Source organism: Lissotriton helveticus, chromosome 5_1 (assembly GCF_964261635.1).
Source record: "Lissotriton helveticus chromosome 5_1, aLisHel1.1, whole genome shotgun sequence".
NCBI classification, from domain to species: domain Eukaryota; kingdom Metazoa; phylum Chordata; class Amphibia; order Caudata; family Salamandridae; genus Lissotriton; species Lissotriton helveticus.
The window spans coordinates 1566443213-1566587391 of NC_136065.1; the positions used below are offsets into that span (position 1 = coordinate 1566443213).

The 144179-nt window shown below is 46.5% G+C and overlaps 1 protein-coding gene across 4 annotated transcripts; it reads right to left on the minus strand.

The window, feature by feature from the left end:
• Nucleotides 1-34785: 34785 nt before the first annotated feature.
• OPTC (opticin) lies at nucleotides 34786-106951 on the minus strand. 4 transcript variants are annotated; one of them, XM_078644687.1, is made up of 7 exons: nucleotides 106607-106951; nucleotides 84368-84656; nucleotides 83389-83539; nucleotides 61579-61737; nucleotides 51041-51243; nucleotides 49675-49770; nucleotides 34786-36554 (listed from the first exon to the last, which is right to left on the minus strand). In XM_078644687.1, the coding sequence occupies exons 1-7, from the start codon at nucleotides 106741-106743 to the stop codon at nucleotides 36384-36386; spliced, it is 1206 nt and encodes a 401-aa protein (XP_078500813.1). In that variant the 5' UTR covers nucleotides 106744-106951; the 3' UTR covers nucleotides 34786-36383. The 4 variants fall into 4 exon arrangements, with proteins under 4 accessions (XP_078500813.1, XP_078500814.1, XP_078500817.1 ...); XM_078644688.1 differs by having other exon boundaries at nucleotides 84368-84629; nucleotides 106607-106950; XM_078644691.1 differs by lacking the exon at nucleotides 106607-106951 and adding an exon at nucleotides 105854-106118 and having other exon boundaries at nucleotides 84368-84629.
• Between the last annotated feature and the right edge of the window lie 37228 nt (nucleotides 106952-144179).

Below are 144179 nucleotides of genomic sequence, written 5' to 3' on the forward strand. Positions count from 1 at the left end.
TAGTCTCGCGTGCGGGACTATGAAGATGCAGGAGGCCATCATGCCTATCAACTGCATGAACACTCGTGCTGGAAGCGAGTGTTGTGGTCTGAATTTTTATATCAGCAATTGAATGCTGTTGATTCTCACTGAATTCGGCTGTGCTTTGGCTGCCAGAGTGTCGATTGTAGCGCCCAAGTACTGCCGTACGTGTGCGGGCTGAAGGTGGGACTTTGGATAATTCAGTGAAAATCCCAGGCTGTGAAGTAGGTGAATGGTGTGGGACATGTGGGTGGCACATTGCTGGGCTGACTTTGCTTGGACAAGCCAGTCGTCCAGGTAAGGGTAGACGTGGACATTTTGTCTCCGCAGGTGTGCAGCCACTGTCGCTAGGCATTTGGTAAACACCCTGGGTGCTGTCGTGACTCCGAAGGGGAGAACTTTGAACTGATAATGTTGATTTTGAATGGTAAATCTGAGGTATTTTCTGTGTGACGGGTGTACCGGTATATGGAAATATGCATCCTTGAGATCTAGTGTTGCGAGGAAATCTCCCTGACTGAGCAACGGTAGGACCTGCTGTAACGTGAGCATATGGAAGTGTGCCGAAAGGATGTACATGCTTAGGGGCCTGAGGTCTAATATGGGCCTGAGGGACCCGTCCTTTTTTGGGATTAAGAAGTATAGCGAGTACACCCCTGTACCTATTTGTTCCACAGGTACGAGCTCTATGGCTCCTTTTTGCAGCATGCTGACAACCTCCTGCTGCAATAATTGCATATGCTCTGCGGACATAGGACGGTGTTTTGGGGGTGTGTTGGTGGAGTGGATGTTAACTCTAGACAATAACCGTGCTGGATAATCTGTCTTACCCACCTGTCTGTGGTGATGGATTTCCAGACTGGCAGGAACTGTTGTAGTCTCCCCCCGACCGGTGTTATGTGGTCAGGGGGCAGCGACAAGACGTCACTGTTTGTTGGTGGCGGAGGATCGGGAGTTGTTGTTTCCACGACCTCTGCCTTTTGCGCTGTTTCCACGATAGCCGCCCCTATTGTTTTTGCCATAGGTGGTTTGCGTGCCCCTTTATTGTATTGTGCCTGCTGGGACACCTGTCCTCTGGAAGCTCCTCTATTGTTGGAGCGACGAAAAGAACCACCTCTGAACTGCTGGGACTGAAGAGCTCCCATAGACTTTGCAGTCTCAGTGTCCTTTTTGATTTTCTCTAAGGTGGTGTCCACTACTGGGCCAAATAAGTGATCAGGGTTAACTGGTTGATTGAGAATGGTGGTTTGTATTTCAGACTTGAAACCAGAGATTCTCAGCCAGGCGTGCCTAAGTAACATAACGCTGGTGTTAATTGCCCAGGCCGCAGTGTCAGCTGCGCCCAGTGCACACTTAATGGACGCATTAGAAATAAGTTTTCCTTCCTGAATTAGCATTTCAGCTGCCTCTTTGTACTCACCTGGCAAGTGTTGTAACAGGGTTTCAAGTGTATCATAGTGAGCCCTGTCATATCTGGCTAGGAGCGCCTGTGTGTTGGAGATTCGCCAGACATTGGCCGCTTGAGCTGCCACCCTTTTCCCTGATGCTTCGAGCACTTTTGAGTCCTTGTCAGGGGGAGAAGCATCACCCGTGGCTTGTGAATTTGCTCATTTACGAGCATTGGAAACAACGATAGAGTCCAGTGGTAACTGTCCCTTGATATATGTAGGGTCGCCAGGTGCAGGTTTGTATTTCTTCTCAATCCTGGGGTTTATTACTCTGGCCCTCGTGGTGTCCTTAAAGATGTCTCCAGCGTGTCTCAGGACACCTTTTAGCATAGGCAGAATTTTGACAGTTCTCTCGGAAGTGGAGAATGTGTTAAACAAGAAATCCTCCTCAATAGGGTCAGTATGGAGTTGGACATCGTGATTTTTTGCTGCCCTCTCAATAAGTGTGTTGAACGCAGCTGTGTCTTCTGTTGGTGATGTTTTAACAGTATAGACATTGCTGTCAGTGTTAGGACGTGGTTCCCCTGGGTCAACAGCGTCCGCCCAGGGTTCATTGTGTTCGTCTGGATCAGAGTCTATAGGATAATTGTACTCCTGATTGTAAGCCTCCTCCGCATCCGCATCTGAATGTGTGGGCGAAGTAAATTCTGGTTCTTGGCCACATGGGTGCAGTGGTTCAGACAGAAGAGGTGAAGTTGCTGAATCCCTCTTTTTCTTTAATGGAATCTTGTAGGCCTCCATTGGCTGTTCTGGGACGATTTTCCGCTTGTGAATGGAAAGTCTACCAGTTTGAGCGTCGATGAATTGCCTCGGCTGGTCTTCCTGGAGAGGCGGTTGATGCTTTATGGCCACTTCAGTTGTTGTAGACTTTTTCCCCATGGACACCTTGTTTGCTGGCTCGACGCCCGTAAGTGGGGCAAACGCTTTAGGTGGCACCGGTGGCGGCAGTATAAACTTTATTGGCGCCGACGCCTTTGGAGCGGTGACGACCGATTTTGGGAGTGGAGCGGCCTTTGGTTCGACAACCAGGGCTTTATCCTTTATACGCTGCAGCGAGTCCGACACTTGCTTCGAAAAAGAGGCGGATGGCCGTATTGACTCGACGGGATCTTTAGAGCCACGGTGTTTTGTGCGCTCAATGTCCTTGCCGACTTTGGGATTGTCGAGTCGACGCTTAGGATCACTAGCGCCCTGCGCTTTGGCTCCTTTAGCGGTATCAACGGTGTTCGGCGCCGACGTCTTTGGGACGATGTCCACGACCTTTTTCTTCGGCGCCCCGGATTTCGTCTCGACCCTCTTGGGCGGCTTATCCGGCCCGATCGCACCCTGTGGCGGCGTCGAAGCCGACAGCTCAGAAGCCTTCGATACGAGCAAAGTTACTTGCACTTTCAGTTTCGATTTGGTTTCCGGTGCTTTCGGTTTTGTGGACACTGATGTTGTTGGTTTTGATTTTGGTCGATCAACAGACGGCTCTTTAGAAATGTCCGTAGCCGGGCTTTGAAGCGAGGCTGTAGAACTACTTGTTTGATCTTGGGTAAGGCCTTGACCTCGACCTGAGCCTTATCGAATGTCTCGTCGCAGGCCTCCGAACCAGCGGTCAGGCCTAGCTCTTCGCTGCTATCGTCTACGGCCCCATAGGGCTCATCGTCGTCTCCTACCTCGTTGATGACTTCGATATCCTCGACCAATTCTTCATTTACTGCGTCATAGCTGGAGTCAACCTCCGACGCAGGATCCGACTGGTTCTCCTGAACTTCATGCTCGACCCCTTTGTCGTCTTCAGCGTCGAAGATGTTGACTGGGTCAGGCGTTGTGTGCTGGGCCTCCTTTCGCGCCGCGTGTCGAAGGCGAAGTGTCTTCTTGGACCGGAACCGAGAACAGGCCATACAGCTGGCCTCATCGTGATCCGGAGACAGGCACTTGTTGCACACCGGATGGACGTCAATATGAGGGTACTTGGAGTTGCAGACTGGACATCTTTCGAACGGGCTCCGTTCTATTTTGAACGTCGACAAGGCCTACGTCGCTGACGTTCGGCTCGAAATTGAGCTGGAATGAGTACTGGGCACCGATCGTAAGACAATACCGATGAACCTATAGCCCTTTTGGCCAAAGAAAGTTTTCTATCGATTCCGAACTTGAGTAAGCAAATATACATCCGAACCCAATGGCGGAAAAAAACAATCTGAGGATGGAGAGGATGCCCATGCGCACTGTAGTCCAGGGGAGGAGCCACCTATCTTGTGATACTTCGAAGACTCTTCCAGGACAACAATGTGCAATCATCCGGACCCAACACTTGGCGGCGATCTATGCATAGATGTGAATTCAGCAGCCCACATGCCTCGAACATGACACTATGCATGTAGCTTCCTTATAGCAACACAAGAGGACACACAAGGGTGCAATATGTCAACAAGTGACCTCAGAAATGGTTTGGTTTATTAGGGCTCCAACGATTCTTGCCACAATATGTTTTCTGACAATGCAGTGACTCTGTCACCATGGTCACTTTAGCCAATAACAGATGAACTTCAGTGTCCAGTCAGTGTTTTACTAAATAAAAAAACAATCACTTTAATAACAGGAAATTATTATAGTATCTACAGATCCTGGCCCTTTCTGATACAGAGATCCCATGCACCCTACGGGCATAGGGTCGGTGGGGGATGATGGAGGCTAACACTTCTATTATGTTATGTTAGGTGGATTTGTATGGTGCAATTTATCACCCTTGAGGGTATCCAGGTGCTGGAGGAAGACCATGGGCCCAGTGGTGCTTCTAGATGAACAGCCAGGTCTTCAGCTTTTTACAGGAATTAAGGAGTGGAGTAGCAGTTCTGATGTGTAGAGGCAGTCTGTTCCAGTTTTTGGCGGCAATGGACAAAGCACACCCTCCTGTCTTACTTTTGCAGATGCATGGGATTCATGCAAGAGAGAGAGAGGTGGAGTGTAGTTGTCTGGTGGGATGGTAGAGTTGGAGTTAGTAATTGAGGTAAGCTGGTCCTCTGTTGTGGAGGCCTTGAAGGGGTGGATGAACAGCTTGAACTTGCAGCATCTTTGGATGGATAGCCAGTGGAGTTCAATGAGGAAGGGAGAGATGTGGGCATTACTGGGGATGTCTAGGGTGAGTCTGGCGAAGGTGTTTTGGATGGTCTAGAGTCTTTGGTGAGATGGTTGGAGATGCCGACATAGAGAGCATTGCTGTAGTTGAGTCTGCTGGTGATGAGGACTTGAGTGACCTTGTGTCCTGTTGGAAAGGAAGGAGTCAATCCAGCTCAGTGTGGGCCCTTGTATACCTGAGTAGCGGAGCCTAGCAATGAGGGTGCCATTGGAGACAGTGTTAAACATCAGCGAGTGGTCAAGCCGTGGTTTCACTATCCATGATGGATCAGATGTTGTCCTTTGCTGCCTGGAGGCCAGATTATTTGCTGTGATTACTGCAGAACCCTGAATGGGTGGAGTACAGGAGGTTGTGTTGTTCGAGGTGGGTGGCGAGTTACTTGTTGATCTCTTCCTGCAGGACTTTGGCCAGGAAGGGCAGGAGCGAGATGAGCCTGAAGTTGCTGAGGTCATTCGGGTTGGCCGAGGCTTTCTTCAGATGAGCTGGGAATTCTGCATGTTTCCATATGTCCGGGAACTTTCCGCTGAAGATGGACTAGTTGATGATGGTGGTGAGGCTGGCGTGGATAAGTGTGCTACCCAGTTGTGCATGTGGTGTGGGAAGGGATCTGTAGGGGACCCCGAGTGGATAGTCTGCAGGGTTCTGGTAGTATGTTCTGTGTTTAGGGAGTTCCAGTTTGTTAGGAAGGCGCAAGCTCCTGGAGGTAGTCAGAGGTTGCGTGATGATGTCCTCTTTGGTGAGTTACAGTGAAAAGGTGGTGTAGATCTTGAATATTTTGTTGTGGAAAAAGTCAGAAAGGTCATTGCAGAGGACCTGTGAGGGGATGGTGGTGTTGGAAGCTGCTATTGGATTGGTGAATTATTTGACTGTGTTTAAGAGTTCTTTTCTGAGCTTGAGCAGGTGTCGAGTCTGCGCATGAGGGATGCTTTTCTGGTTTCTTTGACCTTAGCAAAATATCTTCTGATAGCAGTTTTGTAGGTGTCTCTGGGGGTGCTCCAATGGCTGTCTCTCCATCTTCTTTCTAGTTGTTTGCAATGGCGCTTGAAGTCTCTTACGTCTTCTGTTTACCAGCAGGTTTGAGAGCAAGTTCTGGTATGTCTGATCTTCTTCAGGGGGGGGAGGTGTTGGCGCAGTTTGAGATCCAGTTGTTGAAGGCAGATATGTTGTTCTGTAAGTTGCCTGTGAAGATGAGCTGATTGGATATGAGGGTGTGGGTCCAGTTTGCTTCTGTTATATTTTTCCAGTTGCGGGTAAGGATGGTGATTGGTTTATTTTGCTGGAGTGGGGTGTGTTGATGTAGAAGTGTACAATGGAGTGGTCAGTCCATGTGAGTGGGGTGAGGTGGCTGAAGATGATCTTGTTGCTGGCTGTGAAGACTGGGTGGAGTGTGTGTCCACAGATGTGGGTCGGGCTTTGTACAAGCTGAGTGAGTCCAATTTTGTGAGGCTTTCTAGGAGGTCAGTGGCATTGCGGTTCGTAGGGTCATCAAGATGGATGTTGAGGTCGGCAAGCAGGAGGAAGTCATTGGATGTGATGGTGATAGTAATGATGACGTCGGTAAGGAGGTTGCTGAAGCTGGTGCGGGATCCGGGCGGGCGGTAGACAAGGATGCCTGAGATAGTCGTCGAGTGGTTGAGATGCAGTTGGAAGTGCAAGGCCTCCTCCAGGTTTATACAGTCTGTTGCGGTGGACGATCTTGTAACTGGGGGGGGGTGGTGAGACGAGGTGGCAGAAGGACGCTGTGACATCAGGGCTGGATGATGGGATGAGGCAAGAGTGGGTGAGAAAGAGGATGTCTGGGGAGTGGGTTTCAATGAGGTACCTGATCTCGGTGGCGTGTTTGCAAAGAGATCAGGTGTTGAGGAGCATGCTGTCATGCCTCAACTTTCCTACGACACTGTGCCTTTAATTGTATTTACTATTTAAGATGCTAAGAACTACAGAACAATGCTTTACGTTCTTGCGTCTAGCTCCTTCCGTTTTGGGTTCCGTCCCGTTTCTGTTTTGCCTGACTTCCGGTTTGTGATTAGGTTTCGTTTGGCTTCTGGAGTGATTCCTGCCCCCTCGTCAAGATTGGTGGGCTACGGTTTCCTTAGCTCCTTCAGCGGAATTTGTGGGTTTGAGCCGTCTCTCCACCTGACGCCCACTTGTGCGGTAGTTACAGCGTATTTGCTGTAATCTTCGATTTTTCCCCTTTCCTTGAGCCCCGGCCGGCGGCCGGGTTCTTCTCCGCCATCCGGCTGGGTTCAGCCTCTGTTCTCCCTTTCGTCCTCGGGTGCTCCACCCGGCGGCCGAGTTTGTTCTCCGCCATCTGGCTGGGCTCCCTTGCTGTTCACACAGATAGCTAGGGTCCTTTCTCCCCCTCCTATTTTTCTCCTGGTGTTCCGCCCGGCGGACAGGATTCTCTCCGCCATCCGGCGGGGCACTGCTATTTTTTTCATAGTATTCCTCACTTGTTGCTGGTTTCTCCTGTGCACGTCTTCATTTCACCCATTCCCTGGCCAGCTACTTATGTATTCTGAGGTTCTTGCGTGGACCTGATGGTGGTGCACATTTCAGGTGACTCTACACAGAATCACGGTCACAGCGCGGTGCGCTGCCTTATGATATAATATTTATTTTGCGACTATTGTGGAAGACCTGAATGCATGTCCTGTTTCACAGATTGTAGTGTAGTTCCTATTATCCCAATAGGCTCTGCGCATTGGAATAATATCTTCAATAGTATAGACGTAGGACAGAGGTTAACTAGGTCTTCTACTGACGATATTAGACTTACGTTTTGTGTGCCAGCTAGCTCAGAGTTCACTAGAAACTTTCTCGAATAAGCGAGGAGGAGTTTAACCTCCCTGGATAGACAAGAAGGGATTTAGTTTCTGACAACCATAGAACATGACAACTTTGCTCTCCCTAATCAAGAGTATATCTCCAGAGTCGTGTGAAAACAAAAGACAACTATTTTACTCAGTCAGTACGTGCATACTTAGTTCCACCAGATTGTAGAGAAAGAAGAGATGGGCGTGTTCAATAAAAGGTGTTATTTATTGATCAGTCTCTTTTTCTCATACAAGAGAAATGAATCGCTACAGTAGCAATACTTAAGGTTAAGTAAAGTGCATACAGTAAAAGCAGGATTATGAAATAATACTGTAAAAGCATTGATATGGTTTCTTAGCCATATGATACTTTAAAATGGATAAAAGATATACATACATATATACATTGACTAATCGTACTCAACTGGTGCTTCTAACTACGCCTACCCCGGTGTACCTGACCTAAGCCTAATACGTGGGAGGGAGTAAGTAAGTAGCAGTTTAAGTTAAGTTTGTTTTGCCAAGAATCTGACTCAAGAATTCTCTGTAAGGGGTTAGTCAGTTCAGTACCTGGGATTTAGAAGGTAGGAGGGCTGGTATCTCTGTCTCAGGACTCGGTATCCCAATCACCCGCAAGGGCAAGTTGGAAACGCTGGAAGCTGGATTTCTCGGCAGGAGAAAAGGCAGCGTCTCTCTCAGCGCGTCAGGAGGGAGGGGCAGCGTCCGTGGGCTTCCTGCATCAGCTGGGCTCTCCGGCAAGTAGTCACTGCTCCAAGCTCATCACCACCGTGTCTTTGCTTAGGGCAGCGTCGGTATATTTATACCTGAAAGGTGCCGGGTTTGGCGTAAGGATGGACATAAGACGTCAATAAAAGATGTCATTAAGAACTGGTCGTTCTTACATTCTTTACAGGAGTTCTCGAACGAAATCAAAACAATAGCAGCGGGGATTTCCCAGGTTTGCTGGAGGCTTGGTTTGTTTAGAGAACTCGGTGTGCTTTCTAGGGGGCTGGAGGAATAGTGCTTGCTCAATGTGACAGCATGCGCTATGACTTATTTATGAAACGGGTTTCTGTGCCGTTGTATGGATATTAGTGATTTATAACCGGACAAGGGTCAGAAATTGGAGTATCGATACAGGTCCCTAGACAAACACACTACACCCACTCCACGAATTCATGTCCATATTTACTAACCTAATCAATAGTAAACATAACTAATAGTGCATGTGTATACCGAACCACCCCAAAATACATTTTTTGCATTTAAAAATAGGCATATTCGAAATACACGAAAATGAGTATAGGTACTGTATGCATTCAAGCAGTGTAATCATTCAAAAAGGGATGCACAATTTATCTCAACATGAATGATTTGCGAAAATAACACATGAAATGGCTCTTAATACAGAAGAAAAAAGTGCGAGACCCTCTCATCACATATAAATACAATTACTTGTACATAATCTAGAGGTTGAGGTAACGTATTGTCCCTAGAGTTCCTAAAAATAGAAGCTCTGTTCTCTAAGAATAGTTCTACTTTAAGCAGAAGATAAGTGCCAAAAAGTAAATATTTTGGATTTGGGAAAAAAGTTTTCGTTTTCAGGGGAAGAAGGAAAAAATTGTAAGTAGTTTTGTTTTTAAAGCCGAAGGCCAAATTCAGAGTTCAGGGAACGCTGTGTGCAATCTTGCTTAAAGTCATTCTCTCTGTTCTGGTGAAAACATCATTTCAGACAGACTCTCGAAAAAACAGTCTACCGCTTCTGGTGAAAGTTCAACCAAGTTGGAAAATGTCGCTACCATGCAGTCATGCGCATGTTCGCTTTCAGTGATGTTTAGACCAGTACTGTTTACAGAAGGTCGTACCTGGTTGATGCTGCTCTCATCCTGTACTTCACTACCCTTCAATCGTAGTGGTGAAGTCTCCACGAATGCCGTCATCGGGATAGGTAGCCGCTGGGGACAGCACAATGCATGAGCCTTTACTGGACCCAACAAAGTATCTGCATCCAATGGTACTTCTGATTGTAGTGTAAGACAGGTGTCCAACACGCATTCTTCGCCGCATAGTATGCATCTTAATACAGGTAAGACACAATTCTGCCATATGGGTCTGAACGAAAGAAACCAGGTCATATTTAGATCTCTTAGCCGGGCTAATCCAAGGACTTTAGTTATGCGGTCCCGGTAGCGTATAGCTAGGATCGTTTCTTCCATTGTTGCTGGAGTCTTGTCTGTGACATGGCTTGCCATAACGAAGCAAGAGTAGCAAAAATAGGATGCCTGCTACGAGTCCCAACAGGAGAGGAAGTCCGCCAAAGATGGAATGGACGAAATTTGGAAAAATACCCAGGACTGCTTTGAATGGGGTTAACAGTCCCGAAAAAACTGTCTTAAATACACTCGCGATACCATTTGTATCAGAAATATTTAAGATTTCGTTTAGCATTTCTGCGAAGTGTAGGGGGCAATTTGTTGATAACAATGCATGTATCTCTCCCGTTGTCCTTGCAACTTGGAGATCATACGTTTCTTTTGATGACGTCAAGTGAACTGGCGTCTGTCGGAGCACAATCTTCATTCTGCTTAAAGTATCAATTCGAATAGAAGAGATATTCAAACTGGGCCAAATTTTTCCCTCCCTGTCTGGAGTGTCATTCGGAAACAATACTCGCTCACAGCAAATGACCATGGAAGTCACGCTTACTAGATAAGGCCTGCCTGTATATATTTCTGGCAGTATCGAAATTGGAAAGTCGTTATCGGAATAGTTATGATTCCATGTATTATCCATTCAATGACAGGTCGTTCTGACATTGTCAATGGTAATCTTTCAAGTTTTTCAATGCTCAGAATTGTATACTCTGCACCCTTTTGTGCCAAGCTGATTTGTGTATCAGTAAGGTTAAAGATAGTGAATAGTGACGTTGTGTTGATTAAACGCAAGGCACGTAGCCTGAACGCAGATTTTGTAACGTCCAGCCAAGCTGTACAATAGAACGCAATTGGGACTGACCGTGTTGTAACATCAGTAAGTCTTGTTCTATTATATCGATTGCAGATGATACAGTACTGTCCAGTGAATATATTCTGGAAGACAGAGTCATTAACCCATTGTCCACAACAGAAAACGATTTTTCCAAATTAACACGGTCAATTTCTCGTATTTTCTCTGCTGTTTCAATTTGAGTTACTTTCCAAGCTTCGTTATAAGCTGCATATATAGAGGCCGCTATGAAACGTTTTTGATGCTGTTTGCGTGGTCCCATAATGAAATCACGCAAGTCAGCACCTTCTTTAAGTAAAGTCAAGTGTTGCTTAATTTCTGCCAGTGTGGATGTTCGTAGCCATTCGAGGCAGAGTTTCCCTACACTGTATGTAGTTATAATCCCTGGATGTTGTCTCTGGGAGTATCTAGGGTCTGGCCTGGTTATTGTGAACCCCTGTTTTTTGTTCAGGAATCTATCTTGACAGTTATTTGTGTCTGTGGGCCAGATCAACCATTTTTTCGAATCAGGATGTATTCTGTTTTGGTTTAAAATATGGGATACGTCTAGCTCAACATCTGTAGTGCTATTACTGTCGGGTGTCGGTTTTGGAATAGACGGTTTGTTTAAGTCTTTAATTTTGGCTAGGCCAAGACAGGTTGTCTGTTGAATTGTATCATTCAAAAATATAATTTGGTCTGGGATCATGCAGGCTCTAAATAATGATTCTATACCTTGCACTTGCCAATCTTTTGTACCCCAGATCGTTTTTGTTTCAATATTATTGTTCCAGAAATCAAAACCAAATGTTTTAATTTTTTCAAAAAATGCCTCTGAATAGATTAATTTTGTGTTTGTAAGCATGTTTTTCATTCCTGTCTTATTTAACAGTCTAAAATAAAACGTTTCTGCATCACTTGTGTTAAACCCTGAGAAGTATGAAAATTTATCATAAAATGTTTTTGAACTTCCTTTTGGTGGAGTTGCACAATGTTCCCATTGGTTATAATTTAAAACATTTCTAGGTTGAGCTGATTTATGCAGATAATGGTTACCATAGTGGTTATAACAATACATCTGGTCATAATTAGATGAACCTTGTAAATAATCATGTTCTGTAAATTTAGCTGACATCACTAGATCTGACATCATATCATTAATACTGTCAAAGTCCCAATCATCAGCGAATGTGCTTGGTTTTACAAAGTCACTCAATGAAATCTTGAATTGATGAGGATACCTCAGGAGCTCGACCGGACCATAGATTTCGTAATCAGTTTTGTCCCATGCTACGCCACCGGGTATAGGATTGGCTGTGAAGTTTACTGAAGAAAGTTCTCTTTTCTCGATGTGTGAAGACTTGTGTGGTTTCAGGACCAAGTTGATATTCTGACTTGCTGTGTCCATTGTAACATATTTTCCCTCAATGAAATGTCCCAAGCATAGTACCATGATGAGCCACAGTATGAGGATGAATACTCCTAGTGCCACCCAAAGTTCAATCCATGGAGAAATCAGATTGGTTTCTTTTAGTTGATGAAAGAGTTCCTTTGATTTGTTTTTAAAGGTTTTTGTTGTTGGTTCTTCCTCAGGTTCACTCGGATCCTCAGAAAAATCATCGAAGTTGATGAAGTAGCCTGATGCTGTTCTGTCAATTGTTTCAATTGCTTCTGGATTCTTTTTTGCTTTTTGAATTGTCTTTGTTCTATTAGCATAGTCTGTGGTTACATCATTGTAGACTGGTGTTTCTTGATGTAAGTTTTTGATTTGGGTTTCAAGAGGTTTAAGTTCCATGGCTTTGTTGCATAGTGCTTGTTGATTCACTGTAGGTTTATCAATTGTGATTAGTCTCTCAGTTTGAACCTCTGTATTTGTAGCAAACTTTGGTGTTCTACTACTTCTTGGGAGTCCACTTGGCCTACTACTTATTATCGGCCACATGATTGTGGTTTAACCAGGTCGATGGATACAACTTGGTTCTCCTTTTTACCAGCAAGGGGCGGTAATACCACTGATCTTGTCCCGTTGACAGACAAGACAGGTACGGCTTTTCTGTAAGAAGGCCCAAATTCCTTCTTTACCGCAATCTTCTCTCTGACCAGATCCCCGATTTTTGGAATCCAGACAGGCCTTGCTGGGACAGGTGGTTTCTCTTCAGTGGCTGTTGGCTGTTGCTACAACTTTATGTTGCTCATGTCTTTTCTTTTTTCGTTTAAGTCCTGTAAAATAGCCAAACGATCTTTGATATCAAAGCATTTTTCTTTAACCATTGAAGTTTGACTATCGAGCTCCTGGATTAACATTCTAGTCCCAAACAATAGTTCGTACGGACTGAGACCTCTCAGAGAATTTCTTGGCAGATTATTAAGACTAATGTGGAAAAGTAAATTTTGCCATGTCATATGTGCCTACGTGTTCCCCATCTTATGTTATATGTGCATGATCGATATGCATGTATTCCCCTCTGATCGATTAAAGACGCAATTACAGTTGTGTCCATCTCTAGTATGCCAGTTTCCAGTTTTCGTGAATATAACGAATATCAGGCCTATGTAAAGCTACGTTGCCACGTTTTACAGTGTGCACGTTAATTCATTGAATTGTCCCCGTTTCTAGGCCTCAAAAGGGCCCGGACTCAGATTCAGCTCCTGTTTCCTGAACTCTCCGAGGAGCGATACAGCCCCCACCTGTATCCCTGACCCTTCACTTACTTTCATGCCTCGCAGTGCCCGGCTAGGCCTGGCTCTGCCTCCCAGTCTGCCAAGAGTATGTTATGTTTCTAGTTATCAGTCCAGCCCTCCTTCTCTGCATTCCTAAGCTACTGAATCGCATCAATAGTTTCCGTCATGGTCTAGTCTTTATGTCTCCATGTAAGAGAAATACTGTATTCATATTCATAGAATATTCCTCGCACATGCAATACATTTAGAATAATGCATGCACCAGTCTTAGTGTCTGTTAGCCTTTACCCTGATAACTTTTGGATTCTATCAACATGTACTATAAACACCAGATACTAGATATGCCTAGGTACATGTCGCTCTGACCCTCCAGACTTTCGTCTCCTCTTCTAGTGCAGAAGTCATAGCCCCCAGTTCTCCCTGGTAACACGTCATTGCCAGTTTACGCGCACCACTAGGTTAGAGGTCCCAGCTGCTCAGGTAGCCCCCTCCATGTTTCCGCCCCGTTTATGACATATTCTGTTACGTTTGCATCACATGTCTATGTATACGCCCTGTACACACCTCTTGTTACACCCACTTTATGCCTTATCTTTCGCGACTGCTACAAACTCCGCCTACTGCTACGCCTACTGTATTGAATGCAATGTAATTGTTTTTAGTATATATATTAATGCACTGTTAATAAAAGCCAGCCAATTCCCAGATCCTGCCCCCGGCAGCTGCCATCCTATTCCCATGCAGGCTGTCCTGTTCCTGTCCTTTTATGCCTGATTAAAGCCTGTATACTTCAGCTACCTCGAATCTTGACTCTTATTTATTGAGCTATCTGTTATTAGAGTATCCTGAAAAATAGAACCGGTAATTAATTATTTATTTACCACACTACGTTGGACACTTATTAAATGTTTGACCCACCCAGCTCCCGAACCTAATACCTTTGCCGTTATAGATTGCTCTATGCCTTGGTTTTTTCTTTACACCATCCCGTTTCCCTCAGGAAGGAAGTGATAAGAGTCCCGCAATGCAATGCCCATGCTGGCCATACACCCCCCATAAGCTCGAGAGCTAAAAGCAGGGCAATGGTCAGAATGTAGCATGCCCCATGCGTATATGCCATTATAGACTCGCAAATCTTTTTTTATAACAGTTCAGACGTCAGCCGAGAGCTGGGGTCTACATTTTAAGTGACGGTAGTCTCAAATAATATACATTGGGACGCATGTTTCTTGTTTAATCATGCGAATAGATCGCTTTATGCTTTCTATTATGTGTTCTGGCACTACCTCGGCCGGTTCGCCACTGCGATCTCTGTTGCAGTTTTCACAATTTTTTGCAAATTTGTGATTATCCACGCTCATCCCCGGCCACCAGTATTCTGATTTTAATTCTGTTAAAGATTCTTTGATTATCTGATGCCTTAAACCTAATCCCATATGTGCTTCTTGTATTAAGAAGCCTCTCCTGTTCCTGTTTGGAAATACCCTATCCCCCACTCCAGGGATTTGAGCAAAAGGAACGGAGTTCGCATCGATTATGTATGTATAATTGAGTGGATAGTTGATGGGTAGCGCTGAGCAGTCGCCTTTTGATGACGTTTTCACCGCCAGCATTGTTTCCCTGTCAATGTATTTTCCTGAACACTTTTTTGTAGCTACGGGAGCCGATTTAGTTGCTTCCGCTGTGGCTGTCTCAGCCAATAAATTCCCTGCAGCGTGAACGCCATCACGCTGATGACTCAGTGTATATATCACGTGAGCTTTTTGTAGTTCTTTCTGTAAAAGAACTACTTATTCCCAAAGCGATTTTTGCTTTATTGTGGCACCTGTGTCATCTTTGTAACCGTTTCTCACCCATTTCTGCAAGTCTTCGTTTTATGATTTGACGCAGGAATGTGAATCGCACACTATCAGTGTCGGGAATTCGCGATCGGCAATATCGAGCGCCATTTTTAAAGCTATCAATTCAGTTTGATGACCTGAATTGTCTTTTACAGATTGTGACATCGTTACTAGTGGCATCAATTTACGTCCGCGCCACCGGCATTTGACAACCTCGCATGTAGCGTTGTAGGCTTGTTTTCCCCAAACTGAGGGTTCTGCATAACTGTTTGTGTATATTACGCAGGCGTAAAGTTGTATGGGCAGAATGTCGCCAGGCAGAGGGTATTCTCTTTCATATTCTAGATTTTTTAATTTTTTCATTTCCGGGTCAAAATAGTATTTCACTCTGTCTGTAGCAAGAGAATCTTCCCATTGTATCCATTTTGGATTTAGTGCCATAGTAGGTAAATTACATGGGCTTGTTAATGCCTCAAAGGCCGATTCTGCTGTTCTGACTGTAATCTGTCTGCCGTCAGCTTGGTATCTTTCTCTTGCTACAGCTGTTTGAACCGCATGAACAATGTTTTCCTTAATGCTGAATGTTTTTTCAGCTTCTGTGTACAAATGTGATTTGTAAGCTATTGGTACCGTTTCTCCCTCATTAGAGGTTAGGTATGTGAATCCGCATCTTCCTGGGATGACCCGAATCACAAGGTTGCGTGTGTTATCGCGTGTTTGTAGTTTTGTTTTAACTAACATGTCTGTTTGTAAAGATCTCAAAATTTCTGTGTGTTTTTGAGTCCAATTGATTCTTTTAAAATCTGGTCTTATTAAGTCATAGAGAGGTTTAACCCTCTCCGCGTAATTTATAATGTAAGTTCTTCCAAAATTCAGGAAACCTAGAATTGATTGTAAGTTTTTCAGCGTTCTTGGTGCTTGGATTACAGCACATTTCTCCAGGAAATTGTCAGCCAGGCTTTTGCCTTCACTTAAATTCATATCCTAAAAATAGGACAGTCAGATGGGCAATTCTTGACTTTTTGAAGTTGAATTTGTAACCCTCTGCTGCGAACCCAAGTATTATGGTGTTCACTCTTTTCAAGTGAGTATCCAAGTCATCATCTGTTAGATAGATGTCGTCGACATAAGATAATGCCTCATCATCATACATTTGTAGTAACTCTGTTACTCTCGCTGAGAATAATCCTGGGCTGTTCTTGAACCCTTGTGGCAAACGACAGAAATTTTTCTGCGAGCCATTTATTGAGAAAGCGGTCAAATATCTGCTTTCAGGTGCTATATTTTGACAAAAGAATCCATTAGAGATGTCTAATGTTGTTTTGTATTTTTTGCGCACTATGCTTTTCATTAGTGCTGCACTGTGTGAGTTTTGTACTGCAAAAGTTTTTCAACATGAGTTAAGGTGTCTGTAGTCCAAAACTAGACGATATGAATCATCTGGCTTGGAGACAGGAAACAAAGGATTGTTCATTTGTGAGGTGCAAGTTTCAATCACCCCCTGGTATTCAAGTGGATCTAAGATCTCCCTGACCTGTTTTTTAGCTTCTTGCTTAATTGGGTACTGTCTTTGTGCAGTTGGTTGAGATTTTAACTGGATTTTGTGAGGGGGTGAGTCCTCATCCCCTCCTACGTGGTTTTTATATAATGCAGGAGCTTGGGCTACTGCCCACTTTCTTGCAAGTGTATATTTTTTATGTATTGGAATGTGATTTGAGAAGGCAGGCATAATCATTTCTTCGCCATGAGGGCACTCCCTGACAAACTCTGGTGGCCAGTCTTTTTCAGCTAAAAGGATGTCATAGCCTTTGGAGAGGTTATCCCAAAATAGACCCCTTATTTTCCTAGTCTTATCTCCCTCTATACGTAAAGTTATTTCATATATTTTATGAGGTTTGCTAACTCTGGTATCTGCAGTTTCCACCTGAATGTATTCATTCGTGTCCACTGTCTCCAGATGATTCATCAGGATCTTGCGAGCTATGCTCACTTCTGCTGCGCTGTCTAGCATTGTCTGAGCCCATTCTCCGTTTTTCAGCTGTGTCCTCAGTATCCTCGGCATGTTTGATTACTTTAACACTGGCTACCTTCTTCTTTGGAAATTGTAACTTTTTATTTTGATGAGCAGGTTCCTTGTCTTTGGACTTGACGTGCTCTTCCCTGTGTTCTGACCGTTCTCTTCTTTCCGATTTCTGCGAGGAAGTCTGAAAAGATCGAGATGGACGTGTATCAATATCTTGATATCTATCCGGTTTCTTCAAATTATCCCTATTTCTAAGGTTGTATTTTTTCTCAGAGGGCTCCCTCTGGGGAGACTTGTTTCCTTGGTCCGGAGATCTTTCTCTCCGCCGAGGAGACCTTCCTCTGACGACAATACCACTAATGTACCAAAAGACAAGTCTGCTGTCAAGTGAACCGTATGTGGCCTAGATTCTTATTACGTAGGAAACAAAATTATAATCTTGAATCAAATTGAAGAGGTGTTTATACAGCATATATCCTAAATTAATGTATTTGAAGGTGCTTGCATATGTGAAAAATAAGAAAAATGAGGATTGATTATATAAAATATTTGCACAGGATCAGGTAGGTCAAGCAGGGAAGCTAAAATATATTTCCATTTTCTGATTCCACATTGTGCAGATCAGCCACTAGATGGGTATCACTTTTTCTCTCCTTTGTATTACATCAAAGATAACTTCTTTGATTTTAATTTGTTAAGCATGCGATTAGAGCTTGGGTGAAAGGCAGAAGCCAAATAAAGCTCGGCACGATTTGGCTCAAGAGTCCAAGAGGACCTCGAGTTGAGCCATAGCCAGACATCTGACTGAAGCCGGGCTTGGGTTTTCTTTAGCTGGCCTACCTCTACGTAATATGTTCAGAGCTGCCATTTTTATAGAATAATTATTAGAAAATATATTGGTCATTCTCTGCAGTCCCGATATTTGTATTTGTTTTTTTTCTTTACTTGGGGTGGGGGGTAAGGTGTAGCGCAGCATTAAAAAGTTTGAAGACCATTGGTCTACTTGCTCACCGATGGAAAAAGTCCATTCTGGGATCTTTAGCATCCATCATGTCTCCGACATCTATGATTGATCCCTATAATGTCTCCTGTGTATGTAGGTTTGTCTCCTAAATGGACTGGTGAGTACTGGAGTCCCTTGATTTTTGTGCTGCACAGGTTGTGGTCTTTTCTTATGCTGAGCTGGTAATGTCCTCCCCAAATATCTTTCAGCACATAGATAATCTCCAGTCTCGTTCCCATGAACTGGTGCATCTGATGAATGGTGGAGGTAGCCGGCCTAGTTTCTTGGTCTCTGTGCAGGTTTCCCCAGTCAAAATAAAAGCCATTTCTCCCATATTTTCCTGTATTTATTCCATCTCCCTTGACAACCAAAACTTCCTGAAAGGTGAAGGCATTTCTAAACTAAAGGCCACTCTAAACTGGCTGCAATGGGGCCAGTAGGGCAGGAAGCACACATAACATGGCCAGCTAGAGCAGAAAAGTGCTCTGCCTGGAGGACCTTCATCACTTTTGAAAACTTCAGCTCAGCTCCTTTGATCATCTCTGGCAGTCCAGTTTGGCCAGCACAGGAGGTTACATATGGGCCTTCTAACCAGCATTTTATTCATCATATCGATTTAACACGGAGCATGCCTTAGCATCAACCCAGGAGAGAAGATTACAAAAGCCAAGACTGGGATCTTTACATGGTTGACATGTTCTGCCCAGGCTGGGCCTAAGCCTAGAAGCCTTCAGAATTCCTTATTGATGACCACAGTAGAAGGGTGGCATACCTGCATGGACAAGGTGTTGGACTGCACCTGCTAGGGGTGACCTGATACAAGAGAAGAGAAGCCAAGGCACAGTTGATATGAAGGCCTGTTGTGAAGACAGTTCAAGGAACCAAGCCATCAAGGAGGCACAAGGTCACCCCAGCCAGCTGCCCAGGAAAAGTAAAAGAGACATCCGGGGAGGCGTTTCTCCATTCTCTTCACAAATCTCTATCCACACACACCACACCTGCATCCCCTGCATGTGTAATGGTTTCCAAGCAGGTTCCACAGGAGCGTCAGGAATCCGAAGAGTAATCCTCAGCCTTCCCCTACGGCCTTCCGACTCTATCAAACAATAGAGTATCGAAAGGCTCGCCAGGGGAAAACAGGGAAACAAAACAAGGAAAGGTTGGGGGAGAAATAATAGAGCTTGATGGTGGTCTTCTGGGTGGATGCGTGGCAACTCAGAGTGGATACTTGACAACGGGTAGGCTGGAAAGGAAGATAAGTATTACAGTCTATCTTTGCTAACCACAATATAAATCTACACCATGTCTATGATACATATATGACCACTACATACCACATTTGTTTGCTTGGACTGTAGAACTGATGAGTAGGATATAATGGGGTGTTCGTCTTGAGCTATTACAAAGATAACAAAAACAACAGTAAATAACTCCTTCTAAATCTGCGCAGGTGAGGGTAAAGTATCTAAAGTGTAAACTCTCACTCTGTATGTTCTAGGAGGATACTGGTAGAACATCCCATATTCCTGTAGATATGATTATGAGCAGGAGCCAATACTACAAATCTTGCATTGATATCTTGTAGTGTGTTTGTCTAGGGACCTGTATCGATACTCCAATTTCTGACCCTTGTCCGGTTATAAATCACTAATATCCATACAATGGCACAGAAACCCGTTTCATAAATAAGTCATAGCGCATGCTGTCACATTGAGCAAGCACTATTCCTCCAGCCCCCTAGAAAGCACACCGAGTTCTCTAAACAAACCAAGCCTCCAGCAAACCTGGAAAATCCCCGCTGCTATTGTTTTGATTTCGTTCGAGAACTCCTGTAAAGAATGTAAGAACGACCAGTTCTTAATGACATCTTTTATTGACGTCTTATGTCCATCCTTACGTCAAACCCGGCACCTTTCAGGTATAAATATACCGACGCTGCCCTAAGCAAAGACACAGTGGTGATGAGCTTGGAGCAGTGACTACTTACCGGAGAGCCCATCTGATGCAGGAAGCCCACGGACGCTGCCCCTCCCTCCTGACGCGCTGAGAGAGACGCTGCCTTTTCTCCTGCCGAGAAATCCAGCTTCCAGCGTTTCCAACTTGCCCTTGCGGGTGATTGGGATAACGAGTCCTGTGACAGAGATACCAGCCCTCCTACCTTCTAAATCCCAGGTACTGAACTGACTAACCCCTTACAGAGAATTCTTGAGTCAGATTCTTGGCAAAACAAACTTAACTTAAACTGCTACTTACTTACTCCCTCCCACGTATTAGGCTTAGGTCAGGTACACCGGGGTAGGCATAGTTAGAAGCACCAGTTGAGTACGATTAGTCAATGTATATATGTATGTATATCATTTATCCATTTTAAAGTATCATATGGCTAAGAAACCATATCAATGCTTTTACAGTATTATTTTATAATCCTGCTTTTACTGTATGCACTTTACTTAACCTTAAGTATTGCTACTGTAGCGATTCATTTCTCTTGTATGAGAAAAAGAGACTGATCAATAAATAACACCTTTTATTGAACACGCCCATCTCTTCTTTCTCTACAATCTGGTGGAACTAAGTATGCACGTACTGACTGAGTAAAATAGTTGTCTTTTGTTTTCACACGACTCTGGAGATATACTCTTGATTAGGGAGAGCAAAGTTGTCATGTTCTATGGTTGTCAGAAACTAAATCCCTTCTTGTCTATCCAGGGAGGTTAAACTCCTCCTCGCCTATTCGAGAAAGTTTCTAGTGAACTCTGAGCTAGCTGGCACACAAAACTTAAGTCTAATATCGTCATTAGAAGACCTAGTTAACCTCTGTCCTACGTCTATACTATTGAAGATATTATTCCAATGCTCAGAGCCTATTGGGATAATAGGAACTACACTACATGGCGCCCAACGGTTTGGTAAGGCGATAAAACAAACGCAAGACATTAGAGTAACTCAGTCGTGCTTTTCACACAGACCCTTTTTCCCATAAATACTCCAAAGACGTCTAGAGTGGGTAAAAGGTTAAAAATCCGCCAAACTTAGTAGGAGGAGACTCCTATGTATGGTTTTTTGGTTTATTCAACGTTGAAGGATACAGTGTTCCAAAATATTGTGCACCTAATTTTTGTTTCCGTGAAAACCTGATCTGCAACAAAAATCTTCTTGTCAGTAAAATGTCAGACAATGAAGAATATAGGGAGACAGCTAGAATAGCAGCTCAACTCCTAGCGGATGACACAAGTCTCCTACAGCAAGACCCGGATGCAATACTCATCCCGGACCGTATTCATTTTGAATTTGTTTTAGCACCTCTGGTATTACCGCCATGGACGGAACACCATGTGTTTTTGTGTAAATGGAAGCAAAGACCGTACCCCAAGTGTCACAGTCCTCCACATGTGGTGCGATCCCCATTGGAAGACAGATAGTCAGAGTTCTGTGTTTCTCAGTAGGGGTAGTATCCGGAAATACTGCCTCTATTTGAGTGATTTTTTGTGCTAACCAGAATGGAATTTGTTCCCTTTTAATGGGTACTTTACCTAGACAGGACTGTATGTTCTGTGGTGTGATCTTATTTGTATTCCCCTGATGAGGGGTCAGCTGTGGAATTTTAATAGCTGGTTGGACTGTTGAAGTCCGCATTATATACTGGACTAATTGTCTATGTATTTTAATCAGTTGTTTTAGCTGTACTAAAAGTTCTGGTATTGACATTTTTTCAATGTCTGGATGTGGTATGTAGCTGGCTAGAACCGGCCACGTTGCTCCTGGTCTACCTAGTGGACCGAGCCTGGTGATGTGATCATTATGTTTTAGGGCTCCTTTAAACCAGAGCAGGTGCTCTTGGTATTTTAATGGGATTTCCACCTCCTCGAAAGGAGTGTACTCATCCAGTGGTTCCTCTGTTTTGTAATAGTGGAACTCCTTTGTTACAGCGTTTGCTGCTGGAAAGTTTATCCATGAATAGAATACCTCTGTCTGCCGATATTCATGTGCCTCAATTACAAATATGACTGTACCACCTCTCGATGTCAGTCCATTTTCTATAAGTTTTAAAGTTATAGTTTTTCTTATGCTGACCGGGATGAGTATTGCATCCGGGTCTTGCTGTAGGAGACTTGTGTCATCCGCTAGGAGTTGAGCTGCTATTCTAGCTGTCTCCCTATATTCTTCATTGTCTGACATTTTACTGACAAGAAGATTTTTGTTGCAGATCAGGTTTTCACGGAAACAAAAATTAGGTGCACAATATTTTGGAACACTGTATCCTTCAACGTTGAATAAACCAAAAAACCATACATAGGAGTCTCCTCCTACTAAGTTTGGCGGATTTTTAACCTTTTACCCACTCTAGACGTCTTTGGAGTATTTATGGGAAAAAGGGTCTGTGTGAAAAGCACGACTGAGTTACTCTAATGTCTTGCGTTCGTTTTATCGCCTTACCAAACCGTTGGGCGCCATGTAGTGTAGTTCCTATTATCCCAATAGGCTCTGCGCATTGGAATAATATCTTCAATAGTATAGACGTAGGACAGAGGTTAACTAGGTCTTCTAATGACGATATTAGACTTAAGTTTTGTGTGCCAGCTAGCTCAGAGTTCACTAGAAACTTTCTCGAATAGGCGAGGAGGAGTTTAACCTCCCTGGATAGACAAGAAGGGATTTAGTTTCTGACAACCATAGAACATGACAACTTTGCTCTCCCTAATCAAGAGTATATCTCCAGAGTCGTGTGAAAACAAAAGACAACTATTTTACTCAGTCAGTACGTGCATACTTAGTTCCACCAGATTGTAGAGAAAGAAGAGATGGGCGTGTTCAATAAAAGGTGTTATTTATTGATCAGTCTCTTTTTCTCATACAAGAGAAATGAATCGCTACAGTAGCAATACTTAAGGTTAAGTAAAGTGCATACAGTAAAAGCAGGATTATAAAATAATACTGTAAAAGCATTGATATGGTTTCTTAGCCATATGATACTTTAAAATGGATAAAAGATATACATACATATATACATTGACTAATCGTACTCAACTGGTGCTTCTAACTATGCCTACCCCGGTGTACCTGACCTAAGCCTAATACGTGGGAGGGAGTAAGTAAGTAGCAGTTTAAGTTAAGTTTGTTTTGCCAAGAATCTGACTCAAGAATTCTCTGTAAGGGGTTAGTCAGTTCAGTACCTGGGATTTAGAAGGTAGGAGGGCTGGTATCTCTGTCTCAGGACTCGGTATCCCAATCACCCGCAAGGGCAAGTTGGAAACGCTGGAAGCTGGATTTCTCGGCAGGAGAAAAGGCAGCGTCTCTCTCAGCGCGTCAGGAGGGAGGGGCAGCGTCCGTGGGCTTCCTGCATCAGATGGGCTCTCCGGCAAGTAGTCACTGCTCCAAGCTCATCACCACTGTGTCTTTGCTTAGGGCAGCGTCGGTATATTTATACCTGAAAGGTGCCGGGTTTGACGTAAGGATGGACATAAGACGTCAATAAAAGATGTCATTAAGAACTGGTCGTTCTTACATTCTTTACAGGAGTTCTCGAACGAAATCAAAACAATAGCAGCGGGGATTTTCCAGGTTTGCTGGAGGCTTGGTTTGTTTAGAGAACTCGGTGTGCTTTCTAGGGGGCTGGAGGAATAGTGCTTGCTCAATGTGACAGCATGCGCTATGACTTATTTATGAAACGGGTTTCTGTGCCATTGTATGGATATTAGTGATTTATAACCGGACAAGGGTCAGAAATTGGAGTATCGATACAGGTCCCTAGACAAACACACTACAAGATATCAATGCAAGATTTGTAGTATTGGCTCCTGCTCATAATCATATCTACAGGAATATGGGATGTTCTACCAGTATCCTCCTAGAACATACAGCGTGAGAGTTTACACTTTAGATACTTTACCCTCACCTGCGCAGATTTAGAAGGAGTTATTTACTGTTGTTTTTGTTATCTTTGTAATAGCTCAAGACGAACACCCCATTATATCCTACTCATCAGTTCTACAGTCCAAGCAAACAAATGTGGTATGTAGTGGTCATATATGTATCATAGACATGGTGTAGATTTATATTGTGGTTAGCAAAGATAGACTGTAATACTTATCTTCCTTTCCAGCCTACCCGTTGTCAAGTATCCACTCTGAGTTGCCACGCATCCACCCAGAAGACCACCATCAAGCTCTATTATTTCTCCCCCAACCTTTCCTTGTTTTGTTTCCCTGTTTTCCCCTGGCGAGCCTTTCGATACTCTATTGTTTGATAGAGTCGGAAGGCCGTAGGGGAAGGCTGAGGATTACTCTTCGGATTCCTGACGCTCCTGTGGAACCTGCTTGGAAACCATTACACATGCAGGGGATGCAGGTGTGGTGTGTGTGGATAGAGATTTGTGAAGAGAATGGAGAAACGCCTCCCCGGATGTCTCTTTTACTTTTCCTGGGCAGCTGGCTGGGGTGACCTTGTGCCTCCTTGGTGGCTTGGTTCCTTGAACTGTCTTCACAACAGGCCTTCATATCAACTGTGCCTTGGCTTCTCTTCTCTTGTATCAGGTCACCCCTAGTCCAACACCTTGTCCATGCAGGTATGCCACCCTTCTACTGTGGTCATCAATAAGGAATTCTGAAGGCTTCTAGGCTTAGGCCCAGCCTGGGCAGAACATGTCAACCATGTAAAGATCCCAGTCTTGGCTTTTGTAATCTTCTCTCCTGGGTTGATGCTAAGGCATGCTCCGTGTTAAATCGATATGATGAATAAAATGCTGATTAGGAGGCCCATATGTAACCTCCTGTGCTGGCCAAACTGGACTGCCAGAGATGATCAAAGGAGCTGAGCTGAAGTTTTCAAAAGTGATGAAGGTCCTCCAGGCAGAGCACTTTTCTGCTCTAGCTGGCCATGTTATGTGTGCTTCCTGCCCTACTGGCCCCATTGCAGCCAGTTTAGAGTGGCCTTTAGTTTAGAAATGCCTTCACCTTTCAGGAAGTTTTGGTTGTCAAGGGAGATGGAATAAATACAGGAAAATATGGGAGAAATGGCTTTTATTTTGACTGGGGAAACCTGCACAGAGACCAAGAAACTAGGCCGGCTACCTCCACCATTCATCAGATGCACCAGTTCATGGGAACGAGACTGGAGATTATCTATGTGCTGAAAGATATTTGGGGAGGACATTACCAGCTCAGCATAAGAAAAGACCACAACCTGTGCAGCACAAAAATCAAGGGACTCCAGTACTCACCAGTCCATTTAGGAGACAAACCTACATACACAGGAGACATTACAGGGATCAATCATAGATGTCGGAGACATGATGGATGCTAAAGATCCCAGAATGGACTTTTTCCATCGGTGAGCAAGTAGACCAATGGTCTTCAAACTTTTTAATGCTGCGCTACACCTTACCCCCCACCCCAAGTAAAGAAAAAAAACAAATACAAATATCGGGACTGCAGAGAATGACCAATATATTTTCTAATAATTATTCTATAAAAATGGCAGCTCTGAACATATTACGTAGAGTTAGGCCAGCTAAAGAAAACCCAAGCCCGGCTTCAGTCAGATGTCTGGCTATGGCTCAACTCGAGGTCCTCTTGGACTCTTGAGCCAAATCGTGCCGAGCTTTATTTGGCTTCTGCCTTTCACCCAAGCTCTAATCGCATGCTTAACAAATTAAAATCAAAGAAGTTATCTTTGATGTAATACAAAGGAGAGAAAAAGTGATACCCATCTAGTGGCTGATCTGCACAATGTGGAATCAGAAAATGGAAATATATTTTAGCTTCCCTGCTTGACCTACCTGATCCTGTGCAAATATTTTATATAATCAATCCTCATTTTTCTTATTTTTCACATATGCAAGCACCTTCAAATACATTAATTTAGGATATATGCTGTATAAACACCTCTTCAATTTGATTCAAGATTATAATTTTGTTTCCTACGTAATAAGAATCTAGGCCACATACGGTTCACTTGACAGCAGACTTGTCTTTTGGTACATTAGTGGTATTGTCGTCATGGGGAAGGCAAGAAGTCAATGTTTCTAAATTCATGTTTAAAAACTATAACTCATAATAAATGTCTCGCAATGCACTGATGTAATCTGATGTACTAAGGTGAGAAGTGTCCACATGTTAAATAAATATATCATTTTGAAGAGGCATTACCACATGTTTTACATGATGTGAGAACGTGGGTTATTAGTTGGAGTGGTTGTGAGACCTCAGCCAGTAATAATGTCACTATTCTGTATTAGGCCAAGTTAGGTAACTTTAATGTAAACTTTAGCTCAGTTCTGGGTAGCTGTTGCACAGAGCAGTCAGGCCTAACTCAAAAGAAACAAGTGTAAAGCATTGGTCAGTACCAAAACTGATAGTAAGCCGAAAACACAACACAATAAAAAAATCCCACTCCAACTTATTAATGTACCGTATTAATAGGCAAATGCTACTTCTAAATATGCATCTGTTCTTGGCATGTAGGGCTGCTGACATTCATATCGTAGCATAGATCGCCGCCTAGTGTTGGGTCCGGATGTTTGCACCTTGTTGTCTTGGAAGAGTCTTCGAAGTATCACGAGATAGGTGACTCCTCCCCTGGACTACAGTGCGCATGGGCTTCTTCTACATCTTCAGATTGTTTTTCGCCATTGTGGCAAAGATTGAGTATAGGAAAGTAAGACATGATCATGTAAATGTATATAAGGAAGATAACCATGCATCTGTGACAGGCACCGGGGAGGAGGGTGGGTATATGAATGTCAGCAGCCCTACATGCCAAGAACAGATGCATACTGGTAAGTAGCATTTGCTGTTCGAGGCATGTGGGCTGCTGAATTCATAACGTAGCATAGACTGTATAGCAGTTTCTCCTCTAGCGGTGGTCGCCTGTATCAGCTGCAGTGGTTTGAAAAAGAGTTTTAAGCGCAGCCTGGCCCACAGCAGCTTGTTGCTTAGCTTGCACGTCAACACAGTAGTGTTTGGTGAAAGTGTGTATGGTAGACCATGTAGCTGCCCTACATATGTCTTCTAGAGGAATATTTCCTAGGAAAGCCATGGATGCCCCCATTTTACGCGTTGAGTGTACTTTTGAGGGAACTATTAAAGTGTGCTTTGCTTTTTGATAGCATATTTGAAAGCATTTAACTATCCACCTGGCTATTCCTGCTTTGGAAATGGGATTACCCTTATGTTGTGGTGAAAAAGCGACAAATAGCTGCTTTGTCTTTCTGAATGATTTTGTTCTGTCAGCATAATATAACAGGGCTCTTTTAAAGTCTAGTGTGTGAAGAGCTCTTTCAGCCACGAATTGCGGGTTTTGAAAGAAAACTGGCAGTTCTATGGACTGATTGATGTGGAAAGTGGATATAACTTTTGGCATAAATTTAGGGTTTGTACGAAGCACTACTTTATTGTGGTGTATTTGTATGGTATACAACCTTTACAACGAAACTTTTACAACGAACTACCATTACAACGCAACTTTTACAACGCAAACTATTACAACGCATTGCTCTGGGGGGGGCGCTCTAGGATAGGGAATAGGTTAATTTACTATCCAATAACCTTCCCTACTATCCACGGGGACTGGAGTTGGAATAGTAAATTAAACTATTCACTATCCAGCGCCCAAAAGCATTATGCGTTGTAATGGTATGCGTTGTAAAACTTACGATGTAAAGGTAGGCGTTGTAAAAGTATGCGTTGTAACGTCATACATCCATTTGTATGAAAGGTTCCTGAATGGTTAGTGCTTGTAGCTCACTCACTCGCCTGAGGGAGGTAATAGCAATTAAAAATGCCACCTTCCATGTTAAGAATTGTAGTTCACAAGAATGAAGTGGTTTGAAGGGGGGTCCCATGAGTCTGGTAAGTACTATGTTTAAGTTCCAGACTGGAGAAGGTGGATGCTTTGGAGGGATAATTCTTTTAAGTCCTTCCATAAAAGCTTTGATAGGTGGGATTCTGAATAGGGACACATGTTGTCTGTTTTGAAGATATGCTGCAATAGCAGCAAGGTGTAGCCTTATGGATGAGTATGCTAGATTACATCTTTGAAGATGTAGCAGGTAACATATTAAATTTTGGATGGAGGCATCCAGTGGATTGATTTGGTTATTATTACAGTAAATAACAAATATTTTCCATTTAGCTGCATAGCATGCTCTGGTAGTGGGACGCCTTGCTTCCTTGATAATGTTCATACAGTCCGGAGGCAAGTTTAGATATCCGAACTCTAAGACCTCAGGAGCCAGATCGCTAGGTTCATCTGATTGGGATCTGGGTGCCTGATTTCGCCATGGTTCTGTGTTAGCAGTTGTGGCGAGAGGCGCAGTCTTTGGTGAGGCACCACTGAGAGTTCTAGGAGCGTCGTGTACCATGGCTGTCTTGCCCATGTGGGAGCAACCAGGATCATTGTGAGTGACTGTTGCCTTAGTTTGCGTGCCACTAATGGAATCATTGGGGTTGGTGGAAAAGCGTACGCAAATCTGCCTGACCAGTTCATCCATATCGCATTGCCTTGTGACAACGGGTGTGGGAACCTGGCGGCGAAGAACGGGCATTTTGAGTTTTCGTTTGTGGCAAACAGATCTTTGTCTGGATGTCCCCACTTTTGGAAGAATGGTTGGAGAACTTGAGGATGAATCTCCCATTCGTGTACTTGCTGACTGTGTCGGCTTAGTAGGTCTGCTATCTGGTTGTCTATCCCTGGGAGGTGTTCTGCCAGGAGATAAATGTTTTGTGGAATTGCCCATTTCCATATGCTCTGTGCTAGGTGAGACAGTTGTAGGGAGTGTGTCCCTCCCTGTTTCTGGATGTAGTACATGGCTGTCATGTTGTCCGTCCGGATTAACACAGCCTTGTTGCGTAAGTATTTTTGAAAGGCTCTCATTGCTAGGAATAATGCTAGTAATTCTAAGTGGTTTATATGTAGTGTCTTTTGTTTGGCTGTCCAGAGACCTTGGACTGTATATTGATGGAGATGGGCTCCCCAACCTGTCAGTGATGCGTCCGCTGTTAGACCTACCTGTGGAACCGGCTCCTGGAACAGTCGCCCCTTGGAAAGGTTTTGTGGGTTCCACCACTGCAGAGTGCGGTAAGTGCAACTGTCTACCAACACTAGGTCTTTTAGTTGTCCTTGAGCTTGGTTCCACTGGTGTGCTAGGCATTCCTGTAAGGGGCGCATTTGAAGCCGAATATGAGAGACGATGAATATGCAGGAGGCCATCATGCCTATAAGCTGCATGAACACTCGAGCTGGTAGGGAGTGTTGTGGCTGAAATTTTTGAATGAGAGATTGTATGTTGGCTATCCTGGTTGGAGTTGGATATGCTTTTGCTACTGAGGTGTCTATTGTTGCTCCCAGATATTGCTGTAGGTGGGAGGGTTGGAGGGATGTAGATGAGATTTTGGGTAATTTATTGAAATTCCTAGACTGTGCAGTAGTTGAATTGTTTGTGAGGTGTGGCTAGCACACTGTGCGTATGAGTTGGCTTTTATGAGCCAATCATCGAGGTAGGGGAACACATGGATGTGTTGCCTTCTGAGGTGTGCCGCTACTACTGCTAGGCATTTTGTAAAAACCCTTGCTGTTGTAGTTACACCGAAGGAGAGAACTTTGAATTGATAGTGCTGACCCTCTATTGTGAACCTGAGGTATCTCCTGTGAGCTGGATGTATGGGGATGTGAAAGTATGCATCCTTGAGGTCTAATGTGGCGAGGAAGTCGCCTTGCTGGAGTAGTGGGAGTACCTGTTGTAGAGTGATCATATGGAAATGATCTGAGTATGTATTGGTTCAAAGGTCTGAGGTCTAATATTGGTCTGAGTGAGCCGTCTTTTTTGGGAATGAGGAAGTATAGAGAGTATACTCCTGTCCCTTGCTGTTGTAATGGGACTGCCTCTATGGATAGCACCTCCTGTTGTAACAGTGTGATGTGTTCTTTGGACATTGGACGGTGTTTGGGTGGTATGTTGGGTGGAGTAGAAGTGAGTTCCAGGCAGTAACCATACTGGATAATTTGTCTCACCCACCTGTCCATAGTGATAGCGTACCAGACAGGTAGGAATTGTGTTATTCTGCCTCCGACTGGTGTTAAGTGGTCTGGAGGGAGTGTGAAAAAGTCACTGTTTGGTGGCGGCAGAGGCTCGGGTGTTGTTATTACCACGTCCTCTGCCTTTGTTATTGTTCCCTCTATAACCTCCTCTATTGGAGCCTCTACTAAAGGTGCCTTGTGTAGTGCTCTTGAATGCTGAAGTTTGGGATGTGTTGCCTCTGCCTGAGCCTCGAAAGGAGGAGTGACGAAAAGAGCGCCTGGATTGTTGAAATTGAAGTGCACCCATGGACTTAGAGGTGTCAGTATCTTTTTTCATCTCTCTAAGATGGTATCAACTGCAGGTCCAAATAAGAAATCCTGATTAATAGGTTGATTGAGTATGGTAGATTGCACTTCATTTTTAAATCCGAAATGCGGAGCCAGGCATGCCGGCGTAGCAATACACTAGTGTTGACAGACCTAGCGGCTGTATCAGCTACATCCAGGGCGCATTTTATGGATGCATTAGTGATGAATTTCCCTTCCTGTATTAGGTTGTTTGCTTTGGCTTTATAGGGTTCTGGTAGGTGTTGTAATAATCCCTCCAGTTGGTCATAATGTGCTCTGTCATAGCGTGCTATGAGAGCTTGGGTATTGGCAATCCTCCAGGTGTTTGCTGCCTGAGAGGCCACTCTCTTCCCTGATGCTTCTAAAATCTTTGACTCCTTGTCAGGAGGGGGGGGATCACCTGTTGTTTGCGAATTAGCTCTCTTCTTAGCATTGGATACAACCAGGGAGTCTAGTGGTAGCTGAGATATGATATTAACGGGGGGATTGAGGACACGCGCTCTGGCTGGGTCTTTAAAGATGTCTGGTGCATGTTTTAGTACTCCTTTTAGCATAGGTAATACACATACACTCTTCTCTGATGTTGGGAAGGTGTTATATAGAAAGTCCTCTTCTATAGGGTCAGTGTGCATGTGTACGCCATGATACTGAGCTGCTCTGTCCACTAGTTGGTTAAAAGAGACAGTGTCGTCAGTAGAAGATGGCTTTGTGGGGTATGGAGAGGGATCAGGTATGGGTTGTGTATAGTCTGTGTCATCAGGATCATTATGTGTCATCTGGGTTTCCTTGATCGTCAGGTTCTATAAAGTCATCCTGAGGATCTACACCCATGTCTTCTTCCTCATCATATTCTACAGGTGGAGGAGAATATGGAACGTAAGTCATGTTAGGAGTGAAAGGAGGAGGTGTGAAAGGTCTTGAAGGGGATGTGCCAAAGTCCTTTTTCTAAGTAGGAACAGGAGAAGGGGCTTCAGTGTCCAGTCTTCTTTTGTTCTTATTGTAGACTGTTATATGTCCTGTGTCAGGGTCTATATACAGTCTTAGTTGTTCTGGGTACACTGGATCTGGATGGAAAAGCTCTTCCTCTACTGTCCGTTGCTTCGGCGCCGAGGATTTTGGGTCGGTCGCCTGCTTGTCTTTATTCTTTGTTTTCGGGTCGAGTGTCTGTTTAGGCTGGACGTCTTTTGTATGATGGGCAGCCTTCTTTGTCTCGACGGCCTTTTTTGGCTCGACTGCTTTTTTCGGCTCGACAGCCTTCTTCGGGTCGACGACCTTCTTCGGGTCGATGACCTTCTTCGGCTCGACGACCTTCCTCGGCTCGACGACCTTCTCGGCTCGATGACCTTTTTCGGCTCGACTGCCTTTTTTGGCTTGACGGCCTTCTTCGGCTCGACGGCAGTCTTCGGATCGACGACCTTCTTGGGGTCGACGCCCTTTCCCGGATCGATGACCTTCTTGGGATTGACGGTCTTTTTTGTATCAGCGACCCAATTAGGGTCGACTGCCTTGTTTGGATCGACGACCTTGTTGGCGTCGACGGGCGTCTTTGGGTCGATGGCCTTTTTATGGTCGACGACTTTTTTGGGTTGAGTGTCTTTGGCCACTTTGGGAACTGTTTTGCTTGTTCCCGGGGTACTGGAAGGCTTGGGTGTGGTCTTCGGAGCTGATACGGAAGACGGGGTTTCTGAAGCGGTATTTCGGTTGCGGCTAAGACTTTTAGGCGATGCTTTGACCAGAGCCTTGTGTGGAGGTGGAGGCGGGGGAGGGGCTTTGGTACTCACGGTTTGCCCCGGTGTGATCTGGTCATCGGAGTCCTATTGGTCCTCTACGGTGACTATTTCCAGATCTTCGGAGCCCTGCGCATCTAGGAGTTCATGTTCGTCGTCGAAAATGTTGTCCGGTTCTGGTGCCTGCCGCTGCATCTCGCGTCGAGCAGCTCTTCGGTTGCGGATAGTTTTCTTTGACCGGAACAGAGCACAAGCTGGACAGTGTTCTTCGTTGTGCTCCGGAGATAGGCACCTGTTGCCTACTCTATGCTTGTCGCTGTGTGGAAATTTTAATCCACACTCTTGGCATTTTTTAAACAGGGTCCTTTCCATTAGCAGGAGGCCCACGTGGCGTCGAAAAGGCCCAACGGCCAGCGTCGACGACCGGATAGAAGTGGAAGTGTTGTTGAGTCGAGGGATACCGAGCGGAAACAATACCGTCGAATGTAGAAGGTTTTGGCCTTAGAAAGTTGGAAAACTTTGGTCCCGAAGTTGGAGCTGTCGAAGTACATCCGAACTTAATGGCGGGAAAAAACAATCTGAAGATGGAGAAGATGCCCATGCGCACTGTAGTCCAGGGGAGGAGTCACCTATCTCGTGATGCTGCGAAGACTCTTCCAAGACAACAAGTTGCAAACATCCGGACCCAACACTAGGCGGCGATCTATGCTACGATATGAATTCCGCAGCCCACATGCCTCGAACTCTAAGTTTCCAAATGCAACCGAAATATACTATTTGAGTATTTATTTTATAAAGTTTATCATATTTTACGTGATGTGTGTGGCATGATCTACATTTGCAAACACTTTTAGAGCTTTGCGAGGGCTGTTTGCATGCTCATCTTTAATCATGGTAGCTCCAGCTCCCATCTGTTTAGAGTCCCGATCTCTGCAGTAACTGGTCTTAACCAGGTCACTAGAAGGAGCGTTCTGTGGCATATCGGAGATCTGCTTCCCCACTGGGTACGGCAGTGCAAGCGTGATCCCGAATGGTTAGCCACTGGATCTGAACTCAGGAGCCGGGAGTTGGGTTTCAGCAAGCATTAACTACAACACAGAGCCTTATTATGCAAGAATTTGAGGAATTATTTTCCCTCTGGATTAATTTATCATCAGCAGGCAGGAACGGCTCTGACTGTTCTGCCTATTACATGGGCTAATGGCATTTGATGCGCGCCTTATTTATTTATTTGACTTCCGATATCAGCTGGATTATGTGAAGTGTTGACACTCAGCTGATTAATCCAAACCACCTCCTTGTCTAGATGGGCTGCTAGAAGGGTTGCCAAGGAATGCCTGCAGCTGTCGTTGTGAAACTTGACACTCTCCGAAGTTTTGGGCTTTGTTTGGGTGCTTGTAAAGCGCTTTGGTAGCATCAGAGCACCAAAATAAATGAGCCATACCTGTCGCCTTGTTTAAACCTGCAATTAGCCATTTCTTTCCCTAATTGTCTGATTGTCAGTCAACTGTGGTGGCGCAGTTCCAGTTTTATTATTCTACGGAATGAACTGCCATCCATGAAGCACATTTCAACCTTCCCTCCATCTGAATACGCCTCTTCCCTGTTGGGCCATTTGTGCTACGTACTGTAGACGAGGGTGTGCAATAAATGAAAGCAGGCCATAAATGTTGTCCAGCATTCTTTGTAAGTCAAGGTCACAATCACAACACTGGCTGTGAGGGTTCTAAGTGGCATTGAGCCTCTGCTCGACTAGAAAGAAACCTGCACACCTTTCACAACAAAGCCTTACATCAGTCTCCACTGGTACAGCCAGCTCAGCACCCCCACCCCCTTTGTAGAGCAGTGTCACGAAAAATTGAAGAGAGCACACCATTTTACAACTGGTCTCGCTATTCTGGTATGAAAGTGTGTATTGGAATTTCCAATAAAAATAAAAAAACAGCCACAGCAAGGAATTCCAGTAACAAGCGTACAAGAGTTGGACACCGATGTTCAGCTTTATGGAATTTAAATCCTTTTAAAAAAAAGTACTCCACATAATTACACTTTACCCAATACCACATAAATACACCCCCCATTAATCCACTCTATGCCACAAATCAACAATCCACACCATGTCACATAATTCCCACAACATAATTTCACTCAACGCCACACAGTTCAATGCCACACAATTCAACTCCACGCATTTCCATTCCACACCACATAATTCCACAACAAACCATATAATTCTACTCCACAGCACAATTCCACTACACACCACATAATCTCATCCACACCATAGAATTCTACATCATTCCACAAAATTCAACACCATACCACATAATTCCCTCCACCGCATGCCATTCCACAACAAACAATACCACTCTACATAATTACACTCCATGACACATAATACCCCTCCACATAATTCCAGTTCACTCACTACCACATAATTACTATCTTCATACTTCCACTGCACACCATGCCACATAATTGCACTACACATAACTCTTCTCAACGCCACACAATTCCACATCAAACAATTCCAATCCAACCCACATAATTCCACTCCACAGCACATACGTCCACTCCACAACACATGGCTAAAAGCCATTGTCACTGACAACACCAATAGCTCTTCGATTGCCGAGAACTGTTGGCTTTGTCAATGCTTGCTATGACTGCACTCATCGTCCTGACCTTTCCATCAAACTAACTCAGGGCACCAGTTTTGACATGTTATAACACTGAGAATACGAGTTGCAAGGAAGGAGGGACAGTCGGTTTGACACTGTGCTATCACACAGATCAAACCAAGTTATTTATTAATAAGGCAAGAAGGGGGTCACAGAATCAAAGGTGTAGAAAGAAAAGAGATCCATCAGGCACTTGGTGAAGGGGTGCAAGGGTTCACACACTTGAGGGATCCAGGGCAGGACCAGTCGATCTGGAGCGGTTGGCAACAATTAGAATCCAGTAGAGCAAGAGGGCCTGCGTTGTGACCCCAAGTGGAATGGTTTCTTCCTGAGTGATGGTGAAGATTGGGAAACCAATATTTGTGCCTTGGTGGAACGGATAATCCCCTGAAAAGGAAGAACTGGACATGGGGTTCTACGTCTGAAATGATGGGCACAAGGAAGGTATGAACCAAAGATGGGTACTTTTGACACAGTGGAACATTTTCAGAGTAGCCCCTCACAGGATTAACCTGTGAATGGATTTTGGAGTCTCATGGAATGGATGCAGTCTCAGAAATTAACCTGATATGGATTACCCTTAACCAGCAGGGAATGAGCTTGTGTTGACACTAAATACAAAGGGGCCAAGCAGAATTTGCATGCAGCAAGGGAACAGATTTCAGGAGCAGGCCATAGGAGTAGAACCCGTGGAATCGATTCTTCCAGTGTATGTCAGGAGAAACCACATATGAGCATTTCTCTGCAGGCTCGTGTGCAATGATTTGTTCAACATTTCTGGGAGAGGATATTGACTGGGAATGCATGTCAGTGCCCTGGTGAGACCCAATTGTTCACAGTTATTTACAAGAGAAGAAGCAGAGCGAATGCCTTTAACCAATGGTATTCATGATAGAGTCGTTGAGAGAAGGACCGCCTGAACTGGATGCGGGTTTCCTATTGAATGGCCATAGTATGAAGTCCTGCGGCGTAGAGCAGAAATTCTGCCTGGCAGACAGAAACAAGAATAGTGATGGAGAAGGGAGAAGTCTATCCCATAACTCATGACGTAAGTTAGAATGTTTATGGTGGAGGGAGGAGCCTATCTCATAACTTATGCCGTAAGTTAGAATGTTTCTCACATAGTGACCGAAGGCAACTGTCTTGAGGGGTGGACTAGCCTCATTTATGGAAGGACTTGGACAAGAAAGATGATTAGGAGGCAGTGAACTAAAGTCAAAGCTATATGAGGTGAACTGAAGTCAGATATGAACATCTGCACAACAGGCTCGTGCCACATTGTGTGAGGAGAGGCCAGGTCAGGACCATGCAGCTGACTGTACAGGGAGGCCTTCCCCTAATGCACATGGGATACACATCTTCCGCCTTCCATTAGAAGGAAGTTTGTTCCTGTTGCCTCCCCCCCCACCATTCGTAGGCTGCCCTCCCAAATGGAGAAGACCCAACTTGGATGTCAACTGATAGACGGTGCATTATACGGGTCTTTATCCAGGATCTAAGCTCTCCAAGGCTTGACTTGTATAGTAACCAAGGCACAGAGTCAAGATATAGAGTGTTTTACACAGGATCACACAATGGAATCAAAGGGGGGATTGGGAACATAGTCCAGGTCTCTTGATTCCACAATTAATGGCTTAATCATTACACCACATCTCTTCCATGGGATGGGTCAGTAGTAGCGCCCAGTAGGCAGCCGTGGCAGGCAGAAGTAGGCATTGTTGAACTTGCTGAGGTTGATGGGATTCCCATCCAGGCGGATGTCCTCTAGGCTACGGCGTATATGGCTCAGGTCGCGGCTGTTGCAGAAGGTGTCCATGTGCAAGGACTGGATGTTGTTGTTCTGATGAATAAAAGAAAATACATAATTAAAAGATATTTGCAGAGCTCTATGTTAACCTCAGTTCTTGAATAGCAAGGGATTCTGTAGCTCAAGTAGGTAAGGATTGCTGTGCATTGATATATATATATTTGTAGGTCTCAGTATCTAAATGGCAAGAGGGGATAAAGGTCAGCAATAAGAGTTGTGATAACAATGCAGGTCCAGTGCTAGAATAGCAATGGGTGCTGCAGGTCAGGGTAGAGTCCAGTGGTGGCTCTTTTTAAGGGGCTCCAACCCCCTGCATCCTGTGAGGCCCCAAATTCTGCGCTTTGCCTTTCCGAGTCCTGCCACTAAAGATCATTTAATTAAGCAGAGTTCTTAGCAACACACGGTTTGTGTTTTCATGAACACTGTTGGTGAGCAGGTCAGCACTCCCGGCCTCGTCGCTAGGCTCCTGATGAAGGTGGAAGGGAGGGGGCTGAGAGGCCTGAGGCAGGATCCTGCTAGAGTGCTGTTTAAACACAACATTCTGCAGGTGGATGTCTGGATGGCGCATGTCTGAGGGGCATAGTTCCACTACCGTCCCCTCACATAGGCACACTACATTTTATTTAGCAGACACACTGCACATGCATCGGGCAGCATAGTATATCTGCTCAAATGTGGCTGTCAGAGGCCATCCCTAAAGCTAATGAAAAGCCACACAGAGTAGCAGGGGCAGGATACCCAGCTCTGTCTCTCCTTCCTATAGGGCTGTGGTTTCAGTCCTGTCCAGAAGCTGGGAGAGGGGTTGAGGTGCATCTTTCCCTTTTCAAACCTGCCCTTGCTGCTCTGTCTGACTCTTCATTGGAAATCATGGCTTGTTGGTTCCAATATCTGGCACCAGATTCATGCTCTGCTGATGCAATGGAGCCCCAAGTTGCCACTAAAGGAAGAAAGTTAAGTAAAACACGTTTCTCTGTTGATGTATACATGTGTTTGTGAGTGTCAATGAGAGAGAAAGTGAGTGTGACTCTGAGTTTGAGAATGTTTATGAATAGTATAAAGTGAGATCGAGTGAGTGAGTTAAGGAGTGTGAGTGTGTTTGAAGGTGTGAGGGACTGGAGATCATTAGAGGGAGTGAAAATGAGTCAGGGGTGTAGCTATCTACGGTGCAGCAGGCACAGTTGCACAATGGCCCAGATCAGGCGCGCAACACCCATTGGACTCACCGGGCTTCAGCCCCCCCCCCCCCCGTCGTGTGTGGCAGCCCGGGATGAGACAGATCCCGGGCACACACACAGCCGCACCCGAATGTTTCACAGGTCTTTATAAGACCATTTGAATGTTTATTAGGCCTTGCAGTTGTTTCACCCCTTGTTGGAGGCCCTGCAGCTCCACTCTGCCTACTGATTTAAAGTTCAGCCCCCCTAGAATTTTTTTCTTAGCCCCCCCCCCCCCAAATTTGGCTCTAGTTGCGCCTCTGGCCCAGATTCAGTGAGTGTGAAAGGGTGAGTGTTTGTAGGTGTGTTTGTAAGGGAGAATGAGAACCTAGGAGCATGTTTGTGTGTGAGTAACACTAAGTGGGAATGAGAATGAATGGGAAAATGTGAGTTAGAGTGAGCGAGGGGGAAGAGAGTAAATGTGAGAGGAAGGGAGTGAATATGAGCGAGGCAGGTATTATGCAGCACCACATTCGAAGATCACCAGCCGCCACTGGGGTAGGCACATTGACAGAGCTGTTTGAGTGTTGCTGTACTGTAACCACAGTGGGTGCTTGTTGGACCAGCGATGGGCAAGCCCAGCACAAAGGGGGGAGCTTGGCTCAAGTGTCAAGGCAGTGAAGGCTGTAGTGCTAAGCCGGCTCTGACCCAATAATAACCCCCTGCACAGTCACACTAAAAAGAAGGACACCACACCACTGCTGTAGAAAAATAAGATTAATTTATGTAAAAGTTCTCTGCTTGTGAATAGGGATCAATTGGAAAGCACAGTTACATTTCACTTTTCACAAAACTCTGGGATTCAGGTTAAGAATAAATACAGGGAATAAATACAATACATAGGAATTCAGGAATACTGGTATTGCATAAATATTGAGATTAGCTCTGTTCCATAAATAGATTAAATAGCAGGCTCAACTGTCACCATTACATTAATTAAATACCACTTGTACATAGCGCATTACTTTCTAGTTCATTTAGTCTTCAAAGCCACATTTCCATTTTAATAACGCTGCCACCAATTAGAGAAAGTCATGCAGTTGACTCTGGTAAGTAACACACTTTTAGTAAATGGTTGTTTACAGTACTTGTGGAGTTCTGAGGACTGCCTGCGGTCACACGGTGAGCGGGGACTCCTTTTAGTTCACTCGGGAACTATGCGCGTATGACTGGAAAAACAAGGAAACCCAGTAAGTCCTTCATTCGGCCCTACGCGGCCACCGGGGAAGGATGTCCGCTGCCGGTGGGGGTTGACTCGAGCCTGCAGTGCTACTGCGGGCTCCTAGGCGGCTCAGTTCGACGTCGCTGGATGGACGAACGGCCGTACACAGGGGTTCTTGCCTTCAGCGCTCACTTAACTCCATGTCGGGCACAGTTCCACTTTACCACGGCGCACCAACAGGGGAATCAGACTTCCTCACAATGGCTGGATCGATTAGCGATTCAGTCGGGCACAGTATTCTCCTACGCCAGCATCAGGGAATTCACGGGCTCCCGGGACCTCCCTCCAACTTCCTCACACGGGGGCTGGTCCCGCCCACGGCAACAGTTTCCCGGGTCTCGGAAAGGGCAGGGACGCAGATCCCGCCCAGTAAAGGCCGGCCTCTCCCCGCCCCGGCGCACCACCTCACCTTCTCACTTTGGGCACCAACCAGGAAGCGCGCAACGCCGGTGGGGCTCGGAGATGTCCGAGTCCCCCGCGCTTGGCGCTACACGTGAAGGGGGCACAGGATGAGGTCACGGTCACGGCGATCGTGCACACGCCTCGCGACCCGACTTCTTCCTCAGTCTGACGCCACCGGGGGGGGGGGGGGGGGGCAGGGAGGCACACAAACTCGGCCACAGTCTTCTGGGGCACAGAGGTGCTAGCTGGGCAGGCGCTGTAGGCGCAAGGGTTCAAAATTACGCCTGACTGGATCGCCAGTCAGTATCCACAATATTAACCCTTGCCACACTACTGCCTGTTCTCTCAGCCACCTCAAGGGTAAGCAGGGCAGGTGTCTTCTCTGGTGTCAAGTCAGGAATAGGGGTAACACCTCTTCAGCAGCTATCAGCATCTAGGTGTAGTAGTCTAATCAACTCCCCTCTCTCTTCAATAAAATGGCCGCCAGGGTCTGGGCTTTATATAGCCAGAGCCCTGAGGTAGTGGCACAAGCCAGAAGGTTCTAGAACCTTCCCTGGCTGTGTCAATGGGTTGACACATTCTGAGGTATCTTATGGTCACTCACAGCCACCGTACTGGGGCTCTGGAGCGGCCATTTTGTGTACCTGAAGAAATCTTAAGAATTCCTGTCAGGAAAGCGCGCCAACCACAAAGGGCGCCAAAACCTCAGAAGGTCAGGGTTCAAGGAGGCTCCAATGGGAGTCACTCTCATGAGGAAAATATGTGTCCACCATTTTAAGGTTAAACACACACAGGTTGCCAACCTCAGTGTTAATGGCCACAGGTTTCTCTCCAGGCGCCTTGTACATAGGTGCCAGAAACCTTGTGAGCAACTGGGTGTCAAGGAACACCTAGCCCCATGAAACAACACACAAAAAGGTCCTGGTAGACAAATGAAAAGCGACAAAGTTTGGGAGGTACAGGGGAACAAAAGAAATTATATTGGTGAGAGGACTCTCAGAAGCAGACGGGTCCAACAGTGCTGAACAAAGTGTTTTGGTAAATCTTTAAGGGTGTTTATGCTCAATGTCACGGTGCGATGTCAAGTCTCTGCTTAGAGATCCCAGTAAGGAATACCATAGTATTCTGCAGGTTAGGGATGAGGTGCACTAGTAGAACAGTGTGTGGGCTGGCACAGCAAAGGGCACTACATACCAGTATACAGAAGGACTTGTAGTGTGTGTGTTTACCGAAGAATGAGCAGAGCCATGTTTGAAAGAGCAGATTAAACAAGCATTGGTAAAGCCAATAGGTCTCGCCCTTTGGACCTAATTGTTTTGCCCATGCTGTGCAGCAGGTTAGCACATATTTGTATGGTTTCCACTCATTATTCTGTGTAGAAATTAGAGTGGCACTATGCCATAAGGAAATGGTTACTTAGCTGTAGGTCTAGTTTTGCAGCTTGGAGAATTTGTTTGGATTCACGTGCTGTGCTTTAATCTAATCTGTCATCTAGTGTTGGGATTAGAATTTTTCTCTTTTCGTCCTTGTAGGAAGCTGACTTAGTATATAGTGCACACTTATTTAAGTGAGGCAACTTGCACTAATCCAGGAAACCCTTTTGGTGATTTTAGTGGTCTTTGATAACCATAGAAAGCTCTTAAAGTGGTAGCAATGGAGAGCAGCCTTCAGGCTTATCTTGTAAAAGTGTTAAGCCGCTTGTTTTACCAGTTTAGTCATGTAGTGTAGGTTAAATGTAGAAGAACCACATAGTAGTTATATAAAAATTCTTCTATTTATTACCCAACACTCACTAACACATTGGTATATCTCCTACCCGGAGATATCAACACAATACACAAAAATACTTCAATTGCAATAAGGTAAGAAGCACAAAATACAGTGGTCTCCAGGGGGATTCCGAACCATATATTAAGAGAGTGGAATGCGAGCTGAAAATAAGGGAATTGGACCAGAAGATCCAGAGGAGCCGGCGACACCAGGATCCACCCAAGGTAAGTACACAGGTATCCCACACAGGGTGTGTGCAGAGTGGGAACCCAGCAGCGTGCCGAATCGAAGTCAATGGAGAAGTCACGGTTGCAATTTTGCAGAAGGACCCTTCCCAGAGGACCCTGAAGAATTCCCTTGGAGGACAGAAGGTTGGAGAGCCACCCCACTTGTAAATGCCCCAGGAACCAGGTTACCTACACCAGGGAAGCCAGGTGCATAGGGGTGAAGAGACTTTGGAAACCTCAGTAAAAGACAATGGAAAACTTTGAGAATAGTGCCTCTGGAGTCCAGTGGAATCCATGGGTGGATTCTGGAAGTAAAGAACCTGCAAGCATAGGAGGCATGCCACTCAGGAGTGACCAGGAGGCACGGAAGAGCAATGCCCACCGATGTCGAACGGTTCAGACGAGTTGCCAGTGACCTTGCTGCTGCAGCTGTGAGGATCGGGCAATGCTGAGGAAGACCAGGAGATGTGCATGAGCTGTCCCACTTCGGGTGTACCAGATGGTCGGTGTCCGGTGGGAGCACCAACAAGCGTTGGTAGCCGCAACTGGTGTGAAGAACAAAAAAGGAGAAACGTTGGGACGAGCAAGGTCCAAGGGCCTCACCAACAGCAGAAGAGTCAGAGCAGGCCCTGGGCAAGCAGAGGAGCACACTGCAACAGGAGAAGACCCTCAGAAGGACCCACAGGCCGAAGGCACAGGAGTTGTAAGAGGACCTCGAGCAGCTCATCAAGAAGAAAGGCCCATGGTGCAGAGGATAGGGTGAGGATGCTGTACTTTGGAGGAAGAGATGCTAGAGGCTGGAGCTTCGTGTAGCCTGAAGATCTCTTGAGTACAGAGTCAACAAGCATTGGCAAAGGCAAGCCAATGCAGTGCACAGGAGTTCGGTCCCAGTGGTTCTGACGAGGAATATTGGCATAAAAATTTCAGAGACCACAGGTCAGGCCTCAAGGGAGTTGCAGAATTACAACCTGTGTACTGAGCCTTGGGAAGTTTGTGGGACATAGGGAGCAGATGACCGGTCAGCTTCATTGCGTTGCCAGCAGATGCAGGGGAATTGACTCCTCCACTCCAAGGGAGATTACTTCAGGTGTCCTTGATCCCCATAGGTCTGGTGAAAATCCTGGAAGAAGCACAGACACAGACAACGAAGAAGACTTGCAGTTTAGTGAGAGCAGCAGGAATCTTCCTTGGTGCAGTCTCAGTTCCAGGTGAAGTCCAGAGAAGTCTAAGTGTCCAGACGGTCGAAGAGAGACATGGTTTCAGGCTTGAGACTTGTCCCACGATGAGCCTAAGGAACCACCCACAGGTAAGCTCTTCAGTATCCTGGAGAAAGGGTTAGAACCACTCAGGGGTCCCTCCCAAAGGACAGAGGGGAGCATACTCCCATGTCCATTGTCCAGTTTTGTGCCAGAGTGGGAGCAAAGGGCTCCCTGAACTGACTCAAACTGGGTTTTGCAAGGAGGGCACCAAATGTGCCCTTCAAAGCAGTTTGGTGGCGCTGGAAAGTGCCCCCACCCCAGCCCAGGAACACTGTGACAGGAACTCTATTGTTTTACCTTCCCCTGCTCATGCTTAGCTCAATAGCAGGAGGGCAGAATCATGTCTATGATCAGCAGCAGCACTAGCTTGCTGTCAGACCCTGAAAGGCTGTTATCTGGAGTACTGGGGGTACCTCAAGGAAGCTCCCCAGTACATGGGATTATACTTCCAACACTAGAATTGGTGTTGGGGTATCACCCCAACATGTTTGAGACTAAACATGACCGGTTTCGGTGCAGCCACTATATGGTTAGACATCTCGTACTGACTGATGTCCACTACATGTTTTAAAATGACCACACTTACAAAGCCTGGAGAATCGACTCCGGGGTTTGTAGGGTTTCCTGCTCAAGCAGGAAACCCTCACACTTATAACCAAGCACACTGTCCTCAGGGCTGAAAAGCCTGCCATAGGGGTGACTATATAGGTTTTAAGTGCAGTTCCCTCAGATATAAGGAAACTTATATATGTTGTGAGAGGTGCAAGCACCAACTCACACAGGCTGCAATGGCAGGCCTGTAGTCATAGTGTAAGTGGACTCACATGGGTGACACAATACATGCTGCAGCACATGGGAGACCCCTGGTGTACCTATGCCCTGGGTACCTCAGTATCATAAACTAGGGGCATACAAGGGTACACCAGTAGCCAATTGTGGATGTACAATAGTACTTACCAGGGAGAAAGCACATTGGGATCCTGATTAGCAGGATCCCTGTCTAACTACATCAAAAACATACTGAAACCAAGCAAAAATTGGGTGTAACCATGCTAGAAGGATCCTACCTTCCTACAGTCCTCTTTTTTTTTTGTTGGGCGTTGTAATTCACCACTTGGTATATCCAATTGGTGTATCCGTCCCATTGTGACATCAGACCTGCGCCCTGGAAGCACCAGAGCGCGGTCACCATCTTCTGGTTCTCTTTTGAACTTTGGGGAGGTGGAAGAGTCTCATGTAAATCTGGAAAAGTCTTTAAGCTGCAAAACTACATCAACAGGCATGTAGCCATTTCATTTTGCAGCATGAATCTTTTCTGAATTCACATGCTGTGCATTGATTGTGTAGCAGTATCCTTATTCCCTTGCAGGTTGGGTTGAAATGAGCTTGTGCTTGCCAACAGATGCTTTAAAACTGTTTGACCCACTTGTGCTTCTTAGAATATCCACACAATAATGTTTTGTGAAAGTGTGTACGGACAAACAAGTGGCTGTCATAAATATGTTGTTAAAAGAAACGCTTCCTACGAATGAAAGGGCTCTTGGCTTTCCTTCTAATTGGGTGCCTGCATTTCCTTAACAATTTATATATTTTTAACTATCCATCGTGTGATAGTGCTTTCTGATACAGCGTTTGTTTGCTGGATGATAGGAGACAAGAAATGTGTTACCTTTACTGATCTGTTGAGTTTTCTCCTTATAATACATGACTGCCCTACAGACATCAAGCTTATGTAGAATCCTTTCAGTTTGTGTCTTTTGTTGTTGGACAAACCCCAGAAATAGTATTCTCTGATTCAAATGAAAGTGTAATATGACTTTTGGCAGAAACTGTGGGCTATTTTGCATAACTACTATATCTTTGCGAATTTGTAATTAGGATTCCTGTGTGTTTAATGCTTGTAGCTCACTTACCCTGGTTAGTGATGTAATTGCTTCAAGAATGATGTATTTAGTGGTATGAATGCTTCCTTCATTAAATGTGTAAGCACTAGCATAGGGTACCACATGGGTGTTGGTACCGATCTGGGTGGGGCTATTCTATTAGCTCCTTCTAGGAACATTTTGATGACTGGTGTACTGGAAAAATGCCTACTTATGTGTCCCCTCGTGTATGCAACTATGGCAGACAGGTGGACTAAAAGCGAGGTGTAAATTAAATTCTCATTTAACAATTATGTTAGGCATCTAATGAATGTGGTGTCCTGCGCTTAATTGTCAAAGAGGTCTCCTTTGTTGCACCATATTAACATATCTTTTCCATCTAGAGGCATAGAATTTCCTTGTGCGTGGTCTTCTTACTTCTTTTAGAACATACACAACTCTTTGTGAGGCCCAAATTCCAAATTCTAAGTCTTCAGGAGCCAAGCTGCCACACTGAGGCTGGTCGGGTCCAGGAGATAGATCAGGCTCTTTTGCATTGAGAGAAGTCCTTGTGACATCTTCATAAGGTGTGAGAATCATGTTTGTCTAGCCCATTGCGGCACTATTAGGATTATTGCCATGGAGACTTGTTTACATTTGTTTATTGCTAGCAATGTTAGTTGTATTGGGGGAATTGCGTACGCACATTTCCGTGACCAATCTATTGGTAGAGCAAAAAAAACACAAAAATGATGGACGGAATGCAGAGCACATCAAACATTCACCACCAGTCACAGATCTGGGTTAAATCCATTGTTTTTTTGCTCACCACGCCACCCCAGATTGGACCAAGCCAAATGCAAATTAGTCTTGACCTTGCTTCCCATGGAAACAGTCCCGACGGAACTGCCTGGCTAGGTCCTCCCTGGACTGGAAAACAAGCATCCTGGGACCAGTTTTGGGGTATCAACCCTCATCAGCCAGGCTAGCTTGAGTCCAGTGGTATAGTGAGCTTGGGACCCACGTCTTGGCATACCCATGACACTTAGGGCGACAAAGCTATAAAACACCCAAATGATGGACGGAATGCAGAGAAAATCAAACATTCACCGACAGTCACAGGACTTGGTTAAGTCAAAACTGGGGTGGCGTGGTGAGCAACAAAACTGTGGATTAAACCCATATCTGTGACTGGGGGTGGGTGTTTGATTTGTTCAGCATCTGTCCATCATCTGTTCTGATTGCTTTTGTCTGGACAAGACTGATGACATAAGAGAGGGCACACATCCTAGGGACTCTTGGGATGCTTATGACATAGACCCATGAGGCATAGAGACCCCGACCTCTACCCCGCACACCCATCCACACCAGACTATACTTCATCTTACCAAGATTTAATAGCCAGAGATGCTGCATCCTCGTGGTAGGATCTGAGCAAATATGCAGAGGATTGAGGTGAATTCTGAGGTGTATATTCCTTTAGTAGTGTGTCTGGAGGTGGCAGGGGAGACGGAGGTGGAGATTGACGAGGCTGAAGAGAAGATAGAGGTGGTGGAGGAGTAGAAGAGACAAAGTGGATGGGGCGAATGTGCTTGTCTTTGCACTTGATTTTGTGCTTTGCACCAATTCTGGTGCCAAGTTTAAGTCCGCCTTGAAGGTTGGCTCCCTCTTACATAGTAAGGTGTCGACCACTATGTGCAGTTGTGTGGTAATCCTTCCCATCTGTGGAGAAATATAAAGTCTCCCAGTCAGCATCGAGCTCTGCTTGGAGGTGCTACAGGATTGTCTGCTCCGAATCCTCTGGGCTTTGGCAGCTAGTTGTTCTTGATGTTGACGGTCTGGCCCTTGGAAGCAGTGCTTTGTGTCCGCATTGTTGATGTAGGTCCTAGCTCCTGCTGCTTCGATGACGAAGGTGTTGTCAGCTCCAAGTGTGATTTCGGTCCTGTTCCCATTTTGAGGCCTCTTGGGTGTTTTCTACACAGGCATGGGCATCGGTGCCGAGGAAGCTAAGATCTTTGTCTTGAGCCTGTGGATGTGGGGGTTACCGGCGCTGTTGGCTTATTGTGAGTTTGACCTGTGCCAGAGCCACACAGTGTCCCTCTCAGGGGTGGTGTTCCTCTTCAACTCGAAGTGCGCCTTAGTGGGCTTGGTGTAATAGTCTGTTATACTCACTGCTTGTGGGGTTGTCTGCCTGTGTGGTCCTGTTGCATTGATCCTGAATTAGGATTGTTCCTCCTCCTTGTTGGAGCTGGAGGAGATGGTGTCCCCTGATGAAGGTGAGTGGGCCAGAATGTCCGAGGGTCCCGCTCCCTCGATGTCTTCAGTGCCAGGGATTGCTTCAACGAAGATGTCTGGGGTGTCTTCTGTGGAGTGCCTGTATATCTTATGATATGCTCAGCGTCTGCCTGACAGTAACAAAAAAGTATTTTTTACCTGAACAAGGCAGGTCTCACACTTACTGTTGTCATGTTGAGGCGACAACCGATTATGATATGTAATCATTGTATAGTATATCTAATATACCGAGTCCCAGTGTGAATAAAACAATGTGGACACATTCAGTGTTTCTTTAATAATTTTTTCGAATTACTTACACTTTGATACACTTAAGCTGAGACCCCTTCCTCTCAGTACTTACATGACCCAGGTCCCAGTGACTATGTCTGGGTAAACCCCCTTATACATACACCATGTTGAGGCGACAAGCGCAAATTACACATGTGGTGGTAGTTAGACCAGGGGTATTTTGAATTACAGTGGGGCAGAGTTGAAACAGAGTACGTCCCATCACCAGCTATGCACTCTCGAGGGGAAAAACGTTGAGCAGAGGCTAGGGGGCTCGAGGCCCCTAGCCGGGCCTCTGGCCCAGTGGTGTAGAGTCTGTCAATCCTTGGTGTTGTGGATGTCTTGGTAGCTGGTCGGCAGTAGTATATTGTTTTATCCAATGATCTGTGTCGAGAAGAATACTGGAGACGGCGTTAAAATTGTGGAAGGTTGCCTCGATCCTGGAGCTCCAGTTGTCATGTCTATATCCAATGGCGAAAAGAAAAAAACAATCTTACATGGAGTCGGTGCACGTGCACAGTACTTGCACAAGGAAGAGTCACCATGCACCCCGTTAGTAGAGAGACTTCTTCGACGAAGAACAAGTTGCAAATGTCCAAGTCCAACACTAGATGGCAGGAGTATGCAGAGCATGTGTATCTGCAGCATCACATGCTAAAAAGTAGTTCCTTAAATAGGAGCAGTGGAACAATACAAGTCACTCAAAAGGTAAGTAAAGGGGCTATGCTTCAGGGGAAGGAGAAATACATGGACATGATAGCACAAAGGAAGTCAATGAATAGGAAGCAAACAAATACGAGTGTCAATAAAGCCAACCAAAAGTAAGATCTAAGCCCTTGAAGACTCTTGGTAAGCCCACAATAGGCCTTTTACAACCAGACAGCTGTACTGTGAAGAAGGTTTAACCTAAAATGCAGGAACATTTTAATAATAGCTCAGTAGATAAAGCGCAGTGTCAGAACTGTGTTCAGATCTAAGGACAGGGGTCCTGCATGTTGTGATTGAGGTGCATTGGCAGAGCTGTGTTAGTGTCACAGTGCTGGAATAACTGTGGCCACAGATCCTGACTGAGGTTTATTCGCAGTTCTTTGCAAGAGTCCTAGCACTCAGAAACCAGGAAGTGCAGTGGATCAGGACGGAGGTGTATTGCAAAGCTGCGTGTGAGTCCCAAGGCTGTGCAGCATTACAGGATTGTGGAGCCCTGGCAGAGCTGTGTGTGCCCCAAGGCTGTGCAGCATGGCAGGATTGTGGAGCCCTGGCAGAGCTGTGTGTGTCCCCCAAGTCTGAAATATGAGGATGTTCAGCATGGCAGGATTGTGGAGGCCTGGCAGAGCTGTGTGTGTCCCAAGGCTGTGCAGCATGGCAGGATTGTGGAGGCCTGGCAGAGCTGTGTGTGTCCCAAGGCTGTGCAGCATGGCAGGATTGTGGAGCCCTGGCAGAGCTGTGTGTGGCCCCCAAGTCTGAAATATGAGGATGTGCAGCATGGCAGGATTGTGGAGCCCTGGCAGAGCTGTGTGTGAGCCCCAAGTCTGAGATATAAGGATGTGCAGCTTGGCAGGATTGTGGAGCCCTGGCAGAGCTGTGTGTGAGCCCCACGTCTAAAATATGAGGATGTGCAGCATGGCAGGATTGTGGAGCCCTGACAGAGCTGTGTGTGTCCCCCAAGTCTGAAATATGAGGATGTGCAGCATGGCAGGATTGTGGAGCCCTGGCAGAGCTGTGTGTGAGCCCCAAGCCTGAGATATAAGGATGTCCAGCATGGCAGGATTGTGGAGCCCTGGCAGAGCTGTGTGTGAGCCCCAAGTCTGAGATATAAGGATGTCCAGCATGGCAGGATTGTGGAGCCCTGGCAGAGCTGTGTGTGAGCCCCAAATCTGAGATATAAGGATGTCCAGCATGGCAGGATTGTGGAGCCCTGGCAGAGCTGTGTGTGAGCCCCAAGTCTGAGATATAAGGATGTCCAGCATGGCAGGATTGTGGAGCCCTGGCAGAGCTGTGTGTGAGCCCCAAGTCTAAGATTTAAGGATGTCCAGCATGGCAGGATTGTGGAGCCCTGGCAGAGCTGTGTGTGAGCCCCAAGTCTGAGATATAAGGATGTCCAGCATGGCAGGATTGTGGAGCCCTGGCAGAGCTGTGTGTGAGCCCGAGATATAAGGATGTCCAGCATGGCAGGATTGTGGAGCCCTGGCAGAGCTGTGTGTGTGCCCCAAGTCTGAGATATAAGGATGTGCAGCATGGCAGGATTGTGGAGCCCTGGCAGAGCTGTGTGTGTCCCAAGGCTGTGCAGCATGGCAGGATTGTGGAGCCCTGGCAGAGCTGTGTGTGGCCCCCAAGTCTGAAATATGAGGCTGTGCAGCATGGCAGGATTGTGGAACCCTGGCAGAGCTGTGTATGAGCCCCAAGTCTGATATATGAGGCTGTGCAGCATGGCAGGATTGTGGAGCCCTGGCAGAGCTGTGCGCGGTTACCAGTACTTGAAAAACATGGGAGCTGAATGTCAGGAGTAGGGTGCAATGGGAGAGCTGTGTGTGGGGTCCAGGACTGTAGCAGAGGGTGAGACAGAACAGAATCATGCCACATAGAGGTGTGCCCTGAATGCCAGGCAGTGCGCAGTGTGAACCTGTGACATTACCTGTAGGTGCAATGAGCGCAGGCTTTCTGGCAGGGGCACAGGAATCTGATCCAGCTTGTTGTCCGATAAGTAAAGAAAGTGCAGCTTCTTTAAATCCTGCAAAACAAGAATCAAGGTGTGCATCATTGCCTTCCTGTCCTGAGGGTGGGGAGAAGGTAAAGGAGTGAAAGACCCTGCGCCATGGGGAGACACCTAGAGGCAGCGACTCATGACATTGTTAGGAAGAAGAAAACTGGGAAGGGCACTAATCATTGATGGCATTCATGGTATCATTGATGGCACCTGTGGGAGATGACTATGAAAAAGAATAAGCAGCTGCTGGAAATAACAAGCATCGTTGAGTAGTGGTAACTGAGTGGATGGTGGAGGCCCAGCAGTAGTTGGAGGTTCCAAGCAACTGTGGGAGCACTGGGGGACTGGGAGAGTGGTAGACTGGGACAGGAGGCATGGTAGTGCCAATTAGCATTGGGTGGTAGTAGTGAGGTGTAGTCAGTGGAAGCAAGTGATGGCTGAATGCAGAGGTGTGTCAGGAACAGATGAGTGGTAGCAGGGAAGGGGGAGATAACTGTCAGTAGTGAGTAAGACAGGTAGGTGGAGAGGATTGGTGGGTTGGGATTATGCATAAAGTTGTGAGTGGTATCAATGTTCAGTGGTAGTGGCAGGGAGCATTGGGTGAGGAAGTGGTGGTGGTGGGAAGCAGTGAGTTGGCTGCAGAGTGCTGTGGATGTTGGTAATTAGAGGTGGGCAGTTGCAGGGAGCACTGTTTCGTAGAAATGAGATGGGTGGTGTAAATAAAGTGATGGTTAGAGGGGACGGTGATCAGTCTTGGGGACCAAGAGGTGGTGCTGGATCGCTGTGATTGGTGCGTAGAGATGCTTTGGGGAGCTCTGATTGGCGCAATGGGCTATGCTTGGTTCAGGGAGTCCCGACTGGCACAGTGAGATATGGCTAGTGCCCTGAGGTCTGCATACCGCAGGGAACTCGAATGGGATGAGAGAGCATGAACAGGCTCAAAGACTTGATGCAAAGATCTCAGGTTGGCACAGGAGCTCTGGGTGGCAAAAGGAGGTAAAGTTAGAACAGTGCTGCCAGGAGAGGTGCTTCTTGACACAGGATCATCTGGTCAGCTTAGGGAGCTATGATAAACAAAAAGAGTGATGGTTTGTACTGTGGGCTCCTTGGACTGACGCAGCGAGCTGCACAGGTGGAGTGAGTCTGTGGCTGGTGGAGTCTGGTTGGTATAGACCGCTCCGGTTGACACAGGAGCTCTTAGTGGAGGAAGCTTTGCTTTGAAACCAAGAGAGGGTGCAGTGATGCAAGTAAAGGCCTACGCAGCAGAGTGAGTGTGTTCTGCTCATGCTCTCACCCTAAAAGCTTCGTGCTTGATGCCCGAACTCTGCAGGTGGTTCAGTCGGGCGTCAATGCGCTTCATGGAGCTGGGAAACTCGGGCAGTGCCCTCAGCTGGTTCTCGGAGATGATGAGATCCTGCAGGGCTGGCAGCAGGCGGAGGGCATCTTCATCGATGTGAGTGATGGAGTTTGAGGACAGGTCCACAAGCTTCAGCTTCTCTGGAACACAAACAGTCACCATTAGACCTCAAGCATCTGCTGCAGTGGAAGAGCTCTAGAAACAGCCCTGCTCTGCCCTGTGGCCATGGAAGTGATGCCGTGCCCATGGCTGCAGCCCTAGAGATGCCGCCCTGCTCTTACATTCTATCACACTGCATGTATACTAGCATGAGGCTTTGTGGTAATGAAATAACCATTTCTTGGGCCTCAACACTTTGTATGTGGTGCTAATGATTCTGGAGGAGAGTTTGTCATGTCATTGTATGTGTTGTATGTGTGTATCCTCATAGCACTCACCAGCATTTGTAGAACTACATCCTGTTGTGACTATAATAATGTGTTACAATTAACCAGTTCAGTGGTAGTCATTGTAATAAGCTCCGAAGAGTCGATGCTTTGTAGGCCCTGCTGAAGTTCATCCTTTTGCCCTGTTGTTTACACCAAGAAATTCAGAGTGGGTTCTTGACACGGTGAAGCCATCTTGCAAGCCCAGTGCTTGCCAGGTTACATGTGTCAGATAATGGTCTATACTTATATAACTCCTTTGTGCGGAATAAATGATAGATGGGCAAGAGAAGCTTTTAAGAGGATACTCAAACTTCAAATCTCTTGAGTTGGAAACTAGGCCCAACCCCTTTAGGATGAAATGTCAGTTCATCAGAACAGCTCATGCCGGACAAGTGCCTCCAAAGTCTTTTGCCTTCCACGATGGAAGTTTGGAGGCCTCTCAGGGGTATCATAGGCAAGCACCCGAGCCCTTTTTACCCCACCACTTACTTCTGAAGCATCTCATAGCGGCCCCGAGTTTCGTTCATTGAAGAGAGCTTCGCATAGTTCATTCCTCCTGTCACCCCTGCAGCCCTGTCTAGTGCAGTACAGATGTGATGAGGTTTGGAGTGAAACACGGCTTCTTTTCCCTGACTTTGGCAGCACGAAAGCTGATTATAGACAGAAACAGCAACAATCACATTCATTGTGGTAGTCAAGAGGATCCTGGGAAAATAACCAGTAGCCAAAGAAACACCCGAATTATTATGAATTTTGCAATCTGCTTTGTTTGTCTTTGACCTTTAGGTTATTAATAATCGGGGAGTGGGGGTGAGGGTCAAACAGTGTTTATTAACCATGAGTGTGGGGGTGGGGGGTTGTATAGTGTTCATTAACCATGAGTGGTATTACATGTTATGTTTTATCTCCCAGGTAACTGCTCAGTAACATTCTTCGACTGAAAAAATACTCTCAAGCTTGGCGCCCAATAGTCTATGCAAAATGGGTCGGGAAAATGTGTAAATATAAAGAATAAAAAAGGCAATAATCAGAAGCAGGCCCCTCCCTTAGGGTGGGGGTGCTCCATCCCCCCTGCTGCCAGCACAGCAAAGGTAACAAATAAAATGATAATAAAATGAATTTATTTCCATTTTATTTTTCACTTTTCCCAGCCCAAGCCATTTTTGGGGTGAGGCCACTGCTTCTGACTGCCAGCAGGGGTGATGGTCCCCACTCCAGTTTAGAGTGCGCATATCACTTTGGACAGATGTCTTGCGATGGCCAGCCTGACATGCATATTTAAACCTCTCCACCCAGCTGAGCTAGACAGCTGGGTGGAGAGCAGGCAGTGGCCCCAGTACCTGAGGGAGCGTCAAGGCAGCCAGTCCAACTAATCCTGGTGCTGTTTATCATGCTGTTTAAGATTACCAGACGCATGAAAGCAGCATCGGGATTGGTGTGGAGAATTGCAGCAGACCAGCACGAGACTGAAAGCACGAGGAGTCAAGGACTGGAGAAGGTGAACTAGCTCAAGCAGTGGGTAAGTACATTTTTTTTGTTATACTTATAACCCACTGACAAATACTGTAAGGGACTTACAGTCCCTTCAGCCTCATCGCCAGGCCTCTCAGTCGTGCTTGTTATAAACACTGTTTATAACAAGCCATGACTGACAGCTTCGGCGGTGACCATGAAGGCATTGCTGGTCAGTGGTTGCATCGCCAAATATTCAGGGTACCAGCCACCAAATATTCAGGGTGCCAGCCTCCACTGGTAATGATACTAGCTTGGGAGCGAATAAACTCTGGGCATTTCATGTACATCTCCTTGTCAGATAAAGATAGAAAATCAACTTGGACAGATGCTGAGATTGGAAGCAAGTTCAGATGCCTCACAAAATGATCTTCATTCAGGAATCCTCCCTGCTAATAGTTAATGCTATCCCTCTGCTGGAAGGAGGTACACTAAAGGTGTCCCCTATAAGTACAGTGATGGTGCTTATTGTCCTGTCCTGTTGTGATGCTACATTGTAGCTCTGCAGTGCTTACTCATCCTCACTTGTAAACATCCAACCAGTTACTATAACTGAGATTGTTGCATTTTTCCGTGCCTGGGATAAATGTTGCACATATTCTTTTGTGGATGACCTGATTGGTGAACATGCTGCTATGTTCACCAACCGCGCCGGGACACTCTTGAGTATCCGTGCGCGATATAAATGTTTTGTAACATAACATGATATAACATAACCACATGTGACTGGCTACGGGTTTCTCTTCCTACTATCCTTTGTCATCATGGATCTAACAACCTGCCTGTTGCCTACTCGGTTCGGAGTAGGGAATCCTTACCCCTTTCATTTTAGGAATAGGTTTTCCCTGTACACAGTGAAATCCACATTCCCAATTTCTCTACTTCTGGCTATCGCCGAACTTCACCACTCACACTGACCATTAACAGTTGTAACTGGCCTTGACTAATGTACAAAAACAACAGTTCATAGACAGAATGCAGAACAATGTCATACATTCACCCCAGTACAGAGATCTGGGCCTATATCCCCTCTTCAGCCAGGGTAGCTTGATTCCAGTGGCATGGAGAGCACAGGACCCACGTCTGGGCATACCGGTCCCACTTGCGGTGACAAATGCAAAAACAACAGCTGATGGCATACATTCACCCCAGTACAGAGATCTGAGCTTAAATCCATCGTTTCTTTGCTCACCATGCCATTCCAGTTTGAACCCAGCCATATGCAAATCAGTCTTGACCCTGTGCCTCATGGGAACAGTCCAGCCCGAACTGCCAAGCTAGGTTCTCCCTCGCTTGGAAACAAGCATCCTAGGACCGCTTTTGGGGTTTCACCCCTCTTCAGCCAGGATAGCTTGATTCCAGTGGCATGGAGAGCACGGGACCCATGTCTGGGCATACCTGTCCCACTCGGGGTGACAAATGGAAAACAACAGTTGATGGACAGAATGCAGAACAATGTCGTACATTCACCCCAGTACAGAGATCTGGGCTTAAATCCATCGTTTTTTTGCTCACCAAGCCATTCCAGTTTGAACCCAGCCATATGCAAATCAGTCTTGACCCTGTGCCTCATGGAAACAGTCCAGCCCGAACTGCCAAGCCAGATTCTACCTCAATTGGGAACAAGCATCCTAGGACCGATTTCGGGGTTTCACCCCTCTTCAGCCAGGATAGCTTGATTCCAGTAGCATGGAGAACACGGAACCCACGTCTGGGCATACCTGTCCCACTCGGGGTGACACATGGAAAAACAACAGATGATGGACAGAATGCAGAACAATGTCATACATTCACCCCAGTACTGAGATCTGGGCCTAAATCCATCGTTTTTTTGCTCCCCATGCCATTCCAGAGATCTGGGCCTATATCCCCTCTTCAGCCAGGGTAGCTTGATTCCAGTGGCATGGAGAGCACAGGACCCACGTCTGGGCATACCGGTCCCACTTGGGGTGACAAATGCAAAAACAACAGCTGATTGCATACATTCACCCCAGTACAGAGATCTGGGCTTAAATCCAACGTTTTTTTGCTCACCATGCCATTCCAGTTTCGCACCTACCTGCATCACTTGTGGCCGCGCTGCTCTTCCCCTGCCACCCTCTTGCCGTGCTCTTTTGGGCGCCCCCTCTCAGCCGATTAGGAGCTGAGGGACAGACGGGGAGGCTGCGCCAAAGTACGGCGGCCATCTTGGGTGAGGCAGGCTTGCTAGTCTGCAGACTAGGCTTGCTGCCTCACGGGCTGGAAGTATAAATTTAGACGGGGATGGCTCCGCACAGCGGACGCGTGCAGCGGACGCGCCTAACCCGCGCCGAAGGAGCACCTAAGGAAAGCCCGTCTGCGCCCGTCAGCGTCCCGGAGGCGGACGGGTGGGCGACCTTCGGACACAGCACCTGGGAGGAACCCGTGGCTACTCTGCAGCACACCTCCTGGGCTTAAGACAGTGTACTAATAGAAGCTGCATTGTCCAAGGCCACTGTTTAAAGGGGGATTTCCACTGCACTGGCTGAGGGTGGTCATTGAAGAAAGTATGGGCAGAGAGTGACCCCGCTGAGTCAGGGTATCATGACACCCCGACGGTGGGACGGGGATCATCTGAATGCTTTTTCAGCTGTGCCCTTTTAAACACTCGATCTGCGAGCAAACATGCTCAGGATCTGTTTAACTACCTTTCAGACTCTAATCCCGCCTGCCTTTTCCTTACGGAAACTTGGCTTGGCGAAGCCTCAAATCCAGATGTAGCTAATGCCCTGCCTTCTAACTATTTTATGTTGAGGAAAGACCGGTGCACAGGTAAAGGAGGGGGAGTGGCTCTGGTGATAGACAGACGATATGAGTGTTCTATCGTACCTACGGAAGACATCCCTGGGGCAGAAGCATTGGGATTCTGTCTGACACTTTCACCCTCCCAATCTTGTGCGGGTCTGTTGGTCCACAGACCCCCAGGTCCTATCGGATCGTTTCACGAGGGGCTGGATTCCGTGATTTCGGTAATGAGTGTTCAGTTTAAACACTTCGTTCTTCTGGGCGATTTTAACATTCATTTCGATGTAACAGAAGCGGCGGACACCATCAAAGTCTTAGACATCACTACTCCACTGGGCTTGTCACCCTATGTAGTGTTTCCTACCCACAACAAAGGGGCATATATTGGATCAAATTTTCTCCACTATGCCTATTATAGCGTCTCCCCCCCTTCCCGTGTTGTGGTCTGATCATTTACTGGTGACCTTTAATATCCAGTATAAAACCACCCTGACTATTAGGGACAATGGGTGTCAGCCCCGGATGTCCCATGCCCTCCATCGAGTAACACCGGATATGATTGAACAATATCTGTTAAATCATCCCTGTGCATCGACGGGTGACATAGAGGAGGACCTGTTCCGCTTTCAAACGTGGCTCACGCAGTGTTTGGGAGAATTGGCACCGCCTAAACGGACCTCTAAGAACTTTACTCGAGCGTCTGCCCCATGGTTCACGCCAGCGCTCAATACCAGTCGACGGCTCTGCAAGAAGGCCGAAAGAGCATGGCGATCAAAATATCTGGAACCATCGAGGGAGGCCTATAGGTGCTGTATTAAGGCCTACCACAAGGAAATCTATTTTGCCAAGAAAGCCTATTTTGCTCGAAGGATTGAGGAGGCTACCAACTCCAGCAAAGAGATCTTCCTGATTGTGAAGGAATTCACATCGCCAGCCTCCATCACTCCGAAGTGCTCCTTATCAGAACCTTGGGTCATGCAAATGGCAAGCTTCTTTGCTCACAAGATCAAAAGCATCCAGGCAACTTTTCCATCTGTTGTGATAGGGGAAGTGTCTAATCCAGGACCCCATTCCTCTGTATCCGACTCGGGGCAGCCCAGTTTGTCGAGCTTTCCTCCCATTGAGCCTCAAGTCTCATTAGAATTTCTTTCTAGAATGAAATCTGGCTCCCCGCTGGACCCATGCCCCGCTAAGTTTCTAGCCAAAGTGGCACATGTCATCAACCCCATTGTTAATCCGATTTTAAATCGTTCATTGGAGAAAGGGATAGTGCCGTTTGCCTGGAAACAGGCGCTGGTTCTTCCTCTTTTGAAGAAATCCTCTTTGGATCCTGCCATCCATGCTAATTACCGGCCTATCTCTTTGCTCCCGGTCTTGGCTAAGGTGGCGGAAAAGCATGTTCAGTCCGTTCTTTCAGATTTTGTTGAGTCACACGGTGTCCTGCATTATACCCAATCAGGTTTCCGTGCGAATATGAGCACGGAAACGGCACTGCTGAAGGTGGCAGAGGCTATTAAGGAGGTTCAGGACACCGGAGGGAAGGCTCTGCTGGTGTTGCTCCATCTCTCGGCGGCGTTTGACACCGTTCCACACGACCGCCTATTGGTTAGACTCTTGGAGATTGGCATCGGTGGAACGGTGTTCAGATGGTTTAAGTCCTTCCTCTCTAACCGGCAACAGACAGTATGGGCTCCTCCGTACTCGGTGGCAGTGCCGTCTCTGGAGGTGGGAGTACCCCAAGGGTCGATATTAAGCCCCACCCTTTTCAACATTTATATGTCCCCTTTGGCGGCGCTGGTTGAGTCATTCGGCGCCCAGATTGTCTCATACGCTGACGATACTCAGCTTCTTTTCACATGTGGGAAAAATATGGACTTTAACGGGGATCGTATTAAAAGCTGTCTGGGTGCAGTTTTTGCCTGGTTTCAACTTAACCAGCTGAAATGCAACTCGGACAAATCTGAGGTTCTTTTATTTGGCTGTCCTCCGAATCCCTGTTGGAAGTCCTGGTGGCTGGCGGATATGTTTCCTCCTTCTGCTGTGGCCTCAGTGGCTAGGAATCTTGGTGTTAGGATGGACAATTGTCTTACTTTTAAACCTCAGATTCTGAGCCTGGTCGGTCAGTGTTTCGGGATACTGAAAATACTAAGGAAATTCCTCCCTTTCCTATCCATCACCCATAGGAAAACCACGGTCCAAGCTATGATAGGACTAGGCTGGACTACGCTAACGCCCTTTATTTGGGTCTCCCGAAGTACCTTCTTTCACGCCTGCAGGTAGTGCAGAATTCGGCCGCACGTGCAATCTTTGGCCTCGGCCATCGATCCCATGCTGCGGCACTGTTGGAGTCTCTTCATTGGCTACCAATTCAGAAACGCATTGAGTTTAAGGTTCTCACCATGGCGTTCAAGGCACTCCATGGCACTGGTGCCCTCTAGCTGAGGAAGAGAATTGGTTTTCATCTCCCCTCCAGAGCCTTGCGCTCGGCGTCACTGTCTCTGACCACGGTCCCGGTAATTAGGCGTGCCCGGATCGGTGGGCAGTCTTTTAAATATCTTGCACCCCGGGCCTGGAATGCCCTCCCATTGTCTTTAAGAAAGAATGAGAGCCTACTATCGTTTAGAAAGGAGCTCAAAACGTGGCTGTTTGGCCAATAAGTCTCCTCCTTTTCGCCGGGGCTCTGTTGTTATGGGTCTGATAGCGCCGGGACACTCTGCTAGAGTAGCTGAGCGCTCAATAAAACACCAGCTAACATAACATAACATAACAGTTTGAACCCAGCCATATGCAAATCAGTCTTGACCCTATGCCTCATGGGAACAGTCCATCCCGAACTGCCAAGCCAGGTTCTCCCTGGATTGAAAACCAATATCCTAGGTCCAGGGAAGACATGGCTTGGCAGTTGGGGCTGGACTGTTCCCATGAGGCACAGGGTCAAGACTGATTTGCATAAAGCTATGTCTGAACTGGGTGGCAAAGTGAGCTAAAGAATGATTATGGATTCAACCCAGATCTGTGACTGGGGGTGAGAGTCTGAAAAGTTTCAGCGCTCTGTCCATCATCTCCTTGTGTTTGCTTTGTTCACCCTAAGTTGGCAGGGTATGCCCAGACGTGGGTCCCTTGCTCACTTTGCCACTGGATTCAAGCTAGCCTGGCTGATGACGTGTTTTACCCAGAAACCGGTCACAGGATGCTTGTTTCCCATCCAGGGAAGACATGGCTTGGCAGTTTGGGCTGGACTGTTCCCATGAGGCACAGGGTCAAGACTGATTTGCATATAGCTATGTCTGAACTTGTGTGCCAAAGTGAGCTAAAGAATGATGATGGATTCAACCCAGATCTGTGACTGGGGGTGAGTGTCTGAAAAGTTTCAGCGCTCTGTCCATCGGGGTGAGTGTCTGAAAAGTTTCAGCGCTCTGTCCATCCTCTCCTTCTGTTTGCTTTGACTAATGTACATGCTTTAAGAAAGCGCGCGAAAACAGGACAAAGATCAAGGATGCATCTCCTTATGTTCAGCGTAACAAGTTAATGTTAAGACACAGAATTACTTCAAATGGCCTTGTCAAGGACCAGAAGTTGGGGAAACAGGGACATGCTATAGTGGCCTCTTATTTCCATCAAATGAGACTCCTCAGAAAGTTGATACTTTTAATCTCCAAGACTTGCGAGTGACAGTAATGGGAGTTACAATCCTCTCAAGATATGATCATGGCATCTCAAGCTATCTGGGTCTTTTGGTCTCTTGACCCATAAGCTTCAAGTTGCACAACACAAAACATAGAGATTAGACCTCTCCTATAATCTCCGGAAACTTGACCATGTGTAAGGGGGCCTCAGTGCGCTGCAGTACCTCCCAGTGGCCCATGGTATGCATATGCATATGCATGCATAATGTGAAAAACACAGGGCCAAGCCTGGGATGGTCTTTTTCTCTTCTGTTCTATATTTTCATCATACCCAACTGGGAGGCAGCGCTTTCCCTGTTTTAAATCTGCAGCCCTGGAACCAGCTGTCTCTTGATTTTTTTCAGATAGTCTATCTTGTTCAAGGCTCTGACGTGCCACCTCTTTTACTGATAAGGTTGTATTCATTTAGTCTTTTGGTTAGGCCATTTCTCTGTGCATTTGTCTCAGTCCTAGCACCTAGATTCCTTTGGACAAAGTCCATAGTATGCACTCGCTCACTCATTGGCACATAATCTCTACCCCAAAGAAAGATACATACTTCCCTCTTGAGCCGCTGACTTGCAATTTGTCAGACGTCTTGGGGGTTCCGCACATCTGTACTGGACTCTGGAGAATCCTTACCAAAGTGACCAACCAGATGTAGAGGAGCTTGAACTACTCTTGCATGAGCAGAGTAAGCCCCTGACTGGGCAAAAAGATCTTCCTATGGTCCAGCTGGTTGAAGGAACTCATTTAAAATGAATGAGTCTTACAGGAGTAATGTGGTATTTGCAGCTCAGCTAGCCAGAGAAACTGAAGCAACTAAAGATATTCACAAGGATTAGTGGAACTACAGATGCAATTTCCTTCCAACCCATTTGGCAAGCTGGCACTGGCCCTGCCCGGCTCCGGGCGTTAAAGGTGCCAACACCTGCCTACTATTATGGTTCCAGAGATAATCGATTTTAAATTTGCTGTCATACCCTAACCCAGTTTACCATTAGGAGTAGTTCAGAATTTTCTTTTGCTTAGTTACCCAATTTCACTGGTTTCCTCCACACCCGGACAAACTTGACTATTAGAGTACATTCAAGAAACGGATCCAAAGGTTTTTTTTTTTAGACATGGGGACAGCTTTGGGGTTGTGCTGACACAATTCACATGTTGTCCCATATACAAAATGTCACGAAAGACCACGAGACAAGTAGGATCCTTAACTGGCCCCCTCCCCTCTAAAAATGTCTTGACTGCATATGATTTCTGATTGTATTTGTTAGACAATGTGTCAAACAAGACCCAAAATAGTGAACTAGCCATAGCACCCTAACATTTATTTTTTTTCTTGGTTGGACCGTTGTCTAGATTGACTGGAGAGTTTTCCGATAATGATGTTTGGAATCGTTTAAAATGGAACTGCACCTGCAGAGTTTCAAACCTACTAAGATGTCCACTTTGCACTTACTGTCAGAGACACTGATAACAGACTTCTTGTAGCGACTCAGCTACACAGTAACCAGCTATTTGGCATTTCAGTCCCCTGTACTGTTTTGTTTACAAATTTCAAAGTAAAGCTGAAAAGTCTGGAAGACTTCTAAGAACACTAGAGCACTGCCCTATGGGTTAGTATTGGTGAGCGGCTTTAATGCGATACAAAAATCTAGATTATAAACACTGTAAACATCCTGCTATCATATCCTGGCCACAGAAGGTGTTGACACTGTTTTGTTTCTTTTTTGCATAGCATAGTTGTAACTTTTCTTTTCTGGTGGCTTTTAATGCCAATCCTATTTGTCTCTGACGTTATAGCACTGGCTGGGCACTCGGTTTATTGCGTGCTAGTTACTGTGTCATGCTGTGCTGTATCTAAGCTTCTAAATGCTACCACCTCCAAGAGTACTCTAAACTGCTCGATTTCACTACTCCTGCCAAGTCAAGCGCCTAAAAGAAGTCAGTTTATTATATAATTGTAATGATATTGGAGCCTCTTGGACATCAGTAACAAACCAAAGAACCACTTTTTGGATACTGCACAGTAGTCACTGACTGCCCCAAGACCTGAAGAGATAGGCTGGAAGCTACCGTTTCAGAAAGGAAAGAGATCTCATACTTAGCCCAGTGAAGTCCGCAGCTCGGATGCGGGTGATCTGGTTAAAGCGGGCATACAGGTAGGTGGTCTCCTTTGGCAGCTTCGGGATGCTTTTAAGGTCGGCATCATCACAGTACACAGATGTGCCTAGGCACACACAGACTAGGCATGTGGGCAGCCCTGCAGAAAAGAAGAAATACTGATGCAGAAGTGGTTTGCAGAGGTCAGAGAGAATCCATGGATTTAAAACACAGACCAGAAAAGAAAACAGGCACTGGCAAAGACAATAGGCTGGGCGTGGGAGAGCATCTATTTGTTTTGTATGTACTACTGGTTTTGGCAAACCTATGCAATGGACATTAAAAGTGCTATGAAGTAATAAACACGGCTGATGTCTAAAGGTGGCGTGCAAATGCTTGCAAAAAAAGTAAGTAAAAAATGACATTGTAAAATCAACAAATAAAAAACATTACATTGTGCCAGAAATGAGAACATAGATGGCCTATCAGCCCTGACACTGAAGTGGGCTAATTTCTGGGCAGATGGGCACATGTGCAAGAGGAAAAATGCAACTTCTCATAGTGAAGAGAGCTAATAACGAAAGTGGGCTGACCCAGCCCCCCACACACAATTCCCCATTTTAATTTCCATAAGAAAGTTTGCTTTACCATACCGAAAAAATGCTGATTGGAATTATACCAAAGGTGGCACAAAGTTAGACCTTTACTCAGAAATGTGTGATTTTTTAAAAATCATTTAGCGCAATTCTGTTAATTAGTTTTCGATAAGTTGGCATTTAGACAGGTGCTCAGGAGGGCATGAAGTGGTTAACTCTGATAAAATGTTAGAGAGATGTGAACCATGCAGTACTCCCTTGACTCACAACATTTAAAAAAAAATAGTCTGTTCTGATTGAATGTGGGAGCTGACTCTCCTATCAACTACTTTCGTGCAGCGGATCTGGAGAAGGATCAGCAGTACAGAAATGATGTGATTGACAGGCCACAACATGAGAGAAATGTTGCGTCCAACATTACAGGACTCAGGGACTTGGAATCCGAGTCCTGAAAAAGAGATGGGCATATAAGAGATCAATTAGCACACCCTGACCCTGAGTGGATGGGTTGGTTGGCCCAAAAGCTGGATCCATGATATCTAGCGAGGCTCTCCTTTGTGGTACCTCAGGTCCAATCAAGTTCATCGGGTCCAATAATAAATGTAAAAGAATGTTAGAAGGGTCTGGTCGTAGCCTAGACTGCCATTGCACAGGCTGTAGGCTTAGCTGCCTGTGGGGCGTTAGGAGCAGGGCTTAGCTGGAGGCCACGCCGTGCAGTCATTCCTCGGTTGTACACTGGTGAAAGTCATGTGCCGAGGGGCCGGGGAATGGCTGCCTGCAGGAGGATGGACATTGTTGCCAATCACCTCCTTTTTGCACAGGCAAAGGTTGTGCACCACAGGGGTTGGTTGGGTGCCTGCAGGAATTTGGCTGAAGGTCACCTGCTGGGATTTGGTGCAGGGCCTCGCCAGAGGCTGTGCGCATGGGTGGGTGTTGGACACTTGCAGGGAGTTGGATGCAGATCACCCATGAGGTTTGGCCTATGCTCAACTTAGAATATAGTCAACAATTGCCCCAAAAATACCAAAATAAGCAAAGGTTAAAGTGATGCTATAGTTAACTGATGAAATGACTTATGAGCTAACGTTTAAAAAACAAAATAACCACTCAAAGTCACCAGGGGTATGACTGACTATAAATTGCACCCACATAACGCACTGCTTACGACCACCCATATTACATCACTCATGGCACGTTAATTGACAACATTGATGACATCACTGATGACACATCAAATTGATCATGGAACACAGGTGTAAGGAGACTAGCAACTCAACTGAACCGAAGACATCATAAAGTAGATGGTGAGAGAAGAAGGCACCAGAGCAACGCACTGGAGAAGATAAGTGAAGCAGTCAATAGAATGGGCATCCAGATGGTAAGAAGGGAGAGTAATGACACAGAGGGTAATGAAAGAATAGAGAATGAGTTATGTGCAATACTTCAGGAAAGTGGAATAGGAAAGTTAGGGCAAGAGATAGAAAAGAGAATTATAGTAAGCCTCTCCTAACATTAATAATTAGGGAAAGACATGTTTTGTACATGTACTGGCAGATGCATCAACGTAGCCTTTTGCTATTCCTAAATAGCGATTTTTAAGGAATCGCTATTTAGGAATAGCAAAAGCCTATGCATGTAGGAATAGCTATTAAAATAGCGATTCCTAAAAATTCCTTAATTGCTACTCGTAAATTGCTAGTCGCAATTAAGGAATGCTGTCCCATTCATTCCTATAGGCCTACAGGCCCATAGGAATGAAGTGGAGATTGCATGAGCAATTTGCGAGTACCAGTAGGTACTCGCAAATTGCTCATGCAATTTCAAGCGTGCAAGGGTGTCAAAATGACACCCCTGAAATTGATATCTGCACATATGTTGCACACACACATGCCCTAATGGCATGTGTGTGCGCAACATGAAACTTTGAAAAATGCACAAAAGTGCTTTTTTCAAAGTTTTAGCAAATTACCATGAAGTTCAACTTCGCCTGATTTGCACGGGTGGGGTGTGATTGGGTACCCCCACCCCTCCTGGGGCTGGGATCAGACGGGTCACAGGGGCAAGAGGAGGTTGTGGATACGAGAATGGGTGGAGGGTGGGGATCCCCTGGCATTTGAAGCAGAAACAGGCACTCTGCGGCAGGCAGCCATCTTGGAAAATGCAGCAGTCGTTCACTGTTGGCATTTTATACACGAGCGTCCTTGCTCTGGGCTCTTGCCTGGGCTGGAAGTGTGTGGCTCTGTGTGTGTGTGTGGCTCTGTGTGTGTGTGTGTGTGGCTCTGTGTGTGTGTGTGTGGCTCTGTGTGTGTGTGTGTATGAAAGAAATAGAAAAACATCTATTTCTTTCATTTTGGTATAATCGCGGCACCCACGGTTTACTTTTAAAATGTTACAAGTAAAGCGCGGGTGCCGCGATTATACCAAAATGAAAGAAATAGAAAAAAAATCTTTTTCTTTCATTTTGGTATTATCGCGGGTGCCGTGGGTGATGTGGGTACAGGACAGGCAGACGGTTGGTCTTAGGGCAGGAACAGGGCTTTGACTCAATGTGTTTTCTCCAGATTGGAGGTGTGGGAGCAGCCATTTTCCCCCGTGTCTGCTCTGCCGGGTTTAGACTGCTGCCCGCTGAGTGTTACAGAACAACCCATCGTGTAACAGCAGGAAGAGGTCTGACAGGGGTGGGCACAGGGGTGAGGAGGCAGCCAGGGTGCAGGGCACGTTTCAACCATCATTTATGCTGATCCCAGCAACACATTTTGGTTTAATTGCGGCACCCGCGCTTTACTTGTAACATTTTAAAAGTAAAGTGCGGGTGCCGCGATTATACTAAAACGAAAGAAATTTCTCTTTTAGAGCCGTCCCACTTGGACGGGCTCGGCATGACTTCCTGCTGGGGTAAAAGGTTTCTTATCTTCGTTATGGGGTCATCTGTTTGGAGCCATAAAGAAGCCCCATAAAGAAGATAAGTAACCTTTTACCACAGCAGTAAGTCAAGGAAGCCAGTCCAAGTGGGACGTCTTCAAAAGAGAAAAGAGTACGTCACTAACACCTCTTTTCCAATGGCTGGCCACCGTTTACCATGAATGGTGACGCCAGCCAATGGAAAAGAGGGATGGGGCTTAACCTCGCTAGTGTAACGTACCCTAACGCATGTGCGCAGTCTTACGCTAGCCGAGACCTAAAAAGCAATCTGTGTTGCGATGGAACACCCACAGCAACACCCATTGCACGCCCCTTTCACGCAAAGTGATGCGTGAAAATGGGCCGTATTTACAATACCATGAAAAGCCACACAGGGTGGCTTTGCGTGGCCTTGTACATATGGGCTTCCATAGAGCGCTACCGGAGCGTCAAAAAAAGTGCCACTCCGGTGGCACTAGGGGCTTGTAAATATGCCACTTTGTGTTTTAAAAAATGTGAGCAGGTGGCCGCTAGAATAACTGCATACAGTGCAGGGCGAGCTGGGTCCCTACCACTCTCACTCTAGACACTGTGGCGCTACACCATGGTAATTACTCTCCTGCTCTTCTCCTGGGTCTCCATTTCGTGGTTGTGTGTATATTTACTTGACTTATAGTCCTTCTGCTTCCATGCCCATATTGGAGTTTCTTGTTCCTTTTGTCCACATAGATGTCCTGCTCTCAACCTTGTTTATGCTAGGTTGTCAGAAGCCTCTCTTCCTGTGTCAGATGAGAGTGGTTTATTTCTGGTTTATATGCTAGCCAGGGACTTCCCTTTCAAGCCTGTTCTCATGGCAGATATGAATCTACTGCTTTTGTGTGTTTCTGGTGCCATATTTATTCTGTAGGGGCAGCAATATCTGTTCAAAGGTCCTCCGCTTTGGCTGCATTTCCATCAATTTTCTCAGCTCTGCATTCTTTCGATAATTCTCTTTTTCTTGTATATTCTTTATTGTTGTCTGCTTGAACTCTGTGCTTTTGTTTGCGCACTATGTTCATGATTGCATATAATTGTTGGCCAATAGTTTCTGTCCATAGTAATATTCCTGATCCCTCTCTGAGCGTTGTGGTCACATTATGCTACTTGTTTGAACTGAGCAAAGAGCGTCTTGTTAAAAAAAAAGTCTTGTGCACTTTAGCCAGTCTGATTATTAATGAAAGTCATATTTTGGTTCAGAACAATCTAATCAGATGTTCCTTTTCCTCAGAGTCTTGTTACCTACACCAGGTCATTACTTTGGTGCTCAATAACCCCCTTAGTTGTTCCTTTCTATGAATCTGATGCCTGCACAATTATATAAATTCTGCCAACCAGTGTTTGAAGTGCATTAAAAAGTATGGGAACTGTGATGCTGTGCGCAATAGGGGCGGGGTGAGCGAGCATGGTGGAGGGGTCAAAGGTGGGGCTAAAAAAATCCAAATGTTCGATAGACTGCTACGAAATGTGCAAAGGTTTAATTTCAAAAAGTGCTTCCAAAATGAAGATTTAGTAATACCCAGACTGTACATAAAGTCATTTTTTTACAACAGTCTTTTAAAAGCACAAACTTCACGGCTCAGCTGGTAACTCCCTTGCAATACCAACCAAAATGATAAATATGTCATGAGGACGTTTCAAGTGATTCCATCTATTAAAGCCAATACCGTCTTCCAAGCACCCTTTACATTTGCAGAATATCCAGTTGCGCGCATTTATATTGCTTTTAGGCAAGCAGTCACCCTAGCAATAAGGCTTGTTAAGCTGCCTGCACCTCCCTCGGTTTCACAGCACAGAAGGCTCCCTGCCTTAAACTACACATGAAGCATTTCTGCTCTCAGATTTAATCGTCTGTCGTGTCCTTGTCTTAATAACGACAAAACACTTTCTATATGTTTATCAAGGAGCTTTATTCTTTGCTTCTTGGTCGGTCCCCGTCCCTACTCTAACTGTCCCTTTCCTGTCTCCGCTCCTCCTCTTCCTCTGGCCCCCTAGCTCCGCCCACTCCCAGCTACTAGACTGCATCACAACATTACATCTCCCCCTTGTTAACGAAATGAACTTAGGGTCCAACATAGTTATAGTTCCTTGGTCAGCCACACGGGTCCGCGGGCCCTTCGTTTGAGCTATGGAGACGCATCTCAGCTTGCGTTGTGTGGCTTTATGTCGTCTTGATGAGAGCATCCTTTACTACGAGAGTGCATCTCTGCACTTGCACGACGTCTCGTGTGATGTGCGTATGCTCAGGTTCGTGGTGGTTTTCACTCAGCTTCTGGGTGATCCACCCACCTTCCGTGTCTGAGGTGACTGTGAAGGGCTCATCTGATATCGGTATTCTGTCTTCCTTTGCGACTCTTGTTCGATTGGCGCCCGATCTCTTTTCTGAGGGGATGTTGTTCTGGTTCTCTTCCGAGCACCCGCATGTATTTTTATTTCTTTTTGTCTTGTCCGGTTGAAGGCAACACTGTCCTCCTGTTCAGAGTCCTGGATACCAGACGGTAAGGTACTATCTGAAGAGATCATCTTGGTATGGCTTGAGGACTGATTTTCTCTGGTTGTCTCATCCACTCCCGCTCGCGTTTGGGACTGGTGAACCCTGGGACCGTCTGGGTATGTGTATGTTTTCCCCTTATCCGATGATGACCTTTCTCTATTGACGCGTCTGGCTTCACTTGCAGATCAACTGACTGGTCCTTTTCCATCTGGTTAATAACGTCCACTGTATCTGTTTTCCTTTGGTAGGCCTTTTGAGTCAGCCTCGCTGACCCCATCCGGGGTGACGGTGTATTATTTATGTCTTGATACACCCGTGACTGACATGACAGGTTTATTTTTTATTTATTTATTTATTTATTCAAAGTTTTATATAGCGCGAACAAGTTTATATAGCGCGAACAAGATCCTTACAGATATCAGAGCGCTTCACAGATACAGGGGTAGGGGCAACAGGAATGAACAAGATAATGGGAGCAGCATAGTAATCACTAACATAGTAGGATAACAATAATGTACAGAAACATATCAAAATACAATCAGGTAAACAAGTAATATAAGACGTCACAAGTCATTGCTCCTACTACAGAAGGGTTTAGGTAAAGCCTTGGATGTGTGGATGGCTTATACCAATTTCTTAGGATAGAGAAAGCACTGGGTGGGGGCATCGGGAGGGTGAGACAATACACCAAAGTGTTAACATATATTGGTCGGTAGTAAGAGAGTAGCGTAGTAGTGACATCATAAAGTAGGAGTATAGTGCCAAAGAACAAGGTGATCAGTGATACAGAGCGATGCAGAGTATCAGATCCAGTATCTATAAAGTTCAGGAGATCTTGGCCAGAAGGATTGTTTTCACCTCTTTCTTGAAGAGTGCAGTGGAGGAGATAAGCCTGGTTTCCGGAGGGAGCGCATTCCAGATCCCGGTGCCATTCCTGAGAAGGAGCGCTTGTATGTTTTTTCTTTCCGGAATCTGCGAGGTTTCAGGAGTAGATTTTTTGTACTACGATTGGATCTCGACCCTCCTGATATAGACAACTTTTGCGCGAGGTAGTTGGGTGCCATGTGATGCACGGCTGAGTGTGTCATTACTGCAATTTTTAGCTGTATTCTGGCTTCAAAAGGCAGCCATTTTAGAGATTTTAAGTCTGGGGATATATGCGAATGTTTTCTTGAGCCAGTAATGAGTCTCGCGGCAGCGTTCAGGGAGGCTCTTAGGGGTGCTGTTGTGGAAAGCGGGAGTCCGCTGAGGGCCACAACTCCGTAGTCTATGCGAGGGATGACTAAAGCTTGTACAGCAGTTTGGAAGTCTTTGGCAGGGAGGAAGGGTTTAAGTTTCCTCAGTGTGTTGATTTGAAAATTAGCCCCTTTTGTGGCTTTGCTAACGTGCTGTTGCATGTTGAGCTTGGCGTCAACTGTGATGCCTAGGGATTTCGCTGAGTCCACGATAGTACGTTGGACATTGAGTGCTGTTAGGTTATTGAGCCAAGTTTGGGTGGTGGAAGTTTTCGCCGGGGGTGAGATGAGTAGGAACTCAGTTTTCAGCGCATTTAGTTTGAGGTGATTATCGGCCAACCAAGATTGAGTGTTGCTAAGTGTGGAATTCAGAAGTTTGATATCTTCCGGGGATTGTAGCTTTAGGTAAAGTTGTGTGTCATCGGCGTACATATGGAATTGAACATTGGATGCTTGGAGCAAGGTGGCGAGCGGTTCCATGACGAGGTTGAACAGTGTGGGGGAGAGGGAATATCCTTGTGGAACACCTAGATCTGCAGGCACCGGTTTAGATAGCACATTGTCAATCTTGAACTTCTGCGACCGGTTATGAAGGAAGGAAGAAAACCATTTGAGAACAGTTCCCGATAGACCCATTCTAGTGCTTAGCAGCTCCAATAAGTTCTCATGTTTGACCGTGTCAAATGCTGAAGAGAGGTCAAGAAGGATGAGGAGGCAGGACTCATTGCGGTCAAGGATTTGGAGGGCGTCATCAATTATGTGTGTCATAGCTGTTTCCGTGCTATGTTTCGCTCGGAAGCCTGATTGGTGAGGGTTGAGGAGGTCAAATTGGTCAATGTGTTTTGTTAGTTGGAGTTGGACACATTTCTCCAGCAGTTTGGCTAGGGTGGGGATATTGGTGATGGGCCGGTAATTGTTCAGGTCAGACGGGTCAGCTGTGGGTTTCTTGAGTATAGGTGTGACTTGCCCCACCTTGAGGGAGTCTGGGATGAGACCTTGTTGAAGGGAGCTGTTGATGATTTTGGTCCAAAGAGGGAGGAGCAAGGGGATGAAGTCTTTTACTGCATTAGCAGGTAGGGGGTCTGTGAGGTGATTAGAGGGCTTCAAGGTGCAGAGTAGTTTGTGTATTGCTTCTTCCGAGTAGGTGTCGAAGTACAGCCAGGATGCCTTGTTTTTAGGTTGAATGTTAGACATTCTGGTGTGGTTGGGGAATCGGCTTAAATCCATGACGAGGTCGTTTCTTATGTTGTCGGTCTTTAGCTTAAAGAAAGCAGAGAAGGCTTCACAGTGTGGGGTGTCGCTTGTTGCGTTGTTTGATTGTAAGGGTTGTGTCTTTGTTTGAGTCTTAATTAGTTCGAACAGTTTTCTTGGCCTGTTTTTTGCTTGGTCCAGCTGACGGCTAAAGAAGTCTGACTTTGTGCGCTTTATTTTCCTAAAGTAGGCATTTCTCTTGTTTTTAAGCGTTTTTAGATGCAGTGATGAGGGGTCAGATCTCCAGGTACGCTGTGCCATTCTCATAGTACGCCTTTCGTCATTGAGTCTGCCATCATACCAGGGGTTAGAAATTTTGTTGGAGACTCTCTTCAGTTGCAATGGAGCGACTTCATTGACTATTGATTTCATAGAGTCAAGGTAGTGGTCGGTCAGTGATTGAACATCCGAGACACCTGAAGGGGGAAGGAGGAGACTGCCGATGTGGGGAGGCAGGGTAGTGGGGTTAAGATTCTTCATGTCCATTTTCCAGGTTTTGGATTTGGTGGGTTGAACCGGGTTAGGTTTAACTTTTTCGTTAATAAAGAAGGTGATAATGTGGTGATCTGACCAGTCGCAGGGTTGGATCGCCTCCAGTTGGGTAGAGTCCTCTTTGGCGATGATGAGATCGAGTATCGAGCCTTTGTCGTGTGTTGGTCTATCGCATATTTGGGTGAGGTCAAGCGCATTAAGGAAAGTTTTGAGACTATTCACCTCTGTGTCTTTCTGATCATTCCAGTGGAGGTTAAAGTCACCCAGGTAGACTTGGGTGATCTGCCGACCGGCATTGGATGTGATCGTGTCCATGAGTTGTTGGGTGAATATGAGGTTGTCACCAGGCGGGTGATAGATGAGATGTAAAGCACAAACTTGTTTGCCCTCGCTGGTGATATCGAGGCAGAGGAGTTCACAGGAGGTAAGGGAGGGGGAGGCGGCTTTAGTAACGGAGAGGTTGCTCCTAAAAATGCATGCAATTCCCCCGCCCGTCTTGACAGGCCTGTCCAGTCTAATGATGTGATAGTTGGGGGGGACTAGTATGTTCATTATCGGGGTAGAGGCTTCAGTAAGCCACGTTTCAGTCAGAATGGCTAGGTCCAGCTCCATTGCTGAGACGAGATCAGCGATGTCGGAGGAGTGTCTCTGGGCCGATCTGCAGTTGAGTAGGATGCATTTGAGTTTGGGAGTGAGAAGGGTGGTCGAGCCTTCTAGAGAGAGGGGGACTTTTCTGAGGTTGTTAGGGATGGAACCTCTGTTGTTATGGGTTGGGAGCCTCAGGGGATTTGAGAGAATCGTGGGTATGGGGACGTGTGTGTTGGATATGTGTTTTACCGGACCTGGGCCATAAGAGCGTAGGAGAGAGCATAGGTCGCGGTCAGACAGTGAGTTGAGGACACGGCAGGGGCGGTGGGAGTTATTGCGAACGGGGATAGTCGGCCATCTCGGGGGTCGTTGGAGGCGAGGGTATTTAGGGAGGGTGCGTCGTTTGTAGGGTAGTGGGATGGTGGGAGGTAGACTGGGCTGTGAGGAGAGAAGGTCTTTGATATCGTGGACATCTTTTTTGACTTGTAGGAGATCCTCTTTGACTTGTTGGAGGGTAGATAAAGTCAGGTCAAGAGGAGGATTGGAGATGGCGTTGGTGGTGAGAGCCATTGGTGAATGGTTGGGTAGTGAGCTAGAAAGCGGGCAGGGTATCGAGGGGGGGGATATGCTAGCGTTGTTGGAAGGTTCTGCAGTGATAATGAGTGGGATGGCATTCGAAGTGTGGGAGTATTTGTGGACGAGGGGTGTGGGTGAAGTAGGTGGAGGGTGGGAGACATAAGTAGTGTCGTCAGTGGGAGACGGTGCCGGTGAGTTGAAGAGAGAGTGAAGGCTGAAGACAGTGGGGGTGGCAGGAAGGTAATGGGGGCTGAGAATGGGAGGGGAGAGAGGGGGAGATGCTAAGGTAAGAGAGGCGGTATGTTCTGTGGGACTGGTTGCAAGGGAGGGGGTGTCGTGAGTGAGAGTGGGGAGGGAGCTGGGGAGGGAGATGGATCTGCCTTGGGGGGGAGGGAAGGGTCTTGTGGAGTGATTGAGTGTTCAGGGACATTGGTGTGAGACATGTTGCTCTTGACGGGAAGAATGTCCCTTGGTTCTCTGGTGTGTTCGGGTGATTGACGCCATGGCCGTTGTCGGGACCATGACTCGGTCGACTCGAAGGATCGGACCGACATGCCTTCTGAATCAGAGGAGTTCTTTGTCCCTTTCCTTTGAGAACGTTCCTTTGAGAATGTCTTAACGGGTGGATTTCTGAAATGGGTAGTCCGTGACGAGCTGCTTTCCACATCGGAGTTATCTTTGAGATGTTTCTCCGGGTATCTTGCTCGAAGTGCCTTCGTTGTCAATTCACTGGAGAAGTTATTCGATAACCACGTACTTGTTTCTTGAGTTTGATCCCAAGGTATTTCATTTCTGCCTCTCTTGCATGATAGTAATGACCTCCTCTCAGTTTCTTAAGTATCTCGGATGTCATGAATGCGTTTGTCTTCCCCTTTACATTGTCTGAGTGAATCAGTCCATCTTATGCAGTTCGCTTCCTCTTCACACTCGTGTACTGACATCTGTGCTACCGGTGTGATGTGTTCTCCTGTTTGATGTCTCCTCGGACTCGTCTCTAGAATTTGGCAGACAGGGAGGTGCTTGTGTGTGGTTGTGTACCAAATTTGCAGTGTTTTAAAAAAAAAACTTTTTATTGAAAGAAAGAGAAACAAAGTACAAGGCAAAAAGAAAACAGTGTACATGGACATGTGTTCACATAGGAGGACACCTAGGCACGATATTCACAACAGATCAATAATACATATTGTGAGGAGGGGGCCAGCGGGGAAACAAATTGAAGGATAACAAAAAACACACAAGACATGGAATGCCGGATCAGGGGGACAGAGGGACTTCGGGGCTGTCCACAAACGGAGGCGCACATAGATTTCCACGGTACGCGTTCCATTGGCTCCAGATACTATTCCATTTTCTGGGTGTGCCCCGCGCCACATACACAGTCTTCTCTCTGAACATACACCAGTCCATATTCTCCTTCCACACCGATACCGTGGGCGGGTGCTGGGAACCCCACAACTGCGCTACATCTCTTTTGGCAATCATATTCCCCAAGGTCGCCCACTGCGTCTGGCCCACACTATAATCATTCGGCTCCCACACATTCAACAGGCACCGCCTAGCTTCGGGCTGCAGCACCACCCCCATGACTCTACCCATCACAGTATGCACATTCGTCCAGAACCGCACCACCTCCGGACACTCCCAAAGTATGTGGAGGAAACTACCAAGCATCCCACAACCACGCTTACATAACCCGTCCGAGGAATAACCCATGCGAATCAAGTGCGGACCAGTGATATATACACGATGTAAGATCTTGAGCTGAACGAAACGGAGACGGGTAGGGATCGCGACTTCCTTAGGCGAGGATAATGCAGCCTGCCAATCCTCGTCGTCCAGCTCCAAACCATCGCCGGTCCAGACCTCCCTAAGACGCACTAACAGATCCACTCGGGTGTTGATCAACTTCTTATATATCAGGGAAATGGTACTATCGGGGACGTGGCCGTCAAGGAGCCTATCTTCAAGGGGGGAGGACTCGGGGATGACAGTACCTGCAGGGAGAACCGAACTCAAGGCATGGTGAATCTGTGTGTATCGGAAGAATTCCCTGTCACTCAAGTCATATTCTGACTGTAGTGCCGCAAAGGTCTTGATTTTGCCCTTGACCCAAAGATCGCCCACGCAGCTAATACCAATCATATCCCATTTGTCAAACCCTTTCGTCTTAGAGAGACATCCCAACCTTTCAGAAGCATACAAGGGGGTCGCACGAGTCAATCGACCTTCCCAACCCACGGACGCATTTGCAGCATGCCACACTCGTACAGCAACCTTGGTAGGTCCAGATAAATCCTTGCACGCCGCCTTGGAGTAGAGTGCCCTCCTGTAGTCCCCGCCCGGTAGCAAATACTTATCCATCTCAGACGCCGGGTTAGGAGCAGGCGCGTATGTTGCGTGATTGATCGCACTCAGTTGCGAGGCCCAATAGTAACGCCTAACATCCGGCAACGCTATACCTCCATCATACCAGGGAAGAGTGAGTTTAGCGAGGGAAACACGCGAACGTCCATCCCAAATTAACCGTCTCTGCAGGCTTTCAACCTCCCTAAAGTAGCTCGCCGGAATAATATCGAACGTATTCTGCAGCGCGTACAAAAACCTCGGCAGGGCCATCATTTTAAAAAGGGCAGCGCGCCCGAGCGGCGAAAGCGGCAACCCGCGCCAGCGCTCAACGTCGAGTCTCAATCGTTGAAGGGGGGGGAGCAGATTATGCGCGTAGCGAGCCGCAGGGTCTAAAGTTATAAAGATCCCCAGGTATTTAAAGCCCGTCGCAGAGATCCGAATGGGGCATCTGCGAGGCAGCGGAGGAAGACCGCCCGAGAGCACGTATACACAGGATTTAGCCCAGTTGATAACAAGGGCCGAATTTTTCCCAAACGAAGTGAGCACATCGAACAAAACATTGAGAGATTTTCGAGGGGACGTAAGGTACAATAACATATCATCCGCATAAAGCGAGACGCGATCCTCAAAGTCCGGGGACAGCCGGATCCCCTTAAGCGAGGGCTCCCAGCGCAACCAGGCAGCCAGCGGCTCAAGGGCAAGAGCAAAAAGCAGTGGTGACAATGGGCAGCCCTGTCGCGTGCCCCTCCCGAGAACAAATGACGCTGAGACCCGACCATTCACAACCACCTGCGCCAGGGGCTCCGCATACAAAAGTTTCACCCTGCTGATGAACCCGGGGCCGAATCCGAATTTCACAAGAGCGGCCCAGAGATAAGGCCACTCAAGAGTATCAAAGGCCATCGTGGCATCCAAAGAAGCCAAGATGGCCGGTTCATGGAGCGACGCCACCCTTGCAAGAACACCGCAAGCGCCGCAAGTTAAGAGCCGTATTGCGGTGCGGGATGAAACCGGACTGATCCGGATGGACCAGGTCGCTGATAACATTCGTCAGGCGGTTAGCTAATACCTTAGCCAGAATTTTCGGTTCAGCGTTTAGAAGCGAGATCGGTCTATAAGAAGAACAGCGATCCCGTGGCTTCCCTTCCTTGTGGATCACTACGATAGTAGCGAGACGCTGGTCACGTGTAAGGGAGCCAAAGTCACGGGACTCTAGAAACATATCACGGAGATATGGAGCCAGTGTGTCCGGGCACAGTTTATACAGTTCAATGGGCAGACCATTAGGGCCCAAGGCCTTACCAGAGCTGATTGAACGAATGGCAGTAGCCACCTTATCAGCCGACAGCACCGCGTCCATCAGGTCTCTGTCAGCCGCAGACAGGCAGGGCAAAGTAATATCGCGAAGCAACAAATGAGAGTCAGCTTCCGGTCTGTCAGAGACCGGAGCATACACGGTTCGGAAGTGTTCCGCAAAGCATTCAACAATCGCAACCGGGTCAGTCACGCACACACCATCAAGGCTCCCAATCACAGGGACTACACGACTCGCCCTCTCTTTCTTGTCAAGCCACGCAATCAATTTACCCGCCTTGTCCCCAACATCATACAGTCTCCCCTGCTGTTCCCTGCCCATGACCTTCGCAGCATCAGTAACCAGGGCCTTATAATCTAATTGTTTGCGGCTGAGGGAATGAAGTTTGGCACGGGACACACCGCGCTCCATGTCACTCTCCAGTGCAGTTATCTCCGCCTCCAGACGGACCACCTCTTCATGCTTACTTTTCTTGGCGGTGGTGATCAAAGACAGGGCCTGCCCACGTATCACAGTCTTAAACGCCTCCCACAACGATACAGAAGATGATACAGATCCCACATTTTCTACAAAATAATGATCAAGGGATTTCACCAATTCGGAACGGGTCTTGGGATTACGAAGAAACCAGGGGTTGATAGGTGCGACCCGTCCCTCATTACTCATGGTAGTATCCATGCTAAGCCAGACTGGGGAGTGGTCGGATATGCCCCGGGCGAGGTGCCTCACCTCCCCAACGGAGGAGGACAGCGCCGCCGGCAACAGAATATAGTCGAGTCTAGACATACTGCCATGGGCTCCAGAGTGAAAGGTGTATTGCGCCTGATTCGGGTGCAGCAACCTCCAACAGTCCACCAGACCAAGTGTCTCCAGGAACCCACGTAACCAGGATTGCGACTTGGGGAGATCCCTGGGGGGGTAGCGATCCATGTCACCGGAGACTACCGAATTGAAGTCTCCACCTATCACCAAAATCCCCTCAGGGAGCCCCAGCACTACACGGCCAAGATCAGCAAAAGTCACGGTCTGTAGACCCGGTGGAACATAGACAGTGACAAATGAGACCGTCCGTCCCTCCCACCTACCAGTGAGAGCGGCATAGCGCCCCCTATCGTCAAGAAGCACAGCATCAATTGCCAAGGGGAAGGAGGACCTGACGAGGATATCCACACCCCTAGAACCAGAGGTGAAGCCAGAATGTGCCACCAGACGATACCCTCTCCGATTCATGGCATGGCACGTGTTCCCAACCAGATGCGTTTCCTGCAACAACACAATATCGGGGGAGAGGCGCCGCAGAAGCTGCAACACCACACCCCGTTTTATCCTGTCTCCCAACCCATTGACATTCCAACACATTAGTTTCAACCCACTAACCCCCATCCCAAAAAGATGTGTAGAGCCCACCCCACAACGAACACAATGATCCAGTCAAGCAGAAATACGATACGGTGCCTTGAAAAACCCCCACAAACACCCAAGAACCCCCCACAACCCCCCAACGAGAACCCGTTACAACGCCCCCCACCCTGCACCCCTGCGTTAGACTCAAAGGCCACCCCAACTTGCAGTGTGCCTGTCGCCCCATCATTAAACTAGTCTACGAAAAGAAACCCCTGAGGAGGAAAGAGTCCCACTCCCCCCGCCACCCCCGGGTACATAGCAATAGGACACAGTAATAGGAGAAACATCGAACCCAGCTGAATAGTACGTGAATGTTCAGAAATCAGGAAACAGAATGTCACTCTCGTGCCGATACGCCGCCCTCGGCTCCACCCGGATGCCCGGTTGAGTCAGTCTGTTTGGGGAGGGTGTCCAGCCAGTCACTAACTCCGTCAAGACGATCAAAGAACAAAGCCCGGTCTTCATATTCGACACGCAGCCTGGTCGGAAAAAGCATTGCATATTTCAGGCCCAAGTCTCTCAGCCTTCGTTTCACTCCCTGAAACTCCATCCTTTGTCTCTGGACAAGCTGCATGAAGTCCGGGTAGAAACTCACCGTCGTATTCTCAAATTTGACGGGGCCACTTACTCTCGAGGCCTGAAGGATAGTGTCTCTGTCCCTAAAATTGAAGATCCTGGCGATGATAGGTCTCGGCGTGGCACCCGACTTCGGTTTTCCGCCCGGCACTCGATGGGCACGCTCCACAGCAAAGAACTTACTCAGGCCTGTGGGGGCCAGATGATTCAAGACGATGTCCTCCACGAGCAGATCAGTTGCCGAGGCACCAGAGGACTCAGGAACCCCGACAAGGCGTATGTTGTTGCGCCGGGCCCTATTTTCAAAATCCTCCAGGCGATGGACCATGAGATCGTTGGAGGAGCGCAAACGTCCAACTTCCGTCTGCAGAGCAGAGACATCGGTCGTGAGGCTAGAAGTCTTCAGGTCCAAAGACTTGACCCTTTCATTGGTCTTCGACAAATCAGCTCTGATCAAAGTAACATCAACTGCCACAGTGTCTATTTTGAGAGCGAGAGCCTCCTATTGCTGACCAATGGAAGTCTGCATGTTGGCGATGGCGCCCATGACGTCCTGCAAGGTCAATTCGGCCATCGTAGGTGGATCGTCAGTGGGGCCCTCAGAAGCTCGACTGGCACCACCGGGGGACCCCTTAGGTTGGGTATAGCGATCCATGACGTTGGTTTGAATCTGACCCCCGCGTAGAGGCGTTTTAGTCTTCCGCTTCTCGTTGTCAGGCCTGGTGGTCATGTTGAATGGTGAGCCCCGAGGGGGCCCGCGAGACCTGGTGAAAATGGCCGCTCACCCACCGACCACCGCAAATAACGAAAGTGGGCCGAGAGGGCAGAAGCAGCAGCTCAGCCCAACACCCGGACCCTCAGAACAGTTGGTGCATAGTCAGGTAGCAAAGTTAGGCTGGACCCCGATAGAGGAGCGAGGCAATCACACAGTCGGAGAAGGCAGTGGCTCAAAAAACGAAACTGAAAGTCAACTCAGGGCAACAGGGGAAACCCCTCAGGCCGCTGTTGTTCAATTACTCCCCGGCGTCTTGGTGTGCCAGCTCCCAGTGTCGCCGTGGGGCGGGCCTCCAAAACTTCAGTCGGCGTATCTGCGGTTCCCGAAGTCCAAATGAAATTTTGAAAACAGCTTAGGTATCAGCTGAGGTACATCTGTAAGAACCCGTAGTCAAAATCAGGATATCGTTCAGGATATAAGCGGAGGGCAGCGAGGGACCCGAGAGCCCTGTGCCTACGCGGCCATCCTGGATGCGCGCGTAGATCCTCCCCCCCAATTTGCAGTGTTGATGTGACTGGTCCAGTCTTTTATAGTTTGCCTTTCTTGCGCGTTTGTTGGGCAGACTGTCATCTGGTCCATTGGTGCGATCTGTCCCACTTGACACTTCATCTGCTTCAGAACCGTTTGCGCCATATGTTGAATGACTTCTTGAGGTTGACTGACTCCTTGAGGTTGTATCAGTGCCGCTATCGCAATCCTGACTCATCCTGGTCTTTTGTGTTATTTACTCAGAGTATGTCATGTCACTTTGTCTCTCCTGTTGTTTGGAATGTTTCATGTCCCTTTGTCTCTCCTTTTGTCTTGACTCTGGTCTGTCTTCACCCTCCCTCTTTCTGATTTTGTTTGTTTCTTGGGTTTTATTCCCAGACATGAGGGATGTCTCTTTCCTGGTATCTTTGTGTCTTGCATTCGAGTGCACTTCTTTTGATATGTATCTTGCTTTGACCCGCACTCCAACTTCGGCCTTTCTGATGATTTCCTTTAGCGACCACTGCCCTCGAAGGATCTTGCGCTTCGTGTTAGAATATGAACAGCCTTCGATTATCCGGAGGCGAACTGCTTCCTCATTCGTAAATGTATTGAAACAGCAACATGATACCAGACTTTGCAACCGGGTGATGAATCTCGGCAACGGTTCTCCTGGTTCCTGCCGTGCTGTGTTGAAGACGATGCGATCATGATCTACGTCTGCCTGTGCGTGGAAGTGGGCACGTAGCTTCTCTTGGAGTCGTTCGTATGTCTCTGTGTCCTTTTCAGGAAATGTTCTGATTAAGCGTTGCCCCTCATGACCTACCAGCTGGAGGAGTAGTATCAGACATTTTCTATCTCTTCGCTCACCAATTGCCTCAAGAAAATCGTCCAGTGATTCCAGCCACCGGTTCCATTTGAGACCCAAACTCCGAGTGTCAGTCTGTGTCACTGGGGGCGGCACTTCAATGCAGGGATTGGACCGTTGTGTTACTTCTCCCACCGCCATGAGAGAGGAGGATTCTGATCTATTACAGGCACAGGACTGCTCACTTTGCTTCCCGTCTTCTCTGCTGACTCTCTTCAGCCGAGATCCTTGGTCTGGTCATTTGCTTTGAGGTTGATGAGCTTTGCAACTATCTCAGTATGCGCCAGTGAGTGAAACTTGGATTTCTTGAGTTCAGAATGGCCACCACTCAGCTATACTATGCGTAACTCGTGGCTCCCTTTCCTTGGAGTCGCATGCTAGCTGCAGGTGGTTGATGGCTCTTCCGTGATGATGCCTGGTACATTTGACATCTTGTTCGTTCATGCGTCTCTTCTAGACTAGTACAGGTCCTTCAATCGCTTCGTTGATGAGGGAAGGCTTCCTCGACATTCATCTACTCATACTTCTGGATCATTTATTCTATTAGCCTTTGTTACTTTTGAATTGTTTGTCTCCACGTAGTGCTGAACGTTTACTTTGGCACTTGCCTTTGCTTGTGTTTGTCGCATTCGAGGTTTGTGCGGGCTTGTGCTTGTTTTCAGTGCATCCCTTGCACTTGCCAATGTTTGCTGTGTTCATTGGCCCTTTGCTCCTTTCACTTCATGTTTCTTGTACTCGTGCTTGTTTACATTCAGTGCGATCTTCGCTTGTTTCTGGTACTGCCTTCTGCAGGACTGCCCTCTTCGGGGTCTTCTGCAGGACCGTCCTCTCTGGGTCTTCTGCAGTTCTGCCCTCTTCAGGTCCTCTGCAATTCTGCTGCAATTCTGCCCTCTTCGGGGTCTTCAGCAATTCTGCCTTCTTCTGGGTCTTCTGTAGTTCTGCTCTCTTCGGTGTCTTCTGCAGGACTGCCCTCTTCGGGTTCTTCTGCAGGACTGCCCTCTTCGGGGTCCTCTGCAATTCTGCTGCAATTCTGCCCTCTTCGGAGTCTTCAGCAATTCTGCCTTCTTCTGGGTCTTCTGTAGTTCTGATCTCTTCGGTGTCTTCTGCAGGACTGCCCTCTTCGGGTTCTTCTGCAGGACTGCCCTCTTCGGGGTCTTCAGCAATTCTGCACCCTTCGGTTTTTGCTCATCGTTGTCTTTATCTGTCTCTTACATTAGCTTGTGCTTGGCCTCTTACACCTCTTGCGTTTGCTTATGTTTGTTTGATTACATTTCTTGCATCTGCTTAGGCTTGTTTCATCACACTTCTTGTATCGGCCAGTGCTTGCTTTCTTGCACCACTTCTATTTGCATGTGCTTGTCTTTGACACTGCTTGTTTGGTCTTTGCCAACTCTTGTTCGCTTGCTGCTTGCCTTTGCCACTGCTTGTTTTGCATCTACCACTGCTTGTTTGCTTATCTCTTCTCTTCGCCAAAGCTTGTTTGGTCTACGCCAATGCTTGTTTGGTCTTCGCCAATGCTTGTTCGCTTGCTGCTTGCTTTTGCCAATGCTTGTTTTGCATTTATCAATGCTTCTGTGCTTGTCTATTGGCTTCGCCAATGCTTGTTTGGTCTTTGCCAATGCTTGTTCGTTTTCTGCTTGCTTTTGCCAATGCTTGTTTTGCATTTACCAATGCTTATATCTTAATGTCTATTGTCTTCGCCAATGCTTGTTTGGTCTTCGCCAATGTTTGTTTGGTCTTTGCCAATGCTTGTTTGTTTGCCTGTTGTTTGTGCCAGTGCTTGTTTTGCATCTATGAATGCTTATTTCTTAATGTCTGACACTGCCTGACTTTAAGATGGCCGCTTCCAATCCTCACATAGGGGATGTCCTGACAGCTGCCTGACTCCAAGGTGGCCGCCGTCACTGAACTCTCAGCTCACATGAGACTTCATCTCCATTCATTCTCTCAAGGCTGATTCTTTTCCAGGACTCACCGGCAGCCGGTCTTGGAGGCGATGGAGCTTCTTTACAGCCTCTCACTTTCGTGCGTTGCTGCAACATCCAGGTAAGATCGGGGTAGGCTCTCGACTTACTTTCTTCAGTCGCCGTCGATCTCCGCCGCCGCGTGCCAAGTCTCACGCATCCGGGGTGAGCTCCCGATATTGGCGCCGAGTGGCGCTCGAAATCAGTCGTCTTTGGCGCTCGACAGCGCTCGTCATTAGGACACTTCCCAAGTCCTGGGCAGCACCGCAGACACTCCTTGGTCACCGGAGCGGTAGGCAGAGTCGGGGTGGGCTCCCGACTTCTTCTCATGAAGTGCGTGCCGACTTGCACGCATCAGGGGTGAGCCGTGTTTTGGCGCGAACCGGCGCACCGCTTTAAAACGCCCCAGCGCTTACTGGCATTTGCTTCCTCTGGGCTCTACGCAATTAACGGATCGCGGAGCAGAGTCAACTACCGCTGGCCTCTTGATCTGGGCGGCGGCCTCGTGTCTCAACAGCGTTTTCTTCTCCTTTCATGCTGCAGGGGACGGGACGCTCCTTCAGGGGTTCTGTGGGTGGCAACTGCACCATCCCATCCTCGTCGCCAGTTGTCGTGTCCTTGTCTTAATAACGACAAACACTTTATATATGTTTATCAAGGAGCGTTATTCTTTGCTTCTTGGTCGGTCCCGGTCCCTACTCTAACTGTCCCTTTCCTGTCTCCGCTCTTCCTCTTCCTCTGGCCCCCTAGCTCCGCCCACTCCCAGCTACTAGACTGCATCACAACATTACACCGTCCTGAGATGGTTATTTTTTCACAACAAGTAGGGGAACTGTTTTTCTCAAATTAAAAGGTTAGGGCACGTTGTGCCCCTCCGATCCTGCTTACTTTGACCACTGCTGCCAACTGGTTTGCTTTTGGTTCTGGCAACCCTGACCTGGTTCAATACACACCTATAACTTCATGTAATAATCTGTGCAATGATTCTTCCATTTGGCTTCTCTGTCCACTGTCATACTTCTCCTCTGTGGTGTTGCTTTGACTTTGCTTCTGTTGTCTCAATCCAGTATTTCAGTCCAGCTTGGTAAACACCTGTTCTCCATATATGCTGAGTACATTTTTATAATGAATTAATTGCTCATTTGTATTTTCAGGGTTGCGGAGTACCAAGACTGGCTAATGTTTATTTCACCGCATGGGTCTTTTATCCACCAATATGCGATCCTTTCCTTTATGTCACATGCTTGTAGGTTCTCTATTATCCCTGCTTTTTCCCTTTGTCATTGTATTTTTATTTTTCGACACCTCCCCCTCTGTCCCCCTTGCTGCTTTTCTCTCTCATATTGTAGGTCAAAGTCTGATGCTTAGAAATAAATCCCGGTCCTCACAAGAAGAGTGCTGGTGGGCACCACCTGCAATAACTGGCTCAAATTAAGCACTGGTATGGGGGTGGTTGCGTTTAGGGATGGTTCGTTCTAAAGGGTAAGATGAGGGTTTTAGGGTTTGGAAAGGGTAGTGTAAAAGGGGCTAAGGAGTAGAAAAGTGCTTTTAGGGTCAATGGATGGACAGTGTTAAGGAGTATTAAGGTATGTTTAAGGGTTCAGGCAAGGTAGTGTGACGGTGTAGTAAGATTTTTTTAGGGGTCAGGAATGGGTAATGTTAAGAGGTAGTTAGTATTTTTACGATGATATGATTTTATATATATGGGTTTGAAATACTCTGTACTACCTAGGCATGCAACAGTGTAAAGGTCCCACAATGTAAAACATTGCGATGCTTTGGTAATCACAATGTGATTGCTGTGAGGTAACGTTCTGCGATGTAATGCATCACATTGCAACAACCGACATTCATCAAGGAATAGACTGGAAAGACACAGTGCCCCTTCCCATCTTTCTCTGGTTCGGTCCAGTGGATCGCACTCACCCTGATCAGTCATAGATCCAAACAGATCCTGTTCTTCTATATTGTCGGATGTGGGGGGAAGGACCTTTTTCGTTGGAACCCTGGTTGTAGGCGCGCGTCGTGTAGTACTTTCCCGGATCTTCGGTGGAGGTGCCAGAGTGCCAACCTCAATCTAGGCAAAAAACAAGCATTCAGCAGGGAAATATCTGCAGGATTCGCAAGTGTCAACCATGGGTGTCTTGTGGGGGAGTGTCATTCACATCTAGTGTGTACTCCCGGGTGGGAGGCATCTGTCAGTAGCACTCACGGGTAGCCCTTGTAGAGAGAGATGTATGAAGGTTACACCTGTGTATGCCCCTTGTGAGTGCTAGAAGTCAGTGTATGGCACATGGGATCCCCACTGGAGTGGTATACCAAGGGGTGCTACAGATAAGGATTGAGGAGCACTGGAAGCGCGGTGTGTGGGTTCAGTACCAGGGTAGCTGGTACATGCAGATGAGGGATGAATTTTTTTGCTGAGCTGTGTGTGAGTCACAGAACTGCAATGGCAGGATGAGCTGCAGGTCACTCCTGAAGTGCCTTTGTTTATGCCAGTGTTGTTGTAGTGCTGTAACTGCAAATGGTGCAGCAAGGACGAGTTTAATTGCTTGGACAGAGCAGTGTGTGGTCCGGGGTCCTAACATCCTTCGTCCCTCTTTCTTTCTCCCTCTAACCTTTCATATACCTTTGTTCTAAGTTATGCTCCTCGTACACTCCGAGGCAGCCTTAGAGGTAAATAAGCATCCAGCATAGAGTGGTGTGCCCAGTTGTTGAAGAGCAGGAGTACTCCAGGGCATCACTGAGGGGCCTTGAGAGACCTGAGTGGTTCTAGCACTGAAAGAGCAGTAGGTGCTTCAGGGAAGGATTCAGAAGTGTTGGTAGAGTTGTGTAGGGAACTAGTAGTGTAATAGAAACGTGTGCTACAGATCAGTATAAGCGCACATTAGCGGGTGCCGCTTACCTTCGTCCCGGGTTCTCCATAGTCATAGAGGTCTTCGTAGTTGCTTAGGTCGATTACCTCACCATAGTTGTCCAGGTTCAGGTCATAGTTTTCCAGGATGAGATCTTCATACGTGTTCACCTCCACCTTGGGCTTTTCCACTATAGTTTTCTCCACTTTCTTTTTGCCTGGCCCTCTAGGCCCTCGGGCAGGGCGAGCCAAGACCAGGTTCACTGTCAAAAATAGTGCCCAGAAGCAGAAGATGGGGAGCTTCATCTTGCCTCTGTAAAGAACACCAAATGATGGTAGCCTTAAAGAAGAGTGAAAAAGTGCTCATTATACCTTTAGCAGACGTCAGACACACACCTGAGATAATCAATGGCTCCTCATCACCAGCAGATGCAGCTGAAAGATCACATAACGATAATTTTTGTATAGCACTGAATACCTCAACTTTGTAATTTCTAAGCACTTAAACAAGAGGTGTAAATGGAAGTCTAGTTAGTGAAAGTAAATACATCTTCTTTGGAAATATGTAAAGCTTTATGCCCTGCCGCAATCTGAACTTATAAGTCGCAGGTCACAAATAAACATAAAAACCGAATGGCTGAAATCGCAGTCTTATTACCACGTGTCCAACCAACCGGATCGTATAATTTGCAAACGGGAGAATATGTGTCCAACAGAAAACAATAAAGCCCACTGGCAGAACACGTTTAACAGGACCTCCTAAGATATTAAAATATGATTCAGCTACCTGACAAGACCCAATAAATCCAACGTACAGAGAAAACATCTTCAACAAGACCCAATTACTCCAACTGGGAGCAAGAACCTCCACCAATATCCAACAACACCAAATAGCAGCGAATATCCAACAGGACACAATAACCCAATCTTGTAGGTGCGAAGGAAGCTCCATAGTTGAACGTATTTTTCACTCGGAGTGAACCTGGCATATATTTCAATATAGCAATGCAAGAAGCTGAAAACTATATCAAGTTTGATGACACATCTGGTGAGGTATAGGACAGTCCACCTCATCCCTCTCTGCTTAACAATGTTCTGAGGACAGTGTGAGCAGATAATGGATGATTCCATATTACTGACAATGTCCCTGCATCTAGTGAAGTGCAAAACGTGCCATGATGCCTACAAGGGAATTATATGGCACCTCTGGGTGGGGGCAGTTGGGAATTATTCAGAGAAGATCAATTGGGAATGGATAGAGTAACTGAGCATTACAGGTTTAATCAAAGTACTTCCATTCAGCTTAAAGGATGTAAATAAATGTCTCATGATGCCCAATTTGAAATTCCCAAGTCTCTATTGAATGTTTCAAACTCCACATCAGCTCTGTCAGTGCGCGCTTAGGATATACACCGCGTGCTAAATATTCAGATGTTGCTGTTATCCATATGTACATTTGGACACTCTTCCGAGTCTGTTATCATAATAGAAGCATATTTTTAAGAACCTTGAATGGGCACACCAGCAGGAACCACTGAAGGGATCACAGCAGCAAACTCACCTCCAACCACAGAAGGATCAGCAGCAGTAACAATTCTCAGGACATTAGCGACCACAGCTGCCATTGCACCAGTAACCACAGCCAGGACCACTGTAACAACCACAGCTGCCTCTATGGAAGAGATAATACCAGCAGCAACATCCGCCAGCAAAGCAGTGACAACATCAGTGACCATAACTGGAACCCCAGCAGGGACCAGAGCAGCAACAATAGCTGCAAACATCACAGCCACAACATCTGTTCCCACAACCGCCACCACAGTATCAACAATAGCTGCAGCAATATTAACAAGCACAGCAGGAATCTGAGCACTGACTACAGCTTCTGGCACATCTGTCACCATGACAGAGACAACAGCAGCAAACACAATACAAACGACAGCAACAACCACATCAGGAACCACATCAGAAACCACAGCAAAAATAGCTGCCATGACAGCAGTAACCAGAGCTGCTGCAATGGCTGGAATGCCAGAAACCGGTCCTCGGAAGCTTGTTTCCGTTTCAGGGAAGACATGGCTTGGCAGTTCGGGCTGGACTGTTCCCATGAGGCACAGGGTCAGACTGATTTGCATATAGCCATGTCTGAACTGGGGTGGCAGAGTGGGCTAAAGAACGGTGATGGAATAAACCCAGATCTTTTGACTGGGTGTGAGTGTTTGATTGATTCAGATGCTCCGTCCATCACCACCCCCTTTTGTACCGCTTTTGGCCGCCATAAGTGTGGCAGGGTATGCTCAGACGTGAGTCCCTTGCTCACTTTGCCACTGGATTCAAGCAAGCCGGGCTGAAGATGGCTGGAATGCCAGAAACCGGTCCTAGGAAGCTTGAATCCGGTACAGGGAAGGCATGGCTTGGCAGTACGGGCTGGACTGTTCCCATGAGGCACAGGGTCAGACTGATTTGATATAGCCATGTCTGAACTGGGGTGGCAGAGTGGGCTAAAGAACGGTGATGGATCAAACCCAGATCTGTTGACTGGGTGTGAGTGTTTGATTGATTCAGATGCTCCGTCCATCACCACCCCCTTTTGTACCGCAATGGCAGAGACCTCAGCTGGCACTGTGCAAGGACAACAGCAGAGCAGTAGAATCAGTAGCAGATCAGTGCAGCAGAAAACACAGTAGCGCCCAATGATGTAAACACAGGAGGGATCGTAGCAATGACAGCAGCCAGCCAGACAGACAGACAGACACTCAAAAGCTGCAACAGCAGCTGCCAACAGCACAGGGACAAAAGCAGTGACCATGGTTGTAACTACAACAGAAACAACAAGAGCAACACCTGTCAAATCAGTAGGAACCAGAGCAAGGACAACAGCTGCCACTAGAGCAAGGACAACAGCTGCCACAGAGCAAGGACAACAGCTGCCACCAGAGCATGGACAACAGCTGCCAACAGAGCATGAACCACAGCTACTACAACAGATACCACCACATCAGCAATAACTGCTACCACAACAGTTACAAGCACAGCAGGAACCACAGCATCAACAATAGCTGCAGCAATATTTACAATCACAGCAGGAATGAGAGCACTGACAACAGCTTCAAGCACAGTTGTCACCATGACAGAGACAACAGCAGCAATCATAATACAAACGACAGCAACAACCACACCTACCACCACATGAGGAACCACAGCAAAAATAACTGCCATGACAGCAGTAACCAGAGCTGCTGCAATAGCAGAGACCTCAGCTGGCACTGTGCAAGGACAACAGCAGGAGCAGCTGTAAATGCAACAGAAAACACAGTAGGGCCCAATGATGTAAACACAGGAGGGATCACAGCAATGACAGCAGCTGCCAACCTGACAGAGTCTAAAGCTGCCACAGCAGCTGCCAACACCACATTGACAAAAGCAGTGACCACAGTTGTAACCACATCATATATATTACAGGGGGAACCTGATTAACCCATAGGCATCTGGGTAAACAATACAATAAGTAAAGATTGTGAAGCCTACGGAACAATTACACATATATTTTTTCAGGAACAGATACCGTAAATGATCTATTCTTCAATAAAGTTATTCTTTTTGAGGTAAATCGTGAATTTATTTTAAATTTCTCCAAATGTAAGGCAATTCAAACGAATGATCTCAACTTATTGGTTTATATATTTCCTTTTAATAAACCATTTTTTCAAAAATTAGTTATATATCACTTGTAACACATATATATACACACAATTCATACACACATATATATATATACACAACTCATACATATATATACACAATATACAAACAAACTTATATATATATACAAACAAACACAAATTCCCTTGAACCGTTTGCAGGGTTCTTTGCCCACACTAATATCAAAAAGGATGTTTATCCACTGATTTATACAGGAACATTCCTTGTATACAGGTCACCAGAACAACGTAGGAGCCTCCAAGGTATCCTCCTTTTGACCTCTTATTATTTTAGTACTCCTTACAGTTCATTTTCTCATGTTCTCAAACAATTTATTTGCAATGGTGCCTTCCAACAGAAATTGTCGACGCGTTTCAGCCTCTCATGATTTCAGGCATCATCAGGACTTTTAGGGCAAACAAAAATCTACCATCATCTCATGTATTCATCCGCAGTCTCGATACTGGGCTCTCACTTATCATCCCAATCAGACCGCTCGACAATACCTCTGTCAGCAATGATCAGGGTCAACACTCTCCACACCTTCTTTCCTCCGTTATTCCTTACTTAATTCCAACGTAGAGTAAAGCATGCTCTCAAAGTCTCGCAAATGCGAAACCACTTTTTAATGGTGGTCGTGCCCCTTTCTTTAGACACTGCTCGCCGTATTCAGGTTATAGCGAGCCACGTTTAAAGAAAGGGGCGCGGCCACCATTAAAGTGAAAGCACGGCATTGGGGGCTTTTACAAAAAACAAAACCATTTGTTTGTGAAGTTCACAAACGGATGTTTTTTTTGTAAAAGCACCCCATGCCATGCTTTCAGTTTAATGGCAGCAGCATACCTTTGTTTAGATGCGACTCGCTGTAACCAGAATACTGCGAGTAGCACCTTAAATAAGGGGCGTGTTATGGGGAGCTTTCACTAAAAAGCTAAAGTTAAAGCGGACCACGCGGACAAATACAATAAATAGAGAGGCACTGCCGTAAACAGCGAACTGTGCTACACTTAAAGCGGTCTGCCGGGCAAAAAGTAAATGAATAAAGAAGTGCGGCCGCTATAGTTAAAGCGACTGCCATTACTAATTAAAATATAAAAGTGGCTACGTGGTGCCCTGTAGGAAAGCGAGTCATGGGTGGAATAGGGGAAAAACATTAAAGAAAATAGTGCTCACAGACTAGATAAAGCAGACTGTGTAACAACACAAGTAAAAAGTCCAGTCCTTATGGAAGGTTACAAATGCATACAAGGTGGTACCAAGGAAGGACTACTAAGCCTATTCATAAATCAAATGCAATGATTCAGAAAGGACAGTAACGGGAGCAATTGAAAATATGGGTGGGGAAATGGGCGGAGCTTCAAGTCCCTACTTGAATACAGCATGACTCGCAGAGTAGCCCATGTGCTGCCCAGGCTCGACCTAAAAATAACAGTGCCGGATTTATTAATTGACTAAGAATGTAGAGCCTGGGGGCTGAATGATGAAATGGAATAGGGACTTGTGTAATGCATTCCATCTGGTTCCCTACCACCGCAACATGAATACTGACCCCAATGTTTTTAATGACTACTACTTGCAGCCTTTTTGGACCAATATCAGTCTTTACACAGGGCTATCATATTTTGCATTACACTACATTTCCCAGCCCTCGAGAAGTAATCTCAAGGAAGAACTGTCACCATAATGCTAGCTATGAGTAGTGTCTAAGCACCATCATGCACAAGTTCCATTTTGCGTCTAGACAGCAAAACGTCATAATGCATGGGCTGTATGCAAGGAACGTAACTCATTGTGCATGTTCCAGCCCATGGGCTGGATCCACAATAAACTCCTTCACTGCCACCGCCTCTGCCAATCAGCTGTGGAGGACCCAGCTGATCAGGAACTTTGTAAAGAGGGGTGAGAGGGGCCTCCAGCTACATCATGTTGTTGCGTGCAGACACTCCCATAACATAAGGTGTTCAAACAATAAAACTGACCTGGTTCTGATACAGCCCACACGCAGTCCTTAAGCACTGCATGTGTGTGTGTGCCTTTTTCAAGTGTGAAGAGCTTTGTTGAGTTTGCTGATAGAAGCTTGGAGAGATGCACAGCAAGGGCATTAGCCCCGCTCCTCCTATACATTTTTCACAGTGACTGACAGCGATGGCAACATAACTAATGATTGTGCCTCTACCATGGCAGGCACTGATGTGGCATGCTTCCAGTATGAGCCACCAGTACCTAATAATGGTAGTTTTTAGGTCTCGGATGCGCAGTCTCGCTGGCGAGATATTATGATTTAGAGGGGCTTTGAGTATCGGGCTTTAAGCCCCGCCCCTCTTTCCCATTGGCCGGCGTCACTGTTGGAAAAGAGCATTCTGTGATGTGGACTTTTCTCTTTTTCTGCCGTCCCACTTGGACGGCCTGGCCTGCCTTCCTTCTGGCGTAAAAGGTTTCTTATCTTTATGGGGCCAAACACATGGGATGGCAGAAAAAGAGAAAACTCTACGTCATGGCGAGCGAATGTTGTAGCTAAGTAACTTGGCTTGCTTTACATAAACGATGTTAGTTCCGCAACAGTGGAAGGCTGCCACATGTTACACTAGACTGAAATTGTTTTATGCAACTTCACGTTATCTTTGCTCCATAGTAACACATTTGTCGAGAGATCTGTTTTCAAATGCTCATTTTTTGGTGAAAGTTTCCGCCCTGCCTGTGGTGTGATCTTACATTAGTGGAAATGGAGGCAATCTTGCGGCCACGAACCACTTGTAGCACCCAGATAGTGCCTCTTCGATCCCCATCCCGCGTGCAGAGAGGCGCTGCCCCTCACGCCAGGCCAGTGGAGGCTTGAAGAGTACAGTAGCCGGAGCAGTGGAAAGGGCTGGGCGCGCAGCCGCAGCGCCGAGCACACGTTCATAAATAAGGGGTCTGTTCCAGATGCCAGGCAGGCTGAAACTGACACCTGGAGGAAGAGACGGAGGGCACTTTGCAGCAGGACGCCTTGGCACCGGCTCATATAAATATCCAGGATTAAACCTATTATGATCAACCAGAAACTCTAAAAATATTCCTAAAACCTGGGAGCAAGAAGAGGATCTACACACTAAGCGGCATTCTGAGCTGGCATATTAGGCAGACCATTGGCAATGAAATAAGGTGGAGAATGGCATGGTGACAGTAAAGAAACAGTGTGTAGAGTGCCGCATTTTTTCACGAATTGACATGCTGCACTCCGTCATGTTAGGACATTACCAAATATTCCATTTAGAGTGTTTTGTCGACATATCCATCTTTTGTCTGCCAATGGGCCATTTGAAAAATCATTGCAAAGCACTCTTGTTTCATAGAGGCTGCGAACGGTGGAGCACATAGTTATGGCGATCAAAAACACGGAAGTCATTGTTAGTGTTTGTGTTTGCCAAAACATAAATTAGCAGCAGCGACTACATAGGAGACTGTGACGTGTGTGTGGTTAATTGCAGAACTTCAGCGACAGGACAGCAGGCAGTTGATTGACTATGAGCTAAGTGCTATTTATACAATAAAGCATATTTTGGAACCATGGAGCCTAACTAACTTAAAATTCGGAGCTGAGCCGCAGTAATACAGGTTATGGCTGGGCTGCCGGCTTCCGGAGTGCGCCTGGCTGCAACAAATAACTTCCTTGGGAAAATGCGCTTCCAGGGTCATTCAGGATCAGCAAGCATCAGCTGTGCTATGGGCGTCGCCGGCCGCCACAATCCGTGGGGTTGGGTCAGGCGCAGGATATCTTGAATTTAAACTTAAGCGCTGCGGTGCAATCAGTGCAAGGTGCTGTTGAAAACATCGTCTAGCCGTAATAAACATGGAGGCCTAAGCCAGCTGCCAGCCTGCCTTTTGTCAAAAGCCTTCTTCGCTGAAGTGAAAACATTTCAAGAAGGCTCTGCTGGCTAGGACAAATTTGAAAGGGCTGTGGAATCACCACAACCTGAGAAGCGGAGCACAGCATTTATGGACGACTTGAGTCGTCTCAAAACTCGTTTTGTCAAAGTTAATACACTTGACCCGTGAGCTCAAAGGCACTTAAATTTAATTAAGCCTTGTGTTCATCTCATGTTGAGTAACAGATTTGAAACATGAATCAAAAATTCACTATTCATTTTGAATAAAACACAAATAATGAAATTGTTTGATAATTCACAATGATAGATTGTCAACTAAATCAAATGTACACTTTCATTCTGAAATGTTTGGTTCATAAACAATTTCAAGAGCGAATCCCAATGCATTTCGGGTTCTACAATGCACGAACCCTTCTTCAGGGGTTGTTACAAATGTTCAAATAGTACTGACAGAGTCCAAATGTTCTTGCCACAGGAACATACAAATACAATTGATAACAAAAGCTAAAATTGGTGCAGATATACATATGACCAACATGTACTTTTCTTACATATAATGCGAATAGAATTTGCACTCAAAAGGGAAGGGAAAGGAACTACAAGCAAAATGTGTGAGTAAAGAGTGTGCAATGTGCCAGAAAAATGATAGACCCTACTTGAAACGAAATATTCTTGCCCTGGTGCTCAAAATAACCTTATGTGATAAAATTCATGTAAAAAAAGATGTGTCACCTTAAGTTTAGGTGCGTGGGAGAAATTTAAAAAGTACCTCGTGTGGGTAATTAATTCGGCTTACCACTCAATGGAAGTCCAGGGAGTGAGTCTACCTCATGGATGTTTACAAAAGCTACTGTCGAGCGGCCACTGTAACAAATATACATGTACCAAGACTGATGTTAAAACAACCGAGATTGTGCATAATATTGCCAAATATTCACCCCATGAGTATGAACGCTGGCTAGGAGCCAGGAGTCATATGCCTCTCTTCGGTGAGTCTGCTGCCACTGCAAACTCCAGTCACTGGCTCCGTGACGAGAGGCCAGACAATAATTGAATTCCATGTGGGCGATTTTTGATGGCCCTGTCGGGACAAGCAGAAGGCCGTTCTGCGAGCGCCAAGATTACGGCGCTGGTTCCAGATAACCCATAACCAGCCCTTTGCTGCTTCCTTCCAAAAAAAACTCCCCGTCTTTGGCAGCAGGACGTGACGTTACCCTGCATCGCCAGACTTTCAATGCATGGCTTAATCTGACTGCGCCCTGCCCCGGCTGTTATGGTAGGAGGCATTACACACCTCCACGAAGGCAAGCTGTTTGAGAACTGCGCCGGTGGACATAATCATGATACATTGTTACTATGAGCTGCCAGCCAGCAACCTTCACTATAAGCCACGTGCCGGCAAGAGATGCGTGCACATGCCATGGGCAGCGCACTGCCAGCTGTCAAACTCCATGATATTACAGCTTTAGGTAGCGCTTCACTGAGGCTGAGACACTATGTAAATGCGTGACAATGCATTTCAGTGCGGTGATGCGGATCACCACACTGAAATGCGTTAGAGTCTCGCCTGATGCGTGATACTTGGCAGGACTGCATATAAAGGCCAGAGTGTTGTGGCTGTTTCTCAGCTTGTCAAGGACCCCAAACCGTTTTACTTTCCTCTTCCTCCTCACACCTAATTGATTTAGATGTATCACTTCCAAAGATAGTGGGCGTTGGCCTAGAGGTGGGGGGGGGTGGCGTAACGACCAGAGCTGCCGACTTTGGTGCAGGGGAACCAGGTTCGAGCCTCAGCATTGGCTCAACATCCTGTGATTCTGGGAAAATCACTTAATCTCCCCGTGCCTACCAAAAATGATGGTGTCCTTGTGCAACTAACAGGTGCTCATGCATAGCAGCCAACATTTGAAAAAAATGTCCTGGGACACTTTGCAGCAGAGGGCTGCTGTGGATGGAAAGTTCTTGTTTTAATAAAGGGTCTGCCAAACCTAGAAGGGTTTGTGATGCCTTGAAAGCATGTGTTTGGGGCCAGACTACCAGCTACACTATCCGAAAGGGCAGAGTTGAACAGGCTACCGAGATCAAGAGAGAAGCTTCTCCAGCTTGAGTTGAAACATGCACTTTTACTGAAGTACTGAGGCTATCCTAATAATGCATCTGAAATATTCAGAAAATTGACTACGTTACGGATGCAATTGAAGAAAAGGATTTGAGATCGACCATATTCAAATTATCAGGCGAAATATCTCGTGCTTTGAGAACAGCGAGGAGATGGGCAATAAATTAGCCTTTCAATTAAAAGATTAGAGCAACAAAAATTAGTTGAGAGCATTAGAGATGCCGCCGGTAAAATTCTAGCTTGTACACAACTTGAACGGTTGTGGTGAGAATCACCGCACTCTGCACAGTTCCCAAATAAAAGGGTGTTCACTCCCAGGGCCAACCGTCCGAAATGCCCCAATAGTTACACAAGACAAGCATATGCAATGCAATAGGTCCCGCTTTTGTGAGAGTTGTAAATGACAATGCCTTTTATTTATGTTTTTAAAAAACAAATCATAAATAGAAGGCATTGTGATTTACAATGCCAATAGCTCAAACTCGCGTAAATGCGATACCTATTGCATTGTAAGTGCTTGTTTTTTTACACTTTTGTGTTAATTTTTAGGTACAATCACCAAGGGGAAAAATTACAAATTTTGACTGGCATCATGTGCATCCTTTTTTTCTTCTTCTTTCATTCGCTACAAGCTCATCAAACATCGCTTACCTTTAGTGAGGACAGTGTAGGGTTAGTCTTCTAGGAGGCCTAGGCTTAAGGAAGACAGGCAGACACATGTCAGCGATGACATAAGGGGCCTTAATATTGATCAGGATCAAAATCCTACGATGGAACATGCCACCTTGTGTGGGTGAGCATCCAGTTTCCTTTTTAAGAGAAGTCCACTCTAAAGCTTTGGTCCTTACAAACAGGAGACTATTCCTTGTATATCTCCATGCCCGAAGTATTCTAGGGACTCTAGGGTGATTTCCCCGACTCATTTAAGAGGAGGTAGTGTGGACCTTAATAGCCTCCTACTCCCCCTTTTAGCCGTGTACAGCAACAGCAGGAGCACAACACTAGCTCCAACAAGGATACCCATAGCCGCCACTGTAGTAGCAACAATGGCAAGCACAGCAGTGATGACAACTTCCACCCCCGCTGTAACCACAGTGGTGACCAGTGCTGCCGCCATGACAGGGCCAACAGCAGCAAACCCAGCTCTACACACAGCAGGAATCATAGCAGCACCCGCATCTACCACCATAGCAGTGGTCATAGACACAATGGCAGGGACAAAACAACAGAAACAGCAGCTACCAGCACAGCCGCACCCACCTCTGTACCCACAACAGACACTAAAGCTGCTGCCATGGCAGGATAGCAACACAACGAGCTACGAGCAATCTTGGGACAGTAGAAGTAACAGCAGTTGTAAAGACAGCAGCAACAACAGCTGCCACAACCGCAAGACCTACTGTTGCAAGGACAGCATGAATGACAGGAGTGTTAAAAGTTGTCACCATGGCACGCACCAGCCAGTAGTTGCAGTTAAATACCTTGCTTCCTTCCTTCACTCCTGTTGGTCCCTACTCAGGTCGGCCTGATTCCAGCCCCAGACACTGGACATGCCCTCCTTTTTTCACACAGGTCTGCCTTGGTCTCCGTATTCACTTGTTACTGCTCCTGGCCGTCAGACCCACATCATGATGTTGCCGCTAGTGCCAGGCATAGGCTCTCGCCGGCATAGTCACTTCCTTTCTGCCTTCCTTTGCCGGATGGCCCTGATCTCGGTCTCTTGTGCTGTGATTTCGCAACCCATGGAACATGTTCCACTACTACTCCATGTAGTTGTACAGGTGGAGTTTTATCCCAGTTAAGACAAACTATGCCATGCTTGAAAGAAAAGTGACAGTTCAGTGCTCTACCGCTCTCTCCTCCTGATGATGATACCGGGACTCCCACTGGGGTCGAAATACTGTTGACACTCTCAGACACAAAGACACCTGAATTAACATTTTATACAGAGGACAAGGGTCAGAAATTGCACAAAACGTTTAAAAACGTCCTTCGATACTATTATTCACTTCTTTCTATATTTTATATATAATTTTACTCTTCCCATCCCTGGTCCGTAAAAAGACTTTATTACCTCCTAAACACTTTCCATCCCTGAGCCCTAAAAAGCTCTTTAATATCCCAAGACAACTACACTTCTCGGAATCCTAAAAATTCCTTAAAAACCTAATAATAACTGTTAGACCTGACAGCCTTAGGGTGGTCTTACCCCAATTTTTTGCCTGCCTCCCTCCATTTTTCTGATCTCGTTTTTGCTGGCTTTAGGACTCTGCACACTTTACCACTGCTAAACAGTGCTAAAGTGCTTGTGCTCTCTCCCCGAAACATGGTAATATTAGTTCATCCCCAATTCTCATGTTTAATTTGTTTATAAATCCTTAGTAAAGTTCACTACATGTGCCCTGAGCCTGTAAATTAAATGCTACTAGTGGGCCTGCAGGACTGATTGTGCCACCCACGTAACTAGCCCCTTAACCATGTCTCAGGCCTGCCATTTCAGAGCCTGTGTGTGCGACTTGGCAACTACAGCTACTTGCCAAACCGTAAACTCCCCTTTTATTACACCTTAGTCACCCCAAGGTAGGCCATAGGTAGCCCCAAGGGCAGGGTGCCGTGTAAGTAAAAACTGGGAAGTGAGGGAGAGGGAATGAAGGAAACAGTACCAACATTCTGAACTTCAGAGGCCGGTATGGAGCCATGACCATTACATATGGTCAGCAATCAAAAGACAATATGGAAGAGTCGGTGCCTGATGATGAGCTGAAGAGAGGTGCGGCAAAGTAAGTAGACAGCGGAGTCTGGAATTGTTTACTATGGTCATCTTATCTATTTTTTTTCTGCTGCTTTACTTTGAAATTTAGACTTTATTAGTTCATGTCAAATCCGAGCGCCCAAAGGTGTTTGACAGAAAGTTTTGATAAATTACTGAGTCCTGGATTTCTGATACTGGAAACCCAAGACCAGAGATAAAAATTCTCTGTGTGTAATTTGTTTACTTGCCTTTTAAGCAATTTATTTGTATTCGTAATTCTTCAGAGTGTGGTCAAGAGAAAAAACAGTAATGTTGTAATCGAGGGAATCGAAGTTGGAGGATGTGATTGAACTTGTCTTTGGCTGAGTCTGTGGTCCCCACAGTGGGCTTAGTAACCGATGTGGACTTAAAATGAGAAGATGTGGTGTTTGAGAGCTGGTATAAGGCTATGAAAGAAGGCAGGTAACCTCATGCCCAGTGCATGCACCTTCCATCTGAGTGGTAATGTTGAAGCCCAGGGCAAGAGCCTTCATTTGGAGGAGTAACAGGAAGCAAAGAAGTCAAGTCAGGAGACTGTGAAGAGAGGGTTGGGATGGAAAAGAGTGCTAGGGTTTTGTGAGTGCTGGGTGCAGCTAAGGGTGAATGAGATTTGGATGAGAGATGACGAGTTTGGACCATGGATGCATTGAGATCAAGGGAGAGAAATGTGTATTGAGTACAGTTAGAAGAAGACGGCAGTAGGCGTATCTAGTTTAGTTAAAACTATGGTTAACTGAACCGAACGCTTTCTCCAGGGGAAAGGAGTAACATGAGCCCGCTGAGGACGCTTTTGCAATAATCCCATTTTCTAAGGACTAGAAAGACGAGGACGCGTGGAATACGTGTGGGGTGGAACTTGCAGCTGTTCAGTAGCCCTTGAAGGTAGAAGCCCACATGGACATGTCACAAGTGTACTTAATGCATCCAGATGAGGTACAATGGTGTCCGAGAATTTTTTTTTTGCATGGATGGGTTCTGGGGCTGTGCATGATGGGAAGGTAATGATTTCGGTCTTGTCTGATTTGGTTCATGCCTCACAGAACCATTCTTTATTGTTAGTTGGCAACGTACTCATGAAGACGAGGGGGCGGATATTGGAGAAGAAGATTTAGTTTTCATTGGTGAAGAGATTATGTGAAGACCCAAATGAGGTGGGTACATTGCCAAGTTGGGCAATGTGCAGCGAGAACAGGAGTGTCCAAGTTATAGCATTTCTGGACACTCACAGAGAGGCTGATAGGTGAGAAAATAAAAGAGCACAGCTAATGGACTAGGACTTTCTACAGGCAGGAGGTAATGATAGTGCCCTATTAGCGATACCGAATGATGTGTTGAGATGCTGAGGTCCACCTCAGCCATTGGAAAAGCAATGGGGGCCCACTCACACCTCATTCCTTTCATTTTTATTGACTTTATAAAGTGCTTCTTTCAACAGTGGTGACAAATCTGTACAAAATGATAGGTTAACAAAAGCCTCAATGTACGAGGGTCGCAAGAGACCGAGGACAAAGAATAAGTGTTCCTTAAGTGGACGGAATGAAATGAGTCTAGCGGTGGAGCAGACTGATAAAAGGAGGGCACTCCATTGTTTCAGGATAAGCAAAGCAAATGAGCAGAAGCAGAAATGGGTGCAAAGGAGTGTGTTGCGACCAAGTGAGGGAGTGGAGCAGAATGAATGGTGGCCGTGTTTCTATTGAAGATGAACAGACAATAGAATTAGGGGCAGATGAGAACTAAAATATTCTAAGAAACAACACAGAGAAATAACACGGGAGCTTTATGCTCACACACGTTTCATCACACTTATCAGGACTTCAAGGGAAAAAGCTTCAATCTGCATGTTCATTTAGACATTGGAGAAGAGAGACCTTCGTTTCTAATGCTTTGATATGTGGCTCTGTGGTGTGGAACTACGCACTAAGCTAACAATTGCCATCTCTTTAGCTGACATGCAAACTTGTTTTTTGGGAACTTTATTAGTGTTTCTACTAATAATGGGCCGCATTTCTAGCAACCATTAAGGAGTGGATAATAGAAGTAAAACCATATAGAATCCAGCATATTCATTGATGCTTACATGCAGGCTCATGTGTTATTTTATCGGGTTTGGAACCTGTGATCTACAGGTTACATAAGAATCTCTGCAACAAATGTATTAACCCACTGGGTTGATCAATGATCCAGAGCAGGCAAATTAATACTCCTAACTATTTTATAATGATTCAGGTATGTGACCATAGATTACATGTCTTGCTCTGTGACAAGTGAATTAACCACCTGAGCTATTCTTACCAGTATCATATCTCACAATTTGCTGGATACCAGTGGATGTCACCAAGTGCCTTACCCCCTTTAGTTATCTTTAAATGTAGTCAGTTGCCCTACTTAATTTCAGCTACCCTGTTTAATGCTCTCCTAACCCATGCAACCTGCCTTCCAGGTTTCTGATCCCCCTTTTAACTCCTTACCCCCCTATTCGCATCCCACCACAACTTAGCCCATCAGTCTTCCTATCACCTCAGCCCATCAGTCTTCCTATCACCTCATTCTCACCCGCATAACAATCCCCTACAACCTTCTCATTCCACCACACTCCTTCCTTACTCAATTACTTTTTCCACCACTTAACCACTCCTGTCCTTACCCAAACACTCTTCACACACCTTACACCACCTTCTACCACATTGCCTCCTGCCTTGCTGTGCACTTTTAGGCTTCCCCTGTCCCAGTCTCACTCAGTCATCATTCCTCTTCCTCCCACCGTGCCTAACAACCTTTATACGTTCCCTCTCCGTCCTCCTGCTATGCTTCCTTCAGAAGCCTCACGTGTCCCTTTTATCACCTTCTTTTGGACCCTTCAGCTTGCCGTGACCTCTTATTGCACTTTGTCCCTGGAACACTCCAGAGCTACATACCCAGCTCACCAAAGGTCAAAGGGGCATATTATCAAGAATGGGCGTTACATTATCGCCGCTTTTATCGGCAGGAAACTGCCGATAAAGCGGCGTTAATGGGCTTGATAATATGCTCTATGAATTCCAATCGAAGCCCATGTTAGATGTCTTTACATCTAACATGGGCTTCAATTGGAATTCATAGAGCATATTATCAAGCCCATTATCGCCGCTTTACCGGCAGTTTCCTGCCGATAAAAGCGGCGATAATGTAACGCCCATTCTTGATAATATGCCCCAAAGTCTCCAACTCTCCGCGTGAAATCTTCCGGATTCCCTTCTTAATCCTCCCTCTCTCTCCCTTCCCTCTGATAACACCTTAGGGCGCTGTAATAATCTGGCAGTATTCTTTTTTTTTTTTTTTATTCAAGATATTTATTTGGACTTCTCCCCGACCCCAGTATCTCAAAATAACTCTCCTTCAGATAACCATCGCCTAACGCCTGATGCTTCCCTAGCGGAAATTCCTCCTATGGATTTGAAACTTCTAAAAGAATATCTTAAGGAACTAAAGTCGGGTTCTCCTAGTGATGCGGCCCCCCCAAGTTTTTTAAATCAGGCCTTTTGCACAGTTTCCCCAACCATATTGGATCTGATCAATATTTCACTCTCATCTGGGCTCGTCCCCTCTCTTTAGAAACGGGCCATGGTTAAAGCCCTCCTAAAAAAAACGAATTTGGATCCAGAAATATTCGCAAACTATCATCCGATCTCACTTCTGCCAGGGATTGCAAAAACTGCTGAAAAGTATGTCAACGCCATCCGCTCCACTTTTTTGGAGAAGAATGAATGCCTTCATCTCTCACAAACTGGTTTTAGACCTCAACAGGGCACAGAGACTGCCTTGCTGGTAGTAGTTGAAGAAGCTAGAAAAATTCTGGATGGCGGAGGTTCCCCGGCAATTGTTCTCCTAGACCTTAGTGTGGCCTTCGACACAATTAATCATCATCTACTAATTTCGAGACTCATAGAGGTAGGAGCGACAGGAACGGTACTTAGATGGCTGGAGTCCTTCTTGGATGACAGATCATTTCAAGTCTTTGAGGATAACTTTATCTCTGAAAGGATGCCTTTGAGATGTGGGGTTCCTCAGAGCGCTTTTTAATGTTTACATGAGCCCCTTGGCAGAGGTCGTTAAGCCATTTGAAATTCAGATTGCCACTTATGCTGACGACACTCGGCTGATTGTCTCCCTAAACCAATCGGTTAAAGCAGAATCCAATCTGGCAGGTTGCCTTGAAAGGGTGTCCTCCTGGATGGAAAGCTCGTATATGAGACTCAATGGGGCAAAAACGGAGCTGATGTTCTTGGGTAAACCCTCCTATCTGGATACCAGCTCACTCTGGCCTAGGTGCTTGGGCTTAATGCCTCCCCCCAAAGATCAGATCAAAAGCCTTGGTGTTTGACTGGATCAGAATCTGAACTTCAAGGAGCAAGCACGAAAGGTGGCAGGTACCTGCTATGGGATTGTGAAGATGATTAGAAAAATTCTCCCCCTGCTGCCCTTCACTGCTAGGAGACTGCTGGTTCAAGCTCTGATTCTCTTGCGACTTGATTACGCCAACGTTCTCTGCCTACGAGCCCCACGCTCAACGATGAAAAAACTGCAGACGGTACAACACTGTGCAGCACGCCTCCTCATGCAGGACCCAATCGGGAATATGCAAGACGGTTTATCGTCACCCTCCACTGGCTCCCGGTCGCTAAAAGAGTTCTGTTTAAAGCATTGTGTATCGTCCATAAGACCTTGTTTTACAAGGGTCCACTGATTCTCTGGTCCATTATCCTGTCTTATCCTCCCAATAGATCCTTGTGCTCTGGAAATAAGCACCTAGCAGTTGTGCCCAGGATAAAAAGGTCCCGGAGTGTGGGACGCTTGTTTACCTACAATGCAGTGAAATTGTGGAACCAGTTACCTAATCAAATCCATCTTGAGGATAACTACTTGTCCTTCGAAAGCTTCTTAAAACCTTCCTGTTTCCTTGAAGACCAGTCGTAGTTCTTTGGATGACTCTGCTCCTAATGCGGGGAGGCCTTCTGGTAGCCATGCGCTATAAAAATGTATATTCATTCATTCATTCAAAGCCTCTCTCTCTTGCAGTCTCCCCACACCGGCTAAGCTTCCCTGTACTATTGTCTATTTCTCCTCCACCCCCAGCCTCTCCTCACTGTGGCCACTATTCCTTTCACATGATGTGATACCTCTTGCTGCCTTGCATAGATAACTAACCTCTACTGACCTGCTCCCCTCTCATTCTCACCCTATAAAGGTCCTCCTTCACCTCCGGGAGCCTTACATCTGGCCTTTCACATCTACCTGAACCCTTAAGTCCACCTGCCCTCCTACTCCGAAGCTCCACTTACCTTTAACCATCCCCGACCAATCTCCTCCACCCAGCTGGACTTTCTCCCTATCAAGGCGCAATCAATGGACAAGAATCACCCTAAACTAAACATCTACGACCTGACCTTAGAGTCAACTCGAGACCTGTGCATCACAGAAACCTGGCCAGGGCCAGATGACATATGGCTGACCAGCTATGTAGACATCCTATTGGAATAGAGAATCAGCACCCTAAGGTATGCCACGAAGATGAAAGGAGGCCAAGCAGGCATTATCAGACAGCCCTCAAGACCACAGCTTTCAGGGTTTTGACGTGGCTGAATGCAAACCTCTCCTTGCCCACTGCTCCTTTCTACTACATTCTCCAGCTCATTTAGTAAACCACAGCAACCTCTGGCAGACCTGGTCATCTCAACTGACCAAACCTTAGCCCTCAGGGCCCAGCATTACTCCTAACTTGTCTCTGGGCTGACAATCTCGTGGGCCACGACTTGGATGTAATCTTCGCTCTGCCAGGACTCGCCACAGTAAACCTCCCCATAATGTGTAACAACCATCACCTCATTTCCTTCTTTGTGAACAACCTGACAAGAACAACTTCTACCGGAACACCGACCGACCTACATACAGACAGTGGAAGAGGCTCAGCCTTTCAGCATTTGACTCCCATCTCATCATTACCTGATGAAGAAGAACTGTTCTGCAACCAGCCCTTGCAAACCCTGGCTCAGAGGTCACACCACACACAGAAAGTAAAGAGTTTTTGAAAGGTTAGCTTACTTTCTGCTTTTGCCACTGCCAAGCACCCAAGCTCCAGACAGCCTTTTAATGGTTAAAAATGGATCAATGGGTGGAGACTTCCACCCATTGTCCTTCGCCTTAATCCTCCCAGACATCTTATTTGATGCCGCGGGCTTGGCAGAGGGGCGAAGGGGGATGTTTTTTCCTCCCTCTGACAAGACAGGGAAAGAAAAGGTCTGAACAAATGCCACATTTCCTAGTTTTGTGTTGTCTACTCGGTGATTTCAAAACTCTCAAATGAGCCAATAAAAGATCTTCTGCTGAGCATAAAATGCAAAGATGGTGTGTTTTGTGCTCAGCCTATTTTGAATATGTTTTACTGGGAGTGACTGGGGCATGTCATGGGAAGCGCTGTCTTGCATTCATCTTAACTTGCTACAGCTGTACTGTTGACACATAGAATTCATAAGACTGGAAAACCTTAAGGATTTAGGCTCATCAGCACTTGAGTGCCATGTCTGAGTAGTCGATTAACGGATGCTGAGCAACATCCGAAATTCTGTGCAGGGTTCAGGGAGCAGAGGTTACAGTGCGTGTGCAGAGCAGGCGAAGCTGAGGCTTGCCAAGACAAATTAGTGGCATGTTCCAATCCTAAAATTGATCAAGTTGCATAGTATCGCAAGCATGCGTTTGTCCTATTCCCTACCCCCTGCAATTCATCCCGATTTATATTCACAATTAGCCTTGTAACATGGGCACCACTAATATGTGTACACAATGGGGTCAAGGAGAGCACAGTCCTAAGCACATGTAAAGCAAGTGATAAATAATCACAAAAAGTTACAACAAACAATTAAATAGGGTCCAATTGAGAATGTCTGTAAGACTTCTTTTCCAGATAAGGTACAAAATCAATTATAGTCCATATAAGTTAATTTCTCCATTTATTCACAAGGCTTCATAAAAAAGAGTCAACAAGAGCAGCCAACACGTGTTTCGTCGGTACATCTAATCCGTACCATGACTTTTTCAAGGCTGAATGAACGAATCGGAGGGTGGTGAATCGTGGCCTCGCTCTTTAATCTAAATATAAAAGGTCAGGTCTTGGACCTATATCATATAAGTGGTGAGCACTGTCCGATAATCTTCAATATGAGAATTTAAACAGTCGAAGCTATGTTTCTCTTACAAAGGGGTAGTTCCAGCATCAACATTCAAACTTAGCAAGATGTAGATGTAAAGTGGTCAAAATCCACCCAATGAATAGACAGTCCCCAGTAGGTACGCAGTATCGGAGAAAATCTACAGGTGTGCAGTTCGTTGTAGAGCGGTAAAGTAGCTGTGAGCTCGGAGTATTTCTTCACGTCCGCATGATAACGCAACATATGTGTGTACACCTGGCTCCCATGGATACTGACACAAAGAGCGGGACAGGAAGACACCATCACTGGGACAAAGGGGAGGGAGACACTATATTAGTGAGATGCTTACTGGGACAGGGAGACAGTGCCAAACACACAGGAGAGGGAAAACCGACACACATTGAGCAGTGAAACACTGGTATTGTATAGGGGCATTCATTGGGTAGGGCAGGCAGTGCACATCCCTGCCTCCCTATCCTTATGCTTCCACACTCTTCAAAGCAGTGGAGCTCAAACAGTTTTCAGAGTGTGGTGCTGCCATCAATGTCACATCACTGAAGTCATCGGGAGTGTGAAACATCCAAATGTAGCACAACGAATAAGTGTAGCAAATGAGTCACACCCGTTCCCCAGGACAGTAGTAAGGGTGTAGTATGTACGCCATGGTGCATTTGAGCGCACTACACAAATATGTTATTGAAGTGTGGTCGCTCACTGCCACTGCATTGGAATTGCCAAAAATGTAGCACCGGTCCTCAGAAGCTTGTTTCCGGTCCAGGGAAGACATGGCTTGGCAGTTCGGGCTGGACTGTTCCCATGAGGCACAGGGTCAGACTGATTTGCATATAGCCATGTCTGAACTGGGGTGGCAGAGTGGGCTAAAGAACGGTGATGGATTAAACCCAGATCTTTTGACTGGGTGTGAGTGTTTGATTGATTCAGATGCTCCGTCCATCACCACCCCCTTTTGTACCAAAAATGTAGCACTGGCATGGAGTTTTACTGATAAAAATATGTAGTGTACAAACAATAATGTGTGGAAGCGGTATAAGCAAAAAATAATCATTTCAAGTCATGAAGTATAGTATGGGATTTGCTTGGATCCCATTAAAATCTTTGGTTCCAGCACGGTTCATAATTACAAAAATTAAACGTGTTTCATTTGTTCATTCCGAACTGATTATATATGTTGAAATATGTGCACATTCCATTTACAGGTGTTTAAATGTTGAGCGTATTAGAAAAAACTGACATCCTACAGCTTTTCCTTTCACACTCCTAGTATTCCAGCACGATTGTCAGATGTTTCACCTTACGAAAATCCTCCAGCTTTAGAGTCAAAGGAGGATAAGTAAACAGTACACCAAGCCCTGTGTTAAAAGAAAAAGCAGTCCTTTGACAGAAAACATTGCCTGATATCTGGCCTCTGTCTTTGGAAAGTTGACAAGTTAAAAACACATTTTTATATAACACACCTATATCTGTATATATATATTTTTGTACGACCTTCTTTTGTATACCAATAAAAATTTCTAATAATAAAAACACATTTTGAACAGATGTTTATTGCTTATTCAGCTTTTGCACACCAGCATGATTATTTTGGGGTGCTTTTTCATCCCACCCCTCCCCCTTGACCACTTCTTCCGGCGCCTAAGCTTCAAAGCCCCCCACCAAGCACGAGCATCGTCAACAGTTAAAAGCAGACCCAGCCCGCGCCGCACCTGCGCTATACAATCCACATAGCGCCGCGAATAGCGCTAGGAAGCCGTACTAACTGCAGAAGAGCGGCTTACAAAAATTGATACAGCATCTGGGAATCTTCGTGTTTATTGTTAACTCAAACATGAACCTTTGGTTCAAACTCCCCTCTTGTACCTCGTGCAGAGCCTTGAATCGAAGCCTCCTTTCGTGAGCCAGGCACCGCGCGGGAGACTCCTGCGCGCTCCGCGGGGAGCACAAAGGACCGAGGCCGGACCCGCCCACGTCCTGGGGATGAGCACGCTACTACTGCTGGGCGTGCACACGCTCCTTGAAAAAACAAACACAAGCCCAACAGGTGCTGCCCTTACTTGGCTCCTGATGCTTATGTTATCGACCGAGGAGTAGTGAAAGGCCAGATCGGCTCAGCCCGCCTTTGAAACTAGCGACGCCAGGTTTACACAAATCACAGGCTGCCCCCAAACACTGGGTCCACCTGCGGTGCCCCATTTCGGTTAACGTGGTCGGTATTCCCACGACCATCCTCCCGGCGGCACCACCATACATATTTGTTTCTGCTGTGCCCCCCCTCACCCTCCCACTGTTTACATCTTCCGCGTGCTTCCTCCCTCTCCATTCTTTACTTATGGACAGTTCTGACCTTCCGGCCCCTCCTAACTTCTGTGACCCTCCCCTCCCCCTTTATTCTTTACATTGTCCGGTGTCACCACTCACCCCGCCCCACCGTGTATCTTCATTCCCCGGGGTCAGCTCCCATTCAATGCGCTGACCACATCCATTCAGCCCCAGTGCCCCAATGTTTTACATTGTCCCCTGGCACACCCCCAGCCCCGTGCGCCCACAGCTCTTTCTATGGTCCGCTCCCTGTGCCCGCCTCGCCCTTAGAGTGCCCTTGCCCGCGCCGCTTACCCTCGCCTCCGCCGGGAGCCGCGCACAGCCGCCGCGCCGAGGGGATGGATGTGAGGCCTCCCGGAAGGAGTCTTAATGAGGGTCTGGGTGGTGGGAGCTGAGAGAACCTGCCTCAGGGGGAGGAAGAGCGGGGCCATGAGAGGGGGTGGGCTGAAGTGGGGGGTGGGAGGAGGACCAATCAGCCCTGTGCTTGCAGCTGTCCCCGGCTGGCGTCCCCGCTGCCCCCGGGCACCCGCAGGCCTCTGAAGTTTACCAGGGACTGCGGTCTTTGCTGTGAGGGTCGGTGGGGGCCGCAGGGGGGCAGGGAGGTGGAGTTAGAATGGAGGGGGTCCTGGGAACAGGCAGCGCACTCAACTGTGCCTAATCCCAGATTACAAGATACCACGAGGCGCTCGATGCAGTGCGTGCCAAAAACCGCACGGAGAGCCGTGCACGGATTTGGGGAAGAGCGCTCGCATTGAGGGGGTCGGGGAAAGGGTTGCAGTGTGGGGAGCGCGAGGACAAGAGGCTTTATAATAAAACACCAAGGGAAGCGGGACCCTTACCAGCATGAGGCCTCACAGAAAGCAGCCCAACGCCAAAAATGTGGTGGGTGAAAGGCCCCACTAGCAAGGGCTAGAGCCCCCTTGCTGCAGCTGTCAATAGCATCTACCAGCTAGTTAAGGAACTAGTGACTCTCTCTTACCATTAACACAATCCTACCAGCAAGAGCCAGGTACACTCAAAGGGACCCCGGAAACTCTACTTCCAATTACTAGTTAGATGAATAACTTGTTTTTTAAATTATTTAGTTCTGGCTTGAAAAAGCAGCAGTCTGTTTACCTGTAATTAGCTATTCCTTAACCACCATTTCAACTTTATTTCTGTTCGGAAAACTATAAAAAAATACACAGTGCAGAAACAATATAGATACTTAAAAACATAAAAGACACAAATTACAGAAAATAAAAAAATGAGTATAAAACAATTACAATCATAAAACCTCGATGTCCAAGTGCTGGCACAAAGCTACGACAAGGAACCAAAACAACAAAAACATCAGAAAAGTCCTTAAGAGTTGGCACCTGGAGTGCCTAGGTTACAGGCAGTTCCAGAATATTCAGTGAGGTAAATAGAGTAAAACTATGCACTACAATAGTTAAAAGAAGGCATTTAAAAGTGGAGAAAGAAATGACCTGTGTTAATATTCTATAAATAAGATTGCCTACCCAACTCTTATCTTTTTGTTGGGAGTTTTATGTAGCACGAACTAGACCCTGAGATATCGGGTATCAGAGTGCTTCACATAGCACCAGTTTCGTTGCACAAGGACACCACATTCATTTTTTTTAGGTACTGGGAGATTAAGTGATATGCCCAGAATCACAGGATGTTGAGCGTTGGCCGAGACTCGAATCCGGTACCCCAGCTTCAACGTTGACCGCTCTAGCCGTAAGGCTGCATCCGTCTATAATCAACTCATTCTCTGTTTCCGCTATTTAACGCCACCTTAGTATAAAATTACCAGTGTCATGGTGTTGATGGCGAACTGGTTAATTTGTACAGATTAAAACCCCCTAAAACACACTATGTTATTATTGATCTATAAGTACATTTGGAGGGATCAGTGCGTTATATGCCCCCATCTAAAATTACCTAAATTTAATCAAATTAAAATCCAGAGTTAAACACCAAAGCATCTGTGTGCCAAATTTCACAGGAACCTTTTTCTTACACACCATATAAGAAACAGATACCTGGAGACAGCAAACACTATTGGTTGCAAGGTGTCGTATTTCAATATTCTATGGGCTGTTTGGCAGCTAGTGATCCCTAGATTCCTACAAATCTGGACTATCCACTTGTGCCTGAGCTTTCTGTAGACAGGACAGAAGAAAAGGACATGAGCATCGGTTTCTTCTAAAGCTCCACATGAAGGGTATTTCCGAACAAGTTCCCAACTCCAAGTGCTAGTAAAAATGCATAATGGCAGGGTACCAGGCCTAAATTATAGGTAGAGTTTCCTGGCTAAAACAGGCTGTAGCTCGTGCAGGAATGTCTCTGCATTTAACATCTTTGGCCTAAAAAAATCTCTCAGTAAGAGGGCCCACGGTTGCAGCTGTCAATAAAGAAGAACGCTTTAGCCCCCTGTAACTGTAAGCAAGTTTCCTCATGTATATTGCCAATGCTGCTACAGAGGAATCGTTCCATAATGGTGCTACTCCAATACTGAGCAGGGTATCCCTGATATTGGAGAGCCAAGTTAAACTGTTTTCCCAGGTATTTCCAATAATTCCTCCAAAAGAGGTCTTAGGCCAATTCCCTCCATGATAGGTCTCATGCCTAGATCTAAGCGAAGCAGAGTCAGGGAAGTGCTCGGGGGAAGATTCCCAGTCGGCCGTTAGACAGACTTCATTTTGTCTCTCCCTGTTGTCTCTTCCCTATCCCACCTTTCTCTCCTTCCATGCCCACTACGCTCCATTTATTTTGCCCTCCATGTTTCTTTAATTGTTTCTCCCTTTGAGACCGAGCTATTTGGCCAATGCCCGGTGGAGCTACCTAATAGCTATAGAGGAGATGGGTTTTGGGACTTCCCCTCTACCGTCACCTACCCAGCCGGACTTTGGACAGACTTTCCTTTCGTCTCTCGGTTGTATCTCCCTCCTATCCCTTTACCCTGACCCCCTTCCCCTCTACACTTCAATCATCTCGTCTTCTATGCTCTTGCATTTGTTTGTCTAGCAACTGATGTAAATTGGAACTGATGTAATTTTGTAGTGTAATTTTCGTGGAACCTCATGTAAAGCGTTCTGATACCTCCGGGTCTAGCCAGCGCTATATAAAACTCTTGAATAAATAAATAAATAAATAAATACCCAATATAACTATTTTCCACCAGCAAAATCTCTTGCGCAGTCTTGTGCCCCCCACAACGCAACCCCATAGGTGATAGCTCTCAGAGCTTGGGTTTTTTCAAAATCTGTATCAGGGAGCCCATAGGCTTAAAAAAGGAGGCCCTTTCGACTTTAGCAAGACCACCGGTACTCTGCGCAAGTTTCAGCCTTTGTTTGCAGAAGTGAATGGACCGATCCATATGTTCATTAATGGTTAAACCCAGATAGTCAAAGTTAGAGATCCTCTCCAAGGGAGTTCCATTCAACAAGGGGTTAGCTTGTGTAGAGGGCAATAGACTAAGGACAATACATGTGGTCTTGGCTACATTGAACTCGAGACCACGCAAAGTTCAAAAGGAGCTGGAACCAACTGGGATTCTTTGCATGCCCTAAGGGGATTTTGACAGAGTAAAGTGTCGTTCGCAAACATTATGGCATGGATTTTGGAGGAACAGATCTTAGAAGCATTGTTATCTCTTACTCCATTCAAAAATTCCACCAATACATTGACATACAGAGAGAACAGTGTGGGGGCAGTACACAACCCTGTCGCACTCCCCTAGTCACGGGAAAGGGATCTGAAAGCGCACCCAGTTCCCCACAGCAGAGCTGTGTAAAATTGTCCACGTGCAGCTTCCTGATGATGTAGCAAAGGTAAATGGGAACTTCTATAGCTCTTAGTACTGGCCAGGGTTTATCCCTAGGGACTAAATCAAAGGCAGACTTAAGGTCCATGAAAGTTAGGACTGGGTTCCATCCATCATACTGACCACGTGCCCACGTTTTAGGGTGACCATATTTTTTAAAACAAAAACCAAATAAAGAATCAGGACTACAAAATGTCAGTGATGGCATAGGGCTACACTATAACACTCATCAATATATGATTGTGCTAAGACACAGTTTCAAAGACATTGCTACATAGACTTAACTTTTAAAATTGACAAGACTATATCCTGTTCACACATAGTAAATATAGGTGTTTTTGTGGTAATCACAAGGTAAAAAAACACATTTTGTGGTTCCCTTAAATGTGCATATTTTAACAAGGACATATGACGACGAGTTCCTTATCCAACGAAAATGTTTAGGATTGTGATCCAGGGCAATGGAGAGATGCTGAGGCAGTGATACTCTGCAGCTTCACACCATATGTTGTTTTTCCATAAATATGACTCTTGCTTAGCATGCAGCAAAACAGATCTCTGTAAAAAGATTATAATAGTTTATTGTAACTGTGCAATTAACTGAAACCTCATTTCATAGATCACAACCTCTTCTTTAAAATCCCATCCCTCAAACAAACACTATCAAATTTCCCCCAGTTTATCTCACACGCCATTCACCTGAAACCCCCTAGCCCGCCATAATGATCACAATTACGTGGAATTAAAATAATCTATCACAAAGTAACTGGAGTAATTTCATGTCATTTTTTGTTGAGCGCACATGACTAACCACAATAATTAACAATATCCACTGGATTAACCAGTAACTTTGGGTTCTGGAATAGCCTGCTACTCGCCGTACAGCGCTTCAACGCCTTTTCAGGGATAGTAATGTTAAAATCTGGATTGTGGCGTAAACATTATCGGCGCCATCTTGTCCTTTTCAGATCCATACGTGCGCATAAGCAGCAGCCATTTTGATTGCCATGGTCTCTCTGCCCACTGCCAATAGCCAGCGCGTCTCTCCCCCTCACTCCCCGGCCTCGCAAGCATCCCCCCCGCACGCCCCGACAGCCCCCGGTCTCTCCTGCATGGGCCATAAACGCACCTCCAGCGCGACCCTGTCTCCGAGCCACATCCCGTGCTGAACCCCCTCACTCTTTCATCTCATTCATAGAACAGGCCCTTTTGATAACCTCTTCCTCCCTGCCCGATTGTCCGGCCTGATCCCAGGCCATCACCTAGCCCAACAGATACGGTTTATTGCCCCCTACAGTAGGACCTCGCCTCACATCAAAGGAGCGGGGATTAATCAATGCCTTCACACCCCTAGATCCGACCGATCGCCCGCATTCCTGTTCCCAGCGGAATGTCCAGCTGCGCGATAGCCATCATGCTGAGATTTGGGTGGGGACCCCTACTGTAGATATGTGTGAGAACGGGCCTGAACCGGGGATTCCAAAGATGCCTTTTTCGTACTTCAAAGCAATACCACGGATGTCATAAATGTAATAAAGCCATAAACCTGTGTATAAGAGGCCAGGCCTCAGAGATGCGGTTAGAGCACCTCGAGAAGATACCCTGTTGTCTGATTTGACGTGTTCTGCTCCGTCGGAATAAAAAACTCCTGTTTCCTGCCTTCCTGCCTCCAGCGCCTGCCTCTTTGTTTGGTAATATCGGATGGTATGAGGGGCGGCTAACGCCGGGCAAACACTGAAGGTTCTTGGTCGACATCGGCCCTACCTTTTCACAATTGGCGTCCCAAACGTGGGGCCCATCAGCGACACGTGGATCCAGTAGGAGAGGTCCCCGACGACAGTGTGAACAACTGCAACGATCGGGAAGAGCTCCTGCCCGATAGACCCTCGTCTGGCAGCTGATCATCTGAACTTCACCGGTTCTGAGCAGACCTCTCTCGAGTGATCTACGGTCCTGACTGGGAACCATCAGGAGTGCCACAGCAATTACGGAGAATAGAGGACGATCGGGCGCTGGAAGCGGAAGACGAGAATCCGTCCATGCGGTCCGGGTAAGGTCGTGTAACACGACGAATTGCGAATTGATTGTTTGATTGTTTGAAAATACTAGTATTACTCATTTGATTGTTTCTGAGAGATTCTCTGTCTGCAAACAGGGAAGAATAGGAGTATTCTTTCTTTGCAGATAGTGAAGGGTAGGTAACGCAGGCCTTTGCCCCCGTTGTAATCCGTCGTGCCTGCTTCCCTCTCCATTTGATTGATTGTTATCCAAGCATTTACTGTTTTGGAATTGGTTCTCTTTGGATCATTCTCTATTTGCAAACAAGCACAGAGTCGCAATACTCTGTTTAGTCTTTGCAGATAGTGAAGGATAGGTAACGCAGGCTTTTGCCCCCGTTGTAATCCGTCGTGCCTATTTTTATCCCTCATTTGATTGATTGTTTATCCGAACATTGATCGTTCGGAATTGGTTCTCTTTGGGTTATTCTCTATTCACAAATAAGCACAGAGTTGCAATACTCTGTTTAGTCTTTGCGGATAGTGAAGGATAGGTAGTGCAGACTTTTGTCCCCTTTGTAACCCGTCATACCTATCTTCGCCCCGTTTGTTGGTAGTTGGTTCAGCCCGGACCGCTTATTAGAGGTGAACCATCCGGCTCCTCTGGAGGGCACCCCTAATAAGGACATGTTTACTAAATATGGACTAGTCACCGTGGCTTATAGTAAGCTGTGGCATAAATACACGAGAAAGGATCGGGAAAATCAGTGGCCACTGATAGGATCCTTTGATAACGATAAAATAAACGCGCTGGGAACAGCCCTTTATAACAATAAGACAACACCCACTATGCTCGATAGCTTCGGCATGTGGCGCAAAGAAACAGAACAGCGGAAAAAGAGAAATGAGGTCAGGTTAGAAAAGGAATTACGCAAAGCAGCTCACCTAGCCGCTAACAAATTGAAGGAAGAAATAAAAGAAAGAGAGGAAACCAAGCTAAAACAAGATTCCGAATCATCGGGCCAGTGTCCCGTCAGGACACCCTCTACACTTTACCCCGAGCTACCTTCGAAACAGCGAACGAACGATGATTTACTACTAGGTCCCCCGATCATCTACATGCCCCCTCCATATGCCCCTTCCCAACCCTTAGCGCAGCACCCGCAACCCCCGACGACAGGCGAGAGTGGTGCCGGAGCCTCGGTCCTCATGGCCTCTGCGCCGACCGAACCCCTCGCACCCAGCGCAGCGCGAGCAGCGACTTCAGATGATCCCGAAGCTGGGAGGAAAGACCCTGCGAGATCGAATAGATTAAGTAAGGATGAACGAGCTGGGATCGATAAGATTGTAAAGACACTGGTGGTGCGAAAGGAAAGTGAGGATTATGTAACGGATATGTACAATACATATGCCAATAGCCACAGACGACACTTTGTCGTACGCCTTTGTTACCACACCCTTAATGCCTACGAGGACCGATACCAAGGAAAAGGCCCTGAAAACCTAACAACTCTGTATAGGAAAGTTGATGTCGGAGATGGGGGCGAGTGTGATGTGACGAACCTCTTCACGCGTACGCTTGAAGTTTTCCGCCACCTCACGGAACTGAAACCAGAGACTAACACCACGACTCCTGCAGCGACTGAAGCCAGAGTAGAAAAAATTGACACTATGATGCCCATAAAGGAGGCCGCTCCCTATTGGGTCCCCCCACGAGGACAGGGAACACACGACGATATTAACCACCAAGATGCGAGAGGGAGGGTAGTTTACAACTGGGTTTACCAACCATGGGACCGGCAAGACATCCTGACTTTCCGAAAGTCCTTGCCTGATCTGCGAAAGAACCCCACAGCCTTCTATACAGAATTAGCCACCGCTTTGGGTTCGACGATTATGACCCTAGCGGATATCGATTTGTTTTTCGGGTTATGTCTGCCGGCTGATGTGTGGAAGCAAATCCGGAAAGTCGACCACCTTGAGCTGTTCGGACATACCTGGATACAACTCGGTGATGTAGACAAACAGCGAGAGCCGGGACAGAAACCCTTGAAAGCCATTCTAGACCTACCAGATAAGATCGTGCAGAAATTAAAAACCCTAGTCCCAGAAAGGAAGGTGGACTGGTCGATAGTAACGGCCTGCCGCCAGAAACCCCAGGAAGACGTATCAGAATACTTCTCCCGGTTTGAAACGGTGTTCTCCGATTACAGCGGCCAGGACATGACCACTGCAACCGGACATCACTTGTTTGTCCAGAACTATGTGAGAGGCCTGACACCAGAAGTCTCGCAGAAACTACAGACTAGCGAGAGTAGTTGGGCGGCCTCCAAGCCCGCAGCTATCCTTCAGATGGCTCAATACTATGAGCGACAAAAGAACGAGAACGATCGAGCGACTGAGAAAAAGAAAAAGGACTTGAAAGAGAGGGTGATGATTGCTCAGTTGCAAGGGGTGACTATAGGAAGGGAACAGTATAGAGGGAACTACCAGTCGAATGCTCCTAGAAATCCACCCACTAGAGACCGCATACCCGCACCCGGCGCTCCACGAACAGACCTCGATGAGAACCAGTGTGCGTTTTGCAAAGGATTTGGCCATTGGAAGTCTCAATGTCCAGCTCTGCAAGAAGCACTCAGAAATAAAGACACAAGAGACGTAGCGGGCGGGCCGAGAAATAGAGGACAGGGACGAGGGCACACAAACAACACCAACAATGACAGACCTGGCAGATCGAACACGTTTGACCGCCCCCGACAGAATCAGTGCCAACAGTCTGACTGCGACAATGCCCACGACTTTGCATAGGACTGCCAAGGGCAAGGAAGGGATCCAGTCGAGCTCTATGTTGACCAGCAAGGTCCTTATGTCACCGCTAAGGTCCTAGGTACGAAGTCTCCATTTCTGGTAGAAACTGGTGCAACACGTAGAGCGTTGTCTAAACGATTGATTCCCAAGGTACCCTTGTCTGGCTCACATGTGACATCAATAGGTTTTGATGGAACGCCCTCCACTAATCCCTTGTCCACACCGATCTCTTTTAACTTGGACAATAACACCACTGACACGACGTTTTTGCTCTCCTCCAACACCCCCGACGCTATTATGGGACTTGACTTGTTGAAACATTTTCGAGCTACTATTAGGTGTTCACAAGACGGAGTTCGAGTCATTCTGTACGACAACCCAACGCTGCTCAGATCTTGTCACACACAACGCATGTTTTCCATCACTGACGCTGACTTGTCCTTACTCGACACCCTACCTCTGTACCTATGGGCAAAGACTGACTCGGACGTAGGACGCATGATGATAGACCCTGTACACATAACTGTTCGACAGGACGCAGTGCTCCCAAAACTCCCACAGTATCGGATATCGCCAGAAGGCGAGAAGGCATTGGTAAAAATCATCCAGTCCCTGGTAGACGCAGGAGTGTTAGAAGAAGTAGTTAGCAATGTTTGCAACAGCCCTATCCTACCCATTGTGAAGAAGCAGGGTGAGGGAGATGAAAAAGCGTACCGCTTCATCATCGACCTACGAGAAGTCAACAAAGTAGTCGTACCTCAGTACCCTGTAGTCTCAGACATCACCACCATTCTGACCCTGATTCCTTCCACTGCCACCACCTTCACAGTAATCGATCTCAAGAACGCATTTTTCTCCATCCCCATCCACTCAGACAGCCGCTACCTTTTCGGCTTCACTTTAAAATCCCGCTCATATAGATTTTGTAGAGCACCCCAGGGCTACACTGAAAGTCCAAGCATCTACAGCCAGGCCCTCAAGAGACAGCTGGATGCAGTCCAGTTACCGGATGGAGTGATGTTGATACAGTACGTTGATGATATCCTTTTGGCGGCTGACACCACTCTACTTGCAGTCACAGCCACCATCCAACTCCTGTACTTCCTCGCGGAAAACGGCCACAAGGTCTCCAAGAAGAAGTTGCAATTCTGCCAACCTCAAGTCACTTACCTAGGCCACCTCTTGTCCAAAGATGGGAGAAAACTCACACCCGATCGAATTCAGGCTATTCTAGAGACCCCTATCCCTAGAACCCCGAAGCAAGTCCGCTCTTTGGTAGGCCTCACCCCCTTCTGTCGACAATGGTTGCCAAATTTCAGCCTCATTGTGAAACCACTACTTTCCCTACTGGCTAAAGATTTCCCCTTCCCGCTCCCTTGGACCCCTGAATGCCAATCCTCCTTCAAGGAACTACGAGACGCCCTTTGTTCAGCACCAGTCCTAGGAACCCCTGATTATACAAAACCCTTCTCTCTCTACACCCACGAAAGGGAGGGATGCGCTTTGTCTGTCCTGACCCAAACCATCGGCCCCAAACAACGACCATGTGCCTATTTCTCTGCCACTCTTGACCCTGTAGCGAGAGCTTTGCCTGCCTGCCTTCGAGCAGTAGCTGCTGCTGCTGTCTCTATCCGACAAAGTGAGGGGATCGTACTCTCGAATTCCCTCACTGTACTAGTGCCCCATGCTGTTGACACCCTCCTAAACCAGACCAAGACACAACACCTGACCAGCGCACGACTGACTGGGTACGAACTGACACTGCTCGCACCTCACATCACGTTGAAACGATGCACCACACTGAACCCAGCCACCTTGTTGCCTCTGCCTGAGAATGATCCCGATGTGCCCCCTATACATGACTGTGTGACCCTCATGGACGAACAGACTAGGAGTAGAGTGGACCTTCGAGACACAGCTTTCCCAGATCCTGACGGAGAGCTATGGGTGGATGGCTCTTGCATCAAACTCACCGATGGCACCACCTCAGCTGCGTATGCAGTCACCACAGCCCGAACTGTAGTTGAGACCGCCCGCATCACATAGAAATCTGCACAGGCAGCAGAACTGATTGCCCTCACACGAGCTTGTATCCTAGCAGCAGGGACGACAGCAAACATTTACACGGACAGCCAGTATGCCTTCGGGGTGGTGCATCATTTTGGGCTCCTGTGGAAGGAAAGGGGATTCCTGACCTCTCACGGCACCCCCATCCTACACGGAGATCTAGTCTCCGCTCTGACTGAAGCAGTTCTCCTTCCCAAACGACTTGCTGTGATCAAATGTCAGGCACACAAAAGGGTGACAGATATCGTCGGACAGGGGAATGCACTGGCGGACATCACCGCCCGGACGACAGCAGAGAATAGGACAATAACACGCATATACGTGACCAGGTCACAAACAGAAAAATGGAAGGACGCTAGGGAGACCATTAGAGACATCAGATAGCCAGTGCACCACACGAATTGACTGAATGGGCACGGGTGGGACTGAAGGACGATGAAGGCTGCTGGCGGACAAAAGACACGAACAAATGGTTGCTACCCAATTCATACTTGATCCCTATACTGACCATGGCTCACTCCCCTGCACACATAGGAGCAGCCCCTATGGCTGAACTTGTCTCCCGAGTGTGGCATAACGACAAAATTACAGACTCAGCCAAACGTCTTGTCCAACAATGCCTAGTTTGTCTGCAACACAACCCTGGGAAAGGAACTGTCGTACCCCGAGGAGGATTTGGGGTCCCCAACCACCCATTTGAAGTCCTACAGATGGACTATATTCAGTTAGAGAGATGTCAAGGACTGAAGTATGTACTTGTTGTTGTATGCGCTTTTAGCAAATGGGTGGAAGCCTACCCGACGCGTGACAACACTGCCATTGCCACTGCAAAAGTACTACTGAAAGAGTTCTTCCCTCGCTACGGCCTTTGTCGTATTTTATGGAGTGACAATGGCCCCCATTTCGTAGCCGAGGTTATCCAGCTTATACTGAAGGGGCTGGGGGTACGACAGAAATTCCACGCAGTTTTTCAACCCCAATCAGCTGGACTGGTCGAGCGACACAACGCCACATTGAAACTAAAACTGGCAAAAATAGTGGCTACCACAGGACTAAAATGGCCAGACGCTCTTCCCCTGGCATTGCTGTCAATGCGTTCCACCCCCACCAAACACCACTTGACCCCTTACGAGGTCGTTTTTGGCCGACCCATGAGTATCTGGTCTGCACCCAAACCGACATCTATTCACGACGTCCCGGACGTCCTAATGTCTGACTATCTGTATAGCCTAACTAAAACACTGTCTGTTATTCATCATCAGGTGCTGCAGGCCATCCCCGATGCTTCCAGGGGCCCCGGACATACCATCCAGCCTGGAGATTTCGTCCTAATTCGAAACTTCCAGCGGGAGAAGAGTCTGGAACCCCGCTGGACGGGCCCCTGGCAAGTCTTGATCACCACCCGAACAGCTCTTCGAGTGGAGGGGAAGCGAAATTGGCTGCATGCACATCATTGCAAGAAAATCTCTCCGACCCTGACGTCGACCGAAGACGTGACCACCCAAGAAGAGCTCCTGAACAAAGACCGACCATCCCTGAGCTGCTACCCTGAGACAGAGACACTCAAATTGGCGGAATTCCCTGATCCCACTGTGCCATCCAGAGAAGGGTATAACCTGCGACGAAAGAAGGGAGCTTCGGCTAAGCAGACCACTGACTAAGTTACAATTCTCAGACTGGTGGCCTAACACTACTAAGACTGCCAGGAGAGAAGCCCAACGAAGTTTGTGGTTCTGCCCACTACCGAGCACCTTGAAGATGATGGAAGCGCCCGATACGAAGATGATGGAAGCAACCGGACATCCGAAGACCCACTACAGAAACCCGAAAACTGACAGGTTGCACAGCTCAAAGACTATTGCTCTTCTTATCGCTCTTCTCTTTTGCCTCCTCCTCATGACTACCTTCTGGATCGTGGAAGAGAGCGCACCGGCTCATAAGACATTTCTAACGACTGCACAGCCTACCACCATGAAAGAACACTACCTGGTCTCTCTTTCACCTCAAATCCAAGAAAGGCGTAAGGAGTTCTGGAACAACTCCTTCGTACAGTTGCTGCACCAACACAACCTCGCTGCCAATGCCACAAATTGCTGGATCTGTGGGTTGATACCACATGCCACCGGACATTCCATCCCCTTCATCCCTTCACCTTTCTCTGTTCATGGTTCCTGCCTTGCTTGGCTGATCCTCTTGCAAGAGAGCTACAGAGACAATGCCACTTCCATCGGAACTATGTCGCACTTTTATCATGGGGTCTGGCTGAACAAAACCGGAAGAACTGCTGCTCCCTTCTGCCCTCTGTCCTCCAATGCTTCTGTTCACATGGACATCCCCGCCAAAGAAAGGGTGGAGATGCAAGTATTCAACAATCCAGCCAGACCCACCTTCTCCTACCTCCGGAAACGAACAGCTGCCACCCTGACTGTGGCCCTATCTGTCGTCAATGTCTCGGACCTTGTATGCATCACAGGCCATGGGACACAACTGGTGGGCCACAGCGCTTGCCGCATCACCAGAACTTTGGACTCAACCGACCCGCCCTCTTTTGTCACCTCTCCAAACATGTACTTCGTCTGCGGTACAAAAGACTACACCTGGCTCCCAAAGGGCTGGGGAGGTACCTGCTACATTGCCTTCATCCTTCCTCCGACCTATGTGGCTCCGGCAAACCATCACCGACAAAAACGAGCAAAGGACATTGAGTAGGCCGACTCCACTGGAGCACAATTCTTGGATGCAATAAAGGGACTTGTTCCACTTTGGGGTCCGATGGCGAACAGTCGTGCCATTCGGCATTTGTACCAGGCAGTCGAAACAACGATGAACATTACAGCTGGTATCCTCACAAACAATACAGCCGAGCTTCAAGCGGTCCGTCTGGTGGCTCTTCAAAACCGCCTTGTTCTAGATGTGGTTCTGGCGGACCGTGGAGGAGCATGCCGTATCATCGGGTCCAGCTGTTGTACCTACATACCAGACAATTCGCCCTCAGTCTACAAAGCCATTGAACACCTCCACAGACTCTCCTCAGAACTTGAAGTTCATCAGGAACAAGACGGATGGTCACTTGGGAGTTGGTTCTGGAGTGCTGTAAAAGACTGGGGATGGAGGTTGTTCATGATCGTACTGGTACCAATCGTCGGAATATGTGGACTCTGCCTGGGTATTCAATGCTTGCCGCCTCTGTGCTCACTGTTGTAGTGTAGTTCCTATCATCCCAATAGGCTCTTCGCATTGGAATAATACCTACAGCAGTAAAGGCCTAGGCCAGACGTTAACTAGGTCTACTATTGTCGATACTAGACTTAAAGTTTTGGGTTTGCCAGCTTAGCTCAGAGTTCACTAGAAACTTTCTCGAATGTTCAAGGAGGACTTAACTTCCCTGATTAGACAAGAAGGGATTTAGTTTCTGACAACCATAGAACATGACAACTTTGCTCTCCCCTAATCAAGAGTAAATCTCGAGAGTCGTGTGAACAAAAGGCAATTTATTTTACTCAGTCAGTACGTGCATTCTTAGTCTCATCAGAATGTAGAGAAAAGGAAGAGACGGGCGTGTTCAATAAAAAGGTGTTATTTATTGATCAGTCTCTTTTCTCATACAAGAGAAATGGATCGATATTATTGCAATACTTATAGTTAAGTAAAGTGCATACATTAAAAGCAATAGTATAAAATAATACTGTAAAAACATTGATATGGTTTCTAAGCCATAAGATGTTTTAAAATGAATAAAATATATTACATACACATATACATTTGACTAAACGTACTCAACTGGTGTTTCTAGATACGCCTACCCCGTGTACCTGACCTAAGTCTAATACGTGGGCGGGAATAGAAAGTTACAGTTTAAGTTAAGTTTGTTTTTGCCAAGTGAATAACTAAAGAATTCTCTGTGAGGGGTCATTCAGTTCTGTACCTGGAAGTTAGGATGAATGAGGAATGGTATCTCTCTCTCTGGTCTCGATATTCCAGGCTGCCTGCGAGGGCTACCCAGAAACGCCGGTGCTGGATTCTCGGCAGGAGAAAGCAGCGCGTCTCAGCGCGTCAGGAAGGCGGGGCTGCGCCTGCGGGGTCTGCTCTGCCCTTGGCTTCGGCAAGTATGGCTGCTCCGTCTCGTCACCACGCGTGTGTTTGCATAGGGCAAGATCGGTAATATTTATACCTTTAAGGTGCCGAGATTGACGTAAGGATGGACATAGATACGTCAATAAGGATGTCATACGACTTGCTCGTTAGCACATTCTTTTACTGAAGTTCTCTGTGAAATCAAAACAATGGCCGCAGGGTTTTGCCCAGGTTGTCATAGGTTTGATTTGTTATGAGAACTCCATATGCCTTATCAGGGGCTGGAGGAATATCGCTTGTCTAATTAGATCGCAAGCGTTATGACCTAATCAGATAACACGTTCCTGTGCCGTAGTGTGACTGCATCAGATAACGGTATCTGCATCATGGGGGTTTTCTGCCTCATGGGCTGACTGCTAGTTAACTTGTTGGTTTGTTTAACTAGAATAGGGTCAGGAATAGGGGGATCGATTCAGAACCTATAGGAATACATGACACCCACTCCACGCTAACTATGGACATATTTACTAATCTAGGCATAGTATAACATAGTACAACATACTATAGAGTAGTGTGTATACCTTACCACCCCAAAATACATAAATGCATTTTGAAATTCTTCAAATATACGGAAAATTTGCAGACATATATATTGTATGCACTCAAGCTATGGAATAATGCTAAAGTAATCACGCATTTGTATACATTATTGCTTATTTGGTATATGAGAATTACACATGAAATGGTTTCTTAAATACAGAAAAAAGTTTCGAGACCATTCCATCACAGAATAAAATATTTGTGAACATACCAGCGGGCAGCTAAAGTCTATAAAGTATCTAAAAATAGAAATCTTAGTTCTTTAGGAATAGTTTCTTACTTTAAGCAGAAGATAAGTGTCCCGAAAAACTGAAAAAATGAATTGGGGCTTCTGAAAGAGTTGCTGTCCGTGAACTGGAGTGAAAAATAGTTCATGTGACTTTATTAATTAAAGTTGAAGGCCGAATTCAGGGAACGCCGTGTGCGAGCTTGCTCAAAAGTCTCTATTTCTGTTCGGGTGAGAACATCATATCATTTAGGCTTTCGAAAAAACTGTCAACAGCTTCCTGGGAAAGTTCCACTAACTCGGAAATAGGTGTAATCATGCATTCTTGTGCATGATTGTCTCCATTGACATTCTGATTCGCATTGCTGACAGAAGGTCGTACCTGTTCGATGCTGCTTTCATCTTGAACTTCACTACCCATCAATCGTAGTGGTGAAGCTTCCACGAATGCCGTCATCAGGATTGGTAGCCTTTGAGGGCAGCACAAAGCATGAACCTTGATCGGGCTCAACAATGTTTCTGCATCCATTGGCGCATCCGATTGTAGCGTCAGACAGGTGTCTAACACGCATTCTTCTCCGCATAGCAGACACCTTAATACAGGTAAAACACATCTTTGCCACATTGGTCGAAATGATAGAAACCAAGTCATGTTCAGGTCTCTAAGCCGGGAGAGTCCCAGGATTTTTGATATCCGGTCCCGGTATCCAATGGCTAGGATTGTTTCTTCCCTTGTCGCAAGAGTTTTGTCTGTGACATGGGTTGCCATAACGAAAAATAAGGACTAAGAATAGGATTCCTGCAATTAGTCCCAAGATCAGGGGAAGTCCGCCAAAAATCGAATGGACGAAATCTGGAAAAATACCCAGTATGGCTTTGAATGGTGTTAATGCCATCGAAAATACTGTCTTAAATACCTTTGAGACCCCATTGGTATCAGAAATATTTAAGATTTCATTCAGGATTTCCGCGAAATGTACGGGGGAATTAGTTGATAATAATGTATGTATCTCTGCAGTCGTCCTTGTGACTTGTAGATCATACGTTTCTTTTGATGACGAGAGCCTGGTAGGCGTCTGAAGAAGCACTGTTTTCATTCTGCTTAAAGTATCTATTCGAATAGAAGTAATTTTCAAATCGGGCCATGCCCTTGCCTCCCTGTCTGGGAAGGAGCTGGGGAACAACGAGCGTCCACAGCACTTGACCTTCGCAGTAGTAGTTACTAGATAAGGAGTCCCGGGCATAAGACTACAACATCTGCGGTCTACAATAAGAATGTAACTCCCATTATAGAGTCTTTGAAAGAATGGTTCTATTTCTGTTGCAGGTGCGCCTTGCTGGTGATATGAAAGGTTGTATGAATTCCCTTCACAGGCTCCATGCAAACTAATTCCGTTACACAGAAGTGTGCCACTTAGTGACATCGCACAATTGTTGCCACTAAGAAACACTTTCTGTCCTTTATTACTGACACATGCATGTGAATAGGGCAGGTTCCATGTTGTTTTAAGGTACCCCTTTCCCAATTTCTCGTACATGCCAGCCTGTATATATTTTTGGCAGTATTGAAACCTGAAGGTTGAGATTGGAATATTTATTATCCCATGTATTATCCATTCACTGACAGGTCGTTCTGACATTGTCACTGGTAATCTTTCGAGTTTTTCAATGCTCAAGATTGTATAATCAGCACCCTTTTGTGCCATACTGATTTGTCTATCAGTAAGGTTAAAGATTTGGAATAATGACGTTGTGTTGATTAGACGCCAAGGCACATAGCCTGAACGCAGATTTTGTAACGTCCAGCCAAGCTGTACAATAGTACGCAATTGTGACTGACCGTGTTGTAATAACAGTAAGTCTTGCGATAATATATCGATTGCTGAAGACACAATGCTGTCCAAAGAAAAAATTCTGGAGGACAGAGTCATTAACCCATTGTCCACTACAGAAAGTGATTTTTCCAAATTAATACGGTCAATTTCCCGTATTCTCTCTGCTGTTTCAATTTGAGTAACCTTCCAGGCCTCATTGTATGCTGCATATACAGAGGCTGCTATGAAACGCTTTTGACGCTGTTTGCGTGGTCCCATAGTGAAATCACGCAAGTCAGCACCATCAGTAAGTAAAGTTAGGTGTTGCTTAATTTCTGCCAGTGTGGAAGTTTGTAGCCATTGAAGGCATAATTTGCCCACACTGTAGGTGGTTATTATCCCTGGGTGATGTCTTTGAGGATATCTAGGGTCTGGCCTGGTCATTTTGAACCCCTGCGCTTTGTTCAGGAATCTGTCTTGACAGTTATTAGTATCTGTGGGCCAGATCAACCACTGTTTCCAATCAGGATGTGTTCTGTTTTGGTTTAATATATGGTTTACGTCTATCTCTTCATCTGTAGAAGTGTTGCTAAACATTGTTGGTTTTGGAATAGACGGTTTATTTAAATCTTTGATTTTGGCTAAGCCAAGACAGGTGGTCTGTTGAACAGTGTCATTTAAAAATATCATTTGTTCTGGGATCATGCAGGCTCTAAACAAAGCTTCTATACCCTGTACTTGCCATTCTTTTGTACCCCAAACACTTTTCAATTCAACATTTTTGTCCCAATAATCAAATCCAAAGGTATTCATTTTTTCAAAGAATGAGTCTGAATATAACAATTTTGTGTTGGTTATCATGGTCTTGGTCCCTGTTTTGTTTGACAATTTAAAATAAAATGTTTCAGCATTACTTGTGTTAAAACCTGAAAAATATGAATATTTGTCGTAAACGGTTCTTGAGCTCCCTTTTGGAGGTGTTGCACAATGTTCCCATTGATTATAATTTAAAACATTTCTAGGTTGTGCAGATCTATGTAAAAAATGGTTACCATAGTGGTTATAACAGTACATATTATCATAATTGGTAGAACCCTGCAAATAATCATGTTTGGTAAATTTAGCAGACATTACTAAATCAGACATCATATTATTAATGCTTTCGAAGTCCCAATCATCAGCAAATGAGTTTGGTTTTACAAAGTCACTCAAGGAGATCTTAATTTGGTGTGGATATTTCAGGATCTCGACCGGACCATAAATTTCATAGTCAGTGTTGTCCCAGGCTACCCCACCAGGTATCGGATTGGCTGTGAAGTTGGCTGAAGAAAGTTCTCTTTTCTCGACGTGTGAAGATGTGTGTGGTTTGAGGATCAAGTTGATTTTCTGACTTGCTGTGTCCATTTTAGCATATTTTCCCTCAATGAAGCGTCCCAAAGTAAGAACCATGATGAGCCAAAGTATGAGGATAAATGCACCAAAACCCACCCAAAATTCAATCCATGGAGAAATCAGATATGTTTCTTTCAGTTGTTTCAAAAGTTCTTTAGCTTTATCTTTAAAGGTTTTTGATGATGGCTGTGTCTTTGATTCAGTGAAGCCTTCAGAGGAATCATCGAAGTTTATGAAGTAGCCGGAAGCAGTTCTGTCAATTGTTCCAATTGGTTAATTGGTTGCATTTTCACTTGGTACTTCATTATAGATTGGTGTTTCTCTGCTAAATGTTTTTATTTGGGTTTTCAGAGGTCTGAGTTCTATTGCATTGCTGCATAGTCCTTGTTGTTCTTCTGTAGGCGTTTCGAATGTGATGAGCCTCTTCGTAAGAACCTCTGTACTGGTAGCAAACCTTGGTGTTCTGCTACTTATTGGGAGTCCACTTGGCCTACTGTTTGTTATCGGCCACATGTTGTGGTTTTACCAGGTCGATGGATACAACTCGGTTCTCCTTTTTACCAGCAAGTGGCGGTAGTACAACTGATCTTGTCCCGTTGACAGACAAGACAGGAACTGCTTTTCTGTAAGAAGGCCCAAATTCCTTCTTTACCGCGATCTTCTCCCTGACTAGATCCCCGACTTTAGGAATCCAGACAGGTCTTGCTGGGACAGGTGGTGGTTCTTCAGTGGTTGTTGGCTAGTAATATAGCCGAGACCTGCTTGAAGTCTTTCAGTAATTTCATACCAAGAGTTAAAGCGGGTTCAGGACCATATTCATCTTGAATTTGTTTTAGCACATCTGGTATTACCAAAATGGATGGAACACCGTGCGTTTTTGTGTAGATGGAAGCAAAGACTGTACCCCAAGTGTCACAGTCCTCTATGTGTGGTGCGATTCCCATTGGGAGACAGATAGTCAGAATCCTGTGCTTTTCTAGCGGGGTGGTGTCAGGAAACACCGCCTCTATATGGGTAATTTTCTGTGCCAACCAGAATGGTATTTGTTCCCGTTTAGCCGGTACTTTACCTAGGCAGGATTGGATGTTCTGTGGTGTAATTTTATTTGTGTTCCCCTGGTGAGGGGTCAGCTGTGGAAGTTTAATCGCTGGCTGAATTGTTGATGTCCGCATCACATACTGAACTAATTGTCTATGAATTTTTATTAATTGTTTTAGCTGTGTTAAAAGGTTTGGTGCAGACATCCCATCGATGTCTGGATGTGGTGTGTATCCGGCTAGGACCGGCCACGTTGCTCCTGGTCTACCTAAAGGACCGAGCCTGGTGATGTGATTGTTATGTTTTAGGGCGCCATCAAATAAGAGCAAATGCTCTTGAAATTTGAGTGGTACTTCCACCTCCTCGAAAGGAGTGTACTCATTAGGAGGTTCCTCTATTTTGTAATAGTGGAAGTACTTTGTTACAGCATTTGCTGCTGGAAAATGTATCCATGAATAGTATACCTCTGTCTGCCGATATTCGTGTGCCTCAATTACGAATATGACTGTGCCACCTCTAGGTGTCAGTCCATTTTCTATAAGTTTCAGGGTTATAGATCTCCTTTTGATGACCGGGATGAGTATTATATCCCCGTCCGCATCTAGTGCTGCAGCATCAGCCGCTGCGAGTTCAGCTGCTAATCTAACTGCCTCTCTTTCTTCTTCATTGTCAGACATTTTACTGTCCTGAAGGTTATTTCTTTTGTTTGCAGATCAGGTTTCTTATGGAAACAAAGATTAGATGCACAATATTTTGGAACAGTGTATCCTTCAACGTTGACTATACCAAGAACCATACATAGGAGTTCCCTCCTGCGAGGTCTGGCGGATATAACCTTTCACCCACTCCAGACGTCTTTGGAGTATTTGGGAAAAGGGGTCTGAGTGAGAAAGCACGACTGAGTTACTCTAAATGTCTTACGTTAGTTTTATCGCCCTTTCCAAACGCGTTGGGCGCCATGTAGTGTAGTTCCTATCATCCCAATAGGCTCTGCGCATTGGAATAATACCTACAGCAGTAAAGGCCTAGGCCAGACGTTAACTAGGTCTACTACTGTCGATACTAGACTTAAAGTTTTGGGTTTGCCAGCTTAGCTCAGAGTTCACTAGAAACTTTCTCGAATGTTCAAGGAGGACTTAACTTCCCTGATTAGACAAGAAGGGATTTAGTTTCTGACAACCATAGAACATGACAACTTTGCTCTCCCCTAATCAAGAGTAAATCTCGAGAGTCGTGTGAACAAAAGGCAATTTATTTTACTCAGTCAGTACGTGCATTCTTAGTCTCATCAGAATGTAGAGAAAAGGAAGAGACGGGCGTGTTCAATAAAAAGGTGTTATTTATTGATCAGTCTCTTTTCTCATACAAGAGAAATGGATCGATATTATTGCAATACTTATAGTTAAGTAAAGTGCATACATTAAAAGCAATAGTATAAAATAATACTGTAAAAACATTGATATGGTTTCTAAGCCATAAGATGTTTTAAAATGAATAAAATATATTACATACACATATACATTTGACTAAACGTACTCAACTGGTGTTTCTAGATACGCCTACCCCGTGTACCTGACCTAAGTCTAATACGTGGGCGGGAATAGAAAGTTACAGTTTAAGTTAAGTTTGTTTTTGCCAAGTGAATAACTAAAGAATTCTCTGTGAGGGGTCATTCAGTTCTGTACCTGGAAGTTAGGATGAATGAGCAATGGTATCTCTCTCTCTGGTCTCGATATTCCAGGCTGCCTGCGAGGGCTACCCAGAAACGCCGGTGCTGGATTCTCGGCAGGAGAAAGCAGCGCGTCTCAGCGCGTCAGGAAGGCGGGGCTGCGCCAGCGGGGTCTGCTCTGCTCTTGGCTTCGGCAAGTATGGCTGCTCCGTCTCGTCACCACGCGTGTGTTTGCATAGGGCAAGATCGGTAATATTTATACCTTTAAGGTGCCGAGATTGACGTAAGGATGGACATAGATACGTCAATAAGGATGTCATACGACTTGCTCGTTAGCACATTCTTTTACTGAAGTTCTCTGTGAAATCAAAACAATGGCCGCAGGGTTTTGCCCAGGTTGTCATAGGTTTGATTTGTTATGAGAACTCCGTATGCCTTATCAGGGGCTGGAGGAATATCGCTTGTCTAATTAGATCGCAAGCGTTATGACCTAATCAGATAACACGTTCCTGTGCCGTAGTGTGACTGCGTCAGATAACGGTATCTGCATCATGGGGGTTTTCTGCCTCATGGGCTGACTGCTAGTTAACTTGTTGGTTTGTTTAACTAGAATAGGGTCAGGAATAGGGGGATCGATTCAGAACCTATAGGAATTCATGACACTGTTTGCTAACTGTATATGCCCTAAGACTCCGAACTTCGAAGCTGAACGTATGAAAGCTTTGTATGATATCGAAATACGTAATATAATGGGGATAGACATAAATTGACAAGCTGGCTAGATATGTTGAAAGGGGGGACTGTTAAAATCTGGATTGTGGCGTAAACATTATCGGCGCCATCTTGTCCTTTTCAGATCCATACGTGCGCGTAAGCAGCAGCCATTTTGATTGCCATGGTCTCTCTGCCCACTGCCAATAGCCAGCGCGTCTCTCCCCCTCATTCCCCGGCCTCGCAAGCATCCCCCCCCGCACGCCCCGACAGCCCCCGGTTTCTCCTGCTTGGGCCATAAACGCACCTCCAGCGCGACCCTGTCTCCGAGCCACATCCCGTGCTGAACCCCCTCACTCTTTCATCTCATTCATAGAACAGGCCCTTTTGATAACCTCTGCCTCCCTGCCCGATTGTCCGGCCTGATCCCAGGCCATCACCTAGCCCAACAGATATGGTTTATTGCCCCCTACAGTAGGACCTCGCCTCACATCAAAGGAGCGGGGATTAATCAATGCCTTCACACCCCTAGATCCGATCGATCGCCCGCATTCCTGTTCCCAGCGGAATGTCCAGCTGCGCGATAGCCATCATGCTGAGATTTGGGTGGGGACCCCTACTGTAGATATGTGTGAGAACGGGCCTGAACCGGGGATTCCAAAGATGCCTTTTTCGTACTTCAAAGCAATACCACGGATGTCATAAATGTAATAAAGCCATAAACTTGTGTATAAGAGGCCAGGCCTCAGAGATGTGGTTAGAGCACCTCGAGAAGATACCCTGTTGTCTGATTTGACGTGTTCTGCTCCGTCGGAATAAAAAACTCCTGTTTCCTGCCTTCCTGCCTCCAGCGCCTGCCTCTTTGTTTGGTAATATCGGATGGTATGAGAGGCGGCTACCGCCGGGCAAACACTGAAGGTTCTTGGTCGACATCGGCCCTACCTTTTCACAGTAAGAGCTTTATAAATGCAATTACAATTACAATGTAGTATACTAGCATGGCTGCTGTTTAACAGAGATAAAAGTTAGCGTTGTAGAGGTGGGAGGCGTAGAGAGGAGCAGAGTGGTGTAGAGTGGTGTACAGTGGAGTGGTGTCGAGTGTCGAGGAGTAGAGTGGTGTACAGTGGAGTAGAATGGCATGGCGTAGAGTAGAGTGTCATAGAGAAACGTTTTGTAGAGTGGAGTTTTGTAGAGTAAAGTGTCATAGAGTGGAGTTTCGTAGAGTGTATGGAGGGTGGTTAAGTGGAGTGTCGTAGAGTGCCATTAAGGGTTATATAGTGGAGGGTCGTAGCGTGGAGTAGAGGGGCATGGAGTGGGGTGGAGTGGCGTAGAGTGGAGTGACATAGAGTGAAGGAGCATAGAGTGGAGGGATGTAGAGTGTAGTAAAGTGTTGTAGAGTGCAGAGATGTAGAGTGGAGTGGAGTGTTGTAGAGTGGAGTAGAGTGGTGTAGCGTTGAGTGTAGTAAAGTGTCACAGAGTGGAGCGGCATAGCGTGCCATGGCCTGGCATATATATTAGAGTAATGTGTCGTAGAGTGGAGAGCGTAGAGTGGGTTGAAGGTTTGTAGGGTCATAGAGTGGAGTGCTGTAGAGTGTCATGAAGGGTCATATGGTCGAGGGTTATAGAGTGAAGTGGAGGGGTGTAGAGTGTAGTGGCGTGGCGAGTCATGGAGTGGAGTGTTGTAGAGTGGGGTAAAGTGGAGTGACGAAGAGTGAAGAAGCGCAGAGTGGAAGGACGTAGAGTGCTATAAAGTTTCATAGAGTGCAATGTTGTAGAGTGGAGTGGAGTGTCATAGCATGGATTGTAGTAAAGTGTCACAGAGTGCAGTGGCATAGCATGACCAGGCATAGAGTGGAGTAATGTTCCCTAATCCAGATTCCGCAGCAACCACAGCACCGAAACCGCCCTCATCGCCGCCACCGACGACATCAGGACCCTGCTGGACAACAGAGAAACCGCGGCCCTCATCCTTCTGGACCTCTCGGCCGCCTTTGACACCGTCTGCCACCACACCTTACGCACACGCCTCCATGACGCAGGGATCCACGACATAACCCTGGACTGGATCACCTCCTTCCTTACCGGCAGAACCCAGAGAGTCCACCTCCCTCCATTCCATTCCGAAGCCACCAAGATCACTTGCGGCGTTCCCCAAGGGTCATCCCTTAGCCCGACCTTTTTTAACATCTACATGGCACTGCTCGGCAACATCGTACGAGCGCACAACCTCAACATCACCTCATACGCCGTCGACAACCAGCTGATCCTCTCCCTCACCAAGGACCCTGCCACCGCTAAAATCAACCTCCACGAAGGAATGAAGGCCATCGCCAAATGGATGAAGAATAGTCGTCTGAAATTGAACTCCGACAAGGCGGAGGTCCTCATCCTTGGCTCCACCCCCTCCGACTGGGACGACTCCTAGTGGCTGGCCACACTGGGAGCTGCCCCGACCCCCACTGACCAAGCACGCAACCTGGGGTTCATCCTGGACTCATCACTTTCAATGACCCAGCAAGTCAACGCCGTCTCCTCCTCCTGCTTCAACACCCTCCACATGCTTCGCAAGCTCTACAGATGGATCCCCACTGGAACCAGAAGACCGGTCTCCCAGGACTTCGTCAGCAGCAGGCTGGACTACGGCAGCGCCCTCTACGCAGGAACCATGGCCAAACTACAGAAAAGACTCGAACGAATACAGAACGCCTCCGCATGCCTCATCCTCGACATCCCAGCCACATCACTGAGCACCTGCGAGACCTGCACTGGCTGCCGTCAACAAGAGGATCACTTTCAAGCTCCTCACCCACGCTCACAAAGCACTCTATAACGCCGGACCAGCATACCTCAACAAATGACTCACCTTCTACACCTCGAACCGCCAGCTTCGCTCCTCTGACCTCACCCTCGCCGCCGTTCCACGCATTCACCATACGACCTCTGGCAGAAGATCGTTCTCCCACCTGCCGCCAAGACATGGAACACTGTCCCCATCCAACTGCGACAGACCCAGGACCTCCTGACCTTCAGGAGACTTCTCAAGACCTGGCTGTTCGAGCAGTAGCAGCACCTCCCCAGCCCCCCTCAGCGCCTTGAGACCCTCACGGGTGAGTAGTGTGCTCTATACATTTTTTGATTGATTGATTGATGTGTCATACAGTGGAGAACGTAAAGTGGCACAAAGTTTCATAGGGTTGTAGAGTGGAGTGTCGTGGAGTGGAGGGGCGTGGGGGTGGAATATGGTAAAGTGTCATAGAGTGGGGTGAAGTGGCATAGAGTGGAGTGACGTAGAGTGAAGGAGCATAGAATGGAGGGACTAAAGTGTTGTAGCATTGAGTGCTGTGGAGGGGAGTGTCATAGAGTGGAGTAGAGTGGCATAGCATAGCATAGAGTGTAGTAAAGTGTCACAGAGTGGAGTGGCATAGCAACGAGGGACCTAGCGTAGAGTGGAGTATTGGGTCGTAGAGTGGAGGGCAAAGAGTGGCATCGAGTTTCATAGGGCTGTAGAGTGGAGTGGAGTAGAGTGCCGTGAAGGGTCATAGTGTGGAGTAGAAGGGCGTAGAGTGGAGTAGGGTGGAGTGGCTTAGAGTGAAGTGACATAGAGTGAAGGAACATAGAGCGGAGGAGCGTATAGTGTAGTAAAATGTCATAGAGTGGAATGCTTTAGAGTGGAGTGTCGCAGAGGGGCATAGCATAGAGTGCAGTAAAGTGTCACAGAGTTCAATGGCATAGCGGGAAGTGGCCTGGCGTAGAGTGGAGTAATGTGTCGTAGAGTGTCATAGAGTGAAGTTATGTGTAATACAGTGGATTGGTGTAGATTGGAGTGTTATGGAGTGAAGTGTTGTACGATGGAGTGGAGTAGAGTGGCCTACAGTGAAGTATCAAAGAGTGACATACAGTGTTGTAAAGTGGAGTGGTGCAGAGTAGAGTAGAGTGACGTAGAGAGGAGTTGAGAGTTGTAGAATGTCATAGACTGTAATGGAGTAGAGTGTCATAGATTGGAGTGTTGTGGAGTGGAGTGTCATAGAGTGAGTTAGAGTTTTGTAGAGCATAGTGGCGTAGAGTGGAGGAGAGTGTTGTAGAGTGGAGTGGCATAGAGGGCAGTCAAGTGGAGTTGAACAGATCTGCATAGAGTGGAGTACATTGGAGTGACACAAAGTGGCATTGAGTGGAGTAGAGTGTCGTGAAGTGGTGTATAGTGGTGTGGAGTTGCATAGAGCAGAGTGGCATAGTGTATAGTGGAGTGGCGCAGAGTGGCATAGAGTGGAGTGACGTAAACTGGAGTAGAGTGGCATGGGGTAGTGTAGAGTGGTCTGGAGTAGCTTAGAGCGGAGTGACGTAGTGTAAAAGGCAGTTGTGTGTAATGGAGTAGAGTGTTGTAGAGTTGTGTTTGCTTAGCGGAGAGTATGCATGGTATGGTAGCACACTGATTTTACAGACATCACATTTTAAATTGAAATGACCATTACATTTGCACAGACATACAGTTTTACTGATACATATATACAACTCACAAAAAAGTGTACTAATTTGTTTTGATTGTATTAAAATAGTGGAGTATAGTGGCATGATGTAGAGTGGAGTGGCGTAGAGTGGAGTAGAGTAAGGTGTCGTGGAGTAGGCTGTCATAGAGTGGAGGGTCATAGAGTGTCGGGAAGTGGTGTAGAATGGAGGGTAGTGGAGTAGACTGGCGAACAATGGAGTAAAGTGTTGTATTGTAGAGTGGTGTGGGGTGTCGTAAAGTGTCATAGAGTGGATTGGAGTGCCGTAGAGTATTGTGGAGGGTCACAGAGAGAACTGTTAAAGAGTGGATGGTTGTAGAGCAGAGTGGAATAGAGTGGAGGCAGGTGGAGTGGAGTGCTATAGAGTGTTGTAGAATGGAGTGGCATTGAGTAACATAAAGTGGAGAAAAATGTTCTATAGGGGAATGGTGTAGAGAGAAGTAGAGTGTCATATTGTGCAGTGGCGTAGAGTGGATGAGCATAGAGTTGGGGGCATAGAGTGACCTAGCATAGAGTGGAGTAAAGTATTGTAGAGTGGAGTAAAGTATCACAGAGTAGAATACAGTGGAGTGTCATAGAGTGGAGTGCCGAAGATTGGAGCATATCGGCATAGCATATAGTGTCATAAAGTGTCCTGGTGTGGCATATCGTGGAGTGACGTAGCATAAAGTGGAGTAAAGTGGCATAGAATGTTGTAGATTGGAGTGGCAGAACGTGACATAGTTTGGTGTAGCATGGCACATAGTCTCGTAAAGTGGAGTGGCGTAAAGTGGCATAGAGTGAAGGACTCCAAAGGGTGGGGCGTCATCTCGCCCCAAACCAATAGCACTGCTATATGGCCGTAGCCGCTAATTAACTCCAATTTTACTCCAATTTTGCCAATGTAATCCTGATAATCCCTTTAATGCTCCTCAATTTATAGTGTTTCTCTTGCTTGCTGGTCCACACGTGGAATTATGTGCCATTTTCTAAATGTCTACTGTTTCAAATGTGTCCATCCGGACCTCTTTAGGAAACACGACTGACGCACGATTCATCACAGGCAGTGTTTATTCAAAAAATCCAATGCATTTCGGGCATTACAGATGCCCTTCGTCAGGGATCACTATAAATAACAAATACAATTCGAATCAGTTTTATATTCATATGTGGTTTTCACAATTACAATCATTAAATCTTACTAGAGTGAAGGGTCATAGAGTGGAGGAGAGTGTTGTAGAGTGGAGTGGAATAAAGTGGCGTAGAGTGGACTGACATTGAGTGTAGTGGCATAAAGTGGAGTGGAGTTAGATAGAGTGGAGTGGAGTGGCCGTCAATGGAGTAGAGTAGAGTGGAGAGATATAAAGCACTGGAGAGTGGAGTAGAGTCTCATGGAGTGGTGTAGAGTGTCAAGGAGGTGTGTAGAGTGGCGTGAAGTGGCATTAAGCGGAGAGGTGTAGCAGATGGGAGAGTAGAGTGTCGTGGAGTAGAGTGTTGTAGAGTGGCTTAGAGTGGAGTTGCGTAGAGTGGAGTATACATGGTGTGGTAGTACACTACCATTACAGAAAACACATTTTCAGATGACATGACCATTACATTTGCACAAACATACAGCATTACTGATAAACTATACAGCGCACAAATGATAATGTGTGGAAATTTCATCATCTAGTGTATTCATTTGGTTTGGTCGTATTAACATATTTGTTTCCACCACACTGCAGAATTACAAAAAAAAAGTCTTCATTCGTGCTTTCCTCATTCTGATATATTCTGAAATATATGCATAGTTCATTTACAGAGATTTAAATTTTGTGGTGTGCTTGAAAAAATAACATTGTATAACCTTCCTTCTGCTCACCCCCCAGTACCCAGCATGATTGTCACATAAATTCTCTCACCTTGAAGTCAGAGAAAGAAAAGTAAACACCAAGCTCTCTCGGAAGCTAGAGCCCGAAATTTGACCTCTGGTTTTGAATGAGCAGCAAATGTTACAAGATAAGTATACAATTTAAAGGCGTGTTTACAGACAGAGAGCACGGGTGGAAGAATCCAGTAAACAGGCTATGCTCCGTGGGAAGGACAAAGACATACTGGACAGCCAAAGACCAGAAAACAGAAATGTGAGTTACAAAGCCAACTGTAAGCAATGGGTAGAATGCATTCCAAATGCCTTGCAAATCAGGCAGATGCACGGTCAGAGGCTTCAACCTAAAAAGTACCATACTGGTATATGATGGGGTGTAGCAGCGTTGTTGTCAAAGTACTCGATAAAGATGAACTAGAAAAACGTTTTTTTAGGGTGGTAGCCCTCACCCACCATATAGGTGAAATGATACATCATAGATCTGCCCCCAATGAGTATTGTTGTTAAACTACTTGGTAAAGATCAAGTAGAAAACCTTACTTTTTAGGGCAGTAGCCCTCAACCCCCGCCGTAGGCTACAACCCTGCTAAGCGGGGGAGCTCTTAAATTGTTTAAAGAACTGGGTGCCTATAATGTGCTGGTGTGTTGAGAGTGGCAAACCAAAGTGTGTGAAAGGAGGAATAACCCAAACACAGGTCATACAGAGGAGTCCTAACTCTTAAAAATACCTTACGTTGGACATCCAAATCTATAATCATGTCCCCGTCCAATATAAGCATGAAAAGGGACTAGTTCACTCTGCTGTAAACGCTCAATATATTTCAGCCCCTTTAATTGCCCTCGCGGGGGTGTAGTTGGCTTCACCGGGGCCAGAAAACAAGTCTCCATATGAACTCTACCAAGGGTGTGTAGGTAAAATGTAGCGGCTGTTAACATGCCTACCTCTGATGCTAAGGTGGGGGGGCATTCGACCAGTGTTGCACCTACGGATTGTGGGGCAGTTTTACAAGCCCCTTGCAACATTTTTACGACTCCGTTGCGTCACCTCTGTGACTCAACAGTGTCGTAAACAGTGTGCCACTTTGCAACAGATTTACAACGTAACGTATCTTGTGAGATGCGCCACGTTGTAAAGCCCTGCTTTACATTATACCTGCATCCGGTATAATGAATGCAGGGTGGGTGTTCTGTCGCAAGGAAGCCCCATAAAAGTGATGCAGTGAAATCTACAAGATTTCACTGAGTCACATTTACCTCCCCGCTGCGTCAAAACCTTACACCTGCTTGGAGCAGGCGTAAGGAGTGATGCAGCATGTTAGGTGTTGGACGCCCATGCGCATTGCAGGAGTTGTGTCGCGCTTGCGACAAGACTCCAGTAAAGTGCTGCCCTTACGACATAAGATGCGACAAGCATCTGACTATCCTTGCGTCATGGTTCATCGCATTGTAAATGCGACACATCCGTGGGTGTGCAAGGGTATTCCTGTGTGTCACATCTTTACTGGCGCATCCCTGCTAATATGCAGGGATGTGCCAGTCCTTGTAAATCTGCCCCTCTGTTGCTACTTTAAATCACTGTCCCCTAGGAGGTTCGCTTACTGCACTCCATCGAAGAGATGTACACTGCGAGATTTCCAACTGCCCCTAAATGCTACTGCTTCACACAAACTATTTTTGTAGTGCCCACACGCACACCTTGATGGAGGTGGTCCACCTGAGCTGAGTTCTCTACTTCCTCTTAGGTCTGCAATTGGTTTTAATTCTGCATCTACACCCACCCACCACCTAGAAGTATCCAGTAAAAATAATAGCGCCATTCCTAGTCAGCTACCCCTTAACAATCCCTCAAGTGGGTTTAGCCCCAATATTAACCCAGATGTGTTGGGTCTCCCCCAGCAGCCTGCCCTTACATGTTGGTACTGGCAAGAGGGCCCCCACTTAAGACACAGTAGAAGGAATCTTGGGCCAAACTGCGCAATAAATGCGCTGATTGCTTATCTAAGCATAAACAGTTTAACGCCCTAAATATGAACTAACTAGTTATGGTACAGAGAGTTGGATGGGTGGGAGATTCGCCTAAAAACATCGAAGGTGATTGTGTAGTAATCAATTTTCAGAGACCTGCTATGGTTAGGGCGCTATTGAATCACCAGGAAACCCCTGCTGGTAGTTATACCCAAATTTGGTCGTTCCCACTGGGATATTTCTATAAACCATCTGCTAGACATATTCTGTCTGGAACAACTCCCCTATCCAACCAGAACAGGTTTGCAGCATTTAATGACCTTGACGCCCAGGAATGACTGGGTTCAATTGTTGACGGGGAAGAGGATTTACCATCTGCATGTTTACCACACTCGACCTTGGTACACCCCTGGGAAGGTCATAGTAGGGGTTCCAATACATGACAGCCAGGTTATGACAATATTAAGCTTGAACATGGATGGCCTACAATGAAAGATATTCGCACATGATTGGCTTCAGCTAATTTGGCGAACCTGGGCCACTATAAATATCCATCTTCAATGGTTTCAGTGTTGTAACATCCTTGCCGCACTACCCAAAAAGGGCCACCCTCTGGTGGTTTAGCAATATGGGTGAACATTACTGCAGGGGTCTGTACCAAGATTATATCCACACATGATGTTGACTTTCAAGTTCTAAGATATAAAAGAGGCATGACACTTTATCTGCAAACTTTTTATAACAAGGACCTCCATAATAAATCTAATACTAATTTTATTAATCTTTTTGATTATATCACTGCCCGAAGAAATTCGAAAATCTTTGATAATACAGCAGGTATTTGGGAGGCGATTTCAATGCTAAATTGGCGGGAAAGAATTCTCATTTTAGTAACTGCAGCAGAGCTCTAACTTGTAATAGGGGCATACAGTTAATGGAACATCTGCTAATCCAAAATGTGAGTAATGTCATGGATATTGCCGCCGCTCTAAGTAATGATATATCTCTCCCGACATTTAGAGGAAGGGGCTGTGCCAAAACAATTGATTATATTTTTAATATCCCCTAATATAGAGGATCTGGCAAAGTCGTTGCAACACTGTATAGTGATCATAATCCAATAGAAGAGGCTTTCAAAATATCGCCTCAGCCTGCATACAAAATAGTGTGTGGCACAAAGAACTTGGGGGCATATTATCAACGGCCATCGATAATTATCGCTGGCCGTACATAGCGATAGAAATATTATCGCTGGCTATCGCTGAATATTATCACCATGATGACGCTATATGTACAACACATAGCGCTATGGCGGTTTACTGGCGCCCCAACTGTGGAACTCTTTGCCCCTGTCTCTTCGGGGAGCATCTAGTTTATTAGCCTTCAGAAAGGACCTTAAAACGTGGTTATTCTCCCAGTAGGCCCCCGGTGTTTTATTTTTTTATTTTGTATCTGTAATTCTCTCTTTTAATGTGTTATGTTAGTTTCACTGCAGCCTCGTTAATTAAAAGCGCCGGGACACTCTTTTTGAGTAGCCGTGCGCTCTACAAAAGCCACTATAACATAACATAACATAACATATTTCAGCGATAGCGGTGTTTTCAATGGAACTTCGCTGGTTTTCCAGCGATGTTCCATTGAAAACAGCGATAATATTGCTGATACGACCCTGTGGTCGTATCAGCATAATCCATCTCCCATTAAAAGTATGCCTTAGTTGAGGCTGAGGTAGCGTGATTTTTTTAAATCGCTGCACTTCCTTGTTAATATCGCGAAGCTGCCTTCAGGATATTAACATGTGTTGTTTTCACAGCCACGCCCTCTTTGCATCTCATTAGCGATGCCAGACGAGGCTGTGAAAAACGGGCTCTACATCAAGGAAACACGCGCTAGCGTGTCCTTGATGATATTGCAATATAATTATCAACGCTTTTCGCCCCAAAACGGACGCTAAAGCAGTGATAATTATATCGTCAGCCCTTGCTAATATGCCCCTGGGTATCTTCTACAGATGGTATCCAATTGGTGTGGCGAGGGGTTGCACTGTATGAGGTTTGTTTTACATCTGCTGATCCTAATCCTGATGTGGTCATTGCATTCTCTAATCTCTGTTTGACCATCAGGACTGAGTTTATGAAACCTATTCGCTCCTCACCTTGTACCCCTAGATGGTTTAATCATGAATGCTCAGTAGCAAACCAACAGCTGCGTAGGGCCCTGGTGGCACACCCAAGGTGTTCACAGACAGTACAAATGTTGAGGAAAAAATATAAACTGGTAATCTCATCAAGGAGGGAAGAGTTACTGATCTCTTGATGGGACTCGCTACCCAACACTGCATGCCAAAAGAATGGTAAACTCTTTTGGACCGTCATAAAAGAAATGCGGGCGGTGGGCCAAGTTCTTTTACCTATCAGCTGTGATATAACTAGTGAGGCCTGGGAGGCACCTTTCTCAGCAATATGTACAGCTCCACCAAATGAAAAGGAAAGGCCTGAGCTGCCAAATCCTCAGGGAGTCATCATTTCTCTTTCAGAAGTGGAGAAAGCTATAACTCGGAGCATAGGCAGCAAGGCCCCAGGACCAGACAGAGTGCAGATAGACCTCATTAAACATAATCCTGATATCTGGGCCCCAGCTCCTCCTTGCCAAGCAGATGGTCGACTTCTATTATTGTTCCTATTTTTAAAAAGGATGACCGTTCACAACCGAGTTGCTACAGGCCCATTTCTCTCATAAATACAACATTGAAAATACTGGGTAGGGTTCTATACAATAAGATCAAAGATTGGGCAGGGAAGAACACTATTCTGCATCCCTGCCAACTGGGTTTTAGAAATAAGGTGGGCACAATGGAAGTGTCTCAATTTAAAATTTGATAATCAGGAAATACACAATTGCCCAGTACTCACCAATATACCTGGCGTTTATGGACTTGACCTCTGCATTTGATTTTGTTAACCGTTCGCGGTTATGGTCTGTCCTGTTGGAAACTGGAATGTTTGAGACAATAGTGCATTTTTTAGCCCATCTACATCGAAATATGAAAGCTAGAATTAGAATCAACACAGAAGGGGAAGTTTCCAATGATGTTGGTGTTTTTAGAGGGGTAAGTGTTAGACTTGGCATCTTTTGGCGTGTTTCCCCTGAGTTTGTGCTCTCTGACCTCCTGGTTTTGATTCTGTTTTTGCTGGCGTAGTGTTTCTCCGCACTCTTCTCACAGCTGATCAGTGGTAAAGTACAAGTGCTCCTGTGGTAAATTGTGTTATGGATTGGTGTTTCCATGATTGGATATTTTATTTACTTGTTAGTCCCTAGTAAAGTGCACTGAGTGGGCCAGGGCTTGTGAATCAAATGCTACTAGTGAGCCTGCAGCACTGATTGTGCCACCCACATGAGTAGCCCTGAAAAGGTAACTCAGACCCGCCATTGCGGAATCTGCGTGCAGTTTGTAACTGCCATGTCGACTTGGCCAGTGCACACACTTGACAGTCCCTCACCTTCCCTTTTCTTACAAGTCTGACACCCCTAAGGTAGGCCCCAGGTACCTCTGTGGGCCGGGTGCAGTATATGTGAATGGTAGGACATGCCCTGGTGTGTGTGGCATGTCCTGATAGCGAAGTACAGCCAAATTATTTTTTCGCTATTGCAAGGCTAACTGTTCCCCTTAGGACAGAACGGGGAGTTTGTTTACAACCTATAAACATAACTAGCCTGGGGAATTAGGTAGGAAAATAAAGTTTAGTATGCCGGAACTCAGAATCTAAAGATGCATCTTTTAGTGAAGGTGATTTTAACATTCTGTGTTTGAAAATACCCCTTTTAGAAATTAGGTATTTTCTTGCTCAGTCATCCTGTGTGCCTCTGTTGGAATGTGGATTGCCTGTCTGGGTTTTGGATGACAGAAGGCTGAGGAGCAGGAGTGGCTCCAGATAGTCTAGGTGGGTCAGGAAAGGGCTGAATAGACCTGGGCTGCAATTGGGGAAAGGGGAGGGGATTTCGTTGTACCTCAAAGGGCCTGGTCTGCCTCTGACCATGCCGTCTCCCTCTCCTGCCAGGAAGTCACAACAGAGAAGGCAGAACTGGATCTGGCTGGGCACAGACACTCTCTGCCTAAGGGATCAAAGGATTTTGGGATATAAATATTGGGGCCCAGGCCCCTGAACTTCAGAACACTTTTGGATCAAGAAGACTGCCAAGAAGACGAGCTGGGGAAGCTGTGAGGAGGAACTACCACTTTGCTGTGTGCTTTGCTGTGTTGGCCTGCAGTGGCTGCTTCTGTCTTGGGCAGTGAAAGGACTGGACTGTACTTTCTGCAATCTACTTTTGTGAGTTTCTCCAAGGGCTTGAGGTAGAGCTTGCCCCCTGTTCAAGAAGTCTCAGGAACAGCAAAGACTTCAAGCTCTTCTGACCTCAGCACTGGGGACTGTGTCTTTTGTGCTGCAACAGAAGAAAAAGCAACCCGACTTGTACCGCTTTGGCCGCCATAAGTGTGGCAGGGTATGCTCAGACGTGAGTCCCTTACTCACTTTGCCACTGGATTCAAGCAAGCCGGGCTGAAGATGGCTGGAATGCCAGAAACCGGTCCTCGGAAGCTTGTCTCCGGTCCAGGTAAGGCATGGCTTGGCAGTTCGGGCTGGACTGTTCCCATGAGGCACAGGGTCAGACTGATTTGCATATAGCCATGTCTGAACTGGGGTGGCAGAGTGGGCTAAAGAACGGTGATGGATCAAACCCAGATCTTTTGACTGGGTGTGAGTGTTTGATTGGTTCAGATGCTCCGTCCATCACCACCCCTTTTTGTACCGCTTTGGCCGCCATAAGTGTGGCAGGGTATTGTTGGAAATGGGATCCCCGGCTGGCCAGGGCTTTCGCCAAAGTCAGTCAGAGACCACCACCCCCAAGTCAGGGCAAGGGAGTTACACGCCAAGATAACCCCTACTCACCCTCTAGGTAACGTGGCGCGAGCAGCAAGGCTAAACTTGGAGGCGATGTAAGTTAAGTATTTGCGCATGCACCCCAGCAACAACTCCCAGGGCCCACCACAAAGGAAACTCCACACAAGGTTATATAAAAATAGCCTTTGTATTACACCAAAACACATTAGATAAAACACACACTTTACAATGTGCCAGAGGCACGGGCAGAATTTACAAGGGATTATTTACAAGACAGGGCCACCTGGACCACTGTCAGGAATCAGAAGTAGCACTTTCAGAAATAGCACTTTTGCATGTAAAATCTTTAGCACAAAATAGCACACAACCAGTATCTACTGGTAACCAGGATCTCACTAGCACCACCTGTACTAGGGAGAAAACAACCACCTACACATCACAATACCTGTGGGGGTGGAAGCACATAACACATGATGCAATGCATAACATTCATTCAGAGGTGTAAAGGAGGAAAACACATGATGCATCAACAATACATTCAGAGGTGCAGGACACAATAGCGCAAAACTCACATTAGCCACCACCTGTGGCAGTCCCTGTGTCCCAATGTCAGGGCCTAAACGTGGCAGCTGCCCACGAAGTGCTGGGCAGCTGTGTAACAGAGTTGGGCCACCGCTGGAGCCTCGCAGGCTCCAGCCAAAACAATGTGGGCAAGGAGGGAGTCTCTCAGGGCTCTGAAATGAAGGTGTGCCCCTTGAGCCTCGCTGGGCTCTTAAACATGAATGTGGCACCTTTGAACCTCTCTCAGGGCTCTAGAACCAACAATGCCCTTTGGTGCTGTGGAGCCTCGCAGGCTCTGTAGAACAAATGCCCCAAGAGCCCCTTGGACTCTGTAAAAATGCGGCCACTGGTAGAGCCTTCAGGGCTCAAAACAAACTATGCCCCCTTCTGGAGCCCTCGTGGCTCAAAGAAAGACTGCCCCTCTTTGTTGGAGTCCCACTCGGGGGACTCTAGAGACACCAATGCCCCCAAGGCGAAGCCCCACTCACCGGGACTCACGAGGCAGCTCCTCTCGGTGGCGGTCTCTTCTCCACCCGGTCCTGCTTCTGGGGGCCGGGTGCTGGTAGTGGCAGCGGGCGGGGCTCTCTTCCTCGGGAGAGCCCCGCGGGGGGAGAACCAGCACGCTTCCTTTCTGCTCTGGGCTTCCCTTCTCCGTGGAGCCCGGAGCACGAGCAGGCCCGCCCCCGTCTTCCCGGGCTTTGTCTGGCTTCCGGGTCGCGCTGCAACCAATAGCAGCGCGGCGCTGGGGGGAATGGAGGCGGGACTTCCGGGTCGCCGTAGGCAGAGCGGCGGCCCGGGGGTAGACTTCACAATTCTGGGCAATGCCGGGTGGGCTCCGGCTTCTTCAATAAACAAGGCGAGGTGGCACTCGTTATGGCGGCCAGGTCCCTGGCGAGGTGGGCACTCGTCAGGGGACTTCAAAATCGGCCAATCAAGCGGGCACACGCCGGGTGGGCACCGGCTGAAAACAACAGCGCTCCCAAGCGCTAGGGGGTCGCAATAAAGCGCGCTCAGCGCTACAAGCAAAACGAAGCACTCCCAGGCGCTAGGAAAATCAGGAAGCGCTCACCAGCGCTAGGGACAACCAAGTCCAGCAAAAGTCCTTCCAGGGGGGCAAGGCTGGGCCCAGAGCCAGCACACTGGGTCTCCAGGCAGGGAGACACCCCAAGTGGCGGTCCTCTGGCCCAGCAGCAGCAGCAACAGCCCCCTCAGGATCCTAGAAGAGAACCACCTCTGTGGGGACACAGCCCCATTTTTATACACCATTTCCCTTTGTCTGAGGGTGCAGAGTGGGGGCGGAACCAGTCGCAGCTGGTTCTTGAGTACTCTGTTTACCTCAACCACCCTCTCTATTCACTGGCAGGGCCTGGGTCATTAGACTCTCCACAGGGGGGCGGAGCCAGCATTGTGTGGGGAAAACCCAGCCCATCCAGGACACAGGTACACTCCTCCCACACATTACTCATGCAGATCTCCCACTCACCACCGGGCAGACCCATCCAGACTTCCTGGAGCCTGGCATGCCAGCCAGCTCCAGCCAATCACACGCCAGCACCCTCACAGCACACGTACAGCCATGTCTAGAAATGGCGCTTCCCTACTAGACACATACATGCTGCATACACCGTTGCGCAGCATTCACTCACACGAGTTCACACATACCAGACTCAAGCCTGTACACCCCACGCATCAGGAACTACCAGGGACACATACATTCCCCATGCATTCCTATGGGCGGGCAGGCCTAGCTCAGCACATGCACTCAGAGTGCGCACGCACTTTCCACTGGGACACAGTGAAAGTGCGCAGAATCCCAAAAATCACTATTGCCAGGTCACCATTACCAGCAAAAAGTTTAGGGGTGAACCTGCCCTAAGGGCCAAAG

Bases quoted from the DNA above. Each gene is read 5' to 3' on its own strand.
- OPTC (XM_078644687.1), bottom strand. From the start codon at position 106,743: ATGGCCCCGCTCTTCCTCCCCCTGAGGCAGGTTCTCTCAGCTCCCACC. The intron at 84,657-106,606 runs GTAAGCGGCGCG...CTCTTCTTTAAG, and splicing joins GGCTCCCGGCGGAGGCGAGG to GCTACCATCATTTGGTGTTC. The intron at 36,555-49,674 runs GTAATGTCACAG...TTTATTCATCAG, and splicing joins TGCGCTCATTGCACCTACAG to AACAACAACATCCAGTCCTT.